General features: G+C 44.4%; 2 protein-coding genes and 1 pseudogene across 4 annotated transcripts; 2 read left to right on the top strand and 1 right to left on the bottom strand.

The window, feature by feature from the left end:
* Positions 1 to 65,161: 65,161 nt before the first annotated feature.
* LOC123018410 (broad substrate specificity ATP-binding cassette transporter ABCG2-like) lies at positions 65,162 to 122,172 on the top strand. Of its 3 annotated transcripts, none has more exons than XM_044420474.1 (18): positions 65,162 to 65,398; positions 71,720 to 71,813; positions 77,618 to 77,832; positions 78,437 to 78,496; positions 80,764 to 80,881; positions 82,358 to 82,513; positions 83,571 to 83,728; positions 84,278 to 84,429; positions 85,828 to 85,920; positions 88,704 to 88,885; positions 90,335 to 90,486; positions 91,723 to 91,812; positions 95,385 to 95,509; positions 99,051 to 99,205; positions 100,687 to 100,776; positions 100,935 to 100,987; positions 102,245 to 102,336; positions 122,007 to 122,172. In XM_044420474.1, exons 3-18 carry the CDS (start codon positions 77,645 to 77,647, stop codon positions 122,087 to 122,089), a joined length of 1,947 nt encoding a protein of 648 aa, XP_044276409.1. In that variant the 5' UTR covers positions 65,162 to 65,398; positions 71,720 to 71,813; positions 77,618 to 77,644; the 3' UTR covers positions 122,090 to 122,172. The 3 variants fall into 3 exon arrangements, with proteins under 3 accessions (XP_044276409.1, XP_044276410.1, XP_044276411.1); XM_044420475.1 differs by having other exon boundaries at positions 71,720 to 71,836; XM_044420476.1 differs by lacking the exon at positions 122,007 to 122,172 and having other exon boundaries at positions 102,245 to 104,646.
* On the top strand, positions 72,430 to 72,532 carry LOC123018525 (annotated as a pseudogene).
* TSPAN15 (tetraspanin 15) lies at positions 105,004 to 137,498 on the bottom strand. The gene is made up of 8 exons (XM_044420477.1): positions 137,406 to 137,498; positions 130,739 to 130,924; positions 127,705 to 127,779; positions 122,816 to 122,911; positions 119,609 to 119,725; positions 109,376 to 109,423; positions 107,639 to 107,755; positions 105,004 to 106,220 (listed from the first exon to the last, which is right to left on the bottom strand). Exons 1-8 carry the CDS (start codon positions 137,496 to 137,498, stop codon positions 106,068 to 106,070), a joined length of 885 nt encoding a protein of 294 aa, XP_044276412.1. The 3' UTR covers positions 105,004 to 106,067.
* Between the last annotated feature and the right edge of the window lie 6,681 nt (positions 137,499 to 144,179).

The raw sequence follows: 144,179 nt of genomic DNA, 5'->3' as shown, positions 1-144,179 counted from the left end.
ATGCTCACTACTTTACATTGTAGCAAAGTGTCATTTCTTCAGGGTTGTCACATGAAAAGATATAATAAAATATTTACAAAATGTGAGGGGTGTACTCACTTCTGCGATATACTGTATGTAAAATACATATACATATGCAAAGCTGCATATTAAGAAATCAATTAATTAATTAATTACAAGGATTTATATCCCATCCTATCGCCAAGTGCTCAGGATGGCTTTCAAAATACAAAAGTAGAATATGAAATATAAAGGAACGATATAAAACTTCAACTATTAAACCAGTATAAAACACATCACAAACTTCAGACAAAGGAGGAAAAATATAGAAAGTGCGACTGTGAAGTGAAAATTCCTAAAACATCTAAAACCGTTGGTTATTAAAATAATGGTTGAATAAAAAGGTCTTTACCTGACGCCAGAAAGAGTATAACGTTGGCGCCAGGCAGACCTCTCTGGGGAGCAGATTCCATAGTCTGGGCGCCACTGCAGAGAAGGCCCTCCCAAAGCAGACCATATTTAAGTGGTCTGCTGTGTATGACAAGAGTCTTGTTACATTTTAATTGTCATATTTATATCCCACTCTTCTTCCAAGACCTCAGACTGCACGGATGGAGTTAACATCATTAGAGAGAAGCTGCCAAAGCCCCTTCCCTGCTGCTCAGCTGTGGTGCACCTGTCCCAGTATGAACCTACCTGGACGCTACTGAGCACAGAAACACAGAAGATGACAGAAAGGGCTTCTTGGTGGTGGCCCTTTGACTGTGGAATGGTCTTCCCACCGAGATCCATCCGGTGCCACAACTGTCATCTTTGAAGCACCAGGTTAAGGTTTCTCTCTTTTCCAAGCATTTGATGGTCCATGCCTTCTTGATTCAGCATTGGTTTTGGCATCCTGTTGTAACTGGATTTGGAGCTCTTTAAAATTATTTTTAAATTCTGTACATTAAAGATTTTACATTAGGTTTTTGTGACATTGAATTTTGAGTTAACCATTGCATTTTGGCTATTGGGCAGTATAGAAATGAAACAAATAAAATGAAAGTAGCTCAGCCTAACTTAGAAATTGGATATAGATGTTGCTTAGAAATTCTGACTTTGTTTCTGGACCTGTAACGATTCAACACTGAGCCTATTACTTTTTTTGCTGCTGTCACAAGCTAAGACTTGAACTGAAACAAATATTGGTATTTAAGGTCTGTACCAATCTTTCTGTTTATCACTCACAGAAGTGCAACTCTAGCAAATTTACTTTAAAACATCAAGCAGTGTTAAAGTAATAGGTAGAGATGATAAACAAGTCTGTTACATTCTAGTAATGCCCATAGAAGGCTATAATTTTTGGTACATTGCGGGTAAAATTAAGTTATATTCTGAGAACACAGTCCTAAAACAGAATCATATTGATTCTTCACTGGGCCATTTCAGTAGGGCTTACTTCCAGGTAAATGTTTATAGGATTGCAGCCTGAAAATATGTTGACATGGCACAGGTCTAATTTGCTTTGTTGGACACATTCAAAAAAGAGTGTTAAGAGCAGCTGTGATAGATCAGTCCAAGGTCCATCTAGTCAAGTGTGGTGAACCAGCTGCCCAAAAGAATCACACAGTGCGGTGAAACAGTTGCCCAAAAGAAATCCACCAGCAGGGCATGAGTGCAACAACACCCTTCTCCCCATGCTCCCCATTTCACAATCTGTGGAGGCTCCACACTTTCCACTACAGGTGGGATTCGCCCTAAGAGAATACAGAGAACTTGCCATTTGATTTGCCCTATGCAACAAGGTCTCTTTTGATTTACCCTATGCAACAAGGTCTCTTTAGCTTCATTCGAACAAAATGAAAGCTACTTTGAGCCAAGACATGTATACAGAAGCAAACAACATGACAGCAGAACTTCTTTCCTGCAGCAAGAGGCAAGTGCCTTCTTTTGGAACAAGCAGATGTCCTGCTCCCAGACTGCACAGATAACCCCCCACACACAAATCCCCATAACTTCTAGCAATGGTATAGTGGTAAGCTGTGAAGAACATATTCTTATAATAGTAGCCCTCACAGTCATACCCCCAAAGACAGTCCAAAAGTGCAGGCAGTAGGTTTGATTCATAGCCAGGAACTAGTTGTAGCTGTTTTCATCTCTGGCAAGGACAAGTTTCTTGAAAACCTAGTGGATATTAATTGTCCATTCAAAACTAAGTCACCCCAAAATACTGATCATTACAAAAGGAATGGCTCACAACAATATATTGTTGCTAAGGTGCTACATCATGGATCACTGCCTTGTCGTGGCGAAGGGGCTTGTGTAGCTCAATGAAGCTATGAGCTATGCCATGCAGGGCCACCCAAGACGGACAGGTCATAGCAGAGAGCTCTGACAAAACGTGATCCACTGGAGAAGGAAATGGCAACCCACTCCAGTATCTTTACCATGAAAACCCCATGGACAGTACCAAAAGGCAAAAAGATATGACGCCGGAAGATAAGCCCCTCAGGTTGGAAGGTATCCAATATGCTACTGGGGAAGAGCAGAGGGCTAGTACTAGTAGTGCCAGAAAGAATGAAGCGACTGGGTCAAAGCGAAAGGACATTCAGTTGCAGATGTATCAGGTGGTGAAAGGAGAGTCCGATGCTGTAAAGATCTATACTCCATGGGAACCTGGAATGTAAGATCCATGAATCAAGGTAAGCTGGATGTGGTCAAGCATGAGATGACAAGACTGAGCATCAACATCTTAGGAATCAGTGAACTAAAATGGACAGGAATGGGTGAATTTAATTCAGATGACCATCAGGTATACTACTGCGGGCAAGAATCCCTCAGAAGAAATGGAGTAGCCTTCATAGTCGATAAAAGAGTAGGAAAAGCAGTACTGGGATACAATCTCCAAAATGACAGAATGATCTCAGTTCGACCCCAAGAAAAACCATTCAACATCACAGTAGTCCAAGTCTATGCCCCAACCACTGGTGCTGAAGAGGCTGAGGTTGACCAGTTCTATGAAGGCCTACAACACCTCTAGAATTAACACCAAAAAATGATGTCCTTATCATCATGGGGGATTGGAATGCTAAAGTAGGAAGCCAAAAGATAACCGGAATAACAGGCAAGTTTGGCCTTGGAGCACAAAATGAAGCAGGGTATAGGCTGGTAGAATTTTGTCAAGAGAATAAGATGGTCATAGCAAACACTCTTTTCCAACAACCCAAGAGACAACTCTACACATGGACATCACCAGACGGTCAACACAGAAATCAGATTGACTATGTGCTCTGCAGCCAAAGATGGAGAAGCTCTATACAGTCAGTAAAAACTAGACCAGGAGCTGAATGTGGCTCAGATCATGAGCTTCTTGTTGCAAAATTTAGGCTTAAATTGAAGAAAGTAGGGAAAAGCACTATGCCACTCAGGTATGACCTAAATCATATCCTTGATGAATATACAGTAGAGGTGACAAATAGATTTAAGGAATTAGATCTGATAGAGTGCCTGAAGAACTATGGATGGAGATTTATGACATTGTACAAGAGGTAGCAACTAAAACCATCCCAAAGAAAAAGAAATGCAAGAAAGCAAAATGGCTGTCTGAGGAAGCTTTACAAATAGCTGAGGAAAGAAGGGAAGTGAAAGGCAAGGGAGAAAAAGAAAGATACACCCAATTGAATGCAGAATTCCAGAGAATAGCTAGAAGAGAAAAGAATGCCTTCCTGAATGAACAGTGCAAAGAAAGAGAAGAAAACAATATAATAGGGAGGACCAGAGATCTCTGCAAGAAAATTGGAGATATGAAGAGAACATTTCATGCAAAGATGGGCATGATAAAGGACCAAAATGGCAGGGACCTAACAGAGGCAGAAGAGATTAAGAAGAGGTGGCAAGATTGCACAGAGGAACTATACAAGAAAGAGCTTAACCTGATAACCTGATAACCACGATGGGATGGTCACTGACCTCGAGCCCGACATCCTGGAATGTGAAGTCAAATGGGCCTTAGGAAGTCCGAGCAACAACAAAGCTAGTGGAGGTGACAGTATTCCAGCTGAGCTATTCAAAATCTTAAAAGATGATGCAGTAAAAGTGCTACGCTCAATGTGCCAGCAAATTTGGAAAACTCAACAGTGGCCACAGGATTAGAAAAGGTCAGTTTACATTCCGATCCCAAAGAAGGGCAATGCCAAAGAATGTTCAAACTACCGCACCATTGCACTCATTTCACATGCTAGCAAAGTTATGCTCAAAATCCTACAAGCTAGGCTCCAGCAGTATGTGGACCAAGAACTACCAGAAGTACAGACAGTATTTCGAAGAATGAGAGGAACTAGAGATCAAACTGCCAAATACGCTGGATCATGGAGAAAGCTAAAGAGTTCCAGAAAAACATCTACTTCTGCTTCATTGACTATGCTAAAGCCTTTGATTCTGTGGATCACAATCAATTGTGGCAAGTTCTTAAAGAGATGGGAGTACCAGACCATCTTATTTGTCTCTTGAGAAACCTGTATGCGGGTCAAGAAGCAACAGTGAGAACTGGACATGGAACCACTGATTGGTTCAAAATTGAGAAAGGAGTTCGGCAAGGCTGTATACTGTCGCCCTGCCTATTTAACTTATATGCAGAGCACATCATGAGAAAGGCAGGGCTAGATGAATCACCAGTTGGAATTAAGATTGCTGGGAGAAATATCAACATCCTCAGATATGCAGACGATACCACTCTCATGGCAGAAAGTGAAGAGGAACTAAAGAGCCTCTTGATGCAGGTGAAGGAGGAGAGCACAAAAGTTGGCTTGAAAGTCAACATTAAGAAAACTAAGATCATGGCATCCCGTCCTCTCACTACCTGGCGAATAGATGGGAAATGGAGGTAGTGACAGATTTTATTTTCCTGAGCTCCAAGATCACTGCAGACGGGGACTGCAGCCAAGAAATTACAAGACGCTTGCTCCTGGGGAGGAAAGCTATGGCAAATCTAGATAGCATACTCAAAAGCAGAGACATCACCCTGCCAACAAAAGTGTGTATAGTCAAAGGCTATGGTTTTCCCAATTGCAATGTATGGCTGTGAAAGCTGGACCATAAGGAAGGCTGAGCGCCGAAGAATTGAGGCCTTTGAATTGTGATGCTGGCGGAGACTCCTGCAAGTCACTTGGACAGCAAGGCGATCAAACCAGTCAGTCCTAGAGGAGATCAACCCTGACTGCTCTTTAGAAGGCCAGATTCTGAAGATGAAACTCAAATGCTTTGGCCACCTAATGAGAAGGAGGGACTCCCTGGAGAAGAGCCTAATGCTGGGAACAATAGATGGCAAAAGAAGAAGGGGACAGCAGAGGATGAGGTGGCTGGATGGAGTTGCTGAAGCAGTTGGTGTGAGCTTGAGTGGATTCTGGGGGATGGTGGAGGACAGGAAGGCCTGGAGGAATGTTGTCCATGGGGTCGCGATGGGTCGGGCACGACTTCGCGACTAACAACAAGGTACTACAAGGTTCCAAGCTAAGCTCAGAGAAAAGAGGAAACTCTGAGGGGCTGGCTGATGATGTCACCATCCCTGTTAATCAAATGTTTGGGTACATCATCTCTGTAAGCCCTGGTTCCACTACTCCACCACTTTCTAAGTGCATCTTAGATGCTGACAGAAATTCTACCAGAACTGGATCTGAGAGTGGAATAAAAATATGCATCATCAACATATAGTTACCTTCCCATTCCAAAATTTGCAGTCTGTTCTTCTACACTACTAAGATTATGCGAATTAATATATATTGGTGTTAGAACTGAGTCCAGTAACATCTGACAAAATAATTCCTATGGGATGGAGTACTTCTTAGATGATCCTGTTATCCTATGAAGCCCTAAACAACTTGGGACCAGGTTGCCTTAAGAAGCACCTCACCCCTTATGTCTCTACCCACTTATGTGTGATTTTACAGCAGATTAATTTGTATTGTGTTGTCTTTATTGTTATATCTATTGTTATAGTGTTTGATGCCACTGTATTTTATGTTCACCACTGATGCTTCTCTGGACAGTAGCATATACATTTGACATATGTAATCCTATATGTTTGATTCTTTTCGCAGAGAAAATTGGTTTTATTTTCAGAAGCAGTTGTGCTTGCCCAAAGAGAAAAGCAATTGTTCATGAGACAGGATAAGTAGGCAAAGTGTTAAGAGAAATAGCATGGGGTAAAACAGCCATGGGAAAGGGAGGGAGGGTGGGGGACAGCCATCCTTCAACCAGGGAATGATGGGGCAGACCTAGAATGGTCAGAGAAAAGAGAAGAATGTTTGAAAGTCATTGTGCCAAATGATGAAATACCCACACATTAAAATAGAGAGGAAGAATGGGAAAACTCATGAAGAATGCTTAACTTTTTATAAAAGGAAGTTGTGATAAATTTAAAGACAGCAGCTCCCGTGGGCTTATCAATGGACAATGAGGCTGAAACCTTGGCTTTGCCTGGGCTAGCTGGGGGAAGATGAGCTATTGAGTGGCATTTGATCAATAGAAGCAGCCAGCCACAGCAGATGGCTGAAGAGAGGCCAGGTGGAGGAACACGGAGCAGGACAGAGGAGCCTGCTAGCACACGCTGAAGGTTTGCCCTTGTGCCTCCCCCAGATGAAGTGCTTGGCTAGGGCTGCCCTGCAACAAGGAACAAGCCCCTCGCGCGCACACACATGCGACAAGTTTACGAATGTCTTGTTAAATCATTACCAAAGCCACAAGGTCAGGCGCTGAGCCGTCTGCCTCACATTAAGGACTAAATCGACCTTTTTCTTGGCTTGTTTGTGTGAGGGCTTTGGGGAGGTGCAGTGCAGGGTGGGGGAAGAGATCTGCCCTTGTTGTTTTCAGTGGAAGTACTATTGTTAACCCTTCCAGGCCTTCCAGGGTACACTTTCTACAGCAAAGACTCCTTTGGCACCAAGATCACACACCCCTGCCAGGCCCATTCCTCTGCTCACTGAAAGCACAGATGCTTTATCAGCTCTGACAGGCTTCTGTTGACCCTAAATCAGCCCTCCCCAGCCTGATCCTTTCTAAATGAGTTAGACTACAATTCCCACCATTTCCAGCCAACATGCCCTAAATAGTCTTGAACAAGCATGCTTTCAAGGTCATTTGCCAACCGGACAATCCTAAGAGCCATCATTACATCAGAAAACTGAAACTCAGCCCTGGCATTCTACATCATGGCTGAATATAACAGAAGCTGAATCTACATATTGCATTTCTGTTAAGATACACTAAACTTAACGAGTACATGAGTGTATGTTGCACTGTACGTGAGGGAGTGAAATGTCTGAATGAGTGGCTGACCTGGGACAGAATGTCCACCAGCATCTAAACTCATCAGAGATCAAAGAAGTTGCTCGAATATTTGCAGTCCAGCTTCTGTGTAGTTAGGTAATTTATCAGTAAACCCCCCACACAGACCCTCTTGACAAGAGTAGCTTTGCAGAGTAGACTGTGGTTTAGGACAAGGTCCTGTGAAATTCTCGGACAGGACGGGACGGGGCAAGAAACAAGGTGGATGAATGAAGGATGCACAATAGGTACTGGGATGGGAATTAGGGATGGGAGGGGAGGAGAGGTTGAAGACAAGGTGGTATAGAATAAGAGAACTAGGGAAAGGAAAACTAATGAGCATGCAAAAAAATATGTGGAGAGACAAATGATGTTAGCTGTCATAGCAGGAATAGGCAGCTTGATGTCCTTCAGATGTTTGTGGCTACATTGTCCACAATCCCTGTGGATGGGCCATGCTGGCTGGGACTTTTGGGAATTGTAGTCCAAAATATCTAGAGAGGACACCAAGTTGCTTATCCCTGGTTTAGCAGCTGCCAGGGCTGCTGAATCTTTCAGGTTTATTTAGACTAGAACTTTGGTCAGTTGTGATTTCTACAGGCAGTGGGAGCTGGTGACCTAGCCAAGTAAGGCCTAAGAGACTGTTTGGGGTTCTGAATTTCAGATATTATTTGCCTTCAGGCTTCTTATTGTTCATTTATTCATATATGCATTCATTCATTTAACTCGTATCTTGGCCTAACAAATGCATGATGATTTTTAACATATGGTTCCCTGGAGAATGTTTCCTAAGATATATCCATCCCCAAACATTTGATGCAATTACTGGCCCCTTTTTCCTTCCTCTACAGATCAAGGAAGCACATCCATTCCTTACTTTCATATGGAACCAGAAATCAATATACACTCAAAGATTGATGGGGGACTTGGAATAGGCATGCTCCAAAGTAGGATCCAGGCTAGGATGTAACAGGAGTCATTGATTTGAGGTGATGCCGACAGTAGAAATCATCTCAAATTATTTCCTCTCAGAATTTAGGCAGCACAATATTATATATATATTTTAGACAGAAATCCATTTTCATCAGCATATTATAGTTACTTCTACTAAGGGAGCACCCTTTCCCTACTCATGAAAATCTACACAATTGCTATATATCCTTGTGAAGACATGTTTTGTGTTTTTCCCCCACTATTATTTTCAGTACAAGTGCTAGCTGACTGTACATCAAGTGGATGTAAGGGGATTTACATATACATGATAAGCCAAGTAGATCAAAGAATTGGCAGCCAAAGATATTTATGGAGTTCGTCTCCCCCACCCCACCCGTATTTCCCATTCCCCCAAAACAGGCTCATTTTCCAGGTGGGCATGATCAGATGCAACCATATCTCGGGCTGCAACATTATCAGTGAAATAGCCAGCTCTTTGCTTAAAACACCTGTTTTCCATACATTAATCTCCTGACCCAGGCACATGAGGGCTCCTTATTAAAACAGGGTATTTGCTGACCAGGCAAAATAAGTTGAACAAAACCAGAAGTGTGATGTTTCATCCTCTCTACCTGCTGTCACTAAGCAACTTGGGCTGATATCACTGGTTTACAGAACAATTCCTGAATGATGAATTGGTACCTGGCAGGTAAGAGACACGGGAGTGCGTGTCTGCTGTATGTTGTGTCTATTTGTCTTGGAGATAGAAATTCAGGGGCATGCAGATGACTCTCTCTATTATGAACAAGAGATAGATCAAATGCTTGGTGCAAAGACAGGATGGTCAGCATACACCACTGCAAGATTACAGTGGAACCTTTGTGAATGCATGCGAAGCAGTTCAATTTATAACCTTTGGAAAGCAAGACAGTGACAGAGGGGGAGGTTATGTGAGGGGTGCTCAGGCAAGGTGATTTCATGAATATGTTTTCTCATCCTTTTGAGACATTCACAATGGGACATTCACAATGTGTGCCCAGAATGCTCCATCTGAAATATTAGCTCCATCCTTTTATTCCGTGGGAGGCAAACCTCCAGCCTGTGGGCCTAATGTGGCCTGCAGAATTCCCCAGAAGACTTGTGAAATCTCCTTGAATTTTCCAGGGGGGGTGTACTTGCCCTCCAAGCCCCACCCTCTGGCTGCACCTCTGCTGTCCTCTCTAACCTGAGATCAGAGTTAACCATGGTAGTGCAAGCACAGGGGGACTCAACCAACGGGGGGAAGCATGGCTGCTCTTCCAGCATTGTTGCTGAGTCTGGAACCAGGGTCTTGGTTGGTGCCAGGAAAAACATCTGTTACTCCCAACACTTTCTCCATGCTGAGAGAGGTACAAAATTGCATGTGTCTCTCAACACAGAGAATGGTAAAATGGGTCGGAGGCACACCCCATGACATCAGCTGGCCTGCAGATGGCTGAGGGACATGCAACTCAGCCTTGCAGCTAAAACTAGTCCCCCATCCTTGCTCTTTTCAGACCATCAGTGGCTACAAGATACTCGGGAAAATAATTTTATGTTCTCATGGCTTTCTTTCCAATCACTAGCCATACTCTTCATTCTCTTCCATCTTCAATGGCTAACTGAACATCTCATGAATTATCCAGTCAAAGGTTTTCCATCTCAGCTTTTTCATTTTCTTCATATATTTTGATTTCCCATTCATATCTATCTGCTATGATTGACTGGGCAAAGTAAAGATTTGGTTTAATACACTGGTGTTTTCAGGATAGGACTGTGGGGCAGATGTCTGGGGCCCATTCTGTAGAACAAGCAACAGGTCCCTCCCTTACCTCATATTGAAGTGATGATGTGCATAAATTCCTTCTTTAAATTATTAAGTCAGAGCCTGACATTACCAGTTGTTTCATTCAACTGTTTGATATTCTTTACTTTTTTGTTGATAAACAACTCAAAGGGTTTTCTCCAGACTTAGTCATACCTAGAAAAGACACATTAAAATCAATGAGACTTAATTAACTTAAATCATTTTCGGCGGCCTGATTATAAGTGTGACTAAGTCTAGATTCAGCTCAACCTCTTTCTCAAACACTGAAATGATACCAGAATGACAGGGCATGATTCTGTGTCTTAAATTCAGAGCTGTGTTTGTCTTCCATGGTAAACTTCAAAGGAGTCAGGAAATATGTAAAGCATCCTGTAATGTAATCTCTTCCCAGAATGCTAAGGCATCCTAGTGAAATTTGAGCTGTATGCTTACAACAATGTCTCAGTTGGAAGTCTGAATACCCTTGACCCCCAGATCCATTTGAAGGAGAAAAGATCTAAGAACACTGTAATATCAGTGTGGAGGAATCACACTTACTGTTAAGCTCCTTTCTGATGCATGAAGGTGGTTCTATGCAACTATGGGGAAACTGGGCTCTGCCCCCAAAACTTGTACTGCCCTGACACCTGATGTCTGCTTGTTGCATGTGAACATCTGAAGGGGAAAAGCTTGCGCAAATCTGGCCCAGGCTAGCCTCCACACACGTGTTCACAGAAATTCTGCCACTTCTGGATCTGAGAGGGGAATTAAAAAAAAGTATCGCATCAACATACAGTCACCATCCAGTTCCAAATGCTGCAACAGATCTACAAGAACTGGATCCCAGTATGATTTGGAGGTATAAGATGTTGAAGCAGGTCCAGCAGTGTGACCCTACTCCCCTTAAACAAGGATGGACGATGGACATTTACTAGGGATATGGGTCCACACTGCCTCTGGATACCCTCTCAGCCTGCACTGGGAGCCAAACCAATGTCCCTTCTGCCATGCTGCCAAAAGTGCTGCTGAAATTGAGATGAAAAGGGAGCAGTGAAGAAGAAACTTGGGTAAACAAGGAACTGCAAGACAGAGAGAGAGAGAGAGAGAGAGAGAGAGAGAGAGAGAGAGAGAGAGAGAGAGAGAGAGACAGACAGACTGAGGTACTAAAATAAAAGCAGAGTGAACAAGAGGCTGTAAAAAGGGATGAAGAAGGGTCTCCCCAAGTGTTGCAATGAAAATGAACCTTTTTTGCTGCCAAGTGTTGTAAAGAAAATGAACCTTATTTTGCCATCACTCTGCCACCAAAATTTAGCAGTAAATAGTCGCAGTTTTTGCTGCTGCCATTGCAATAAATTCAGCAGGGGGGTCTGTGGGGGAAGCAAAGGTCATAGGAACATTCACAGGCTATAGGCCACATGTTTTCTTGCCTTGCCATTAATTCTGCAGAACCCACTTCATGCAAATCATATGCAGAATTGCAATGTGTATAAACCCAGATAGCTGATTTCAATGTAATGGCTGTGAAGTGCAAAATGCTATTTACCCGGGAAGGAAAACCCACTTCATCTGAATAAGATGACACTTGACTTATGCCCAAGAACGCTCTGGTCATGTTGTTGTTGTGTGTTATCAAGTTTCCACGAATTATGGTCACCCTATGAATGAAAGCTCTCCTTTTTGCCCTATCCATGACAGCCCTGCTCAGCTTTTGTAAATTAAAGGCTACAGCTACTTTTATGGAGTCAATCCATCTCATATTTGGTCTTCCTTTTCTTCTGCTGCCTACAACTTCCCCTAGCATGACTTCACCAGGGAGCCCTGCCTTCCCATGATGTGCCCAAAGTATCACAGCCTCCATTTAGTCATTTTTGCTTCTAGTTCTGACTTGATTTGATTTAGGGCCCGCTTGCTTGTCTTCCTTCAGGGTGTTTGCAAAGCTCCAGCACCATGTTTCAAATGCTTTAACTTTGTTCCTGTCAGCTTTCTTCACGGCCCAGCTCTGTCATATTTGCTTGAATTTCAAGCCCAGCTCTTTCCCCTCTTAACTCCAACACCATATAGAGTGCTATCCAAAGGAGGAGAAGTTTCTATTCTGCACATACTTGCAAATTCTATTCAAATATGTATTGCTTATGCATTAATTAATTCATTCATTAATTTGAGGTATAGGAGTTATTTGTGGTGGGGGGGCAGTGAAGCTTTAAAGCAATTCCCAGACTTCTCTTTGTGACTGCAGAAGAGGGTGGATCTGTGGAGGAGGTGGAGACCAAAAAGAACCAAAAAAAAAAAAAAAAGGCCAAACAAAAAGGAGTTAAGAGTGTGAGTGACAAGTTTTCAGCAACTGGCTTTAGCGTGAACTGAATCCTGTGAGGTCGTTTGCACGAAGAATGGATACAAATGAGCCAGATTTTCATGCTTGGTGGACAGTGAATGAATAAGCATCTTTTAAAACCCTATCAGGAACTCTTTGGATTGTCATTATAGCTTGAGAGAGAGAGAGTTAAAAAAACACTTTTGAATTCTGGCCATGTGAAAGAATCCTGATTCTTAGTTTTGTTTTGTTTTGTTTTTACAGTGAAAGGGGTTGGGTGGGGGCTTTACTTCATGGAGGATGGAGGTTTAGTTTTTAAATTGCAAATCTATGCATGTGCAGGTTCTGCATAAAGGTTCATTCTCATCAAGGCAGCTGGACAGATGCTGAGAAAAGAGACAAATATGCAAATACAGACTTGGTATGTGCAATACTCTTTATACTGTGATGCCCCTGGATATTCCTTGCAGAAGCAAATGGGACAGGAGAGAGTGCTGTCAGATGGATGGATGGATGGATGGATGGATGGATGGATGGATGGATGGATGGATGGAAGAGCTATATCATTATGACTAGGACACCTATAACCTGGCATGCTGAGAGCACGGATCAGGCAGAATATTGCAGAATATTATGTGAAGTGAAGCAGTCAGGTGATGATGGCCTAAGCTACTCAAACTCCATGCAGTGAAGCCAAATGCAGTTTGAGCAATGGCACAGATTCATGCCACTGTTGGAACTGTGACTCCTTGGACTGGCAGTATGCACTCCAAAACAAGAGGGAGTTTACATGCTACAGCAAACTTACTGTTGAGGCCATTTCCAAACGAATATGTAATATCTCAACTTTCTTCAGGAATTAGGACAAGGAGAGGCAGATTTATAATAATTCCAGAGACAAATCACTAAATATGTCTTTGCTTTAGCATTTTAGTTCAAAAACAATATGAGTGGAATAACTAATAGTATTTACAATATAATATAAAATGAATAGGCACACTTACATTTAACTTCAGCCACAGTGCAATACAAAACTCTGTTGTTATACCCTCAAAGGGTGCTTTCTCATTTCCTTCATCCTTTTGTTGCCTGCCTCTCCTGTAGAGGTTCCCTTTCTCTCTCTGGCTAAAAACTGTTCTATGTGCCATTGTTCATCATCTTCGTTCATCTGAACCTTTCCTGAGCTTCCTTTCAGCTGCCCTTCTTCATTCTCCTACTACCAACTCTATTCCTCTGCAACTATTTCTCCGCTCTCTCCCACTTCCTCTTTCCCAGAAGCAACTGCTGATTCAAATGCTCACTTTCTGTGCCATTCTCACTTTTCACAACTCACATCACAAGCCACTTGGGGCAGGAATGGCATACAGAAACATGGGTCTTGTATAATGGGTCTTGCAGCGGGCAAGCAGATGATGTCCTCAGCCATTGCAAGAGGTCACTTTAAATATGGGAATTGGCCTGGAAAAATGGCTGCAGCAATGCAAATATTCTAATACATTATACCCTAGACACCAACCCTACAGCATTGCAACATTCTTTCAGCAACAACAGAGCTTCTCTGGGTTTCTCTTTTTTGCAGAGATGCAAAAAAGCACTCGGCAGGTGCTTCTCTTAATAGAAGAACTCATCAAATATTTTGCTTCTTTCTAATGTAACACTTTTGCTTCAGGCCAGCAGAGAAGGTGTTTTTGAGTTGCAAGACTTGAGATATGGTGCTTTAATTACAACAGGCCAAACTTTGAATGCTGTGCACCCCATGGTCCTCACAAAGCAGTTGCTTCATCTAGGAAGGCCCCATATTTTCAACAAATTGTAATACCAGAGGGGAGGAAAAAAGTCAAATTATAATTCTTAGACAGCAAACAGTGCAGTCTTGCATTAATAGGAAGAGGCCCGGTTTGGCCAGTAACTACATTCAGTAATCCACCAATCATGTAATGCCCCTGTATGGAATGTGCAATTTCCTGAACGTGTAAATCCGATGTGCACTCATGTTACAGTATGCCTGTGGAAACCAGGGATGTGATGCAGACCCCAGCTGCATTGTGGCAGGGAGCTGGGGATCCACGTTCCCATCTGACTTGCAAAATGGGAGGTACCTTGTGTTTCGGGGTACAGGAGAAGTCTCTGATTAAGATAAGGAGCAGGTAGATCCTCCAGGGGAAGGAGAGCCTGTCCCATATTCAGCCCCCCTCCACCAGAAGACGTGGTTTTGCCATTATCCTCTAAATCCGGGGAGGAGCCCTCAGCAAAAAATCTCCAATGCCCTAGCTTCACAGAAATATGAGACACAGAATCAGGGGAAGGCCCTTTAACAGTTTGGCTAGCTCCTGCACACTGCAGTTGGTAGCCACATAAATCTGCAAATCTTTAGCTTGCTACTGAAACAACTTCATCCTATGTTGCTAATAGGAGAGAACTCCAGCTAGCAAAGCTCATGCTAATTTTTCCACTGCAATGTAAGACAGCTTCTGGCTTTACCCAGTTTGCTGTGTCTGATGTATTTTGACTGGACTCTACCAGCTGACACAACTCTCCTTGCCTTAAACTGACTGTTCTACACAGATCTTCTTACTCAGATAACATTAGCTTCCCCTGAGGGCTTCCGGAAACCACTGAATGAGACAGAAGGAAGTTCACATCCCTGTCCACTGCCTCAAGATAGTCTCATGCAAGAGCCTGTTTACATGCATCTAGAAGTGCATGGAATCCAAGTGCAGTTGCAAACATTGACCCTGCATCTGTCCATGGGGGCTCACAGTAGTAATAGGCTTTCTTGTTGACTGTGCTTGGAACCTGTCATTTTGCTTTTCAGGTAGAACTAGGACTGTAAAGCCATGCTGTACGGTGATGCCATTTCCCTTCTTTTAGGCCAGGAGAGAACAAAGGGAGCTTTTGAAAAAGCTTGGGAATTCCAGAATTTCAAGTTATAGCCGTAACAACCTATATTCTAATTTGTATTGCATTATTATGATCCCATGGTTCATTCAATCAAATTCCAAGATATGTATAATAGTTATCTATTCGCTTCACTTTTTGATTTTGAATTTTAACTGTATTTTTCAGACTATTCGCTTTTTACTAATAACCATGCACTTGGTTATTAGTAACATTCATTTTTAAATTGTGAGTTTTACTTGCTTCACTGACTTTACCAAGTAATCTTTATAGGGCATCAATTTGTGAATAAGCATATTGCATCTGCATACTGAACATTTTTATAAGCATTAACACACTTAAGATACTAAGAAAATTAAACTGCCTTCAGACAGAACCTGAAAGTCTGTAACACAACGGCCAGGTCAACCTCTCCAAGCAGAGTGTTCCATAAACAGGATAACATCACTGAAAAGGCTTTCTCTGCTGTGACCACCTACCTCATCTCATTTGACAGGGATACCTGACCTCAGCTGACCATCATAATGTCTAAGTAGATAAATGTAGGAGGAGACATTCCTTCAGGTATAGTGTTGTAGCTATAGGTTCCAACTACAGTGAAAGTTGATTGAGATTAAATCTCAATAGGAAAGCAACTGGATTTAGGTTTATATCCAATGTTAGTTTACTTAAGTTCCATTCATTTCAGTGTGTCTACTCTAAATAGGACTAATGTTGGATACAACTGTGAGTCACTATTTTTAGTTAAGGCTTGATGGCCTTATAGGCCACTTCAAATTCTACTATTCTGTGATTTCTGTGATTAGATCTAATAAGTTTTGTATTTTTGTTTTTACTTTGGGATATTAATATTTGCTAGTTTCAAAAACAAGTCTCTTCAACATCTGGCACATGGAGACAGAAAAGCTATCTTCTTCTGAATTATTGTATGGGGAATATGATTCTTAAGACTCCAAATGAGTGTAGTCCAAATGACCACCTGTTCATTCCACTTTGGAAAGGGCAAAAAGAAACTGTGGTTATCACAACAGAATGAAATGAAACCATCACACTGAGCAGGGATAAATGGAGAAAGTCATTCTGTCTTCATTATGAAGTCTCCCTGGAATGGCCAAAACCATAGCAACCAGTTGAAGCAATGATTAACCTAATAATGTGGTGGCAAAAGCACGGTGGGGGCAGGGCAGAAAAGACATTCAAATCCCTTAAACATTCTCTGCTTCTCCAAAAGTTGTAAATTTTCCCTGCCTGAAGCCCACAGAAAAAAGAGATTATAATGGACTTTAAAAAAAAACCCTCAAGTTAATACTGTAGAGAAACAACTTTAAACAGTATTGAAACAAAAATGCTTATTAATAACTCCTTTGGACTCTGTAATAACTATTTCTTTTCGATGCCTTTTTCTTATGGTTTTATGTCCCCTTCTGAATCCTCTGGTTTTATGCATTCCTATAGCAACTTACCTAGGAGAAAATCCTGATGAACTCAGCATGACTTACTTCCAGGTAGACACAGATAGGATTGCTCGGAAAGATATTTACAGTTTTGAGTTCATTTTTGTTTGTATTTCAGCACTGTTGGTGGGTCATGTTTTAAGTTTATATAATTTCCCATGCTCTAGCCAGCAATTCCATAAGTGTCAGGGTGAAACAGTGTCTTCCATACTTTGGTAAATTCTATCTTGGTCGACAGCATGAGAGAGAAACTATATCCTATCAACCATCCATAAAGACAGATACAGAGGAGGCTACTTGGAGGTGGGGTGAGTAGTATGGGTAGCCCAGAGCCTTCATTGATTATGATAAAGATCCTGAAGGCCACAAGTGAGCAAGATGTGGGCCATATGCAGTGGAAGCTAGTGACTCCCCTGACTGCAGGGCTGTGCAACCCCCTCTGGTCTTAGCATAAAATTCAGAGAGGCTATCCATGGTGCTTAAACCCCTCTTGAGCTGGGTTCAGCACCCTGAATAGCTCCATAAAGTTTAGGATATGCTCTGGACTGGACAACAGCTCTGCTGATCCCGGAGACACCAGCCTCTGCCAGCCCTATGCAGACAACAGCCCTGCATGGCTATATGAGTCAGCCCTGCTGTTGCCTCTGACGAATTTGCCATTGTAGTGCTGATAGCAAAATTCACAATAATTTTCCAAGGAGGCAAGTCATGTAAGAATGACCCACATTGTCTGCAAACAGAATTGATCTCCCTCAAGCAAAAGCATGGTGATGTTTGCAGTTGTCATCATCATGACAAATTTGATGGTGGCAATTTCAGTGGGGGTAGCGTGTCCTCCGGTTGGTTCTGGGGAAAGCAGTATGCTCACTGAACACCCCTCTCCCAAATTGGCCACCCCCGCTGCAGGTTTGTAGGGGAGGGAATTCCATTCACCAAATATTCCCCTTTACTAATACCCAAACGACTCCTTTCCTAGGAAGATGCACTTGATTAGAAAGGTGTTGAGCATAAATAAGCTGGAAAGAGGCACCCATCAAATGTCCAGAAGCCTTTTTCACAAAAAAGGACAAGTTTGCCTGAAAGTGGTATCAAATGAAAACTGAAAACAAGTTAGTCACTTCCTCTCTGGCTCTGAATCAGTTCTTCTTAAATGGGTGGAATCATCCAGTGCAGAACACAGAAGTGGCAATGGGGGAACCCCAGCAAGGAGGTTTGCGATATATAATAGAGAGGCAAGAAAGGGTCTAAATTCTTCAAATCAGAGTGCCCTGAGAACTAAAATGGCCCCAGTTGTCAATGGAACAGTTCCCTCTAAAGAACTGCACAGAACACACACTGGATCCCAGTCAATGCTCTTTCCCCACTTCTCATCGCTGGAGCTGAAGTTTACGTAGCAGTAGAACTGGCAACCCCAAGCCTGCGGTATTTGCTTTAAAGACAAAACCATCTAACCTTTTGTTTGCTGCCTTGTACTTCTTGGAAGATGGGTGAAAAAAATGTGGCCAGAAAAATGAAAGGAATGATAACAGTTCTGCCCCAGTTTCATGGAAAGCAGGAAAGTGCATCCAAACATATGTTAGAACGCTGCTGCTGACTCACACTTGGTCATTTGAATAACCCCTAAACTGGCAAAGACAAATGAGTACTTTTATTTGGAATGAGAAAAAAAACCAAGGATCAGATTTAAAGTTTTACAAGATGAAAAAAAGAGGAGGTTTAGCAGTACCTAATATTAAATTATATTATTATGCAGCTGTCTTGGTTTGGATTACACACTAGATTAAAAATCCCAGTGAAAGATTAATAAAATTGGAAACAGCAGATTTGGAAGAAGGGTTTCATAATTGTGGGCTAAGGAATCAGCCCCCCCCCCCCAAAAAAAAGATTTAACCCAAAACACAAGCCATGTAATCAGAGACAATTTAATAAGAATTTGGTATTTTGCAAGAAGATGAACCAGTCCTCCAATCTCTCATCTAATGTCTCCAATAGAAGCATGTTATCATAAGCATCTAAAGAAAAGCAATGACTTTATAACACATGGGTCCTCAAACTATGGCCCGGGGGCCAGATCTGGCCTGCCAGGGCCATTTATCTGGCCCACCTCCGAGGTTTTCAACATGCCACGTGCCTTGCCCCTCACATGGGGAGGCGGTGGCTTGCTCGCAAGGAGATCGTTTTGGACTCACTTGCAGAAAACGATCTCCAAGCAAGCAAGCCACTGCATCGTGTGCCCACTGCTGGATCACAGCGCGTGCCCACCCCTGCCTTGCCTAGCCTCCCCTCACTGTGTGTGCCCGTGCGCCCCACTCCTGCGCCGGCCCATGCACCCCACCAGCACCACCTTAGTATCTTAAGAAGCAATGGGTTTTTTATTTCTATTTCTAGGGTATTTCTAGGCTGTCCAATCATTATATGTCTCTGGATGACTTACAAACAAATTCAATAAATACAACAATACAAAAGATCATAAATACCCCAAACAATAATAAGACTAACAACCATGACTGAAGTAAAACATAATTAAAATCTTTTAAACATTAAAATCTTTTATGGGTGAATAAAAAGGTCTTAACCTGATGCCGAAAAACATATCATGTCAGTGCCAGGCGGATCTCTCTAGGGAGCTCATTCCATAGCTGGGGTGCCACCACAAAGAAAGCCCTCCTCTGGATATTCTGTTGCCTAATCTCCTTCAAGGAGGGTTCCCGGAGCAGGGCCTCTGCTGCAGATCTTAAGGGATGGGAGGGCATATGGGGGAAAAGGCATTCCTTTAGGTATCCTGGTCCCAAGCCATAATTGAAACTATTTCAATTAGTTTCAAGATTGAAAAAAAGGAAATTCAGATAGGAAGAAGTGCCCTATTAAATGCCGATTTCACAGCAAAAAGATCATTTATATAGTTGGGCTTACAAGCAATTACTGGAATATGATACTGAAACTGAGCAAGTTAAAAAATGTATGATGAGTTAGATGCAGAATTTATTTAGAGGAGACTTTTGTGGATGTAAACAGCAATATGATATTTGTCACTGTAACACTGCCATTTGATATTTAAGCAACCCCCAAACCCTCATCCCACACACACCTCCCAAATCACTCGCAGGGATGATTGATGCTGCAATCCTATATCTACATACCTGGGAGCAAGACTCATTGAAATCAGTGGGATTCACTGCTGAGTAGACATGCACAAGATTGCCTGTCCTATTTGAATGCAGGACAATCTCTTTACAGAGACAGGATTTTCTCTTTTGCTTACTGGCCTGCCTGAATCAACAACTTCCCTAAACCATGCACACCCACACACTCACACACACTGATTAAATAGGCATCTTTAAAGCAGTTCCATACATTGCAGTCAAGTGCTGCTGATTGGCTGCATGATCCCTTCCACATTCAGCCAGTGATGCTGGTATTTACATTGTCCCCAAAGATCTTGCACAGTCAAGTCACATGGGACTTAGATGCAAATAAAGCCTGCTCCTCTGCACCAAATCCATACTTGTCATTCCCAACAAAATTCCCCAGCTGATTGCAAAAGAGACAGTGCAGGCATCTGGTGGCACTCACGTGGCACCTCAACAACAGAGGATGAGTGGCTCTCCTTTCAGCACCATGGTCAGTGGTTTGTCTTCCTTTCTAATGGCCTTTGTTTCTGCTACACTTGGCATCCCTTCACTGTGAGTTTCTCTCAGAACTGTAGACATGCAACGCCCTGGCGACAGAGGGGCTGTTTCACATACTAGTATGAAGCCAAGGGGTCAGAACAATGTGTAGGCCATCTACCCTCTGGTCCAGTGTTTCACCTCATTGTCAAAATGCTGGGCCAGGAGTATTTCTTTCCACTAAAGAGGAAGGAAAGGACTTTCGGAACATGTGCTGTGTAAGTCCATATGTTTGCAAAACTTGGGTCATAAGTGTTCTAGGATTGAAGAAATGTCAGCTAGTTTGTTGGCAAAATGCCATGCTAACATTGCCAGAGTATGGTACATCCTCAGTACTGTAGTGAAAGGGAATAACCAGTTCAACTTTGACCTCAAATACCTAAGATCTCACACGGTTGTTCTTTACTCCGGTGTCAAATCCTTTATAATCCTTTATAAAGGAGGAGGTGGAATAGGAACAAGTTAGCCCAGTGGTTGGCAGAAGATAAAGACCAGATACCCCCCCACCCCCGATTATTCAGGAAAGTTGGGAATTGAATTTGAAAACGTCACACTCTACCTTCTGCCCACCCTTGCCTTAGTCTTTTACTGAAAAAGCTCCTGTTATGTCAAAAACCGTTCACTGTCATGCCAAACAAAAGTACTAAGGAGTGGGATTGTGGGGGATACCAAGAAAAAGAATCTAATCAAAATGCTCTTTTATTATATCAGCAGACTTCAAAGTACTGGTGCCCTGGCGAACCTATGGCACGCGTGCAACAGTAGGAACGCAAAGTCCTCTCTGTCAGCACGCAAGCAAAGTTGCCCCATCATTGCCCAAGCAGCTGAGCATTAGATAACAGCGCACATAGGGGCCATGCACATGTTCAGAAAGGACTACTGGTGCCAGGCAATGACATCACAAGTAGCGACACATTAGCCGTGACTCATCTGGGCTTTCACATAGCCAGTCAGTGCGCTGCCAAGGATATATATATATTTGCTAGGACTGGCCGTTATCAGGTTTTATCACACTGTAGGCACATTGTGATGAAAAACTGGGTTTTGGGGTGCAGATTGGGCACTCGGTCTCTTAAAAAATCACCATCATTGGATTAGGTTTATTAAAATGAGGTGTCCGGGCATGATTTTGATGGTTGGAATGTGTATGGAATGGGCAGAAATGTTGAGCTGTGCAGAAAAAGCTACTCAAGGAAGGCTTTTTCTAAATTGCTCTTTTCAATGGAGCTTTAGCGCTAGATTAGAGATAGGGGTGTGCACAAGGATATGGTGAGGTAAGAAAAATGAGGTGTCCTGGCTTGATTTTGATGGTTGGAATGTGTTTGGAATGGACAGAAATGTTGAGCTGTGCATAAAAAGCTACTCAAAGAAGGCTTTTTCAAATGCGCCCTCTTTTAAATGGAACTTTAGCCCTATATTAGGGTTGGAGGTGTGCACCAGGGTGGGTTAGGGTAAGAAAAACGTGGTGTCCTGGCATGATTTTGATGGTTGAAATGTGTTTGGAATGGGCAGAAATGTTGAACTGTGCAGACAGAACAAATCAAGGAAGACTTTTTCAAAATCATCCTCTATTCAATGGAATTTTAGCTCTGTGTTAGGGTCAGGGATGTACACCAGGGTAGGGTTCGGATTAGAACAATGAGGTGTCCTGGAATGATTTTGATAGTTGGGATGTGTTCAGAATGGCAGAAATATTGAGCTGTGCAATAACAACCTACTCAAGGAAGACTTTTTCAAAATCGCTGTCTTTTCAATGGAACCTTACCCATATAATAGGGATCGCGGTTTGCCCCAGGGTAAGGCTTCCGATTAGAAAAACGAGGTGTCCTGGCATGATTTTGATGGTTGGAATGTGTTTGGAATGTGCAGAAATGTTGAGCTGTTCAGAAAAAGCTGCTCAACAAAGGCTTTTTCAAGATGGCCCTTTTTCAATGGAATTTTAGCCCAATATTAGGGCTAGGGATGTGCACCAGGGTAGGGTTCGGATTAGAAAAACGAGGTGTCCTGGCATGATTTTGATGGTTGGAATGTGTTTAGAATGAGCGGAAATGTTGAGCTATACTGAAAAAGCTACTCAAGGGAGGCTTCTTCACAATCGCCCTCTTTTCAATGGATCCTTTCCCGTATAATAAGGACGGGGGTTTGCACCAGGGTAGGGTTCGGATTAAAATAACGAGGTGTCCTGGCATGATTTAGATGGTTGGAATGTGTTTAGAATGGGCAGAAATGATGAGCCATGCAGACAAAGCTACTCAAGGAAGGCTTCTTCAGAATTGCTCTTTTAAATGGAACTTTAGCCCTATATTAGGGTTAGGGTTGTGCACCAGGGTAGGATTAGAAAAACGTAGTATCCTGGCATGGCTTTGATGGTTAGAATGTGTCAGAATGGGCGGCAATATTGAGCTGTGCAGAAAAGGCTACTCAAGGAAGGCTTTTTCAAAAGCGCCCTCTTTGAATGGAACGTTAGCCCTATATTAGGGTGATGGGTGTGCACCAGGGTATGGTTGTGGTTGGAATAACGAGGTTTCCTGGCATGATTTTGATGGTCGGAATGTTTTCAGAATGGGCAGAAATGTTGAGCTGTGCAGGAAAAGATACTCAAAGAAGGCATTTTCAAAATTGCCCTCTTTTCAATGGAACTTTAGCCCTATATTAGGGTTGCGGGTGTGCACCAGGGTAGGGTTAGGGTTAGAAAAATGAGGTGTCCTGGCATGATTTTGATGGTTGGAATGTGTTTGCAATGGGCAGAAATGATAAGCTGTGCAGGAAAAGCTACTCAAGGAAGGCTTTTTCAAAATCACCCTCTTTTGAATAGAACTTTAGCCCTATATTAGGGTTAGGGGTGTGCACCAGGGTTGAATTCTGGTTAGATAAACGAGGTGTCCTTACATGATTTTGATGGCTGGAATGTGTTCAGAATGGGCAGAAATGTTGAGCTGTGCAGAAAAAGCTACTCAAGGAAGGCTTCTTCAGAATTGCTCTTGTCAATGAAACTTTAGCCCTATATTAGGGTTAGGGGTATGCACCAGGGTAGGGTTGTGGTTGGAAAAACAAGGTGTCCTGGCATGGTTTTGATGGATAGAATGTGTTTAGGATGGGCAGAAATGTTGAGCTGTGCAGGAAAAGCTACTCAAGGGAGCCTTTTTTAAAATCGCCCTCTTTTGAATGGAACGTTAGCCCTGTATTACAGTTAGGGGTGTGCACCAGGGTAGGGTTGGGGTAATACAAAGGAGGTGTCCTGGCATGATTTTGATGGTTGGAATGTGTTTGCAATGGGCAGAAATGTTGAGCAGTGCAGAAAAAGTTACTCAAGGAAGGCTTTTTTTAAAACTGTTTTTCAATGGAGCTTTAAACGGTGTTAATATTAGGTTAAAGTGTGTGCACCAGGGTAGGGTTAGGGTTAGAAAAACAAGGTGTTCTGGTATTATTTTGATGGTTGGAATGTGTTTAGAATGGGCAGAAATGTTGAGCTGTGCTGAAAAAGCTCCTCAAGGAACACTTTTTCAAAATCGCCCTCTTTTCAATGGAACTTTAGCCCTATATTAGGTTAGGGTTATGGTTGGAAAAACGGGGTGGCCTGTCATGATTTTGATGGTTGGTATATTTTTAGAATGGGCAGCAATGCTGAGTTGTGCAGAAAGAGCTAGTCAAGAAGGCTTTTTAAAATGGCTCTTTTCAACTGAACTTTAGCCCTGTATTAGGGTTTGGGGTGTGCACCAGGGTAGGGGGATTAGATAAATGAGGTGTCTTGGCATGGTTTTAATGGTTGAAATGTGTTTAGAATGAGCAGAAATGTTTTGCTGTGCAGAAAAATCTACTCAAGGAAGGCTTTTTTAAAATCGCCCTCTTTTCAATGGAACGTTATCCCTATATTATGGTTAGGTGTGTTCAGCAGTGTAGGGTTATGCCAGTTGTGGCGCATCTATGGCATGCGTGCCACAGTGGGCATGCAAAGACCTCTTTGTTGGCATTCAAGCTAAGTCACCCAAGCATCGCCCCACAGCCGAGCATTGGATAATAGCACACATCGGGACAATGCGCATGCTCGGAAATGAGTAGCAGTGCCAGGAGATCCAAAAGAGCTTTAGATGCAAGGATAAAGTCTAGAGCAGGGGTACAGAACCTCTTCAGAACACCCTCTTCAGAACAAGGACCTAAGTCCATTTCAGAGAAGCTCTTGGAGGCCACATTCCAGTGACAGCCAAAAGATAATTGAGCCAGAAAACACGCCAAAGTTGCCAGTATATTTTAAATGAAAGCTCTTAGAAGAGGCATTTCAACCTTTTAAGTGGGGAAATCTTCACCAAAACTGCCCACCAAACTACCAGTAGCTTGAAGAAGAGGGTATGGCTGGAGAAGCACCATGGCCTTATGCCAGAGAAGCACTGGAGTTGTCCCCCAGGCTTGCAATTCTGCACTCCTGAACTAGAGGTCTGTGATATAAGTGCATCAGAAAGAAAGAGGAGTTTTCAGGTGTGCACTTAGGATAGCAGGCTTACAAGAGAGAACAGTAAAGGTCATCTAGAGACATGGCAAGGAGGAGCCACAATGATGAGACCAAAGAGAGGAAACAGAAGGACCTCTTGGGGCAAGCTTAGGGAGTATGCGAGTAAGCCTATGGCCAGAGATCCTCTATGCAACCCACCCATTTTGTTCAGGCATGCATGCATGCATTCATTAGCGTTCCTCAATCTCACACCCTGGTTCTAAAAATCCTTGGCTGGCAATTTGATTGAGACCAATGGGATTTACATCTAAATCAACGTGGGTAGGGCTCAGAGTGCCGTTCAGAAAGCAACTTGGGAAGAGGGGACTACAAGTCTTGCTAAGTTACGAGGGACAAGTTCATCTTCTCCCACAAATTACTGACTACTCTAAAGCACTCAGCGGCAAATGCCACCCATTCAGGAAGGTCAGATCCTGTCAATAGGATGGGTGGCCAAGTCCCCATGTTGATCTCTTCATTAAGCATTGGCTGAATTCCTGACTTCACAGGCAGAGGCCCAGCCACTACTCTGCGCATTGGCTGAAGGAGGTGGGCTTGAAGCAGCCCTGGCCACCCTGGGGAAGCAGAGCACCTCATTTAATGTGACCTTTGGGGCAGGGGAAATCAATGCTCCAAGCCCTGAAACCAAAGCCACTCCAAGGGGAGGCTCTGGAACAATCCTGCCTACCCAGCGATCCCAGATCAGCCCCTTGTTTTGCATGGTTGCCTTTTCTTCTGGAGTGGAGTGGGGGGCGGGGGGCAGGCCATGTGTGCGCTTTTGTCCCCCCAATAACCAAATTTCTTTTGTTCTACAAATTGCCTCAATAGCTGTCTCTTTGCTCACAGGCAAATGGGCCCCAGGCTGACATCAGTTAGCATGACAATCGCCTTTTGGCCCCAAGAAGCCTTTCTTTGTGTTTAGGAGCTCTGTTGTAAAGGGGCAGTGGGAGAATGCAGGAAAAAAAAAGAGGTGCCATAAATCTACCTACTGCAAACTGAGTCTGGAAAGGAGGAGGAGGTGAAAAACAAAAAATTGTGGATTTGAGGCTATGTGCATCTTTTAACCTAGATAAAGTCCTTCTGGTTGGAAAAGGAAGTAGCAAGCAGTTGCTATTTTCTTAAAGTCACCGGACAAAAATCTGAAATTATTCTATAGGGAAGAGGGGAGAAGGAAATAAAAGGCGACCCCCTGGTACGCATCTTGCAAAGATGTCCTATAGTATGGATGGCAGCAAACTATGGCTACCCAGGCTGCATTCCAGAGAAACCTTGCCTTCTGCTGACACTGAAAATTGTGGGTTCAAAGGAGTGTGTTGAGACTCGGACCCCACCTCTGCCTTGTACTCAGTCTTTTGGGCAAGTCACTTGGCCTTTGTGCTTCGACACATCTCCTCTGGCAGCGATGTTGCGGCAGCGGCCAGGCAAATGCTTCAAACGGCCAACTCCACCTGCAACTCAGAGTGCCTGATTTGAAAAACATGGACTTATTTCAGCCCTCCTGCCTTTTCCCTGGCAGACCACTGGGTAGGAGAGGGAGAGAGGGAGAGGGAGTAAAGGGAAACGGAAAAAAAGAGAAAAGGGATAAGCCACCTACGTTTAATTCTGGCCATGCCCACCCATGGCTTTGGCTGCTTCTTCCCGACACCAACATGCAGCCACCCAACGGGCTGTTCGCAGCAGTAACAGCCCTTGACCACGTCAGGCAAGCCTGAAAACTCCAAAGCTTGTTACAAAACGTCAGCGGCTCAGCCCTCACTGCTGGGCTTTCCCTGTGCTGTAGCTACAACCCACTTGGCTGGCAGGCTCCAGGTGCAAACTTTGCTCTTCCGCAGAGCTCTGCAAAACACTACCAATAATGCATTAATCTTGGTCTGTTCAATCAAATTCCCAGGAATGAAACAACACCACCGTTCATTTGTGTGTTGCTGTTTAACCTTCCTCTGAGTTTCGATTAGTGCCATATATCACTTTTGAAATAAACTGGGAACCTTTTGTAGAGCAGCAAGGCGGCTTTCTTGCGAGATGAGAGAGACTATCAACAAAGGGCAGCACCATTTCTTTGATTAGGAGGGTAATGAACATTCACTGGAAGGGCCTCCTGAATGCCATCCATCCGATTTTGTACGCCAGTGAGATTCAGATGCCATTGAAGCCCATGATAAAAATGCCTTTGATTGGATGTGTTCTGAATGCTAGAACACATCCAGTCTGGCAACCACTGCTGGGAGGAGGAGAATGATGCAGACCAGTGGCTTTCAAGCTTTCCTGTGTGCGTGGACCACTTGAAAATTGCTGGAGGCTACAGCAGACCACTTAATAAACTCTTCGATGTTCCTCTCCAAATCAAAGCATAATTTTTAAATCTCACAATAAATGGAGAAAATTACCTTTTTCTCCTTCAACATCAGCATCAAAACTGGTGCCATAGGATGAAAACCACATAGCCTAGACCAAACGGACTGCTAAACTGGCTCCTTTAATATGCTCATTGGCATGGTAGAGGCAGGATCAGTAAACTGCTAATTATGGCTAGACTAGGGCTTTACTGGTCTGTTGGCTAATCTGGGTCTAGTCAAGATGGTCCTAATCCCCATCATCACAAAAAAAGAAAAAATCAAGGGTGGAGCCAAGTGAGACACTGTTCCACAAACTTTCTGCCTGCATGGAGCTTTAGACCACCAGTAATCCATATAACCCAGTTTAAGATCCTCTAGCATAGACTCCTGAGTGTAGCAACAACTTACATGCCTGCACATGAGATGGGCAAAGAGTTGTTATCCTTATCTCTGGTAATCTAGTACCTGTCCTTAACACAGCAGCTAGATTGTGAGAGGACTGTCATTTGTGCAGGAACTCTGCTAGTATATTAATACAGGAGTTCAGCAATAGGAAGGGTCAGAATGTCTACCAATTCTACCAAGGGTCAAAATGTCTACCAACTCTTCTATCAATTCTATATTACAAATGGAAGTTGCAAACATACGAAATTTTACAAATTACCTAGAACACTCACACTCACACAACGCAGAATCCCAAATGGAACAAGTCAGTGGAATGTTATTAAGGTCACTGTTTGATGGTAAAGACACCCCTCATCAAACTTGGGATATTTTTCATACATATTTTTTCAAGGAATCCTTGCTGCCCAGGTTAGAAAGGTGGATCAACAGAAGCACACTGAAAGAATCCCATCCAGCTGAAGTCTTCATGAAGATAATGTTGCTTGATGTTGAACTGTATTTGATTTGTATTTGAATACCCACACTGCCAAACACAATACCATAAGTTCTCAGATTTTTCTGAATGTCCCATGTTTAAAGGGCAATGGGGGAGGAAGTAAATCTATTCGTGAAAAATCCCATTGACCACAGTGGGATCACTCTGCTCTACCAAGAAGTAGGGTGGCACCAAACAGCAAAACCTGAGTTCACCAATATTCTCCAAAATCCCCAGATTGTGAACAGTTTTTCCATTGTGCGTGAAAATCTGATATTTTCATGCATGTCATTTAAAACTGCAGGTATCCATTTAGCACTTCTTTAAAATGCATGCATTCATCTGCCATTGATTGAACTGTATTTGCGTGTGTTTTCCAAAAGTTTGCCTTTTGCATGAATACCTTCTAAATATATGCATGTTTTTTAAACACATTTTGCAAAGGGAGGGCACAAATCACATTACAAGGAATATGTAGCCTTTGACTGCAGATCACATCCAAGTCCAGAAGGGACAAATTGGGTAAATCCTGATCAAAACTGAACTCAAATTTCTCATACATTCCCACCTAAAAATGCATGACAGTATATCACCTGGGTGATTTGCAGATTTCTCTATGCTTCATATTTCCATATACAATATAGAAACAGTAGACAGAAGACTTTTCTCCACCAAACTCCTGCACTAATTTATCTTTACCTCTAGATGTATTGGACTGAAGCGCCCAGCATTCCTGACCATTAGCCATGTTGGCTGGGGTTGACAGAAGTGGTCCAAAACATCTGTTTTACACTGAATTAGTCTCATTACAATCAATGCAATTGTGTTGTTAGATTCCAATTCTCACTAGGCTCAGCTAATGGTCAAGCAGTCCAATTAATCTTGAGGGCAAAGGTTCCCCAGTTGTGGCCTAGAATAAAGAATATGAGCATTGATCCATCATTTTCCAAGTAAGAAGGGTTCTTTAAATCCATAGGCCAGGAAGAGATTAGATATTATCACAAACAAAGCATTTGTAAAGATGATGTGTAAAATGTTCTCACCCTCACACCCAAAAAAGTGAAAAACCAGTTTGCTCACCCAGGGAATTCATAGGACTCAGAAAAAGCTAGTCCACTGCAGAATCAACCAAACAGATTCATAGAAATGTTTTAATAAAAAATAAATAAAATAAAATAAATCCAAACTCATTTGTTTGACATCCCTACCTGTGTGCCTGCACAGCTGGCTGTCCATCTCTACCAACTAGTGATGAGAAACTTCCAAGGCCTCAGCTCTTCTCCTTCCTCAAGGATTTTTTTTTACTTTAAAACTTTAAACCAGCCTTGAATTGGACAGCTCCTCAAATAGAGGACTGTCTTTTCTAAAGTAGAACACATGGCCGCCATGTTATTGACTGTGTGCACCTTTAGCATGTCAAAGTCCAGGCTTTGTATCTGTTTGGTACTGTATGTTAAAATTCTTGCTCAAAAATCCTGTTTCCCATAACCAGGCATTTTCTAGATTTGAGGGGTCCCTTTGCAAGGGGTTTCCAAGTAGGTCCCTAAGTTGAAGAACAGGAAACGGGCAGCCCCTTCCCTCCTCTTCCTGTTTATGTCTACTAGGAGCCAGGCAAAGTGTTTAGATGACTGGGGGCGGGGGGGGGGGGGGGCTACAGCTGCCATTATAATGACCTGGTGTCCATCCAGTACCAATGGTAATGGAATCTGCCCAGTGCCCTTTGGGAAACCAGGACTGGAACCCAGATAGTGGCATCAGTAGCAATAGGCACTTAGCAACAAGATGCCACCTGCAGGTGAAAATGTTGAGACTGCCTCTTTTAGTAAATTCCTAGGCATGTTTTCTCAGCTGTAAGTCTCACTGGAACTTAATTTCCAAACAAGAAGAGAAAGAAGGAAAAATAATGAAAAGAAGGCTTTCAATATATACTTTTACCTGTAGAAAAAAGCACAATGTGGATCAAAGTGACAGAATTTGCAGTGTGAATGACATGAAAGGATGCTCCTGAGGGACAGGAATTCTATTACTGCCACATTCACTGTATTAATCAAGACTGAAAGTAGACAACCTCATTTTTTTCCAAAATAAATTTAATTCCCACCACCAGTCAATATTCCTTTCATTCTTCCCACCATCATCCCAAAGAAACACAATATAATATAATCTCAGGTACCAAACATAGGATATATATAGATATGTATATTTGTTCTGAAATATACTCAATAAATACAAAATAGTGAGAAATTATTATAAATTACTCTCTCCAAGTACAAAACAAAGGGATCAGTGATTCTTAAGGATGTGCTACCATTTTATAGGGAAGTATGAAATGTACCCAAAGGCATACACTAGCCCTCCTCAAACTGGTGTCCCATCTGATATGTTAGGCCCATTCACATGCTGTTTGGGGATAATGGAAGTTGTAATCCAACAATTTGGATGGCAACAGGTTGATGATGGCTGGAATAAACATTTTTGATTACACGCACATGCACACAGAGCACCACCCTTTCCTAGTCAGAAGTGTCTCAGTATAGAATAGTCCTTCTCACTCACCTCATCATTAATTCCAGACCGCATCACTGGTTTCACTACCATTTTAATTTCAGATAAATGTGGTGTTTGATTTCTCAGAGCAGTGAAACTCCTACCTTATTACGAATTGGACCATTTATCCATCTAACTCAGGGATGGGCAACCTGCAGCCTTCACCCTAATTTCAAGAGTCTGCTGCCAGCAAGCATTTCAGATTTCTGGCAAGAGTGATTGGTTTCTTCCCCCACCTGAGGGAGGGGAGGGAAGGGAGGGGAAGAGAAACAGGGAGAGAACGGGTGGTCCCACCCACAGCTTGGCATGTGTGCCTCCCCCTCCACAAAATTTTCTGTATACCTGAACAAAAGTAACCCAGTGCTACCTATCCTGACTCACAGTGGCTTTCCAGGCTTTTAGACTCACAACCTGAGTAGACTTTTTCGCTGGAAATGCCACAGAGTGAACATTGGGCCTTTTGCTCACAAACCATGTGCTTTGTAACTGAATGACATCCCATTCGGGAATATATACAAGATTCTTTCCCGTACACACACACACACATCCAACATATTTTACTAGCCTGTTCAAGCCACATACAAGATTACATCTTGCCATGCTGCTTGCTTCCACCAGAATAATTATTGTCCTCTTGGATCAGTTTGCACAATCACTGTTCTCATTATTCTGTTTATACTCAGTCACAAAGGCAGGTAAGAATCCCCACTTTGTTCCTCGTGTGCATGGAATCCTGGGGAAAGATATCAAATTTTGACCACACTTAGGCTACAGTCCTATATGCACATAACCTAGAGCAGTGATGGCGAACCTTTTAGAGACCGAGTGCCCAAACTGCAACCCAAAATCCACTTATTTATCGCAAAGTGCCAATACTGCAAATTCAAATATGCCAGGGGAACAGCACAACATTAAAAGAATCTCAGTCTCCTAATTAGAACATCTCTTTGCTAAATCTTAAATTTCAATTTTTCATAAGAAAACTCAAAGCTAAAATCTTGTGCTAATGTATTAAAACTCACAGCCAGTCCAAGCAAATATATATATCCTTGGCAACGCACTGACCGGCCATGCGAAAGCTCAGAAAAGTTGCGGCTAATGTGTCACGGCTTGTGACATCATTGCCTGGCACCACCACTCCTTTCCGAGCATGCGCATGGCCCGTGTGTGTGCTGTTATCTGATGCTCGGCTGCTGGGGTGATGCTGGGGTGACTTGGCTAGCGTGCTGACAGAGAGGACTCTACATGCCCGCTGCGGCACACGTGCCATAGATTTGCCACCACTGACCTAGAGTATGTCTCCCTGAACAGAAGGGGACTTACTCCTGAGTAGGCATGTATAGCATTGTACAACACATCACTCCAACAAGGGATGATTAAAAGGAGGCAGGGGTTGCTAATTTACCTACATTAAGTGCTCCCTGGATTATTTGAGAGGGGCTTAAAAGGCCCACATGTAACTACACACGCTCACAAACAGGATTTTAAATCAGTGAGAATGAAGAATTCCGAGTGGCAAATATTTCAGATTAATTATTTCAGAGTAGCTTTCCAGCCACTCAAGGCAAACCCATTCAGTACGAAGTAGGTCCCACTGAAATCACCAACTGCTAAGCAATGGCATTAAGTGTGTTGAGATTGGGGCTTTTGCAAGCCTGCTCCAGACAAACTAATGACCTTCAATAGGAGGAGAGTCAACCAACTGCTGCACTGGCTGCACTGTGCGTATATTAGGGGATGGAGTCACCGCATACATGAAGGATGAGTATGCCCCTGTGATACTGCAGTCCTATACAACAACCTTTTCCAGCCTGGGGCCCTCCAACTGTTTGGGGAGACACCTTCCATCATTGGCCAGAGCTGATAAGGAGTTGCAGCACAAAACATCCAAAGGGCGACAGAATGGGGAAGCTACTATACATACTTGGGAGTGAGTCTCACTGAACGCAGTGGGGCTTCTTTCTCAGCAACCAACAGGCTTGCGCTGTTAGCCGTCGGGTTAAAGAGGTCACCCAGCACACTTTAGTACAGGGCAGCGGTCGGACGTGACATGGGAGGGCTCTGATACAGGGGAAGGGGTGCCGGGGAAAGTGCGCGGCGAACTGGAAGGACATGTCCCATTCAAGCCCAAGGCTCCGGGGCAAGTCTCTCCTCTCCTCCGCGGGAGCGAAGGCCTGCGCGCTCAGAGCAAGCCCTGCTCGCAGGGGCTCGTCGCCGGCGCGCGCGCCGGTCGCAGCGGAGTCGGCGGGCAAATGCAGGGGGCGCCGAGCCCCGCTCAGACGAAGTCCGGGAAGGCGGGCTGAGCCGCGCGCCTGAGGCAGGAAGGGCCCCCTCGTTCTCCGGGCGCCGGAAAAGGGCGACCGTCCTCCGCAGAGTCCGTCGGGCTGAGGCTGCCCTCTGGCGAGATCGGCGAGTAGAGCGAGTCCCAGGGGCACGGCCAGGCCGGGAGGCCGTCGGGGCCGCCAAGCGCCTGGAAAGGGCCCTCGTGGCTGCAGCCGGCCAGACCGCTCTGGTCGGCGAGGCGGAGGGTCTCGGTGAGGGCCCAGATATAATTGTAGGCGAAGCGCAGCGTCTCGATCTTGGTCAGCTTGGCGTCGTCCGGGAAGGTGGGCAGGACGCCGCGCAGCGCGTCCAGGGCCGAGTTCAGGTTGTGCATCCGGTTGCGCTCGCGGTCGTTGGCCTTCATGCGGCGGCTCCGCTTGGCCTTGCTCGACCCGCCCGGCCCGTCGTTCTTGCCTTTGCCGCGGCCCCGACGGCCTTTGACCTTCCTGGCGTGCGGGTAGGCGGCTGCCGCCGAGGGGGATCCGCCGCGGGCCGCCCGGCCATCTCCCGTCTCCAGCAGCAGCAGGAAGGGCCCGGGGGACGAAGGCAGGCTCCGGGCGGCCAGCGAGGGCGAGGAGAAGGAAGAGGAGGCGTCATCGTCGGAGTTGCCCGCATAGGGGGGTTCTCCCTCGCTGCCGGTCCCCTGCGAGGCTGGAGAAGAGGCCGTCGTGGGAGGCATCCTGCCTGCAGGGAGAGCGGAGCGGGCCGGAGGCCGCGTTAGTACCCAGGTTCCGAGGGAGCCGCAGGGGGACCGCGCGGGACGTGGGCGCAGAGGCGTTCCGGGCGCGACTCGGCCCTGGGGAGATTTTGGGCTCTGGGTGCAAGGAGGTGCCTGGCCCTTGTTAAAGGGTGCCCGCGGGCGCGCTCCCTCGGCGTGCGTGCGGGACTGGGGCTAGCAGCGATGAGTTTGCAACTCTCCCACCCTGAAATTCCAAGGGCTCCACGCTGGTCAAGGAGCAGCTCGCTTCCCCCCCCCTGCGAAGAAATGCGCCTATCCCAACGGAGCCGTACCTGTTCCTCTTAACGCCGCGCCTGGAGCATTACTGAACTGCGGGAAAGAACGAGAGTGTCTCTGCGGACAGGCAGAGCGCCTTCTTCCCGGTCTGCCCAGGTCCTTTTTAAGGAGGAGGGTGTGACCCATGGGCACCTCTCAACGGAGCCACTGGGTTGTATCCAATGTTGGTCCTACATAGAGTTGACCAATACATGACTAGGACTTAAGTTCGACCGGCACTGGATAAAAGCCGTTCAGCCCCGACGTATAAACGGTTCGATGTGCTTACCTGAGGCGGCCGAGGGTGAAGATCGAGTGCTTTTGCGGGGAGGAGGAGGAGGAGGACCAGCGGCCCGGCCAGCGCCGGAGAGGACAGCGCCCGGCCCCGACGGCAGGAGAGAGGACGGAGGCTGCAGGTCCGGCACACGACCGCCTGCGGGCCCCTATATATATAGCGCGCCGGGACAATGCGGGATTTCCCGGGCAGCGTGTGGTTGCTTCGCCCCCGCCCCCCCGCCGCGCGCCCCGGGCAGCTTGGCACGCTTTATCTTATCAGGGCGGCTGGGAGCGTGCCTGCGCGCCCCGTCGCGAGCGCCTGCCGCGAGCCAATCAGCGCGGCTCCGCCGGCCGAGCCACGCGAGCCCCACGCCCAGCCGGCGGCCCAACAAAGACCTGCCCGGGGGCTGCGCTGGGCGCGGGGGCGGCCGGCCATGGCGCGCTCGCCTCCGCAGGAGCTGCCCCGGTCGGAGGGCGCCCCGAGGCGCCTCGCTGTCACGCGCCCGAACGGGGCGCCCCCTCTCGCGCGTCTGGGCGTGCGCCGGCCGGGGGCGATGGGCATTGTAGTGCATCTGCTGGGCGCCAGGCCGGTGGGGGGGGCGGGGGGAGGCAGATCGATGCCTGAGTAGGTGTGCATGCCAAAGGCAGAAATCCCTGGAGGAAGAGTGAAAGGCTGCGGGTGCGTGGCTCCCCACGTGCGCCCCGGTGATGCATGTCCAAAATCACGACTAGCCTTCAGTTACACTGCTTTGGTTGGGCTTGTTTCTACTTCTCTGTTTGCATTTTAGTCTCCTCATCCCAGAGGAGCAGGTCTTGTGACTCTTCTGTTGTGTTCCCATGATGCGCATCACGTGCACACACAGGCTTGGAACCAGTGCGAGTCCTACTTCGATTAGAGCCCCTGAAACGAGTGGAACTGAATAAGAGTACGAGCCTCCTGGATCACTGAAACCTGAAAGCCCTTCACTGGGGCCATTTTGGGACGAGTTATTTGGAGGATGGAGGGGTGCTGCAGAGCTGGAAGGCACCGTGAAAGCAGCCCTGCCAGTTAGGGACTTCTCTAATCCATTTGATGTGACTTGGAAACCATTAAGCAGGGCATGAACTGTCCCTGCAGATTTTTCTTAGAATTATCCTATTCAAGAAGGTGCCTGCTTCTGGATATGTAGGAGCCATTGAGCTACCATGACTGATAGCTGCAGCAGGACTTATTGCTATTCATTAGGTTTGGGGGATCACTACATCTTGTGTCAATGAGTGCTTTAAGTTAATTACATATGGACGGAGAGTTTTTTCATTTGTTTGTTTTCTCTTTGGTCTGCCCTGAGGAAGAAGGACTGCGTAGATCAAGGGTAGGCAACATGCGGCCTGACGGATGCTGGATTACAAATCCCATTATCCTTCACTGTTGGCTGTGCTGGCTAAGGAAGATGAAACTACAGTTCAACTTCTGCAGGATGTTTGCATCTCTTCTATACTGCAGAAATGGGGTGAAGCAAAACTGAGGGAGAGGGAGGAATCTCAGGCAAATTCTTGGAGCTCAGATTTGCTTGCAAAAAGAAAAAGTATTCCCTTGAGTCCCGACATCAACAATCTCAGCTCTGAATACTGGTGCATTTATGCTTAGGGGAAGTAAGATGCATTTTTCCCAATCCTTCTTCCAAGAAGCTCAGGATGACATAAACAGTTTGTTCCTTCTCTCTCTCTCTCTCTCTCTCTCTCTCTCTCTCTCTCTCTCTCTCACACACACACACACACACACACACACACACACACTTTTATCCCAATGAACTTCATCCCTGAGTAGGAAGTTAAACTGTGTCCTGCTTAGAATGCACCACTCATAGGCTCATCTTAAAAGTATCGCTCAAACAAAAGTATGATTTGATCCTTTTACAATTTGAATACTATTTTTTAAATTAAAGTTACAAAATGTTCATTGAAATTAGTTAACAACTTCCTCAGGGGCTTGGTGAGGGCAACTGGCCAGGCAGAATAATGCAACAGCATGTTCCTATAGGCACAGCATCTGCAGTCTGACCCAGTGAAGCCAGCCCGTGGTCCTGCCTGCACAGCTGTACATCAAGTTAGCGTGCTGAGTTATGTTTGCTAAGCTGGAAAGGTGTGGGTCTGTAGCTGGATGGGTAACCACAAGGGTTGAACTCTAACTTATAAGCCCCTTCCAACTCTACTACTATTCTAATTTCATGCACAGAAGCTTCTGAGCAGGTGCAATGTATTTGAGCACTGTATATCAGTAGCTTTGTAGCAGATGGTTATGTATGCAAAAATCCCATGGATCAATTCCTAAAAACTCCTGCAAGGACTGGGAAAAACTATCTGAGGCCCTGGGGGCCAAGGCCAGTCACTGAGTAAATGATACTAAACGAAATGGACCAATAGTCCAATTCAGTGTAAGATCACCAGGGAAATTGGTTTAAAGCAACAATAGCCATGGGATTAGGCAACCTGGCAGCCTTCATTGTTTTGGACTATAGAAACAGAGCGAGTCAGAAGGGGCCTCCCGGGCCATCTAGTCTGACTATCATTACGATCAGCCCTAGCAGACATACCTGATGGTCAGGGAATGTGGGAACTGTAGTCCCACACATCTGGAGGCCATTGCATTGCCAACCCTTTCAAAGCTCACGAAAATCTTAACTGCTACAGTGTCTCTAATCCTTGCCTATAGTTCCTATCATTCCTGGCTAGCATAACCAATGCCGACTGGGGGTGATAGGAGTTGTTGCCCAGTGCATCAGAAGCTACAGAAAGAACAAGCCAGCAGAACTTCTCTTTGACCAGAGTGGTTGTTCTGCTGCATTTCTCATGCCCCAGCATAGGATTCCCTGCATAGGATTCCAAACATGGCATTCCTGCAGCATTCGCTCTTCACAACTGACTGTGTGACTTGGGTAATTCATTCCCTCTTAGCCTAACCTACCTCCCAGGGTTGTTGTGAGGATAGAGCTATCTAAGCTGCCTTGGGTACCTCACAAGAGCTGAAAAGGCAGGATAGAAACGCAGTGTAATAAAAGTAAGAATAACTTCAGAGTCTGAATATTCTTTTCCTACAACATATCACATTTTCACCCACTGTGTGTTTTGTTGCATCTTGGCTTTGCACAATAGAGCCTCCACGTGGTAAGCCACCCATTTGGTCTGCTTTCCCTTTGCATGCAGATTGCACGGTCACACACTTCTACAAGGTGACCCACTCCATAGTTGGGGTTAATGCAGGCAGTTGTACATGTAATCCAACCAGTTATCAAAAGTCTTTTATCCATGGTTGAACAAGACCTTCAGAATTCATTCAGCATATCATTCAGTGGACCCCTTGCAGAATTTGACACTTGGCTGAAAGCTTTCTTATAGAAAAATGTGTACTGCTCTGTTTTGATTCTCTTCTAAAGTGCCTGTTTAAAGCCATTTTTCAAAATACTAGTGACTATCTAATATATCTTGCTTCAAATAGCTGAGGGGGTTTTTTGAAGAATTTAACTACAAGATTTACTAAGGTCTATTTGAACACTGTCTGCTCTAGTTCAGAACTTCACGTATGTACTCCATTTCTACAATGAACTAATATGTGTTTCAAGTTCTCCATTCACTTCAACAAGGCGAAGATGAATAGCTCTGCTGAGGCATCTTTTTGCACACATACTCCTGTACCAACCACTGAAGTGAATGGGGAGTTCTTGTGTGTAGGGTATAAGCACTAGAGTCCCTGTAATTGCAGTGGATTGACACAGCAGTACTATCTCTCTTTAGTTCCCAATGTATCAGACTTTTTCTGTTCTGCAGACAGGTTTTGTTCACCTCATATTTGCAGTGCCAGATCTTTGAAATGTGTTCTGCTGAGAGCTTGGGCGGAGGTCATGCAAAATACACATATATGTTGGATCCAGATTTAAGTAGTGTCCAACTGGGCTGTATGGAACTGAAGTGGTACGCATGGCCCCCTCCTTCCTACAGCAGTCCCCCAGCCCCCTGAAAATGCCACACAGAAAGTCAGGGTAACCCTGTTGAATGGGATGGACTGCACTGTATGCAGTGATGGATTCCTGAACACTAGGCAGTTCTTGCAAGCCAAGGTCTTCTATCCACAGAAGGCAGATCTTGGATCCAGCTGTACATCCAAATGTGTGTCATTCATTCATGCAAGCATTTAATCAATTGCTTATATTTATTTTCCTTCCAATACCCAAAGCTCTCTTGGTAGTTAGTGGCACAATAAAATGTAATATAAAACCTTTAACATAAAAGGTTTGATTAAAACTGATTTAAAATTTGAAAGCAGATTAAAAACAAGTTTAAAACAATTGTACAATACCGCTAGCAGGACCTGAAGAAAAAAAATGGCAAATAATCTAAAATACTCCATCGTATGCTATCAAATGCCTCAGAATAGAGGGAAGTTTTAACCGGGCAGAAAAAAGATTACCGTATTTTTCGCTCTATAAGATGCATTTTCCCCCCTCAAAAGTAAGGGGAAATGTCTGTGCATCTTATAGAGTGAATGTGTATGTGCCCGACGCCCGGGACGCTGCCGGCCCACCTGCACCACGTGGCACCACCTGGCCGGCATGCGCTCAGCACACCCTGATCTGCCCCCCCCCCCAGTGCAGGTGAGAGCTGTTAATCACAGGTCGGTGTGTGTTTTCAAATGGCAACCCATCTTTTAATGAAGCCCATGGGGAAGTGATGGGGAATGTGCCTGTGATTATCAGGAAGCTTTCCATGGATCCCTCCTCTAAAAACTAGGTGCATCTTATGGTCAGGTGCGTCTTACAGAGCGAAAAATACGGTACATTATTTGTATTGGGGGGACCTCACAGAGAAAGCATTCAGCAACTGGGGGAGTACTACCAAGAAGTCTCTTTCCCTTGTTACCATCCTTCAAATCTCCTTTAGCTGAGACTTTTGGAGGAAGGTCCACATCCTTGGAATAGACTTACGAAAATACAACCTGAGAGCTGGTTGAGAATCTTCATTAGAAAGTGGTGGATTGTGCTTTGTTGGTACATGTGAAGCTGCCTTATACTGGCTCCGACCTTGGTCCATCAAAGGTCCCTCAGTACTGTTGACATGGACAGGCAGTGGCTCTTCAGGTCATGTAACCCAGGTGGCTTACATGACGAAGACAATTTATTATATTACATTTATACCCCGCCTTTCTTCCTCTTGCAAGGGGCTCAAGGTGGCTTACAGGGTTCCTCTGTCCATTTTATCCTCACAACAACAACCCTGAGAGGTAGGTAGGTTGGTCTGAGAGTCTGTGACTGGCCCAAAGTCACCCAGAGAGCTCAATGGCTGAGTGCGGTCTAGAACCCAAATCTCCTGAGTCCTGGTCTAGCATTCTAACCACTATGCCACACTGACTCTCCCAAATAAAAGGAAGGAAGGAAGGATTATTCCCAAAGACCATTGTTGGCATTTATATATTTGCTGGGCTTTTTACTTTTGCTTTGTCCCAGAGCTACAGGCTGTGATCACGTGCTGCAGCCCCAAACTAAAAGTGGCGAAATTTGCTAGATGGGCAAACCCTATGGTGCGGGGGGATCGGGTCCTATTAACAGGGAAAAGAAACTCAGATCTGCTACAACCAAATTGTTCTTGCAACTTTCCTAGAAAGGGTGGAGTGGCCTTGCTTATATACAACTACACCAAAGAGAAGCAATGGAATTGGCCTCTGGACAAGAATGAGTGTATTTACAAGTCTCTGCTTCTGCTACAGTGTAAAGCGGTTACTAAGTTCATTAGCATGGAGATCTGATTATGGTGAAGGAGATGGGAACCCTTCTTTACAGGGAAAGATGAAGCCCATTGCCCTCTATATGTGAACCCATTCAGTTCAATGGTGCTTACGCCCAAGTAAATGGGTCCAACGGTGCATCCTGAAACATTTGGACCCCTTTGGTTCAGAAAAAAAATGAATATGGAAAAACACGATAGAGGGTTGTAGAATTATGAATGCATTAGATACTCATTTTCTCTCCCTCTTTTATAATACAAGAATGTGTGCAAGTGCCCCCCAGGGGTGATTCTACTAGAGTCAATGGCCCAATTAGCCCCCACCTCATAAATAGTGATGTAGATGATAGCACTTCAAAATGTGTCAGAGGCCCTCCTACTGATTCTGCTGAACAGTGCCCTGGACCCCTGCCCTGCAGACCTGTCCTGTTGGCACTGAACTCAGGGCTGATAAATGAAAGTAACTGAGTTCAGAGAAGGCTCCCTTGCGTTATTGAATTTGCAGCACAGGTTATGGCAACAGCCGCCTATGGCTTTCATCGAGGCAGGGACTCAAAGAGAGGAGAGGCCTGCTGCTACAGACATGAGAGCTATTGGGGATCTCCCTACAAGGAGGTGGTGCATAGATGTGGCAGATGATGCTAGGGACAAACAGGAAAGGCACTTTCATCCTCGGTTTGTGACTGCCCAGGAGCATCTGCCTAGCCACAGGGCTGAACTGGACTATTCTTTGTGTGGTCTATCAAGGCAAAGTCCAGGGCTACGTTGAAGCCACTAATTGCTACATAAATTGCCATTCACTTATCTGGATGACCATAAGAAATAGTAGTGTTACTGGGAGGGGGCATCTTTCTCTGGTCTCCCATCCCCCAATATGTCCTCCTGCTGCTGCTGCTGCTGCTGCTGCTGCTGCTACTGAGTTCCCTCCTTGGATAGGCTTCATTACTTTATCCTCAAATAAAGTCCGTCGCTTGCTCGCTCCAGCTCGCTCCCTGCGCCTTGTAAAAGCAACCGCTAGAATGAGTTTTGCATAGACTGCCTGTTTGGAAGGTGGGGTGGGGGGATTTGCCAAACACCGCTAACCGTCAGGAAGTGTTAAACTTACACACACATATAGCCCAGGGTGGAAACAAAGGCGTTGGCCCGGCGCCACGTGCAAACTATGGGAACCAAAGGAGAACTTGCTCGTGGGGATTGGAAACAATGACCTGCAGGCGCAACAGCCAGCCGGCCTTTGCGTGCGCCCCGGCTCCAGCCAGCGCCCAAAAGGGTACCTCCGGCGCTCCCTCGCTGGGCTGAACATGGATGATGGCTGTAAAGCTTCCTCGGAGCCCACTGTGGCCAAATCCCTGGAGACCGAGAGCCCGGTGTTTTCATTAGGGCAATCACAAGGGTGGGAAAGATCTTTGCCCCAAAAGACTCTTCCACTCCGGTAAAGTGAAAACAGAAAGATCATTCTTGTCCTAAGGAAAGTATCTGCCCTCCATAGCTACCCACCCCGTGCGCGTCAGAAAGAGAGGTGGCTTGGAGCATGGGTGGTTGGGATCCGCAGGAAGAGTTGGTGCTGGGTGCTCTAAGGTCTACACTGGTTTTTCTTTGAAAAAGAAGCCCGGAGCAAAAGCAGAGGAGGCGGCACTTCAGTGCGCAAAGATGGGCTCGGAATTTTGCGCATTTGCACTTTCACGCCTGCTGGGACACCTCTGCGCAAGTCACTTTTCTTGCCTCTAGGAGAAAGAGACCAATTTTGGGGTCCCTTCCCAAGCTTAGAGGGCTCTGCAGAGCTGGAATCGGAGCGGGGATGGAACCTTTGTCAAATTCAAGGGGCGTGCTTGGGTGTTGTTCTGGGTTCCCCTTGCCTTCACCAAACCATTCCCAGCTGAGCGTTGGGTTGGGCTGAGATAATGCCCCGTCGTAATCTGTCCAAGATCCCTCAAAGGAAAGCCGTGGCACTAAGACAGCTCCTTCTCTAGAACTGGAGCGGCAAACTTGGGCACTCTGCATTTTGCTTGTTGCGACAGGTATCCTGTGGGCCCTCAGATACCCCTTTTACGCACGGCTGTCTCCAAAAGCGCAGGGGAAGAGGTACCGTTCAGCAAGAGACTTCTGCGTCTGTTGACAGCCATTCGATTCCCTTCTCTCTGTGTCTTTCTTTCTCTTTTCCCTTCAAAAGGGAGCTATGAAAGACTTGCCGTCTCCCCCCTCCCCACTACAAAGGGGATTGGAGGTGGGGTGGGAGAAAGAGGGAGACTTTTCTCCCCTCTCGAATTTTGCTTGTCCTTTTAGATTTGCGACAAAGGGGGACGGGGAAGGAGAGGAGAGCTGAATAGCCCCGGCAGATTTTTCTGCTTGCACACAAATGGATGACAAAAATCTGGTGAGCGAGTTACCAACCCCTTAGACTGCCCACTTCAAACGTCCTCCAAACAAAAGCTGAAGAGGGAAAAGAAAGCCCCACCTGGTAGCACTGTTTGCTAAAATAATAATAAACAGATTTCGTTTAATAAATAATGACAAGGGATTGTAAAGTGGAGTGCTTTGGGGAAACATTAATCATGAGGCTGGGGGCAGCCATCACCTGCTCAGGAAAAACAAGGCAACGGTATTGTTGGATCACCTTCTCTCCCTCCCCACAACTCTCCAACCCCCACCTCTTTGTGCCATTTTCTGATAACTTCCCTCCAATTGCCACAATTGGCTGGTGGCTTCTGTTTACTCATAGTTAGCATAACAAGCGCCATATTACCACAAACGTGATAAAAATCGACCGGGCTGGGGAGGGGGGGCTGCCTTGGCTTCTTCCTCACACCTGTCTGGGCAGCTTGCATGCCTGGCTGGCATTAAATGGCCCTTCCAGTTGGGCCCTTCTGGCGTTTACATTGGCCGTCCTCCTGCTACTTTATCACAGGTTTACTGCAATTCCTATCGCCCCGTCCTATTTGTCTTCTTTTATTGAAACCATATGGTAACCAGAGGAGCCACGGAGCATCCCACCTTTCGCCTGCCAGGCGTCGGGGGAAGGGTTCGTGCAATCTGGGCCTCGGCTCGCAGGCTGCCGCGACCAACTGGTGCTGTTTAACCGGAGTGGGGCTCCTGAAGATAACAGGGCCGTCTGGCTTCCCTTTCCCACACAAACTTTCCCAGTGTCAATACAATCGGGGAGACGCACCAACGCACATATAACCCATTAAAAAAGAATGAAAACATCAAACCGTCCGGATCTCTCAAAGACCCTACAAGCCATTTTCTTATTCTTGCTGGAGAGGTGAGAGGGCCACCATATGTCCCATTCTGGGCTAACGCAAGGCGCACGTGGAACACTTGGCGAAGGAAAGAGACCCACACGCACAAAGACAGCGGAGCTGGGGGCTCGTCCAAAAGGGGCAGCGCTTTGTTTTTACATATGCGCCCCACCCGCCGCATACACACGCAGGCACAGGCGCACAAGGTCTCCCATTCAGCGAGTGACAAACGAACCTTTGAGAGGAGCTGAGCGGGTGCTCAAGGCGGGGAAAGGTGCAAGCGCGCACCGGAACACCTGTTGCGCTCGCGGAGACTTCTCAGCGCCCTGCTTTTTCTCGCTCTGCCCCTGGCTTGTGGGGACGGGAGGGGGAGCCTTAGCCAGGACCCGTGATTTGTGGGGCCATATGTTGAACGGCCACATATGTGTGCTCTTCAGAAACACACAGAAGGCACAGCTGCTGCTCCTGACATACCTACCCCGCGCTGGAGAGCCACCGCCTCGAGTCTTCCTCCTCCTCCTCTTCCTCCTCCCTCTAGCTCTCTTTCAACGGTTTGCAAATAACATTGCCATCTATCTTGCTAAGACAACGGCCCCCTTTGTGGAGAAAGACTTCCTTGTCAAGTTCGACAGATGCCCCATCTCTTCCTTCCCCAACTTCGTCCACCCCGCCAAACCTGGCACGCAAATGCCAAGCGCAACGGAGATGCAACGAAGAGGCAGTGAATTAAAGCCGTCTTTCTTCGCCCCATAACCGGGCGGGGTGAGGGAAAATGCCCTCTAAGACGTGAGGCGTATTAATTCGCCAGATACCTCGTTTTTCTTCTGGGAACGTGCGCGTCCCACAGTTAACCAAGGCCGAAATGTGGAAGGCTTCTGGGAAGAAAGCAAAAGGAAAGCATTCTGGGGTGTGGGATGTCACACCAGGCTCTGCTCCGATATAGGGAACTTTCCTTTGACCACACTTCATATCCCTCCTTCTCCAAGCAGAAGCTTTGTTGAAAGAAACTGACTGGATAGCCTCCTTCAGTGGAGGCAAAACCAGGCTCTCCATCAGAGTAGACCTGTCTCTAGCATCCGGAGATCCTGTTCCAGTTGCCACCCAGGCAGAGACTGTAAAAGGCAATGTAACCAGAATCCAAACGGGACGCATCATGTTGGAAGCCCTGTGAAGAAGTCTGGTTAAGGAATTTTTGTTAGCAGTGGCGGGAACCTGAAGTTTTGTTACAAATGAATAGTCTCTATTCATTGCCCCACTGCAGACAAATGAGGTTCGAACCCCTGGTGGCATGAAGCTGGAAATCGATCGTTGGAGCAACGGGGATCAAAAACTGCAGATAAACGGGAGATGGGCAACTAAGTTGTAGAAGAAAGGCAGGCAGGGAGACCCTCATCCAGTTTGGTGGGGGAGAGATTTGGCCCAGGCTCGAAGTGGTGCAAGGAGGGGGCGTTTGGAAGCAATGTGGAGAAAACTTCTGAATGGATTGATAGCCTGGTTTGCTAGAGGGCATCCGCAGAAGAACCTGGGAAAGAAGCCATTCCTCAGCTTGCAGAGATATTCTCCATCTCCTCAAACAAACAGCCAGGGGTGTGATCATTATTTTTTAATCCAGGGGACACCTGCAAAGAGACTAGGATGCAAGAACCATCACTTACTTACATGCCCAAAAAGTCCAGTTTGGCATTCCCGCGGTTAGCTGTGCTGAGTTTGCCAGTGAATGCATCCATTTCCTTTCTCTCTGTTTCACCTAGCATTCAGTTCTTGATTCAAGCTAAACCTATTTTGTACCCTACCTGCTCAATCAAGGTTTGATAATAGCTGTTAATATTCTTCTATATGATACTTGATTAATTAAATTATTAGAGGGCAATCTCACTCTTGCTCTTGTGTGCTCTCTCTCTCTTTCTCTCTCTCTCTAATCTGGCCTGCATATATAATTTTATGCAGGCCAGATTAAGACCTGTTTGAAAAGAAAGCAAAATATGCATTTTATATCTAGTCCTAACAAACCTGAGGGACAAAGTATGAGACAACCGGCTCAGTCCTGAGGGATCATCAAGCGTTGTCCTTTGGGTGTTCTCAACACTTCTCAGTCCTCCTCAGCAGAGCACATGGTCTGTCTTTGCTGAAAAGGACAGGGCATGGGCGGGCATCAGGCGTCCAAAACCCCATGTCTGTGGGGGTTCAGCACTTGATCCTACGGTTAACGAGTGAAGGGTGTGCCATGCCTGAACAGGCTCTCCAAAGTGTCATTTGAGCATGACTCGAGCACTTCCAAAGCCAAAGGCTGGGCAACTTCCACAAGATTTCCTTCAGTGCTCACCAAATCCGTTTTTGATAGCAATGTGCACGGTGTGTTTCGGCAGAGTGGGGTGGCTGATTCAGGCAGCAGATGCTGCAGGGGTAGCAGAAACAACCCCTCCGGGTTTTCTTCCTGAGTCCTTCCCACTGGAGAAGATTGCTATGGGAGTCATACGGCCTTCCTAGTGCCCCTTCCTTCTCCACATCTCCAAGCTAGCCTCCGGGGCAGTGAAAGCTATTGTCCCGTTTCTTGAGTCTAAATAAGCATTGGCTGCCAGTGCAGTCAGCTTCCGGAGGTGGAATGATGGGGACCAGCCAACCTGTCCTTCACAGCAGGCTACCAATGCCCTGAGCTGGCCCCAGTGTTAATAATTACACATGCGAAACAATACATGCATAACCACACACATAAAGCTTCCCCAGGTTTCTTCTCTAGTCAATGAACCCAACCAAAGCTTTGTGGTTAGGCTCCGGTTCATCATCCTGTGGGGCAAGGGTGGGGGATGTGTTGACCTCCAGAAGTTCTGGGATTGCATCTCCCATCATCCCTAGCCAGCACAGACAATAGGAAAGGAGCATGAGAGTTCAACAACCTCTGAAGGGCAATGCTTCATCACTAGCAGTGTCAGCTCCAGGCTTCTGAGGGTCCGTGGGCAAGGCAGCCTTCCATGACTCAGTGAATCCATCTCCATGTTGCCATTGTCAGCAGCTGCTGTTGCTCCTCAGCCTCTTTCTCATCATGGCTACCAGGTCCTTAAAGCAACCCAGGGAGTATCTAGGCCAGGGCATCTACTGGCTCTTCTCACCTCCGCCACTGTCTGGGCTCAGGCAGGTGAACAAGCAGGTTGCAATGATGAAGAGGAGGAGGAGGAGCAACTCTGGGGGACTCTTGCTGGCCCCCTGCTGGGTATGGGTCCAACCAGTCCTCATTCCCAAGAGAGGGGTAGGATGCCAGTCCTCATTCCCAAGACAGGGATAGGAAAGGAACCTCTGCCTCCTGCTGAGTCTGGGGTGGCTTTTCTAATTTGTACTTGACATCAGACATTAGAAGTTATTCTGCTGTCTTCTCAGTTGGACAGCGAGTCATTGCTGGGGTAGGGGAAGTAAGGGAGATGGAGAACATTTTTTCACTGCAGGCAAGCCGGATGTCCTTTAGGCTACTTTCACACCCTTCTGTCTCTGGGTACTGCCAAGATTTTATTAGAACCCCTTTGTCATTCAAATTATTGCTGCCACCTCTGTTTATTGTTGGAGCAGAGGAGAGGCAGCATCCGAAGTCATATAATGCAAGACGTCAGTGCCGAGATGAAAAATAGTGCTTTGTGAATTTGCAAGTCAAATGAGGGAATGTCTTGCCTTGGACAAAGTTTCAAAACTCAAAGGTGCGACTTCTTCCTGAATGATGACTTGGAGCAGTTAAGAACTCTCCCTCCCTTCTCCTCTCTGTGCTTTCAGCTGCGTGCACAGCTCCTTCTCCCACTGTTATGCCCACCACTTGAACCCCAGATCAGGGCTTGACTGTGGCTCCCTGGGACCAATGCAAGGAAGCATCTACTTTCTTGTACTGGATCACCACACTCAGGACCTGCTTGTTCCACGATGTCATCCAAAGGACTCAATTTGAGTAACTAGGCTGAAGTGATGGGGGCACCCACCTCACATGTAACCCGGACTGGCATGCCAGGAAGTCTTTATAATTCCCGGAGAGTGGAGTGGTTAGGATGTTGAACTGGGATTGAGAGGTATGAGTTCAAGCCATAAAGCATATTGGGTGGCTTTGGGCCAGTCAATGATTCCCATCCTAACCTACCCCCTAAGGTTGTTCTGAGGATAAAATGGAAAATATAAGCCACCTTGGGTTCTTTCCAAATGTAAAAAAGGTGATATAGAATTGTAATAATAAATATTTTAAAAAATAAATGCACCTAATGGCAGGTCAGCTTCATGGGGCTGAACCTGTTTTGGGGCTGGATTTCAGCACCAAGGGTAGCACCTGTAAAGGTCAGAATAAAGGCTGCCACGGATAAAGAGTCCCACTGCCACAGGTGCCCCCAGCCTTCTGGGCCACTCATGTCACATCAACCCAGTTTATACAACACTAGAGCAGCATTTTTCCAGGACTTCGGGCTGCAACAGGTTGTACTTCTACTTTTCCATCATCCCCACTCCACTCCACTCCACTCCACTCCACTCCACTCCACTCACACACACACACACACACTCCCTGCACCAAGAAAATGAGCCTGTCGTGTGGGAGGGTACATGCAATGCACGTTCCTGATGTGTCCCTGCCCTACATGCAGGATACTTTTGCATGGAGAGGGGCACATCAGCTACAAAAGGCTTCCCTATTTAATTCTGCGGAATAAACTCAAGACCCAACTAAGGAAAACACAAGAGATGTTTCTTAATTTTTTAAAAAAGTGCCTATTTTGGGGGATTCCAAAACAGGTCAGGGCTTTAGGATTCAGTGTAAAGGAACCTGTAGCCCATCCAACACATCTAGAGGTCTCTCAGCACCTTCCCATAGTAGGGCATTATGTGGTCATGAACAGATACGATCCAGATTACAACAATTCTCAAGTGGAGAGCAGTTTCACTTGCCATCGATAAGGCACCTGCCTGCAGAGTCCGCCAGACAAGCTATCCCACGCAACAGAAAGGGCTTACCAGGTGGCAAGAGCCAGTGGTTAAGAGAACATACGAGAACATCTTGGCCAGGACTATGCTAGCTCTGCTGCTGGTATCCAAGCTAGGAAAGGTGCTGAGCAGTACCAGCTCCAGATTTTGGAGGGCTCTTGCACAGGATACCCTGAAACCGCCCCCCCCCCAACCTATTCACTGTCCTTGTCACCAGCTGCTACCACTCCTCATTCATCGTGTTATCATTTTTATGACTTGCTTGCTTGGCAGAGAGAGAGAGAGAAAAACTATGGGGGGGGGATCACAAGCCCACAGTGGGGCACCTGCTTGCCTGCTAAAGGTTCCAGGTTCGATCACTGGTATCTCCAGGCAGGGCTAGGGAGGAATCCTGCCTCTAAGCCAAGAGCTGCTGCCAGTCCGAGCTGACAATGCTAGGCTAGCTGGGCTCAGGGTCTGAGCAGTCTCCTATGCTGCTAGGTGGGCCGTGGCCTCTCCTGCTCCTCCTTCTCACCAACCGCTTTTCTCTATGCCAGAGCAAGAAGCAGGTGAACTAGCAAGCTGCACTGGCGAAGAGGAGGAGGAGCAAGACCGGGGGCTTCTTGGCAAAGGATCCTTCTGGGGTGTGGGCCCTTGGTGGACCCCACCAACTCTATCTGTGGCTCCAAGCCTGATTCCTGATACACAGATAGGAAAGGAACCTCAGCCTCCAGCCATAGCATTAGCTGATGAGCCCACACGATTTTTTTTTTCATTTGTGGTTGCATGATTCATACACCAATCAGCTGCTGGCATTAATTCTGCACTCTCATTTGGAAAGCAACCTATCTGCTAGGGTACGGAAAGTGTGGGAGATGGAGAACATGGTCATCATAGAGAACAAGTGGATGGATGATCCACTTGGTCACTCAGATTATTGCCTCCACCTCTGTTCCTTGCATGAGGAGAGGAAGCTGCCTGTGCAGAACCAGGCCTATCCCTTACGTGGGTCCCGATGCTGAGAAGCGCTGCTTCTAGTCTGTAGGGACACCAGGAGTAGATAGATCAGCAACCTGATCCAGTACAATGTTTACACTTAAGGTATGCAAGCACCTTTACAGGTTTTTTTTTTTAAGTACTTCCATACATTTTAGAAATGGGTTACTTCTACTTTAAGCATTACTTTTAGAAAAAGGTGGGGGGATGTTGAAAGTAGAACATGCTGCCAAAAATATTAAAGGAGGTCTTTATCCACTTAGGATGCCACTTTCACCCTGCTGAATAGGAAATTTGCCTCATATCAAAAACAGTGAGGCTTGTTTTCGGGTAAACCTGAAATAAATCGCATCAGTTAGGACTACAGGGCAATGGTCTGCACACCATTTCCTCTGTCATAGTCCTGTAAGTCAGTGGAACTACCGCAGTGACGTAAGTGGCTTGAGGACTACAAGCAAATCAACACCTAAGTCAGTGTACAGAGCCCCAGGTCCAACCCAGCACCCTAGAACCCCAACTCAGCCCTCCGAGATTCCCCAGAAGGCTATGCCCCTGCCCCTCCCCCTCATTTCCCCCAACAGTGACTTTTCCCGCAGAGTTTGGCTCATTCTAAATGGTTGCAATGCCTCCTCTAAAGCTTCGCTATTGGCAAAGGAGGAGGCCTGGCTGCACACACCACCCTGGTCATTCGCCCCTGCTCTTGGTTGGCACAGTACTTACATGTGCCACACCATCTGGGCTTGGGAGAGTGAGCTGGCGGGGAGACCCCCCTTTTCCCCATGCTGGCAGGGGGGACAGGAGGTGCTTCCCTGCAGGCAAGGAGAAGGGCTTGCGTCCCCTTCCTTGCCTGGAACTTTATGGCGTGCCAGCTGTGCTGGGTGATGGGAAGGGAAGAGGGGGAGCAGGAAGAGAGGCAGAGGAAGAGTTTTTTTTTCAGTTCTACCCACCATGAGAATGCAGCCCCTGAGAACTTTTGCAAACTTGATATTCAGTCCTTAGGTTGAAAGAGGTTCTCCGTCTTTGTGTGTTCAGCTACACTCACTCTTGCTTCCGGAATCCAGTTCAACAGGACCTCTCTCTACTGCAGTGATCCCCGTGAGGATCAGAGTTGCCCAAGAAACATGCCCTGCCACCCAGCTGATGGCTGATCACCTGCGTGATGGGAAAACTGGATGGGGCACTCCTGGGCTAGTGGGCTACGCAGAGAGCAGCCACGAATCACAGGCAGCCCCTGAGTTGCCCATCTGTGCTGCAGGTGCACCTCCTCAAATAAGAACTTCAGAGAAGGTGCAGAGAAGGTCTTCCTTTCCATCGAGATCCTATCAATGAACTAAGCTTAGGTAGAAGATCAGTTGTGGTAATGAACCCTTTCATGCAGACATAATCATTAATCAAAAGGGCAGTAGGACCTTGTTTCCAGTGTAACAAATGCAGAGAATCAAGATATGCAAAGATCCCACAGTTGTGTTGATTGCCACAATGTAAAACAATGAGATTTGTCTTTGAAAGCCTGGTTTAAATGCCTTTCCATACCAAACTTTCTTTTTACACACACACCCAGTTTGTACACATGCATACACAGAGAGAGAGCATTAGAGTGATCTATGGTGTTCTTTAAAAAGGGAAATAATTAATTACTCAGCGAAGTTGAAAATGCTTTGGAATAATCAGTCACTAATTCAGTGAATAGGAAAAGCAGCAAAAGACTGCTAGAGAAACCCAGCCAGTTGCGTCCTGCACAGTAAATCTTCTTCCCCTTTGCATAGTGCCCTTTCTGTATACAGTCCAAAGAAAGCCCAAGAGAAAACAGTGCTGTCTACACAGAAAAAGGTCTCTGGGGGTCTTCCTGGACAACATACACACATGCCTGGTGGTTAGCTAGCAACAGACCGTCTCCTAATCTACCACACCATGTCAAGGTTTTCTGACTAGGCCGTGTGACTGTTGGGGCTAAAGCCTCTCTGCACCAGCCATTGGAATAAATTCTGCACGTATTTCCCAAGGAAGACGTTTGCAGGCCGAGGCTGAGCCTGCTGGGAGGACCACTTATGAACTGCGGAAAAGTAGCCACGCAACACCTAAACAGAGACCACAAGGGGACACTGATTTGCATACAAAATGCAAGCTGATTGATATGTATAGGTGCACATTTTAAACCCATTTTTTAATTTAAACAGAGCTATGGTACATTTCACCATTGTGTGGAAGACTTAACCAGGTGACTTATATGCCTTCCACAGTCTGCTATTGGGGGCAACTGCAAGCTGCTGCTCTAATTTTTGTTGGTTCCTGATCCTGAAACCAAACTTAGACTGGACAGCCCTTCATCTATTTATTTAATTATTTAATTATTTAGAGCATTTTTATGCCATCCCCTTCGCAAAAAGCCTTGGGGCGGCTTACAAAACAGATAAACAAATGTACAATTAACCTTAAAAATCCGGATACATCTCGGCACAACGATAAAAACCAATAAATAAAGACAACAATTAACAGTTAAAATATCTAGAGGGCACTTTCAAAACAGAGGACTGTTCTTTCAGACCCCTTCAAATAGATGAGTACCCTCAGGCTCTAAAAGCCCAAACAGTACTTCTTAGTGGAATTATTTATATCATGCTTTCTAAAACAGCAATCAAAGCCAATTGCAAGAAATTAAAAAAGCGTCTCAGCAATAAAAACATATAATACTGAAGTTAATAATAAGGCATGGAATATTTCCCTCTGTTTTAACAACTATTCTAATATCCATATTGTTCTTATGAATGAAATTAAGAGGGAGGGAGATTACCAGAGTTGGATTAAAATGGCTTTCTGCTGGGAATTCCTGAGACTGTGCTTTCAACTGGAGGACACTCTGTCTTCTAAAAGGTGCTAAAAAAGCAGGCGACTCATCCAAAAGCCACATCAAGCATGCATCCCATCCACTTAGCCCAATCTGCTCTCAAGGACTCAGCATCAGGACCAGCATCCGCCATGGGCTGCACACTGGCTCAGATCCACTGGCAAAAGATCGCTGGAGTCGCACCTCCTTCTCACCACTGCAACCTGCTTGTAGATGTCGCCCTTGCTCTGGCCCAGACCATGGTGGTGGTGACCATGAGGAACAGTAGATGTCATGGCCAATGTCTTCACTGGATCGCTCTCTGTCCAATAAGCAACTGGCAGCCATGCTGGGCTAGATGAGGAGGAGAAAAGGGGTGAGGAGCAAGACCAGCTCATGACAAGGTGATGAGAAGATAAATTCATTGATGGTGTCTTGCCCCAAAGCCTTCAGAAACCTGGTGCCAGCACTGGTAAGGAACTGTCTGCCACACATGGAGTAAGAGTTCACTTCTGCTGGCAAGGAAAGGGGGAAAAGGATGATAAACACTGTAGATTTGTATATAATGAAAATGAGCAAGCGCTTGCACACAAACCAACACAATTGGGACCCTTATCTATGGACTGAAAAGACAGTTATTCTCCTGGCCTCCTTAAGGTCTCCTGACTGTCCACTGAAACCCTAACCTAAGGAGGAACTGGAAAGTAAGCATCAATAAGACCATCTGTTTATAAATTATTTTTCCTCATGATACTATTGGCATATATTTGATGAAAAGGAGAGACAAAGCTGGATGTCATCTGTATATTAATGACAGCTCAGTGCACACCTCCAGATAACATCCCTGAAAAGTTTCATTTAGCTGTTAAACAGCATCGGGGAATAAACAGAGCCCTGCAGAAGCCCTGCCAAGACCAGAGCAATAATCCCCCAGCACCACCTTCTGGTGGTATGACCTCTAGAGAGACGTGCAATTCTATCTCCCTAATTACAAATCAAGGATTTTAGTGGTCCACTATCAGGTGGTGGAGAAGCCTGTTCATCATTATATTGAACAACTGGGAGCCAGAAACCTTTGCTGATCTACCACAGTCTTTGGGTGATCCACTGATAGATCCCCATTTAACTTCTGACCACCCCAGTTAATTAACACGTCTTATTTTTACAGTTCTCCATTCTTAGTTCCTGACTTAAAAATAAGTATTTGATGATGTCAGAAGCAGCCATACATTTCTGGTAGCTATCCAAGTGGCTCTTGACTTGTAGACAGTATTGGAATTTGAGCACAAAATATGGTTATGTATAGTGAAGGCTATACACTCCTGTGTACAGTAAGAAAACTGCTTTCTGTAAACTGGAAAAGGTGGCAGTGGTGCTTTGAATGTTATAAGAGATTTTCCAAGTTGCCCATTATGACTGGAGAAGATGTCTTTAAAATATTATAGTCATTGCAACAAACTGATGCCCCTCACTTTTAATTGCATTAAAACACACACACACACACACACACACACACACACCCCCTCATCATATCATTATTCCCATCAGTGGGTTCTGCAACAAAATGTGGCAGTGTGAAGATCTTCTGTTTGGGATTCCAACCAACCAGTCACATAATTTTCCAGGGTATCCCATTCCATATCCCTCCCTGGCCCCAGTTTTCTATTCCCCCCTCAAAAATTTAAAGGAACCCAGTTTTGTATTATTTATTTATTAAGTTTATATTCCACAGATCAGTAGTCCAACTGGACTCTCTAGGTGGATTACAAAGCATATAACGTTAAAATAATAATATACATACTATGCCAACAAACCAATAGTACAAACAAAACACTACAATAAACACAGTTCGTAATGATATAATATACAGCTGAGAGTTTAAACAGTGATGTGAAAGTTAAGAACAATTAAAATTCTAAAACATTGTAAACATTTAATTCCCATTTAAATTTTATACAGATAAAATCAGTATTTAAAATGTCTAGAAAATACTGTGGTTTTTACCTGGCGCTGAAAAGATTGTAAAGAAGGCACCAGGCAAAGGGCTTTCCAGAGGCAATTCCACAGACGGGGTGCAGCCACTGAAAAGGTCCCCCTTCCGTTAGCCATTCTTCTTACTCCCTTGGAGGATGGCTCCTCCCGAAAGGCCTCAGAATCCCATCTTAGGGATCAGGATATGGGAGCAGGTGATCCATCAGGTATCCTGGTCTCAAGCCATTTAGGGCTTTATATGTTAAAACAAGCACCTTGAATTGAGTCCAGAGCACAACTGGTAGCCAATGAAGTCAGGGTAGTATTGGTGTAATATAGGCATGTGGACTCGCTTGCACCAGCAGTCATACCATCCTACTGAAGATCCAGACTATCTTCAAGAGCAGCCCCATGTAGAGCTTGTTACAATAGTCCAGTCAAGAAGTTACCAAAGCAGGGGTGCCTGTGGCAAGGCTCTGTCTGTCCTGGTAGGGCCAAAGTTGGTAAATTAGATGTACCTGTAAGAAGGCATTCCTGGACACCGAGTCCACCTGAGACTCAAGTGATAGTTTTGGGTTTAGGAGCACCCCCTAGCTACAGACCCTGTCCTTCGGAGGAAGTGTGACCCCATGCAGTACAGGTTGAAGGTCCTCCCCCTGGGCAAAAAGACCATGCAGCAACAACACCTCCATTTTATCTGGATTAAGCATCAATTTATTGGTCCTCATCCAGCCCATTATTGAGTTCAGGCAGTGATTCAGGGTAGAAACCGCATCACCTGTGTTTGATGAGAATGAGAGCATACTAATGAACAACTCAGCCCCCACCTCTGAATGACCTCTCCCAGTGGTTTCATGTATATGTTAAACAGCACAGGGGACAGTACAAAGCCCTGAGGAACCCCACAGCATAACCAACATGGGGCAGAGCAACTGTCCCCCAGCACCACCTACTGGACATGCTCAGCCAGATAGGAGTGGAACCACTGCAATGCAGTGCCCCCAGCTCCCAATCCAGTCAACCCCTCCAGAAGGACACCATGTTCAATGATGCTGAAAGCTGCTGAGAGGTCCAGGAGAATCAACGGAGTTGCACTTCCCCCGTCCTTCTCCCAGCAAAGGTCATCCCACAAGGTGACCAAGGCAGTCACCATCACAAATCCCAGCCTAAAGCCCAATTGAAATGGATCTAGATAATCCATTTCATTCAAGAGTGCCTGGAGCTGCTCAGCCAGCACCCGCTCAAGCACCTTGTCCAAAAATGGTATGTTCACAACAGGCCTAAAGTTAGCAATGGCCCCTGGGTCCAGGTTTGGCTTTTTAAGGAATGGTCTTATCACAGCCTCCTTCGAGGGAGCTGGGACCACTCCCTGCTGGACCCTGGGGTCCACCCCCTTCCTAGATTTCTTAATGAACCAAGATGGGCAAGGGTCAAGTAAACAACTGGTGGCATGGACAGAACCAAGTATCTTATCCAAACCATCAGGCTGTAATAATCAAAACTCATCCATCAAAGTTGGATAAGATGGTACTTTGGATGCCTCTCTCAATGGAACTAAATCAACTGTGAAGTCCAGATCATGGCAGATTTAACTGACTTTATCTTCATGGTGGTAAGCAAATTGCCACAGTGAAGCACTGAGGGTTCATTGAGGATGGTACTGTGAAGCAGCAAAATACTGATGGTTGCCATTTTTATTGCCATGGAATAGGTCCTGTAATGGAGTCTAAGCCATGCTTAAGCAAGTTTGTCTCAAGATCTCCTTCACTTACCCTTTGGCCATCCCCCCTCTCACTTCATCACCCTAAGCTCATGTGGATACCATGGAGCTGGTCAGACCCTACAAGGGCGGAAAGAGTGCTTAGGAGTGATGGTGCCGACTGCCCAAGCCATCTCTGTATTCCACAGAGCAACTTGGGCTTTGACAGAAGCACCAACCATGTCAGCATGTCAACCATGTCCTCTGGAAACCATCCGGATCCATCGGTCTCTGGGGGTGGACCATTTTCATCCTACCTAGAGGAAAGGCTTGGCAGTATAGTACAGAACTGTAGAAGAGTCCGTCCTCATCCTAGAGCCCTGCATCCAGTTCTGGGAATCAACATTTAGGAAAAATGCAGAAAAACTGGAAAAGGTTCAGAGGAGGACAACAAAAGATGACTCCAGAGACTGGAAACAAAGTCCCTTGAGGAAAGATTGAGAAAACTGGGCATGTTCATCCTTGAGAAGATGGGGAGGGGGGCAAGATCTGACAGCACTCTAGAAGTACCTGAAAGGCTGTCACAAAGAGGAAGGCAAGGATCCCTCCTCAATCTTCCCAGAGTGCAGAATACAGAATAATGAACTTAAGTCACAAGAAACCAGATTCAAGCTAGATATCAGGAAAATTTTCCTAACAGTCAAGAGCAGCACGACAGCAGAACCAGTTGCCCAGTGAGGTTGTGGGCTCTGCCACACTTGCAGCTCTTTTGTTAATTCTTTAATGGGACTATAATGCTAGATATATAGAGAGAAGGACAGTAAGTACAGAGACATAAGCAAGTCCTACTTGGGTTTAGGAGGGGGAAGTCGGGATGCACAAAACATCACTATGGGAAGAGTGGCTACCTCTGTGTGTGAGAGAGAGAGAGAGGGAGGGAGAAGAAAAGATGGGGTACAGAAGCAGAAGTATGGCCATCATGCCACAGATGGCTCCACCCCTGTTCTTCCAACCAACAATTATTTGGTAGATTCCCACCTTTTGTGCAGTTTTCCCTCATTCTTTTTATTAATATTTGTTTTTTTGTGTGATAGAAAAACAACCAAACCATACCATGAAAGAAGGAACAAAGAACAAAACTAAAACATCACAATTTTTAATGAACTGCAAACAGATCCATAGAACCAGTTGTGTGTGTGTGTGTGTGTGTCTGCCATTGTTAAAAATAATTGTGCATATGCTTCAACAAATGCACCCCAAATATCCATATATTTATCCATTTGTAGATTATGCTTAAAGGCCATCCATTCAAAAATGGAAAGTTTCATTAAACCCTCCTTGTGTTGTGTTATCGCAGGTGGCTGGTTATTCTTCCAAGGTTGTAATACTAGTCTTTTAGCTGTCTTAATAGCATATGGAAAAACTATTTACATTGATCAGGCATTAAATTCCAGAGGAAGGCTAGGTAATTCCAAAGAATATATGCACCCTTGCATATTAAAGAACATTCCATCACAAGATTTATCCATATCAGTACCTCCTCACAAAAGAAAGCTGCCATTGGGCATTGCCAACATAGGAAGAAGGGAAACTATAGAAGTGCTGCACCACCAATAGTTAGTTAATTTGATTAAGCCTTTATCAAAGATATGTTGCTTCCAGAATACTTGAAGCATCATTTGTTTCTGAATTAAGTGTAGCCTCTAATCCATGGCACCTTGCAAAACAGATGATAATGAAGCCTTCCATCAACTAGACATGATGGAGTGCTTCAGCTCATTATTCCATTCTTGGCTGAAATCTTGTGTATTGTATTTGTTCACCAATACTAGGCATTTATACACATGAATTGTAGGCTGATGTAGTTGTTTGACTTCAATCAATATTTCTAATAACAAAGGCACCTCTGAAGCTGTAAAAATAGCAGGACCAAACCTGAATTCTACCAAATGTTTCAACTGAATATTTTGTCATACAGCTGTAGCTGCAATTTTCTGCCCACAAAGCAGAAAATGGGAAGATATGGATACAGATAGTCAGGACTGACAAACTGATCCAAATAAAAATCAATGTGTCTGTCCAAGTCTTCCAAACAAATATTTGCTTCCCAATTTTTAAATCCAGATTCCCCACAAATTTAATTTTACATGTAAAATACATTAAATTGCAATCAATGTAAAAATATGTGTCACAGCTTTCTAGCTGCAAGGGGACACATGATCTGTTTTGGTATGATGAGAGACCAATGCCATCCACTTGGGAAGAAGTGTCAGAATTGAAGGTTCTAAAAGTGACCAGGGAGAGGAATCAAATTGGAAAAGACCAGAATTTAGTGCAAGGCAATAAATAGATCTGATGATAGAAGGAATGTCCAGGGAGGACAAATCTTCCCTCTTTGATTCTAAAATCCTTCTCCTATGCTTTGGTTCTGGCTGGACTGGACAAAATCTCTCACCACCAGAAGTGGGAAGACAAAACGCCACCACTGCCACTGGTGATAGAGGAGATGCACAGGAGTTGCCACTGTGTGAGAAGGAAGGAATAAGAAAGGGGAGTGCTCTTAGAGGGGGGAGAGGAAGAGCACAGCTGCTGAGCAGGGAATGGAAGGAAGGAAAGCAAGCCACAACTACCACATGGAACATAAAAGCCATGCTGGATCAAACCAAAAGTCAGCAGTCCATACACATGATGTGCAAACCAGCTGCTCACAGGATCCCTCAGGCAGACTGGTGCAAGACCTCCTCCTGCCCAGCTCCTCAGCAACTGGTGCGCTCACACATGCCTCTTCTGAGAAAGAAGGAGGCGCAGGGCCTGCGAGGGTCGTGCCTGACTGCCTTCTCTTTCATGCATCTGTCCAATCCCCTTTCTAAAGACTTCGAGATTGGTGGCCATCTTGATTTCCCATGGCAGCCAATTCCACAATGACTATACACTGTACAAAGGAATATTTCCTTTTAACTGCCCTAAACCTTCCACCAATCAGTTTCATGGGATGACCCCTGATCCAAGTGATATGGGAAAGGGAAAAACATGCCTTCCTCTCTACTTTCTCCACATCCATGCATTATATTAAACACCTCTATCATATGTCCCCTTATTCACCTTTCTTCTCAGCTGAACAGTTCCAATTGTTACAGCCCCTCCTCGTAAGAGAGGTGCTCCAGCCTCCGGGTTGTTTTTGTTGCCCTTCTCTGCACCATTTCCAGCTCCCAATGCCCCTTTTCAGGTAAGGCAACCAGAACTGAGCACAATATTCCAGGTGTGGTTGCACCAAGGGTTTGTATAAGGGAAGTAAGATCTTGGCAGTTCTATTTTCTGTTCCGTTCCTAACGATGCCTAGCATGGAGTTTGCCTTCTTCACAGCAGCTGAGCACTGGGCCAACATTTTCATCGAGCTGTCCACCACTACGCCGAGATCTGATTCTTGCTCAGCCACTGCTAGTTCAGCTCCCGTTAGGGTATATTTTAAGTTGGGATTTAATTTCCCCAACATGCATAATGCTACCTTTGCTCATATTGAACTGTATTTGCCATTTTGGTGCCCATTCGCCCAGGTTGGGGAGATCCCTTTGGAGCTCCTCACAGTCCCTTTTGGTTTTAACAAACCTAAAAAGTTTAGTGTCATCAGCAAACTTGGCCACCTCACTACTTACCCCTAATTACAGATCATTTATGAATAGGTTGGAAAAGCATTGGTCCTAATACAGAAACCTCTTGGACTCCACTGGGGACATCTCTCCATTGGAAGAAATTGCCATTTATTTCCACCTTCTGTCTTCTGCTCTTTAACCAGTAGGTGATCCATAATCGGACCCCCCCCCCCCTTTAGTCCATGATGACTGAGTTTGCTGAGGAGGCTTCAGGGAGGGACTTTGTCAAAAGTCTTCTGGAAATTCAAGTGAACAATGTCTTAACAGGAATTGTCCCTGACAACATGCTTACTGACACTCTCAGAACTCCAGTAGGTTAGTGAGACAAGACTTCCCCTTGCAGATCATCATCATCATCTTAACATATCTTTTCACTTTATGTGCTTACTGATTTTATCTTTAGTTGTGCTTTCAAGCAGGTTACCCAGTTCCCTGTAACTTCTCTGGTCCCACCTGGATCCCTTTTTAAAATTGGTGTCACATTGGCCCTTTTCCAATCCTCTGGTAGAAGGGCTAATTTTAGGGACATGTTAAATATTTTGGTAAGAAGGTCAGTGATTTTATGCTTGAGTACTTTGATAACTCTGGAACAAATACCATCTGGACAGAGTGACTTGCTGACTTTCAGTTTGTCAATAAGGGTGAGGATTTCATCTTTTATCACTACTATCCGCCCTATTCTTGGACTCCCTTCCAGTATACATAAGCGCAGAAACAGGTATCTGCTCTTTGTCCTCTACTGTGAAGGCTGACAAAAGAATTCATTCAGCTTCTCTGCAATCTCCTCATCCCCACTTAGTGCGCCTTTAATTCCATTATCATCCAATGGCCCAACTGCTTGCTTGCTTGCTTGCTTGCTTGCTTGCTTTCTCTCTCTCTCTCTCTCTCTCTCTCTCTCTCTCTCTCTCTCTCTCTCTCTCTCGCTCTCCCCCCCCTTCCTTCCTTCCTTCCTTCCTTCCTTCCTTTCCTTCCTTCCTTCCTTCCTTCCTTCGATATATGGTTAGCCTTAATATAGTTGGCTACATGCAAACTGTTTCTTTGCTTCTCTGTCTGTTACACAAGCTTGTGGTCCCGTCCATTCTCTTCATTTCAGCAACACCTCCATTTTTTGAAGGAAGCTTTCTTCTCCCCAGTAGCTTCCTTGACTCTATGCATTAACCACAAAGCGGAAAGGGAGGGCGAGCTGCCAGTCCCAGCCTCCCTCTCTCTCCATGTCTCCTCCCCACTTCCTACCTGCTGACTGTCCCACTTGACCTCACCTCAATACCTTGCTCTGTGGGGTCCTTCAGGAGAGTGAAGACGAGTGCGAGTGAGAAGGTGACCGTGGAGACCACCCACTGCATGGCAACGCAGGTGATGACAGGGCCCCCTCCCTCCCTCCCAGTGCCTCACTCTCACCAAGAGCCCCTCAGAGCAAAGCAAGGGGGCCACATGGGATCCTTCAAGAGGCCCATGGTGCAGCGCATTGCATGGACAGCATTCTGGGGAGCTGCAGCATGCGCTCTATTGCTGCGGCCTTTGCTGCCACTGGTGCCTGTTTCAGGAGGAGGCACAGGGCAAGTGGTGGTGGCACAGGCGCCAAACAGCCACAGCAGCTGTTTTCCTGCCACGACAGGACAGTGGCCAGTGAAGCTCTCCTGGGCAGCTGCCAGTCCTGTGCCTCGCTTTGGAAGGCATGGAGAGCATGGTGGCATCAGAACTCCTAGAAGCAAGAAATGCAAGATCCACCACCATTTTAGATCTGCTGCCTAAGGAAGAGGACTCACTCTGCCTTACGACAAGGCTAGTCCAGGTTACTAGCCGTAAGACCTTCAACTAAAATAAGCTGGAATTTTGGTTCCATCTCCTTTGCTCTCACCTAGAATGAATGTTTTGAGGACTTTCCAAAATGGAATTCAGTTCTCAAGTTGGAAGAGTGCAACACCCGAAGAGTAGAGAAAGAGGGACACAGTTACAACCTCTCTGAGAAGGAAGGGGAAGGGGAAGAAAGGTCTCCTTCAGCAGTATGTTTCAGAGTTAGCCTGCCCTTGGCACCAGAACAATAGAGCTGTTCTTTGGTGGAGGCCTGGAGGCAAGCTGAGTCCTTTCAAGTCTGCTTCTGGACAGTCTTCCTGGGCAGCCCCAGATACAGTACGCTGCAGTAATCAAGCCTGGAGATCACTAGGGTGTAAATTACTGAAACCAAGCTATCTTTGTCCAGATAAAACTGTAGCTAGGCCACCAGTCAAGGCTCCTAAAAGTCACTCTGTGCCACTAAAGCCACCTGGGCCTGACAAAGATGGCTCAAAGAGCACCCCCAAGCTACAAACATGTTCTTTCAAGGGGAATGCAACCTGTCTAGAACAGGTAGAACACCCTTCATATGGTCAGAGGAAGCATCAACCAACAGTCTTGTCCAGAATGAGCTTCAGTTTGTTGTCCTCATTCAGTTCATTGCTGCAGCCAGGCACTGGTTTAGCACATCTACAGCCTCACCTGCTGAAGATGAAAAGGAGGAATAGAGCTGTGTGTCACCAGTATAGTGATGGCAATGCACTCCAAAACTTGGATGGCCCTACTCAATGGTTTCATGTAGATGTTAAACAGCTTGGAGGACAAGACCAGCCCCTGAGGAACCCCATGCTGCAGAGTCCAAGGGGCAGAACAATACCCCAAAGCACCACCTTCTGGATCCAGTTGTCGAAATAGAAGCAGAACCACTGTAATACAGTGGCCCCCACACAGTCAGTGGCACCAGAGAGATGGTGTCAGAAGCTGCTGGGAGATCCAGGGGTGCCTACAGGGTCACACTATCTGTAATGACATAGTGTTAGGAGAACGTGTTCTTTTAAAATGTGGGTAAGTTTCAGAAGAGCAAGGTGGGTGAAAGAGGAGGATGAGTGAGAGAGGTGATTGGTTGGTACCTGAAAGTATATGGGCAGAGTTTGGAAGTGTGAGTGGAGAAAGAAAGGTTTTCAATTTGTCAGAGTTTGGTCTGTCAGCAGTTAACAGAGTTGTGCTTTGTCAGAAGTCCACAGCAGGGGTCCTCAAGCTTTTTTGCCGGGGGGCCAGTTGAAAGCTGCTAATGCTGGGTGCGGGCCGGAAAGGTGCTGCTGGTGGTGCGTGGGGGCAGGGGAGGGCATGCAACGAGACCAGGTGCAGCGCAGTGAGGCGAGGGGAGGCGAGGGGAGGCGGGGTGGGCACGTGCCGCAAGGCGGGTGCACGAGGCAGCAGCTTGCTCGCTTGGAAATCGTTTTCTCCAAGCAAGCAAACCACACACAGGGTGAGGTGGGCAGCAGCAGGCGTGCGTGTAGGTGTGGGCGTGCACGCAGTGTGTCCAAATGGGCATAGCAGGCTGGAGAAATGGGCATGGTGGGTCGGATCAGGCCCCCAGGCCTTAGATTGAGGACCCGTGGTCTACAGCATCTGAAGAGGCAGCCTTCTGATTAGAATCCTAAGCAGTGCTATGAAAAGTATTTAAGATTCTAAAGAAGGAAGCAGAATACTTAAATGACATATTAGTGACTAGGGAGAGTCAGAACCTAACAGTGTTAAGTATTATAAGGGTGTGTGATAGATAGAACCTGCCAGAAACCTGAGTGGAGGAGAGAAATGAGGATCTGTGTGAGAGGAGTGTGAAAGGAGAGTCAGATACTTCATTTAGAAGTTATTACTAACATTGTTTTACTCACTAAAAATAACTTATGGAATATCTCGAAACATCTCATGGTAGATATGTCATGGGCAAAGCCGGCTGGATCCGGGGGTCAGACTAGATGGCCCCTTTTGACTCGCCCTGTTTCTGTTTCTAAAACCAATACACTTATTGTACAAATAAAGTTTCATTTTGTTTATTGTTAACTCGGAGTCATAGGCTGTTTGATTATCAGCATCTCATCCTCAGGACCACACAGTTCAATAAAGAAGGCTAACAGATCTGGCACAATACTGTGGAAAAAGTTAAGTGTGAAGACTGGAATTAAAATACCTGGTGGCAATGGTAAATATCAAGAGAGTTTAAGACAGACCACATTAAAACAAGGAAAGGAGAGTATTTGTAACACTATTCCTGTCCCTCTCATGGCATAGGTCATCATATGTGCTGTTTCCATGCCAAAAGCAGGCCTGAACCTTGCCTAAAATGGATCCAGATAATTAGTCTCATCCAAGAATGCCTGGAGTTGATTGGCTACCACCCACTCAAAGACCTTGCCCTGGTGGCAGTTTCTGATTGCCAGTTTAGAAAAGTGCTGCCTGCTATACTATGTTCCTTCTCTTGGGTGTCTTTTTTATATGGTTGGCCCTTTTGCATGGTTGTGGCACCATTGTCCAGGTGCATTTTTCACAGGCACCTGAAAAATAAAAGCTACTATTCCACACAAAACTTTGTATGGCACTATTGCCACGCCCCCCCCCCCCAAAAAACCCCCTGCAATGCCCATCCTCCCAGACAAGATCATACATCTGCTGCAAAGAGACGCAACTTGGATCTAGCAAGTGTGTTTAGGATCACAGCAAAGTTAGTGGGTTTAAAACTATTTCTGCTTCTCATGGGTGCCCACATGACTGAAATGGGCCCTTGAACTGATTAATTTCTTCCTGTTACCTCCACATCTTCCCTTTAATACTTTATAGCCAGCGCACATTTATAGGGTAAGTTTGTTAATTCCTATTGTGGTTGCTCTTGTTGCAATTGTTCTTCACTGGAGAAAATAATATCTATATTATCCTCCTGCACTCATGTGGCTAAATTAGATACTTGTAGCTTAGCCTCACATTATATATCTGATAGAAAGAACTCTGTTCCAAGGCAACTGATGTCATAAGAAATTGTTTAGTCTTTAAGGTACTGCAAGACTCTTTGTCATTTTAGCTACTGAGGAAGCAACTTTGGGTTCTGGAAGTGTTCAATTTGCAGCCACCATTGCCTGGCTTGGGTGAGATGGAGCCATAGGAGCGGCCCTTCTGCCTCCTGAAGTTGCCCACCAGAGTATAAATCCACATACGGGTGGATCTGTATGTCCCAGGATTCCCTGTCGCCCCTGCTTGGGCAGAGGAGATCTATGAAGGTCTGGGAATTTCCCTTTCCTCAACAGGTCTCTTTAAAGGAACGTCTCAAAGAACTCGTGAATAGGGCCCCCAGAGAATGCCATTAAATTAACTGTTCCTTGCAGAGAAGAGGCACAATCCAAGACTGGAAAGTGTGACCCAAATTGGCTTCAAGGAGGAAGGCAAACCAGGATGCAAGCACAGCCATTAGAGAAAGACATCTTGTCTTGCCCGTGATAGAAGATGCAGAGGAAAAGATCCGAAGTAGCTATCCCTGTCTATCATGGCTGTGGAAAGTACTCACCAAGTAGATTATGCATCATTTAGGTCGAATTCCTATGCATATTTTGGCAGAAAAATAGAAATAACCACCCTCAGCATTCCCCAACCAACCATAGGAGTTGCAAGGCCTTTTTACCCCACCTAAGCATGCACAGGACTTCACCTTTAATTATTTTAAGTGCAATTTTTACGTCGCGTTTTTATTCGATGTTCAGAGTTCGCGGAGGCGGTTTTTGTATTTTTACAGCAATCGCTTTGCGGCGACGCTTGGACAGCAGAAAATATTCCTATGAGTGAAATCACCGTCCTTGCGCCTGTTGCCTGCCTTTCGGGGCGGTGAAATCGGAGAGAGGTACGGTCGGAAGCGTCTCCGGGAACCGAACTCCCGCCAGCAGCAAAGGCTCACGTGACGCGCTGCGCTCTTGGCGGAGCGCTTTTCCCTCCCCGGACGCCTTGACATCGGTTCAGGCGCAGCAAATCGGAATCCGCACAAGCAGCCCAATAAAAATAAATAAACACCCTGCAAACCCCTCCGCTCTCTTGGGGGCGGGTTGCAAGAGCTCAGGTTACAGCGGCGGGGAGGAAGCGCCAGTCGGCGAGCCCAGCTCCGTAGCGAAAGGCAGGTCTCCATTTTTGCATGTGTCACGCAGCCCCGGAGTGGTGGCAGAAATCTCGGAGAGCGGCCAAGGGCCCGTGGGGACGGCGCCCGCAGGCCGAGGTGCTCCGTGGGCCTGCTGCACGCGGAAGGCAGAGAGGAAATCGGTTCCGCGCCCGCCCGCCCTGCCTGGAAATGCAGCTTGGACGCGGTGAGTAGTTAGCCCTGCAAGGCGCTGCCATGAGCGCGTGGCGTTTCCAGCTGCAATCCCGAGCACCTTTACTTGGGACGGGGATGATCCCCGCTGAACACAGTGAATGTTGCTTCCAGTAAGCAAGCTCGTAAAGGTCCCTAAATGACGTTGAATGCCACACGGGATGTAAAACCCTAAATGATGTCAGTGCCACACGAGAATGCCCTTGTGTTGCCTTCCCGTTCTTCACATCCTCCTAGCCTATAAATTAAGCAGCTTTCACCATAACTTTGCACTGCCGTTCCCCTTTCTCCCACTGCTTAGCATGTTTGCATAATATTTTTCTCATTTATAGTTTCGTAATAACCATGTTGTTAAATCCTGCAGGCTATCAAGTGTATTGCGCAGGCAGCATTATCAGCAACAATCAAAACAATAGTGATTAAAGTCAAGATGCAAAATATAAAATGTGGGCGAGTTTTAAACATCTGCTGCTAACACACCTAAGCACACCTGTCTGTTCTTTGCATGCACACAGATGTCCTAACCCCATCTTCTCAAATCTGATGCCCTCCATGTGTTTTGGATTACTACTCCCATCAGCCCCAGTGAAAGCTGTAGTCTAACACCTATATACATTCAACTTTATAGGTGTTTGTGTGCAAACTGCCATGTGGAGGTTTCAACACCTACAGATGATGGTAAATTTTGAAAGAGCAAATTTGCTCAGAGAACAGGCCTCATAGTAACTGCTGTTTGTGGGCAGAAGTAATTCATGTGGGCTAATGAGCCAAGATGCAGGTGCGCCATAGCAATCCATAAGGTAGGAGGGGATTGCTGGAAGTGAAAAGCTCAGCCTCTCCCCAGGTACATGCAGAATAATGTACATTTGTAGAAGTGTTTCTGCCTCCTGTCCCATACAAATCATACGAAGTACTTTTATCAGATATAAGTGGTTGTTTACAAGCTTTGTTTGCTATCCATGAAGTCCTGGTGCCAAAGTCTTATGCTTCATACAGGAACCTACACATACATTGTATCATCCATTTTCATCTGCTTTTGTTGAAGTCCAGAGATACAATAGATTTTAGCTGGCCATTTAGTGAAGGCTTTCCATGGAATTTGCCTCTGCTACTGGAGGGTTGCAACTTCCCCAGCAAGTGCTTGGTCTTCAGCTGCCTTGGAAGATCCAACTGTTATGTTAGGGAAACAGAATGAAAGGGAAAAGATCATTCTGGAGTTTAGAGTCGCCGGAGTCCTTTGGGAGAGAAATTGTTTGCTAGAGCGTCTTTGGCAAAGTTGCATTCTTCATAGAGGTCATAAAGCAGGGCTGGGGAATATGTAGCCCTTCAGATGTTCTTTGACAGCAAATCAGTCAGCCCTTACCATTGGCTATGCTGGCTAGAGCAGATGAGAGAGGCAGTCCAACAGCATTAGCAAGCCACGCATTCTACAGCAATGCCTTAAAGAATGCAATTAGATTGTCAGGTTATTATTATTATTATTATTAGAACATTTCTATGCCGCCCCTTGCCGAAGCCTCGAGGTGGCCTTATAATGAAGCAGGATGCTTCAGGTAGTGGTTTGCATCCTCCATGAAAGGGAATCGAGTTCTGAACACACTTTTCCTAGTGGCACCGTTAGGGCCCCAAGAGTTTCCCTGACTGAGAGTCAATAGCATCAGAGTCTGTGCTTGTATGTCAGTTCTGGACACACTGATGTGGTCAGAGCTCAGAGGACTGCATTGCTGGCAGTTCTCTATTAACAGGGATGCTTACATTTGAGAGTGACTTTTAAGAGCAGCATTATACATGTGGGTATGTTTTTATGACCTGTTTTTTAAACTGTAAACCACCCAGAGAGCTTTGGCTATGGGGCGGTATAGAAATGAAATACATGCATACATTAACGCAGTGCAAAAAGAACAGTGTGCACATAGTAACTCCAACAGCAGCAGCATTTCACAGTGCCGGCAGATAAAGTACTAGAAGGGAAGGCCAGCTGAATGTTCAGGGAAGAAGTTCTACAGTTGGGATGCTGCCACAGAGTAGATGCTATTGCATATCATTGCCAAATGTACCTCAAAAGGAATGTATAAGAGACCTATATCGCTTGATCTTCAGTGATAGGAGGAGAAAAATATGTGTTCAAATGGTATGCATAGAAGGGCATAATTAAGGAAAGTTCATTCATATGCCCCATATTCAGTGTCATGTAAATAGTACCTCTGAACATGAACAGAATGCTTTCTCCTCTTCACCCTCTCCCCTGCAGTAAGCCACAGTCAACATTCATGTGGACTGATCCTGTATGTTCTTACTAGGAGATAAGTCCCTTAGGGTCCAGTGGGGCTCATATTCAGGAAAATGTTCATAGGATTGCAGTATTGGGAGTTCAAGGGAATTTAGGGTAGAATAAAGCTTTGAGACAGATTTGAGTCATAGTCTTTGTTTCTTAAAATTAGTCACTCCACCAGTGTGGTTCCTGGTTTAAGTATTCCTGAGTCACCCATAGTGCTAGAGACACAGAGAAGAGGGATTTTTAGATTAGAAGCTCAGACAACATTTAAAGAGTGCCAGTTTTTCTACTGGCTTCTGTAACTATTCTTTAATAGCACTTTGATGTATAACAGGCAGTACATTTAGTTCCACACTGTGAAAGTCTTCACCTCTCAATTTCTGCAAATCAAGCAGCTGTTGAAGTTACAAAACAGGTCAGAGGACTTTTTTCTGCACAGTGCGCAAGTTTACACAGTGTTCACAAGAATGGGTCAAAAACATCCCATCATTTCACTTCTGCTTGCAGAAGTGCAGATTAAACAAAACACAAATGGAATTAGGCATTATTTCTAAAGAAATTTTTATTTATTTATTTAGATTTTTTTGAAAAATCCTTAAGGTAAAGCTTGATTTTTGTCCCTTCCTGAGGACAAAATTCTGCCCACCAGAACTTGCTGGATGATACTTTCCACTGATTATTTGGTGGTTTCTTGGCTATTTTGCGATTTCTCCCCTATTCCAGTTTTCTCATCTATCGCAATCTCTTCACAGCAGCTTCATTATTGAAAATAAAACTTTAAGCTATAATATGCTGGCATTCTTTGAATTTTTGTCTGCACCCCCTTTTGCTTTCAGCCCAACGTACCTCAGGAATGTAGCACCCAAGGTAATAATAAGATAATAATTCCCATTATCAGAATTTCTACAATGCATTCTCATGAATTCAGCTAAGGGCACATGAAGTCAAATTAAGCTTAATATAATGGTACCAAACAGATTTAAGTATTCAAATGCTGGCTTAAATGATTTATAGATTTAACTGTCATGGCCCAAGAACACTGTGCCCTGTTACTTGCAACAGAAGCAAACATGTATCCATGAACTAAACCTGCAGAAATCTTGGATCCTGTCTGCAGATCCATGAAGTAATCATTTCCCTGAGGAGACCCACTCCTGATCCCTTCTAAGATTCTGTCTGTGAGCGTGGAGCCTTTCCCCCAAAGTGGCCTGCACAGAGAGAAAGATGGGGGAGGACTTCCAGCTTTGCATGATGGGAGCAACACCAACAAAGAAAGCCAAACTCCACTGACTCCTCTGGGGGAGTATATCCTGAGCATGCCATCCCCCTGCCCCCCTTCCATCCCTTTAAAGCCATTGCTACTATTTTTCCAACATCATTTAAGTTTCTAAAGTATTTTTGTTTTCTTTTTTTAAGCAAACCATCTACCATATGTTCCACTTTGAAAGGAGTAATTGTTGACAGATAATTAAAGACGCTGCAGTTCGCACTCAGGCGTTCCTTGCCTTGGCCGGGCACATTATCCTGTTCTTGCCCTTCTTTCAATACCGCTTTGAGGGCTCTGCTTTTCTAACTTCCTTCTCCGGGGAAAAAAAATGAAAGAGCCACTAAAGTGAGCTCTTGACAACTCTCCCTCGTTCTTTTCATTGATTCTCATCAACACCCAACCATAATTGCGGCTGACCTGCTGTTCTCCTCTGTTGCTGCAGACAGAAGGGGGAAATAAGGGCTCCACAGATAATTAGTTGCATTTTGGGGGGTGCGACCTAAGAGGCTTTTATATATTAACACCTAAAATGGCAATGTGTCATGTGACAAAATTATGTTTGCAAACATAATATTATGCAAGTACAATGGCCAGGCAGCCAGGATAGACCACAGGACTCGGTTTGGTCTGAACATGGTGGCAAACCTGTATTTGCTGTTGTGTAATGTGTAGAACGGCCATAATGAGATGGGCCGAATGGCGTGCCAGAGATATTCTAGCTGAAGTGCAAGCCGAGAGCCTGTAATCTTCTCTTGGGGAGTTTTATTAATTTCACGGGCACATTCACAATACTTGAGAAGACACTGGAAGACCTACTGTTCTCAGTGGTTCCTAAACACTGAGAGCTTGCCTTCTGTAGCTCAACCGTTCCTTTTACGTGCCTATATTACACTGAATTACTCTGGCCATATTGTGGCTGTATTCACTGAGCCACAATGCCTGTGGATTTAGAGAGAAGGATTAGATGCAAGTCTAAAGGCTGCAAATTGATTTGGCTGCTTGCAAGGGAAATTGAACTGTGATGTGATGTAGCACAGGGGATAGAACCCTAAAAGATGGATCATTGCTATTAAACCCTAACAGATGGCTGAGTGTAGGAAGCCTTATACCAGGTCAGAATGTTTGCCCATCTAACCTAGCCTTCCCCAACTTGGCATCTTCCACATGCCTTGGTCTCTAATTCATATCTAATTGAGAGCCAGTGTGGTGTAGTGGTTAAGAGCATGGGACTGGGACTCAGGCAATCTGGGTTCTAGTCCCCATACAGCCATGGAGCCAACTGGGTGACTTTGGGCTAGTCACAGACTCTCAGCCCAACCTACCTCACAGGGTTGTTGTTGTGGGGATAAGATGGAGGAGGAGAATGATGTAAGCTGCCTTGAGCCCTTTGTAGGAAAAAGGCAGGATATAAATCGAAAAATAAATAAATAAAAATAAATATCACCTCCAGTCAGTCCACTGGGTGTGATGTGCAATGAAGTCCATCATGTCCGGAAGGTGCCAAGTTGAACTTGCTAAGCTAGCCTAGGCTGTTTGGGAACACTTCTCTAATATACCAAGCAGAGAGAGGCCATTTAATACCTATTTTTTTCCAGTGAAGATGCTCAGGACTGAATCTGGAACCTTCCAGAGGCAAACCATGTTCTCTCCTTGGTACACTTAGCTATGGCTGTTCTCTCATCTTCAAGACAGCTTCAGGACATGCTCAGCATTTGCAAGTGTTGAACAAAACAGTTCAGGCAGGGCTGGCCATGCAGTTGAGACAGAGTGAATCCCTTGCTCAGCCAGCCAAGGGGAAGGAGCAGGAAATCACACACTTAGCTTTTGGAGGGCCTCTGTCAGCGCTGCTGCCACTGACATGCCTCAATCACCCACACACCATGGCAAATCCCAGGGCAGGAGAGTGGCACTCTGGACTCCTTGGACCATCTGCCTCCCCCCCCCCCCCAACCTTCATCTCTCACTCTGAGCTCTCTTGCAATATAAGGGACCATGAAGGGAAGCCCCTGGAGAAGATGCCCGCCCAGATTCTTTCTCTTTCAGAGAGAATCTAGTGGGTCCTTGGGGGAGACCATCAACCCATCCACCTGTCAGCCAACCTGCCTGATCGCTCACTCTGGAAGAGTCCCCTGAACTTAGATCAAGTCGGCAACCTTTTCCTGAAGGCAGTCTCCAGGGCCACCTCACAATGCCATGCTTTGAGGAAGGAGGACCCCTCAGAGCATGGCATTTGGGCTGCACACCTCTTCAGGGAGGCTGCTCACCTGATCTCTCATCCAGCAGGCGTGGAAGAGGGGCAGACAATGCCTAGGACAGCAGCAAATTGCCCCACCTTAGATTGTCCTGTGCTGCCAACTTCAGCACGTTCAAACTCTTGAACAAGTCAGTTCTCATCAACTACGACAAGTTAAAAATGAAGGCTGTTACTGGTGCTGCTACTCTTGCCTTGGAAGGCACCTTGGCAGCTACTGGTGCCCACAGAATACTTATTTGAAAGAGATGTGGGGAACACAGGTCAGTGCAGGGCCAGGCTGGTCAGTGAGCAAGACCATGCCTTGATTGCAAGTCTCAAATCCATCCCTTACCTTTCTTCTCCCTGAATTCTTTTCATGGAGATGCAGACAGAGAAGGCCTTTGGTGAAGCCTGCCCTCTGTAATCTCTCCCATAAATGGCTTGGAAGAAAAGGTAAAAAAGTTTTCAATGGTTTTGTTTTCCTGGATCTGACACTTCTTGTGGTGGCTGGTACACTTTCTCTTTTCCTTTCTTTTTTCAGGCCTTTGATCACCAAGTAAGGCTGCTCACTGACTGGGAGAAAACTGACCTGCCTTGCTCCTGCTAAAAGCATCTTCCCCTACAGGTATCAGCAGGTGAGACCTTCCTCAGCATGCAGGTGAGGAATCTCACCTGCCACTATCTGCACATTCAAGGGCTGTGAAAAGTACACCACCTTCTAAAAGTGGGCAACCTGCTTGTTAGAGAAAGATCATTCTAATGCTGGGATCTCCAGCATGTTACCCGTGGGCACCAATGCACCTGTGAGCACCTCCCTTGGCACATGCCCCTGTTGATCTTTTCAGATGTTTAAAATGTTCTCATACACACACTCACACACATGAAATACTGGTCTCCAGAACTGCTTCATCTTTATTTCCAAGAATAAGGCCCCTGGTGGCATTCTTAGAAAATAAATTTTGTAAGTAGTCAGCCCCATGCACCTTCCCCAAAATAGGTGTGGGAGGACCACCTTCTGAGTTCAAAAGCATGACTGTGTACTTTGGAAGTCTCTGCCTGTGATATAAGCCCAGGAAGCATCAACTGTGGTAAGTCTCATGGGTGTGTCAAACTAAGGGTTTAAATTCAACTGGTGAAGTATATTGCCTCTCCTCCCTAGAGAAGCCACCATAATTGACTTTCTGTCATGCAGCTGATATAGATAGATAGATGGATAAACACTTTATTACGGTCAAAGACCAGCTCCATTCAATTGCTTCTCGGCCTTTTGGCTAAGATCAAGTGTAGTATCTGCAGCTGATATAAAAGGGAAGGCAAAGAGAAACAAAGATGGCAGTGCTGCTTAAAAATCTATGGCTCTTTTCTTACAAAGTAAGTTTGTGTCCCTTCTGAGATCGTCTGCTTTTTCACTCACTTCCAAGACTCACCATTCCAGCTCTCCCCCCCGCCCCCACATTTTCTTTTTCTGCAACAACAGCATTTTGCCACCACTGGGCATGCCCAGACCTCATTGCGTTGTTATAGATTCCCTCTCCTCACTTGGAGAGGGGAATGTATGTGACAGGTGACAATTAATTTACTATTAATATAAACTACAGTAGGGAATATTTAGAAGAGAACACCCAGTATTAAGATGACCAGAAACACTGGAAACATGTGTTGTCTGCTGTAGTTGCTTAGCAGGCAAGATCTCGGCAAGTGTAGCTGTAACAAATTCACTTTTGTTGCACTGTTCAACATATTGTTGTCTGCATGTCTACCAAGTGCCTTTCTTCCTTCAGTGGGTTCACAGTAGTGATGCTACAGCTAGTCTTCTCTTTTGACATTATGCCTTAGCTCAGTGAAACTACAAGTACTAGATAGCTAATCTAATGCAAACAGCTTTGAATTGCCTGAGTTCACACTCTAAGGAAAGTAGAACAATCACAGTTTTCCTTCAGTTTATGTTGAAGAATGTTGGCCACAGAGGGCAAATACAACAGGTGTAAGTTTGGTCCAGACTCAGCCTGGAGTCAGCTGCACTGGATACAGGAAGGTCCATCCCCCAGCCTTTTTTGCAGTTCCCCCATAGGCAACTGAGCACTAGGGTTTGAGAAAGCATGCCTTAGGAGTATAACTCGTAGAAATTCATGTCCCGTATTTAGCTCCTCTAACATGACTGACTGCAGTACAACAGCCCAACACGTTTGGATTAATGCTGACATTCATTCATTCAAAATTTTTCTATGCCATCCCATTACTAAAAGTCTCTGGAACATCCATGGTGCAAAAATATTTCTATGGCAAAAATGTAGCATTGGAAGGGTTTCCATTTTGGAAAATGTTCTGCTTCACAGCCCTGCATGTAGAGCATGAAAGGCTGACATGGAAGAGGCTGGCCATTCAGGAAGGCACCAGGTTAAGGAATCCTGTAGCCAAGGATGAAAATGACTTAATACAGTGGCATGTATTTGAGTTCAGGACCTGCCCAGTATGTTTTTTTTTCCACCTGGGAGAATGGTGCCCTCTTCTCCCACACTCCCCGAAGAGTGTAACACCCAAGGCTGGCCAAGTTAATTTAGCAGCTGAGGCAGAAATCCTGGAAGTGCTTCTCCCTGGAAGTTTGAACCAATTATTGTCCTTTTTTGATATCATGGAAACATAGAAACAGAGCGAGTCAGAAGGGGTCTCCCGGGCCATCTAGTCTGACCCCCGGCTCCAGCCAGCTCTGCTTATGACATGCCCACCATGTGCACGTCCAGCCTATCTTTGAACACCCTCACCGATGGGGCCTCAACGACCTCTCGTGGAAGCCCATTCCACACCCTCGGGGTCCTAACTTATCCTGACTTAGCTGCCTGAAGCCGCCACCTCTCTCTGCCTTAATGGTCAGGTCGGCCCTGGTTAAGATGGATTACACTTAGGAATAAAGAGGACAGGGTTAAGCAGAAAAGGGAGGTGTTAAGGGAAAGCTGGAGGGCTTTCTTGCATAATCTCTCAACCTACCTGTTTTTCTGCTACAACATCCTAATACCACATCTTTGCTAACTCTGCCTTATTTAATTTACTTATTCAGACTATAAAACACTCACTTTGCCAGCATGTTAGAAATTCAGAAAATTATTTTGAATTATTTCTCTGGACCAATGGGAAACCCAAGGCCCTCTGGATGTTGTTGGACTCCAGGTTCTATCAGCGGCACCCAGAATGAGCAGAGGTTAGGGAGCATGGGAGTTGCAGTTGAACAGTGTCTACAGCAGTAGTTCCCAAACTGTGTTCTATGGAATCCTAGGGTTCCACAAATGCCTTGTAGGGGTTCCGCAAAAAATCTCAACAATGAAATTGAAAACACAAGCCAACTGTTCGATTGTCAATGGGCATCCAAGCAGCAAACAAGGAAATGCATTGTGTCATTTGGTTCCTAGGACCCTATTGTGTAGTGTTGCGAATAATCAAAAGAATTAACTTGGGATATTACCGTATAATCGCTTTATTCATTTGTTATATTTAAAATGTTTTCTCTTTATTTCCAAACCTACTATGTTATGCAAAGCACTCAGGCAATAGGAGCAGATGAAAGAAGGAAGTACATTGTGGGTTCACAATGCTTAGTTAAAATCAAGGATAGGGTTAAGGCTTCCTCAGGAAAAAAATGTCTTCAGAAAGGTTCCGTGACTGAAAAAGTTTGGGAACCACTGGTTTAGAGGACTACAAGTTTCTGCTGATGTTCTCCAAATCACTTTCATTTCACTAGGCCTCCTTTAAGTTATCAAAAGTCAAGGCAATGCAACTAATCTAGAGTGCAGTTAACTTGCCTCTTGATTCAGTGAATACCTGAAGGAAGAGAGGTGCCCTGTAAGCTTGTTAAATATGAACAAGCAGTGCCACCTCCTGTCCAAATATGATCATGACATTTCTTTACATTCTTCCACTACTTTAAGATACAAATGGGCAGATTTCAGCCTTGTGAAGTCTAGTTTCTGTGTTACTGAAACCCTAAATATCACCAACCAGAGCCTAACACAAAAATGTTTAGCACTGAACAATTCTAAGCCCTCTTCTAGGTACCAAAAGTGATCAGAGTTCACAGTCCTTCCACACACACAAAACAACTCCTGGTTATTATTATTTATGAAATTTGTATAAAAGCTCCCTGTTAGCGTTATGCTCTGTGGGCGGCCAAGCCTTCTTCATTTGAGCAGTATTAAGTGGGAGTTTTAAACAACAGAGGGTAAGAAATCCTTGTTGAGCTACTGTAAATCACTCAGATCTACTAGATCCAGATTTGCTTTCTGTCTGCTGGCAACAATCCTAAACAAACTAACTTAGGGCATGAACCTTTGCGAGTTTAGACCAGAAGAAGGGTTCTACAACATGGCTGGTTGGGAAATCTAAGGGGCTGTAAGCCTTTTTTCTATCTAAACGTTCACAGAATTGCGCCCTTCAAGAGTAGTACCACTGAGCATATCAGAAAGGATTGCATTATAAGGGGCTTCAGACTCAAGAAATTGAGAGTTTCTCTTATATTTGGATTCCCTGGGCTAACACCCAAAGCTTTAGCTACTTCCTCTATCATGAAAATGCAGTGACTTTTTAAAGATACTTCCTTATATTGCTAACTGACTTCTCATTAAAACAAGCCTACCTTCAATGTGAACAATAAGAACAATTCAAACCAATGAAAAAAATTGTCTTTTTATTGTTACCTGCTTTGGGGATTTCTTTTAAATAGAAGAGCAGAATGTAAATACAGAGAAATAATTAAAAATTCTGTCCTTCAACTCTGAATGTTAGCACTGAGAGAGTCAGTGTGGCGCAGCGCTTAGACTGGGATTCAGCTTCTAGTCCCCGTTCAGCCACAACGCTCACTAAGTGATTTTGGGCCAGTCACTCGCTCACAGCCTAACAGACCTCACAGGGAAGTCATAAGGATAAAATGGAGGGGAGGAGAACCATGGACTCCTGGGAGAAAAAGTGGCATATAAATGCAACAACTTTTTTTGGCCCCCTAGTTTTTGTCCAGTTATAATCGATTGGTTAAGGCATAATTCCCAACCTATGAGGAGTGATGGGCACATCTGGAATTTTGAGAATGTGTAATAGAAGTGCCATGAGTAAACTCATCTCAGTACAGTTCAAGTTTCATCAATTAAATTAATGTCATTAAAGGCCTGGCTTGTCCCAACTGAAAACTGTAGAAGAAATATTTTGTTACCAGCCAACAGATGATGATGAGGGAGCACCACCATGGCAGGTGACATGGTTAACCTTTGGTGTATCTAACACCATGGGGAGGTTTTCTTCCTACTGGCTCTAAAGGGTCTCATCAAAGCACTGGTTTTACAGAGATTGTATGTCTCTGTTTTTCTGAGGGCCAGACTATATGCCACGTTCATAGCATCCACAAAAGGGAGGAAGGGGTTAATTGCTTCCCTTCTTCCCAAAGGTTGTGTACAAAACCTTTCCTGAAGCTCCCATTTATACTTCAACAGATTCCCATGAAGGCTTCTCATGAAATGCAAATAGCTACAACATCTGAGAGAAGATTTTTGTCAGGACCATGAGAAAAAGAAAGAACGTTAAACTCCCCACCCAACCCCACAGAGACTCTGCGTGCCACAGAAAAGCGCTTGTTAACTACCTTCACATAATGGACACATTTAGTTAAAAGTAAGCGGGACTGATTCACTCAGGAGCTCTTTGAAACGGCACCCCAAGGCCCAACTGGGCCTCATCAGAGGCATGCAGGAGCAGGATGTCACGTGAAAGCAGAGCAAACCTCAGAAGCAAGCTGGACTGAATGGCTCAGCAGCATCTTCCTCAGCCCTTGCGCTTTAATCTGAGCAGGAAAAAGCTGTTGTCTCCTATCATGGAGCAGAGTCTGTGTTATTTGATTATCTGCCCCCACCCCGGAAAATCCATGCATCCTGTAGAAGAACAATGTTTTGCACTTGGCTGATTTCTTGCTGTTTTTCTGCCATACATTTAGTCCTAGCTGCCCTTCAGAAGAAAGCCACAAGTGTTCAGAAAGAGTAATTCTAGGGATTACGTGTGGGGGATGGGGCGTTAATAGGGTGTTGTGGGGGATTTATAACAGGAAATGGGCATTTCCCTCATGCCCTGATTAGAACTGGATATGAAATGCTGGATCGCACAGCAAACAGTCAGATGCTGCATGGTCTTGTGTTGTTCATCTGCAAAAGAACTTCTTGACCCATAGTTTTGCCAAGGGCAACTGAGGTCTTTTATCAACGTCCATAAAACTCTGCTTGCACAGATAGGTGGAACAAGCTGGACTTTGCCTGTATCATGACACTCCAGCCTTTGCAATAAATAAAGGCAAGACTGCTCTCAGATAGCAAAAGAGTGATCTGGAGCAGAGCAAGACAGAGTTGGTGACCAAAAGATCAAGTCGAGTCTTTGGGGCTCCTTTCCCCTTCTTCTTTTTGTTATCTCTCAGGTGGCAAATTAAGAGAGAAGCCTATCCATGTCCTCCCAGAGAGCTGAAGCAGCACAGCTTCTTAACATGGAACTTGCCAATATCCAAGATGCTGTCACCCAGCTGAACATTCGCGGCCCGACGCTTGCGTTCCACAACGTTCATTACTCAGTCAGTGTACCCCCGATGGTTCCTTTCAAAGGAGGAAAAGAAAAGGAAGTTCTCAGAGATGTCAGGTAAAGCAATTAGCATTTCAAAACTGCAAAACTACATGTACACAAAGATATGGGGTTGTATCCAGGAAGTGTTGGGTGGGTTTTAAGTTTCTGCCGAAATCAGTGGGACTGAGTTTGACTCCAATCCCTTCAACAGAGCTAGTGTTGCACAGTGTCACATCTCAGCACCATGGGCCAAATCCTGCCAACTGGGGACTCAGTCCATCCCACTAGTGTTCCCCGTATAGCCATGCCTACTTCCCCTGGCCCCCCTTCCTTTCCCTTGAGCACTGATTGGTGGTTTTGTGCATTTCTCTCCCCATCCTAGGCTTAGTTGCTGTCAGTAAGAACTTTAAGCTACATTGTGCTGTTAGTTTTTACCCCTTTTACCTTCTGCTTCACCCACCAGTGGAAAACACCCTCCTGAGCTTCTCCAAAATTGAGTTTGGCCCTTGGGCTGCTCAGCTAAAAAGATGAAGTGGTGAACCAAGAAGTTTCTCTGAAAGCTGAATATTTATCCTTCTTTGGCATGAGATTTTTTAAAAAATAACTGCAGAAAAACTGCATGTAGTTTAGAAATGGGTGATTTAGTAACTGCTTGATGCACGTACTTTCCTTTCCGCAGTGGCATTATGAAACCTGGAATGAATGCCATCTTGGGGCCAACTGGAAGTGGGAAGACCTCGTAAGTACTGTTCTTGACTGCACAACAGTGCCTGCACTTACCTGTCCATAGGATGATCCGGTCCCCAGCTGCACACAGCTGGGCACCGGAGTGTTCTGCCCCTAGTCCCAGTCAGCTTCCTTCCCTCTCAGAGTTGCACTTCTACCAGAGATGGAGAGCCTGGATTGTCCACTTCTGCAGTCACACTCTTCAGGCTCAGCATTGCATCAGGCCATATGCAGATTATGAAGACCAGACCTGGGTTCCTCTGCGCTATAGTCCTTTCATGCCATCCTGGGCCTTTTCTGCAATTAGCTGGAAGCCACATCAAAATTAAGGTTCCACGCTGCTGGATAACCGAGCAGCATATGAAGGTCAATGGCCTTCCCTTGGCTGAGTCCTATTTGTAATTGTTAATTGGAGGTAAATTTCACTGTGCACATGTCCTTTCTGATACTTAGTGAAAGTTTCCAGGGCGCAGGTTCAGCCCATTTGATAGCACAATTTATGTGGAAGAAAACATAAGAGGAAATAGGTAATTCCCTTCCTCCTGCTCATACCTGGGCTTTTCATGGCAGGGGATTATAAATCAGTAATCCTCCAGCCAGGATCAAGAGAAAACAATCAGACTAGCTGAACTTGTAAAGAAGTAGTATTTGATTTAAATGCAAGCTTTAGCAGCTTTCTGCAACTCCAGGCTGGTCATTGGTGCAACAATTTCATTTTATCACAAACATTTTTAATCTTTTCTGGCCATAAATCAGATATCTAAACAAACTTCCAGACACGGTATTTATTGCACTGACACACAGACAGACATTGCCATCTTCAGTTTGGCAATTAAAGAGCCAAGCATTAAAGAGGAAAGATAGAATGAGCGATATCCAATATTTGTCCTACTTAAGGTAGACCCATTGAAATTAATCTGAGGAATTACTTCCCATGATTTCCTTCTCATACATTTACAGTGTAGTCCTAGGCTTGTGTAGACAGCAGCAGTGAGTCCCACTGAATTCAATTATGTTAACACCTTAGCGTTAGGTGCATCTCATTACGTTCAACAGGGCTTCCATAGGGAAGTAGCTATGGGATGCAATCATTTATACAGCTTCCTAGGCATAGGCTCCATTGAACTCAATGAGATATACAGTACCTGTATGTCTGAGTAAACATGCATAGGTTGTGCTGTAACTCTCTAATCCCATTATCTTAAAAAAATGACAAGGACAGTGGGAGTTAGGATAGTAATTTTGGTGAAGTGGTTCATAAAGAAAATACCCAGTTATATAAGGCTTTTCCATAGTTCCCAAAATTCACCCTTCTTTAGTCTTTTTCTTTTACTTTCTCTGCTCTGTCATCATCACAATTTTTATATCACTCAATTCTCCTTTCAGTGTTTATTGGCTTCCCTTTTCTACGTGATTCTCCTTCTTGACATCATCTTCTCCCCTATTCTTCCATTTCCCCGCAACTTTGTTTTTTTTTTGGGGGGGGGGGCTTTGTACATCCTTCTTAGACCCAAACACCTTCTCCTCTTTCTCCTTTCCAAACTCAACATTTTCTTTCCCGTTTCTTCTTCCTCCCACTCATTTTTAATCCTTTCCCATTTCTTCTATTCTCTTTTTATTCATTCCTTTCCTTTTTTTACTCCAGGAGCCCTTGGAAACAGGGCTTCATGTGAGTAAGGGCACATTTACAGAAGACTTGTGTCCTAGGAACAAGTATGGACCACAATCAAGTGCTTCTGTCTATGATTCCAGCCACGTCCTTCCATCTCACCCCTGCCAATACTTTGTCCACATTCAGTGGCAAATGAGCAGACAGTCCTTGTTGGGCAGGTTGTGGGACCCTCTTTGGGGCTTTGCCCCACAGCATGGGAGTTCTCCCCAAATGGCTAGGATCTCTCTTATATATCAGTGGTGCTATATTGGATACAAAAGCAAGGACAATTATTGCCTGAACATCAGAAATGGAGGGAATAGCCACGAAGAGTTGCTTTGGACCTCCCTAGGGAGGAATTTCAACTTGTAGCTGCTTGTTGGTGGCAAAGGTGTGCTTCCACTCTCTTACTTTTCTTGGAAGTGTGCTTCCACTCTCATTTAAGCACTGCCTCTAAGACACAGTGGAAGAGAGCACAATGCACCAAGGGGAGCAAGATGCCTGCTCTTGCTACTATGTGCAAGTCACAGAAGCTGGATCTCACGCTCTGCAAAGGTTTGTGCCCCTGCCTGGAGCTGGACTATGAATGGATCATTACCTGTGTTCTGTTTTTTATTTTTTCTCTTTAGACTCCTTGATGTCTTAGCAGGATGGAAGGATCCCAAAGGGCTTAAAAGTGGACAAATCTTTATGGATGGGAAATTGGTTGACTCTAATATTCACCGGTGTTCAGCCTATGTAGTCCAGGTGAATCTTTCTTCATGCTGCCTTTAGGTTGTTTTTTTCCCTTTGATAATTCAGACCATCACTAAGCCTGCAATTCTCAAGAACCTCAGCAATGCACTCTGGATGGGGACGTGCCCAGAAAAATCACAGGTCTGGGTTCAAACAACACAATAAGCCACATTGGGTTTATTCAACCCTACTACAAGCTGTGGCTAGTTGGAATGGTTGATATGTTACCCCAGGGTGGCTTATAAACTATCCTGTGGAAAGAATGCTGGGCTCAGACCACACACTAAACCACCAAGGCTTATAAACCATCATGACTTAACATGTTGTGTGAACCCAGTCAATGCCATATCAGGCGTAAACTGTGTATTCATCAACTTTGTCTACATTACATTATTGTAATTAATCAACCAATATTCACCTTCATGTGATAAGCATTTCAGTGTTTGGCAATGCAAGCACTTGTTGTCTGTGTTCAGATTATTCTATCTTGGCATAAAAATATAAACTAGATTTTTGCCACACCTGTTACCCCTTTATTCCTTCCTTTTTAGTACAAGCAAAGAAATCAGGAAGCCTATAATTTATGTTAGTCCTGGTTTGAATTAAATGAGAAACTATGGTTAACAGTTTCAGAACAAGCCAGGATGTTAAACCATAGTCTGAAGTTGGTTTAGTATCCTGGCCTAGTATCTTGGCCTGTTTTGATGCTGGTAACCATAATTTCCAGATGTTCAGATAAAATGGGAAAGTATAGTTAATTAGAGCCTTCCCTGGTTTGTTTGCTAGAAGCAATGAAGATGGGCAAAAGGTTCAGTCATCATAGATATGATAATCCAAAATGAACCACTGTATAGTATGGTCCCCCTATCTTTACTCCCTCAAGTCAAGTATCTTAAAAGAAGACACTATGAATCAGTTCTTGGTTCAGTGCCATTGGCTGTAGGTATGTGGGGGAAGGCTAAAGAACTGTAGGACTGGATTGCCTTGAATTCCGTTAAGCTTAAGAAATCCACTGTTTAAGAAATCCATTATACAGTTTGGAATCAGTTTATTTTAAGGGATGCCTATACCTGTATTGAACCTACTCTGGAACCCAAGATCAGCAACGGAGGCTGTATTCATGCATCCTCTGCCTGGTAAGTTGTGTTGGATTGGCAGGCACATAAATAGGGACTTTTCTGTGATGACCCCCTCCTAGCGAAACACCGTGCCACAGGAAGGATGCACAGTTCCCATTCTTATGTTTTTAAGTGGCCATAAAGATATGGATGTTCCTGTCTGCTTTTAAATAAATGGATAGCCATTCTTATTTTAGAAACTGGAGTATACTATTGCTCTTTCTTATTTTTTTTTCCTTCTGTGGTAGCTAATTGTGTTTTATATTTTATTGTGTTGCAATTTTACCTTGTAAACTGTATTTAAGAGGCTTTGCCTGCAAGGCAGTATAATAGTATTCTAAATCCACAAATACATTCTCTTGGCCTGCAGGAGGACATTCTGACAGGAACACTCAGTGTCCGTGAGAACCTTCAGTTCTCTGCCAACCTGCGTCTACCACAGAGTAAACACAGCAGTGCAGAGAAGGCAGCCAAGGTTGATGCTGTGATACAGGAGCTGGGCCTGCAGGACTGTGCAGACACCAAGGTAAGCCCTGGCACAGGGGCCAACGGCAACCATAGGGCTAAAACAGTGCCTGTCACAGGCCCTGACTGGTTTTTTGCCATGCCTGCATTCCATATGGGTGGAAAGAGTTACCTCTGTTTGGAATAGTACTTTTGTCACATAGTTGACTTTTTGAGTGTTTCTCAAATAACCTCTCATATGTTCAGCAGTTGAAACTGGACAGGTTTGTCCTGCTAGATAGTTTTTGAAAGATCCACTGTTATAAAACCTTTTATTTGCTTTCTGGCTTCTCCATATCCAAGACTGCAGATTTACTGGAGGATCAGAATGCTTGAGGATTTCATTCTCTGTGACTGACAGTGCAGAAACAGGACAGGTGAACTGAACATATGGGGCAGCTCCAGTTCAATGAATCTCCCAGGAGAGTGTTCCAGATATCAAAGGAGTGGAGCCAAGCATGCCAGCACACTTTAGCTTTAAATGCCAGAAATTAAGCTATTTCAAGCTTTTGGATCAGGGGAAATTGCCACACCTCACCACAGACCCATAGCCTAGTTCTCACAAACAGCCAATGAGGAAGTAGTCCTGTGTCTCTACAGGACTATTTCATTCTGAAAGGCTTGCACGATAAAAGGCTCCATCCTATAAGCATGAAACCCTGCATATAGAAAACTAGCATGTTGGGAAGTTACCCAAATGACCCCCCACACACACACGCACACACACAAACTTGCAATCTGAAGATGTGCAATCCAGACCCTTTGCTGTTTGCAAGAACTAGGCCTACGTGAGGCCTACAACTACACTAGGCCTACCTTCTATAACAAGGTAAGATATTGACCAATCAGATCACCCACCCCTTGGTTTTCATAGAGTACCAGCCTTTTCATTGGGCATACAGATGCTTTAGAAAACTGAACATTAATGAAACAGGTAGATGTAGGAAAAGACTGCGGGGGCGGGGGAGTAGAATTGCTCTGTTACAGATTATCATTGATGGCTTGGAAAACTCAATGGGTTCTTCAGCCTCTGTATGCTTCTCTTTCTTCCCTCCCACTGCATCCCTCCATGACATCAGATTGGGACTGAATTCCTGCGTGGTGTTTCAGGGGGCGAGAAGAAACGGTGCAGCATCGGCATGGAACTGATCACTTCGCCTTCCCTGATCTTTCTGGATGAGCCAACCACAGGATTGGATGCTAACACCGCTAATGCCATCATGCAGCTGCTGCACCAGTGAGTTTCTGTGTTGGACATTTTTCACGCCGTCTCAGCAGAAGACTAACCTCTGACAAATATCTTCAGAGAGTGTGGTCATGTCCCCACTGCTCCTCATCCCAAGATCATGAAGTTAAGACTAGGAGTGATATACATGTACGAGCGGGTATTGTGCCTATAGCCAGACCTTAGCATGCTCCACCCGCAGAATTTGTGCTGCTGAAGAAACAAGTTAAGAAGCAACTTGTTTCTCCTACTGCAGGAGGATCAGCAAGAAAAACCCTAGCATATACTGTACCCATTTTACTGACTTTTAACATGCCACGAAATATGTTCATCTGGGCAGAGTGTGACAAGTTCTGAGAGTAGTCACATACTAGTACTGAGAGTAGTCAAGTTCTGAGTCAAGAGTAGTACAAGTTCTGAGAGTACTCACTACTCCACGTCCTTGGACTGCGCTGCCAGGGCTGGAATTCAGAGCATTTTTCATATATCAGCCATGTGCTGAGAACTTCACTTAGCTGTGCTCTCATGCAACTGCTACTAAGTATTGTCCTTGCTTGGCAGACTCTCCAGGAAGGGAAGAACTGTGATCTTCTCAATTCATCAGCCACGCTACTCCATCTTCAGGTTGCTTGACCATCTAACCTTGATGAACAAGGGGGAAATCATCTTCGCTGGACCAGCAAGAGAAGCTACAGCCTATTTCAACAGCATTGGTAAGAAAAGTCTCCCTCTCAGAACCAGAATAGCATTTATGGTCGCTAAAGTTCTGGTGTGGCCAGACTGTGTTCATAAAACACTGCAAGAGCAGTGGAAAACAGCCAAGCCCAGGCAAAGCTATGTGGCTGGACTGGATTGTGCAAGTTAAATGTCTCTTCCTGGTTTTGCATGGTTTATTAAAATGGGAAGGAGCTGGCAGAAATTTGCACACTAATGGAACAGAACAGCAAGAGCAGGGAAGAAATGATTGCTTTGTAGAAGCAAAGGCCAAAGATTGAACTGCAAGTAAGAGTCATGGCGGTGTGCACAACATAGAGCCCATCATCACTTGCCCAAAATGTATGGCAGTTTCTGCAAGCCACTGAAGGGGTTTCCCTCAAGAATTGCAGTAGCAAAGTGGAGTGGCCTCCCACCACTCTCACCCATGTATCCACGGTTATCTCCAGTCTGAGACAACTGCAGTGATTCCTCCATGGAAGAGTCCTCTTGGTACAATTCGATGAGCCTGGGTCATAGGGGTTCAGAATCTCTGGCCCATAGAAGTTCTGTATCCAACCCACATCATTTTGGGTTCTTCCAAAGTCTGGAGGCCAAACTCCACCCTCTGGAGGAACTCAAAGAGGTCCTGTGGGCCTGACATGGAGCACTCACAGAGTAGAGATTTTGTATCTAGCCAAAGTCCAGCGAGCTGCAAATGCACCACACACATGCGTATGCACAGGAGTGCATAGTGCTGGCTTCTTATCTTTAGGAGAGTTCTGTTAATTTCAGCATTGACTCATATGATGGCAATGGCTCCTGCTTGTCTCCTCCACCTTCCAGAGGTTGCTACTTTGGGGTGGTTCTTTGCTACTTTGGCAAAGATGTCTTGCAGGTAGACTCGATCTAACATCCTGTTTTGGGCACTGGCCTGCCAGATGTTTCTAGGAAGTCCACAAGCAGGGCATAGTGGCGAGAACACCACACCACAATTTTCCCCTTGACATCTGCTCTTCAAAGAGGAATACTGCCTTTGAACATAAAAATTCCATGTGATTACAAGCCTACTAGCCACTGGTCACTAGTTATAATCCAAAAAACTTGGGATAAACTTGAATGTTCTCTTTAGGTAACCAAATATTTTTGCTTCGAATTACAGGAACATGTATATTTTCTGCCTTTCACCTTTACAAATGCTGATTTACTGATTTGCAGAGTGGGTTTTATGGGTATTAGTTTTGGGTGAGATTCTAATAGTAAGCTACCTTACTTGGGGTGTGCTTTCTGTTTTTTGTGTTTTTGTAAATGTCCAGTAGATGTCCAGTACATCACAAGCTAGGGCAGGAGATATGAAGAAATGAATTTGCTATCAGGCTTACTACCGCAAGAGTCTCATTTTCTGCATTTCAATTCAGGATATCAATGCGAGCAATTTAACAATCCCTTGGACTTCTTTCTGGATGTTATCAGTGGAGAAGTTATCCAGTCCCAAACTAAGGAAGACTTTGGTGAGTTGTTCACTGAAATTGACTTGGATGGAAAAAGAAAGTTACTCAGCTCACATCTGTTAACACTCTAACCCAGGCTTCCCCAGCCTGGTGCTTTCCAAATATTTTGGACTTCAACTCCCATCAGTCCCAGCCAGCATGGAACACTGCGAGTTGTAGTCTGAAACATCTGCAGGAAACTGGGCTGGGGAAGGCTGGGTTAGCCTATGTAGGAGTGGGCAGAAGACAGACTGGAATATTCCAGTAGATGGCATGATTCCTAATTGTCTTACAACAACTACAAAGAAAAGTGTTTCCAGTCACCCTTAAATAAGGGTGCTGAAACAGAGATAGCTTTGTGAGCAGACCAGAAATGAATCCATCTGTGAAAGGATCGTAAGCTCTGTTTTAGTAATGAAACAAATTTCTGGGCTCAGCATGTGTTCAGAAGCATCATATTTCTTAATTCTAAATGTGTATCCCATGATTTTGCACTGGGTGGACCTCAGGGTTCTAGTAAAAAAGGAGAAATTTGTAGAGCTAGAAAGCCTGCTCTTCAGCTTGGTCCTGTCCAGATGTACTTCAACTCCAAGCATCTCCATCCAGCATGAGCATTGCCTGTCCTTGCCAGGTCTACATATATCTGTAATCCATTGTTTCTTTTTTCATATTATAAATGACAGGTGCATCTTGGCAAATGATGGAATCCAATAAACATTTTACAAAGTTGGTAAATACTCTAATACAGGCAACTCTGGTATATACAAATAGTAAAATGACTAGCGCCTCACCATATCAAAGTATACCATAGAGCTGCATTTATCAATTGTCTTATTTTTACCATACCTCCAATCTTTACATCTTACAGTCCTCTAATTCATTGCAAATTTACAAAAATCTTAATTGCCTTTCTGACCCTTAAACACAGAACAATTCAAAAAGGGTGAGATCAGATGGATCTGTTCCTCCAGAAACTATTTGCAAATTGCAAACTCAAGGACAAGCTAGCAATTGGAAGCTCTCTTTGCTATTAGTTATGATTTATTTATTTATTTGTTTGTTTAGAGTATTTGTATGCCATCCCATCGCATAGCCTTGGGACGGCTTACATAAAATAAAATAAAACATAATACAAATAAAATCCCGATCCACCCTGGCTGTAGATTAAAACCTATAAGCTGATGTTAAAAGTTATTAAAATATTGTTGAAATAAAAAGGTCTTAGCCTTGTGCCGAAAAACAAATAACGACAGCGCCAGGCGGACCTTTCTGGGGAGCGCATTCCATAGGCGGGGCGCCACCACAGAGAAAGCCCTTTGCTGGGTACTTAGCCTCCTAATGTCTCTCACGGAGGGTTCCCAGAGGAGGGCCTCTGCTGCCGATCTCAAGGGGCGGGAGGGCAAATACGGAAAAAGGCGTTCCTTTAGGTATCCAGGTTCCAAGCCGTTAAGGACTTTATAGGTAATAACCAGCACCTTGAATTGAGCCCGGACTTCGATGGGAAGCCAGTGAAGCTGGTAGAGGACTGCGGTTATATGAGAGTAACGACAAGTCCCCGTCAGCAACCTGGCTGCTCTATTTTGCACCATCTGAAGTATCTGGACTGTCTTCAAGGGCAGCCCCATGCAGAGCGTGTTACAGAAATCCAACCGGGAAGTAACCAATGCATGTGTCACTGTCGCTAGGCAATCGTTTTCCAGGTAGGGACACAGCTGATGGTTTAACCGAAGCTAAAGGAAAGCTCTCCTCACCACCGCAGTCACCTGAGCTTCCAGGGACAGCTCTGGGTCGAGGAGCACTCCCAAGCTGCAGACTCTGTCCTTTAGAGGGAGTGCAACCCCATTCAGGGCAAGGTCCCAGTCACCTACCCAGGAACTCGAACCACCCACCAACAGGACCTCCGTCTTGTCTGGACTGAGTTTCAGTTTATTCAGGACAGCCACTGCCTTGGCATTCCCAATCTTCAAGACCTGTCACTCCAGCAGCAGGTGTGCTTGCTTGCTGGTGGTTTCCTTTGTCATCTCCTACCAAAGCATTGCTGTTGGAAAAGGACCCTGGGAAAAAAGGGAAAGACATAAGTAACACAAGATGACAAAAGAGGATTCTCCTTGAGGTTATATTTGAATGTTTGGGTAGCATGAATATATGCATATATTGTTTCCCTTTCTTTAGAGATTTAGGACACATTGCAATGAGATGTAAAGATCAGATGTATGGTAGAAATAGGACAATTTATACATTCAGTTCTACAGCACACTTGGCTGCATCCCTCAAGCCTGTGTCATCGCTCGGTCGGCAGTCCACTTGGCCCCTGGTTGCTGCCCTCGCACACACTCAGCAGCAGCAGAGGCACCTGCAGGTGCCTTGCATGGGGGTGCCTGTGCAGGGCCTTCTGGAGCACGTGGTCTGGGCTGGCTGCCTCTCTGCCTGCTTGGCGCTGCTCACCGGATGCACACGGGTGGTGCTGCTGCTGGTGCCACAAGGCGGGCTGCTGAGCAGGTGGCGTCAAGGTCTTGTGGGACAGAGCTGTGTGGCTTGTCCATCTCCCCCTAACCGAGCCTTCTGCCTACAGTTGGGCAGAGGACGCCAGGGCTGAAGTCCTGACTGCTATTCTGTCTGCCTGTCTTTCTGACCTCTGTTCAGCTATGTTTGATCTGTATCAGCTGGCCAGCAAGGGCTGCTATTTTGCCCTTTGCTTCAGGCAGCAGAGTGATATGGGGCAGCCCTGGCGTTGGTCCATTCCTCTTGTATTAGATGAGGAAAGTATGCATGTGTGTTTTTCAGTCCTCCCTTGTTTGCAACAGGCAGCAAAAGCAGTTTCTCCAGCAGCTCTTCTCTTGACAAGAGCCCCCTGTCCAGATATTATCTCCAGTCCTCCTTCTATCAAGAGCTGCAAGAGGAGCTGAAAAGCCTGCGGTCATCTGAGAACCATCCCTATGAAGTCACCTTGTCCAAAGCCACTTACGTTACCTCATTCATCCACCAGGTGAAGAGGAAAGCAGTAGGAATGGGAATAGGGGAACAGATGGAGAAACAGACGGATCCACACATAAGCACACAATCATTCCCTCTGTTTGAAGTATTTGGGCCGTGAGTACCATTGCTTGCACAGACGAAATAGTACCACCCAGGCATAAAAGGGAGGGTCTTCCAGGCTTGGAACAGAAAATTTTAGAAGGAAAAAGCCGTCTAAGTAGGGGGAAGGGATTAGTCAGGACTGAGTACACTCAGTGGCCATAGAATGTGGATTGGCGATTACATGGGGGACAGAAAAGGGGAGGGCGTGTGTAGAATGGCCAGAATCCTTCACCAGGAGTTCTCTGTATGGCAACATTTTGTTCCAGGTTCTAATAACCAGCTCATCTCGCTCTTTGAAAGGGGCCACTCCCCACATTGCATTTTTACTCCTATAGGTCTCAGGTGTGTGTCTGAACAATGCCACAAAGTGTCCAATCCATGCAACAAAGATCATCCAGGTGCATTTGTCAAGGAGCCACGATTAGCTGCAACTCCCTGTTCGATATATGTTGTGCGGCATGTTGAACACCTTAGTACACCTTAGAAGTTTTTTTTTTCTAGATCATGTGAATATGTCCCATCTAAAATCCTGACCATGAGCAGGAGTGCTTTTTCATGAGACAAATTTGCACATTTTTGATCACATTCAAAAAATGGGTATTTCAAAATGCACTTAAAATGCACATTTTAAAAATATGCATTTGCACACTTTAGTCCATGGAGGGAAAGTGCACACTTTTGAAAAGAACACACAGAAATACACACTTTTTCCATCTGGAATGTATAACTCCAAATGGGTTAAAAACAGGTCAGAAACTCAAATAGGTGAGAGCTGAAACAAGCTCTCCAAAGGTTCTATTTTGGAAAAGTTAGGCAAACTTGAACATTGCTGGTTCCTCCATCCCTTCCTGTGGGTATCTTGACACATGAGGTTTGATTGACTTTGTTTTAAATCTGTTTCTACCGAAGACAGACATCTGTACAAGCTACATTATAAGTCTGAATTTTCACCCAGGTTAGTGGACTCCACAGAAGAAACCCAAATGCACATTGTTGTGTGATGCAGTGAAAGGACCCTAGCTAAGTTAAGGCTTTTATGATTCCAGTTGAATAAATCAAGCGGCCCATGAATTTCCATCAGCCTTCCCTAGCCTGGTTCCCTCTAGGTATGTTGCCCGCAAATCCCACCACCTCCAGCTCTGGCCATGTTGGAGGGTCCTTGGTTGCCAGGGGGCAATCTTAAAAGCACTGTTGGGGGCTCTGCTTTCAGCAGACATCCCCATGGAAAAACACTTATAAAAGTAATGGTGAAGGAACCCTTCATGTCCTAATATCTCAAGTTTCTAAGAGGGAAAAAATCAGACAGTTTGGAAAAGTATGTTTAATGGCACACTACTTAATTGTTGATGTTCTCTAGCTCTATGTTGTGAGCTGCCGTAATGTGAAGCAACTCCTGAGGAATCCCCAGACCTCCTTCGGTCAGATTCTTTTGGGCGCCATCTTTTCTGTGTTGGTTGGGCTCATTTACTACCAAATACCTGACACAATGCCTGAAGCCTTACAGAACAGGTAAGGTTAGGTTTTAGGGATCCTGCATCAGAGGGTGGGGCCCAAATCACTTTTCACCATCTTCTCTGCCCTATCCCAGCATCTTCTTTTGGAAATACCCTGTCCCTGGGCCAAATTTAACACACGTTCCAGACAGATTAGAGGACAATGCCAATCGGGAAGTTAGACAAGAATTTCATTGTCTGTCTCCTGTAAGAACAGAAGAGACACAAGGTTGGACCCAATGGTTCTGACCCCTTTCAACATTGCTGTTCTATGATTCTAGGAATCCGCTGCCTCCGTCCAGATACAACTAAGTCCAGTGCCACCTAGTTCCTAAAGCATATAATGGCACTATCCACACAATACATTCTTGAGTAGCATGCTGGTCAGCGTCTTGGCAGTCTTGTTCGTGAATCAAATTATGAACCAATTTTACTATAGCTTCACAATTATTCCCAGAGCGAGTCATGTGGATGCATCTTGGATGAGAAGTATACCATCTAGTCCTGATCCATACAAAAATTGCAAGCACAACAGACAGGAGAGAAAATGTGAAATAATTCTAACTTGTATATTATTTATTACTTGCTTGCTTGCTTATAGCATTTTTATCCCTCCCCTTAGACAGAAAGCTTCCCAAGGCAGCTTGCAAAGAAATAAGGCAGTCGCAGCACTTAGACTTACAGTCTAAAAGACACAGCATAGAAGGAACGGTTTGGGAAGGAGAAGAAAAAGGCAAATTCAGGAGTTGAGCAGTAGATTCTTAGTTGCATGTTCCATCATGGAATTGTGTCTAAACCTAGTGGAAGAGGTGCAGTTTCCTCTTCCTTCGAAGTCCTCACTAGTGACAGTTGGGGGCAGGAGGGAGGGAAACTCAGGTGGAGGCATGATATTCAGGGTGAAGTGTGCTCTGTACTGTAAAAGCTGCATGTCTTGCTTTGCCTTATTTTGGCTTTGCATCATTCTGCTTTTTTCTTGCCATGGATAGGGGCAGGATGCTGTGCAGGAAACTGATGCCGCCTCCCAAATGGAAATCCTGGGAAATGTTAGATTCAAGCAGCCATTTCCCATTCATGTTCAAGCTTTCGTTTGTGATTGCAAAGACTGGGTGGGAACAGTCTCGCCCCCCACCCCCAATGAAAACTGAACATTTTTGGGAAGTGCCCAATCCCCCAGCCTGTCCTCCTACACATTTGCTACACCTTCATAAAGATGCAGAATTTTTCTCTAATGCATCTGTTCATTTCACTGCAGGTTAGGAGCTTTCTTTTTCACAGTCCTTACTCAGATCTTTGGGAATCTGTCTGCCGTGGAGCTCTTCATCTATGACCGAAAACTCTTCATGTGAGCAATTGTCCTCTTGCAGGGAAAGTCCAATCACATGCATATGTGTATGATGAGATATGGATGGAGAGTGGCCATTCCAGCACTGTGCTTGCAGAAATGCCATCAGACTGGGCTGCCCACTGGCACAGACACCTAAGCCTTCGGACAAAGCCAAAGTAAACAGGCTTTGGGCTGTGCAGTAGCATCAAACAGCCTGACCCAGCTGGTGCACGTTCTCCACCCCAACCTGCGCTGGCACAGCCACCTTATACTAATTTTAGAATACCAACAAGATACAGAATCCATCTCCTGCTCAGCTTGGCAGACGTGCAGTGTCTGCGCAGCATAGAAGCGTCTCCTATAACACCAGCACAGATGTGCTTGGATGTTGTTTTCTAAAGCGGGGGTAGGGAACCTTGGGCCCGGAGTCCCAATACTCTGCCCCTTTTTCCTGACGACTACTTGCTTGGCAGTTTTCTGATGGTTGCACGGTTTTCCCTCCTTTCCAAAAGGTTCACATGTTCCTCCTAAACATTGGTTACTCACAGGAAACATCGCAGTTGAAACATGCCAGGATATTTATTTTCTTTTTCTTTTCATACTTTCACCATGCCTACTGCTTAAATATAGATGCTGAGAGCTTCTCTGGAATCGAATTTGGCTCAGAGATTTGCTGCTCTTGTTCAAGGGCATCTCTCCATCACTCTTTTTCACAGTAAACATGTTTCTAGATGATTACCACCCTCTATGCCGCCCTTTGTTGTCTTGTGAAGACCCAGGGGGCTTACAGAGCTCCATCTTATACTCGCAGCACAATTGCATGTGAGAGGCCAGGCTGAGATTGAGCGACTGGCCCAAAGTTAGCCCATGAGCTTCATGGCCAAGTGGAGACTAGAATCAAGAGCTCTCAGGTCCCCAGTGCCCCCAAGTGGGACTTATACAGTCTCCCTCACCAATTTGCAGACAGTGACGTCTTCCACCCATATTCCTCAGGTTTCCCCCCACCAGTATGTCCATCCAAGAGAAGAGACTTAGGCTCCATAGCCCAGGGCAGAAGTGGGCAGCCAGGTCTCGAAGCACACCTGCCAGCAGTGTTGGCTATGCTGACAAAGCCTTCTGGGAGGGGAAATGCAAAACACCCATGCCTTAGGGCAGTGGTGGCGAGCCTGTGGCATACATGCCACAGCGGGCACGCGGAGCCCTCTCTGTAGGTACACGAGCCAAGTCGCTCCAGCATCGCCCCAGGGCCGAGCGTCGGATATCAACTCACAGAGGGGCCATGTGCATCCTCGAGAAAGGAGTAGTGGTGCCAGGCAATGATGTCACAACCCAGGACTCATTACCCGTGACTCGTCCAAGCTTTCGCATGGCAGGTCAGTGCACTGCCAAGGATATGTATATGTATATATATTTGATTGGACTGGCTATGAGTTGTTTTTCAGCTTTGCAGTGTTAGCACCTTGCAATAAATAAGTGGGTTTTGGGTTGCAGTTTGGGCACTGAGTCTCTAAAACGTTCACCATCACTCGGCTAGGGTTAGAAAAAGGAGGTGTCCTGGTATGATTTTGATGGTTGGAAAGTGTTTAGAATGGGCAGAAATGATGAGCTGTGCAGAAAAAACTACTCAAGAAAGGCTCTTTCAAAATCTTCCTCTTTTCAATAGAACTTTAGCCCTATGTTAGAGTTAGGGGTATGCACCAGGGTAGGGTTAGGGTTAGAAAAACTGGGTGACCTGGCATGATTTTGATGGTTGGAATGTATTTAGAATGGGCAGGAATGATGAGCTGTGCAGAAAAAGCTACTCAAGGAAGGCCTTTTCAAATTCACCCTCTTTTCAATGGAACGTTCACCCTGTGTTACGGTTAGGGTTGTTGACCAGGGTAGTGTTAGGGTTAGAAAAAGGAGGTGTCCTGGTATTATGTTGATGATTGGAATCTGTTTAGAATGGGCAGAAATGTTGAGCAGTGCAGAAAAAGGTACTCAAGGAAGGCTTTTTTAAAAACTTTTTTTCAATGGAGCTTTAAAGGGTGTTAAAATTAGGTTAAAGTGTGTGCACCAGGGTAGGGTTAGGGTTACAAAAAGGAGGTGTCCTGGTATTATTTTGATGATTGGAATCTGTTTAGAATGGGCAGAAATGTTCAGCTGTGCAGAAAAAGCTACTCAAAGAAGGCTTTTTCAAAATCGTCCCTTTCAGTGCTTTTTTACCCTATATTAGGGGTAGGAGATTGCACCGGGTTAGGGTTAGAAAACCAAGGTGTCTTGGTATGATTTTGATGGTTGGAATGTGTTTAGAACGGGCAGTAATGTTGAGCTGTGCAGAAAAAGCTACTTAAGGAAGGCATTTTCAAAATTGCCTTCATTTCAATGGAGCTTTCGCCGTATAGTAAGGATAGGGGTGTGCCCCAGGGTAGCATTAGGCTTAGACGAACGAGGTGCCCTGGTATTACTTTGATGGTTGCAATGTGTGTTCAATGAGCAGTAATGTTGAGCTGTTTAGAAAAAGCTACTCAAGGAAGGTGTTTTAAAATCGCATTATTTTCTAAGGAATTTTACCCCTATATTAGGGTTAGGGGACTGCACCAGGGTAGGGTTAGGCCAGTGGTGGTGAAGCTATGGCACGCAGGCCACAGTGGGCACGCAGAGCCCTCCCTGTCGGTATGCAGGCCAAATTGCCCCAGCATCACCCCAGCAGCCGAGCATCAGATAACAGCACACACAGGGGCCATGCGCATGCTCAGAAAGGAGCATCGGCACCAGGCTATGACGTCACGTGCCGCCACTCATTAGCTGCGACCCGTCAGAGCTTTTGCATGGCCGGTCAGTGTGCTGCCAAGAATATATATATTTTTTTCCTTTGGCTGTGAGTTGTTTTTTCTAAACTAAAATCTCAGTTTTCAGGTTCTATTGCACTTCGCGATACGTGGTTTTTGGGTTGCAGTTTGGTCTCTAAAAGGTTTGCCATCACTGCCCTAGGCATGCCCAAACTGGCAGCCTCCAGGTGTGCTGAGCTGCAACTCCTGTCACCCCCAGCCAGCGATTCAGGGTGGCATGGTCATGAAATGGTAATTTGACATCTCTGGAAAGCACCAGGCTAGCGTGAGGGGAAACTTCAGATTTCATTGTCCTACTATTCTTCTACAATGGAAGAAGATACTCGAATCTACCTTCTTTGTGGCTTTTGTTATGTTTAAAAATGAGATGGAAGAGAATTTGCATTTTGTTTGCAAAATCATGCAAGCCTACTCTATTCAAAGCTCTGAATAAGAGCATACATTTGCCAGTAAGACATTCCTTTTGTTCCCAGTTCTCAGTCTGATTTGTCCCAGTTGCTCGTGCAGACTAAAACAGCCCCACTTTACTCTGTGACAGAAATTGCGGGAGATTTGATCACTGCTCCATTTGTTTTTTTGAGCAAAGCCAGCAGCAGTTGCAAATGGGAACTGGGCACAAAACAAAGTTTGGGGAATCCTAGGAATATTGAATGTTACTTATTTACCCCTCCCTGCAGAAAACTTTCTTTACTCTTGAAGTGCACATGGATGACATGGCTTTCAAAACACTTCCTTGACTGTCTTTTCTTATTTTCCTAGCCACGAGAGCGCCAGGAATTACTATAGGACCTCTGCTTACTTTCTGGCAAAAGTGTTTGCTGATCTTCTTCCCAACCGTATCTTTCCTGTGCTGCTGTTCTCTTCCATCTCCTATTTCATGATGGGTGAGTGGCTTGTAATGAAATAGGCCTTGAACCATCAGCTAGTGAAGCTGAGATGGATGCAGGAAATGTGAAAGGTCCAAGGCTTGCAAAAATACTCCAAACATTCAGAATATTGAAGTACATAATACCAAAATGTGAAGTGTCAAGGACAGCATGGGGATTCTGTAGTCTACTGATAGAACAATATCTGTTGGACTATTTCATGCGTGCTGGTTGCTCAGACTCTTGAAAAATCCAGGCCCGTAAATTGCTGAGGGCTCAATTCTGTGGCCACTGGAAGCCGTCTAGGTGCCATAGAAGAATTCTGAGTCCAAGCTCTGGCTCTGAAAGCTCACTCTGAGGTTGGAGCTGGGATTCTGAACTTGGGGTTCCCTCCCTCTACCCTTGCAGCCAGCACGGGAAGACTGCTTTGTGTGCATTCCAGGGAGCAGGGGGAGAAGAAGATGGGACCCCCCCCCCCATCCTATGTAGCATCCTGGTGCCTCAGCCTTGCCGTGCTGCACGTGGAGGGAAAGCACCTTGCCTGTCTAAACAGGCGATGTCTTTTGCCAGGCAAAAGTGCTGAGGCCGCCTGTGTCTGTGCCTTCCTTCTGCTCTCCATAGAATGCCTGTAATCCTCCAAGCTTAGAGAGTTAGAGGCAGCCCATCGGTGTGCATGGCTGCAGTCTTAAGTAAGTATGCATAGGATGAATTTGCACTGTGCTGTAGATCCTAAACCAAAGTGGTGGACCATGAAATTGAAATCCTGTCCCTGTTCTTGAAGATGCTTGAGCCTTGTACAGGCATGTTCACAAGAGCCTGACAGCTATGCTCTACCTATGGCTGTTGGGCTACCTGTTTTCTGCCTTTGCATGAAGATACTTAGCCTGGTGTGTGCATTTGCAGGCAAAAGTAAGCCCCATTGATTCAGTTCACCCAACCCTATTTTGTGATGGCAGGAGCCAGGGAGGAGCAAGCATTCCCACCAAAGGTTGCATGTCTACAAAGGCATACACCACATGCAGCTGATCTCTCTTGGGTTTACCGTAAGGTAAGCATGCAGGGGCCTGTTCTGGATCACTGCACACAGGTAGCACACTTTGCCACCAAGCCACTTTCCCCCCAAAATTCACCATCATGGAGAGGAAGACAAAGAACAAACCAATGAAGAGAAGCTGGCAAACACATTGACAAAGGAGAAGGAGAAGGAGAAGAAGAAGGCAAAAAGGAGGAAGAAGAGAAGGAGGAGGACCTCAATTGATGCCAAGTTTTTCAAACTAGGAGAGGCAAAATCCAGTCTTCTTCATAACTACACTTCATCTTTAGAAATACATGACTGGCTGGATACAGACCAAAATCCACCTGAGCTCAGCATTCTTCACAAGAATCCTGCAACTGACAACTGCTAGGAATCAGCCAGTCATCCACCAGCGCACAGTCTGTTCCCTGCCCATCCTTGTTACATTCCCATTCCCTAGGGGGAAATTGCTGGGAAGAAGAGTGGAACAGCTCCACGGTTTTGCTTCTTGTCACCTCTACCTTACTCCATGACCCGTTTTAGTCTTTCCTATGCAGAAGCCTTGAAAAGCCAAACTTCTTTCCAGTGGGGTTCTTTGTACTCACACTTGCAGTATCTTTCTTATCTGCTTCCTTCTCTACCACTAGGACAGGGGTCGGCAACCTTTAACACTCAAAGAGCCATTTGGACCCATTTCCCACAGAAAAGAAAACACCAGGAGCCACAAAACCCTTTTGACATCTAAAATGAAGATTGCATATATCGTTTTTTACCTTTATGCTATGTATAAAAAACTATAGTGTGTTGCATTTATGAAATCAATGAACTGCTACAGAGAAAACATTTTTTTTTTATTTCTGCATGCAACAAAAACATTTTGAACTCCAAAAAAAAAAAAAGATGCTGGGTTGAAGATTACTTTCAAATCAAATAGTCAATGTCTATTTGAGTCCTCCTCATATTTATGAAATAAAAAGCCAAACTTATATTATCCACCAGCAGCAAACCAAACATGCCACCTGCAGCAAACCAAACATGCAGTCTGCTTCTGTGTGCCCTCATCCTTTTATCATGTGGTGAAATATTGAATAAACATCCCTCTCTCAATGTAATAATGTTGCTGGAATTTTTATAAGAATCTTCTTAAAACAAAGAAGTAGATCTACATCTTCATTATGATTTAGCTGCAGCTCTTGTTCAGTCACTAAAAACAGTTATTTTTAATCTTACATTATAAACTAGTAGGATTCCTTTCATATATTTTGAATAGGAGAACAGCTTCCTGTGAAGTCAAAGTCAGTGCTAAAGGGCTGCATGCATTAAACAGCAAACCCCATAAGTTCGTCAGCAGTAAAAGCAAATGAATCTACCCACGTACCATTAAACGTTCGGTTTTCTTCAGAAACTTTTCTTTTCTTCGAATTGATCCATGGTTGGAGGGGGGGAAAGCTCAGTAAATTGGCCTGGTCTCAGATATAGGTGTGTTTAGTGACTGATTAGCAGATAAATAGTCAAGTGCTGTGAATTGTGACAGGTCTCAAGCACAGCTTTTAACATTCAAATGAAGTCGATTACATTGGGACAAAGAGAATCGCGTAACATGAGAGCCTGCAGGAAGCTTGTTCAGCAGAGGAATGTAGCGATTCACTTAACTAGCTGATTTACTTAACTGGCTAGCGCTGCCTTCCTGAGTGGAGCTTCGAGCAGATCAGCAGCTGTGCTGGCGCGTGTTTTGAGCGACGGAGCCGCAGCAGAGGGGTTCAAGAGCCACGTGCGGCTCCAGAGCCACGGGTTGCCGACCCCCGCGCTAGGACCATTAATCATCCTAGTGCTTCAGCCCACGCCAGCTTTGTTTTTATTTTCCCAGGAATGTCATCTTTGTTGGCAATCACAAGCAAATATTTGTTCAAGATACAATGCAGATCTAGAGACAATGTAATTTCCACAATTAGCAATTGGCCTCCAAATGGCTTTTAAAAAGTAAGTTGTAGCTGTATGTGACCTGGTCCACATCAGGGGATTTAATCCATATCTTCTCCGTTTCACAGATTGTCAGGTGCCTTTCATTGAATCGCCCACTCACTGACAGAATCAGATTTTGTGAAAAAGTGTTCATACACATTTTCACGCATTCAGAGTTGTGTAAATTTGCATTCCCAAAAATGTGCAAATCCTCTCAAAATGTGTATTTTCATGCATTAGGTTATAGGGAAAATGTGTGTTTTGTTTTTAATTTGTTTTAAAGGTTATATGACTAAATTTGCATAGAATTATGTTAAAAATAGTATGCCCTTGGAATCTGGGGAAAAGTCAGTCCAAAGGGTTACAGCACCCCTTCCTCCTATGCCACTCTTCATTGAGGGCAGGCCTGGCTTTTGGAATCTTGTACAAAAACTTACTAATTATGCCAGAGTGTCTAGCTTGGTCCTCAGAGGGAAGCAACTAGAGAAGCCAACCAAGTCAAAGCTGAATGGATGCCAGTATAAAAAAAACACTACAGACACTGACATGCTATCCATTTCTCCTCTTTCTGCCCGTCTCCAGGTCTCAAACCAGATGCAATAGCTTTCTTCCTATATGTTTTGTCTCTGAGCCTCACCAACCTTGCAGCCGTCAGCCTGGCTTTCTTAGTGAGCGCCAGTGTCAACTCCTTTGCTGTGGCCAACCTCTTGATTGCCCTTCCCTACGTCTTCATGATGGCAAGTTCTTGTTGTCTTTTTTTAAGATCGTGCTTCGAAACCATCCTGGACAGGGCACCTTTTGGAACGACATGCACTAGGACCTGTAAAGCACACCCGTTAGTTGCTGAGCGCTGTGTATGACATTTCTAGCCTATAGCAAGGAGTGACAGAAGCAAACAAACCCTAAGATGTTGACAATGTGAGTTTATGTACAAGCTGAAACCCAGGAAGTACCAGTTCTTGGTTCTTCTATGCCACTTTTGCAGGAGGGGCTTAGGAATGCCTTGCTACTCCTCGATTTCAAATATACCCTTCCAAAGCAGCCAGCCTTTTTCTGAGCATCAGAACGGGCCATTGGGAGTTACGTGCATTTGTGTAACATGGTAATCTCAGCCATGGTGCCCATGGTACATGCACACCTCTTTTGGTGCCTGGCAGACTCTCCTGATGTTTATGTGTGTTTAACAGCTTTTACTGAACGTTATTTTATTTTACAAACCGGGATGCAGCCATGCTGCAAACAAGTGTTTGCCCTCTAGCATCACCTTTATTTGTTCTTTGTGTTTAGAAGGTCAGTCCTCAGCTCTGCATTGTACTTAGGTTCTTAAATGAGTTGCTTATTTCCTACACTCACCAATTTGCATTCTGGGAAAAAAGCCTTTCATGACTGGCCATATCTGCCAGGGAACTATTTTATGAATGCACAAGCCCCTTCCTTGGCAGCAACTTTGTGAGCAGGCCCATGATAACCTCTCAAAATTCCAAATGTGCCCACAGACCCCAAAAATTTGGAGACCCCCCCCCATTGTAATGCCTCATTTGATCCTAAAAACATGTTTTATATAGTGCTTTGTCCATATTTTAATGAACGTGGAGAAAGAACTGGAAAAGTGAATTATCTGATAAGAAAGTGCACATTCTTTACAGCTTGTCACAACCTGGTGCTTTCCTTATATTTGGACTGCAGCTCCCATAATTCCCATGCTGGCTGGGGATGATGGTAGTCCAGCACATCTGGAAGGCACCAGTTAGGGAAGGTTATATTTGAAGGTGCTGCTGGCCAACAGACTGAACCCATGTTCCATGAAGAAATTTTAGAGTAACTGCTATGGATAACCAGCTTTCCTTTAAATATGTTCTTTTGTTCCAACTCTGCAGTATGCATTTTTAGGAGATTCTCAGCTCATAGGCTTAGGAGCTACTATTGTCAGTCTTTTGAAAGCAACTGTTTTTCTGTTATTGCCAGTAGTAGTAGTAGTAGTAGAAGTAGTAGTAGTAGTAGTAGTAATTAATATTTCTGTACTACCCAATAGCCAAAACCTCCAGGCAAGATTCAAACCTTAAAAATGCAAAACAAAACATAATATAAAAACCATTCAGATACAGAAACAGTTTTTAAAAACTGACATTACAAATCTGACATTGCCTGAGGAATCCTGTGGAACTTACTTGTGGCTTGTTTGTTCGTTCATTTACTGGTCAACTGTTGTATTTTCCAGGTTTTTGGTGGATTCCTTGTAAACCTTAATTCCATGTTGAACTGGCTGTCCTGGATCAAGTGGATCAGTATCTATAGATACGGCATGAATGTGAGTCACTGTACTTCTTGGAGGGACCGTTTCCTTTAGGGGGAGCTGAAGTGAAGGGTGTCACAAACTAATAATCAAAAATCAGATGTTTCCCCGATCTTCATGCCAAAAGGTTTTTCGGTCATTTGAGTTTGTAAAAACCCTTTTTTCCATTTCAGGCATTAACCATCAATGAACTTACAGGGCTAACCTTCCACCTAAATTCTACCAGGTAAATAAATGTGCTCTCATAACAAATCCCAAGCACCACACGGCTGAGAACAAGAGAAAGCATTCCCAAGTAAAAATCAACCTCCTTCCTGTATTTGAGTAGGAAATCAAATTTAACCCCCCGAGTGGCTTTTTCCCAAATACTCAAGAAGCTCCCCTCACCGTTCCTTCACCATGAAGCAATGTCAGCAAGAACAGGAGCTGGTGTATTCCCAGCAATGCCAAACGCAGTGCACCTTTCTGTGGCCTTAAAGGCAAAGAAACAGTGAACACTTGTGCATGGTGATTTTTACCGAGAGGTTTTGCCTTTAAGGTGATGGTTCAGCTTACAGAGCACATCAAACACAGAGCATTGGAATCAACTACCTTGACCACAGATTTGGAGCTTCTGTCATAAGTAAGAGAGAGCCAGTGTGATCCGGTTGTTAAAAGTGTTGAACTGAAGACCTGGGGATCTGGGTTCTAGTCCCCACTTGGCCATGAAGCTCACTGGGTGGATTTAGGCCTGTTGGGAGCGCAACTAATAGTCTGTGATAAAGTTTTTGAGTTTACCTTTATTTTTTAAAAGGACTTTCTCTGAAAAATGAAATGCACTGAAAGATCTGTCCCTAAGGGAAATATTCCAGAATACTGCCAGATTTGTAATGTCAATTTTTCTTTGGAATCTCTGGTTACTTGGGAGCTGTGAAGGCACCCTAGGGTGCTCAGGAGGCCTGAGAGCACAGGATTTTATTGCTAACCAAGGCTTTGTTCTGTGGGGAAGCCAACTCCCCTTGAATAGGGGCTGTTCTTCAGGTAGCTGTGAGGAAGCAAGCACCTATAAAAAACCAGTAAGCAAGAACTCAGCAATGAGAAGAAAATGGGTCCCCCTTCTTTTGCCATTTATTTATTCATTCATATTTATATCCTGCCTTTTTTCCTTTCAAGGAACTCAAGGCGACATCCATAGTTCTTTTCTCAATCTTCTCTTCTCTTCAACCCTGCAAAGTAGGTTGGCCTGAGAGTCTGTGTCTGGCCTAAGGTCACCCAGTGAGCTCCATGGTTGAGTGGGGACTAGAACCCAGATCGCCTGAATCCGTCCTGCACTCTCAGCCACCACACTAGCTGTAGGCCTTTTTTCTGTCTAAACATGCATAGGCGTGTCCTTAAATTACTTTAATGGTGCACTGTTATCACTGCATTCATCATAAACTAATAAGAGTTTAAATTATTTTATGGGTAAGCATGGGAGCTTTACTTTCAGTTTTCTTCCCTTCAGGATCCTGGGAGAGATGTACATGGAGCAGCAAGAGATTGACTATAGCACTTGGGGCTTCTGGGAGAATCATCTGGCCCTTCTCTGCTTGACGAGTGTGTTTCTTTTTTTTGCATACATCCAGCTCCTAAGAGTAAACCGTTGGAAATAGGCCACCATCTTAATGAGTTGTTAAGGCAGCAGCTAGACCATCTCCTCTTGGAGTTGCCCTCTCTACCTTCTTAGAAAGTTGAGGCGGCGGTCCTAAATATGATTACTAGGAAGAATACTCCATTGGACACAGTGGGATTTATTTCATAGTGAACGTGCATTAGTTTGCTCTCTGAGAATTCCCCCCTCCAAATGGTGATGGTCTGCCAAATTAATGTTTTGTACATTAATCAAGTGGAAAGCCAAAAACAGGTGCAATCCTACTACTGTAGGAAATCTAAAAAAAACAGGTTTACATCCAAGGCTTGAATGTCTTTAAAAATAAAATGTTTAAGCCAGCTTGCCCAGCCTGATGTGGTCTCCAAGCATCCCTCAGGACCCATGCTGGTGGGGGATGCTGGTACTTGCAGTCCAACACATTCTGAAGGCACATCAAGTCAAGGAATGCTGGTTTAAATAGGTGCTTTGCTGGCTGACCTTGGTCTGTTCTATCCATACATGGTAACTAGAATACAAGGAGGGATGTAGTTTCTTACATGCTGTACCTCTCTACCGACCTATCCTGCTGCACCAGTGCACCTTTCCTCTGCTCTTTTCACTAGCAGAGGCCGTCCCTTCCTCCAGCTCTTTGTCTTTTGTTCATTAGCGTGTTTATGGCCGCTCAAGGCTGGTTTTCACAAACCTGCCTTACTTGATGACGGAACCATCAAGTGCTTATATATGCAGAAAGGCCATCACGTGTGTAAGATTGTAGGCAGGATTTTCTTGTCTCCTATCACCTCCAAAATCAGTGTCCTACATGAACGACATCAGATGTGTGTTGATGCTAATGCAGCCTCTAACTATTGGATGGATTTGCTTTTGCAGTTCTTCTAAGTAGGCATGGGACAAGTTGGCCAAGCTACGAATGCATCCTGAAAAAATTCTCATACACTGGATTGGACCCAGGATTTACTTTCCATGGACTCTGGTCATGGAAAACGTCTTTGCCCGATTGGTGAGGGGTCCCCATTCAGCAGGGCTCCGCTGTCCCTTTGCTTAGGCTCTTCAGGGGCTGGAGGGCAGCCGGGAGAATGACTGCACAGGCCAAACTGTTCATCAGCCCAGCTGCATGTGCTTAAAGCTGGATTCAAACCTAGTTTGAATTGTGTGCTACTGTGTACTAGCTTATGCTCGGGATCTTTTGGATGCATGCTTTGGAAAGGCTTGGCAAGCACCAGGATATGCTAGTTTCAGGCCTTCCTGGAGGACTGCCACCGAGTTCTATTTTGTCACCCATGTTCTATAATATCTGCAGGAAATCACTGGAAAAAACCTCCAGGTGGTTGGGTTCAGGTATCATCAATCTGCATATGACACTCAAGACCTGTCTCCCCAGCTGGGGACATTCAGGTGACCAGGAGAGCCTTTTGGCACCTTAGGTGGGCATGCCAATGACTACCCTAACTAGACTGGGCCAACTTTGCTCGTTATTGGTGCTGTAGTGAAATCTAGGCTACACCAGATCATATGAAGGGCTGCTTTTAAAGACAGTTCAGAAACCTTACCTGATACAAAACACAGCTGCTCAAATACCGAGAGGGGCTGGGCAGTCAGATCATGTGACACTTTTATTCTTCCATATTCACTGGTTTCCAGCATATTTCTGGGACCAATTTAAAGTGCTGGTATTGGTTGGTCTTTAAAGTCCTAATTGGTCTGGGTTCAGGTTACTTGAAGGAGGGACCTTCAGAGCACATGCTGTGCTTGCAGGTTCAATCCACAGTATTTCCAAGTAGGACTGGAAAAACATAGGCCTGCAACCCTGGAGAGCTACTGCCAGTCAGTGTCAACAGTACTGGGCTAGATGGACCAATTGTTTGACTCAATATAAAGCAGCTTCCTACATTGCTAGACCTGCCCGCACCCTGAGATCACCTCCAAGCCCCTAACTCAGTGCCTACCAGTAAGACCAATTAGGCTGGCAGGTAGAAGGGGTAGTGCCTTCTCAGTAGTGTCCCCTCCCCACCCTATGGAACTCTGTTCCAACTGGTGTCTACCTGCCCCCATCAATAGAGGCCTTAAAATGAGCCCTAAAGATTCACCTGTTTACCTAGGCCTATCAGGGTCAATAGTTATATGGTGCTATCCACTTATATCTGTTAATATTAATCTCCTTGCTCCATATTTGTGATTGTAAGTTTTGTTGTATACTATCTTGGAAGGGTGTCTGCTAAATTATAGCTTATAAATCTTAAATAAATGCGTAAAACAACAGCACTTTGGATTTTTTTGGTTCCCAGTTTTTGGAATTATTCTAGGAATGTGAACTGGAATCAGACAAAGTTTGAGCAGAACTAAGTCATTTTAGTCCCGTTTTTTTTTGGCTCCCAAAGTGAAGGGTCCTTCCCCACAAAACCAACATAACTATGTGTGTAGTTTCTTGCCTACAATGGTTATGAAAAATCTGGAGAGAGCATGGGGTATGAAAAGAGGCTGATTATATGTTCAGAACTAGCTACTCTTTTAAAATTCATGTCCAAACACTTTTTAGAAGTTTGTACTAAAATGATCTAGTACAGATTTTTTTTTTACAAAATCATAGAATTTATTTTCTATATAAACAATGCCACTTTTCAAGGCACACCTGTACAAAGAAAGACTCCAATCAGTGGACAAAAGGAGACAAATACAGTGCAATACATCCAGGGCTCAAATTAATCAGGGGCAGCAAATACAAGTATACAAAAATATGTACAGTAATACATTGATTTTTTTTAAAACTGGCAACAAAACAATCATGACCTGACTTGAGTCAGACAGTGGCTTTTATTAGAAAGGCACAAAAGAGTCCCCAAGACTTCCAGACAGTGTTAATTAGCCCATCTGAAGCAGCATAAAAATATGACTGAACAGGTACGTAATGGAGATCATTTCCTTGAACTACCCTAAAAGACTTCATTGGTTAGGAATCAATATGAAGATACAATCTGAAGAGTAAAAAAAAACCTTGAAAGGTTCAGTATTAAGGCTTCCACACAAAAATCTACATTTGAACATTCTTCCAAATGTCTTTTGCAATGTCCTACAACTGCTGTGAAAAAAATGTGCCTTACACTGGGGGCAACAGCTTGAAAATAATAAAAATGTAACAACTAGGGCTTGCAAGAAATTCAAGTTTTTGAAAAGAAAAATTCAATAAGCTAATGTAAACCAGTAGCAGGTATCCTTCATTAAAATTAGGAAATGGATCTACTTCTGTCAAATCATCACTTTGAGGCAGGAAAGTCGCTGCAAGATCATTTTAATGCAGCCAAGGTGTTCTGTGAATTCATTTCCTGCATTGGTAACTTGCCATTTTCTAAAAATGACTAGAAAAAATAGCTTGAAATAAAGTTCAGATTTTATCTTTACAGATCCCTTGTACAGTCATTTTTTCTACAAACGGTACTGTACATTTTTTCTACTGGATTAGTTATGCTGTTTACTGTTTAGATACCACAGAAGACAAGACATTTCAAGACAAGATCCAGTGATAAAGAATGCTCAAAACTGAAGTGCTTCCAATTAATCATATCCACAGGCCTGAGGCTTGTCTCCTAAGCACTACCATTTGCAAATCACAATGAGTTTAACCACTTGATTATATTCAAGGCACAATGCAAAGGGCGGTTCGACATCTGTCTTGCATAGGATATTACCCTGGGTAACACATGCAGCACCCAGCACCAGTAAATTCAATGTCAGCTTCCTGTCTCCCTCTAGCAAGCAGGGCTTCGTCAGACTTGTGCTCAGCAATGATATCCTCTACTCGGGTGATGTAAAGCAAAGTTAGCAACACCCCAAGGAACTGTAAAATAAAGTGTCAACAAATACCAGGATACATCATTCTTCTCAAACACTGTGTGCATTAAAACATGTTATGGCTCCACTCATTTGGGAGTGGGTGATTTGCGGTTCACATTATGTACTTGGGCATGGTTACCCAAGTCCAAAATACCTGCTCCTCTTGGCAAGAATGGAGGGCCCAGGCATGTACCACTTGGCACATCTCCATTAAATTCACAGTAAAGGGAAGCAAAATTAAACTACTTTGCTTTAAAGGGAAACCACTTCTGAATGTGCTGAATTTTATGTATACACATCCCTCACATTTGAGAACAAGCGCCCATGTTTTATGCTCTGGCATCGGCCCAACTACAAGTGCTTATTCGAGAAGCAGCCTTCAAAATAATGCTACTTGAGCTTAAGGCATGCCACAAGCAGAGTAACAAAGGAAATATTTTACTAAGCCAACTTCTGGAAGTCTTCCTCCCAAGTCAGCCACCCTGACACCAAAAATATTATCGTTCCTCACTCTCCCAGTATTAGTTATTCCACACGCTACAGTAAGAGCACTGGCAGTCTTACAAATTTAATGGAAGAGGGAAGGGATTACTAAGCATGATGTATTGTTGTGAAACACCCAGAGAGCTTGGGCTATTGGGTGGGATAGAAATGAAATAAGTAAACACACAAACCCAAGTGCATATATTGGGCCTGTGCAAGCAACTCTCCTGGCCTCCCCTTCCCCATGGCAGCCCATCCAGCTTCCTGGAAATGCTACTCGGAGGGTGTGGGGACCCTGCTGGATGCAACAGTGTGCTGTAGTGGGGAGGGAAATCAGAGAGGCCACTTCCAAGAGGGAGCCCTTCCATCTATGGAAGGCAGCTCCTGGATGCAGCCCAGTAGCTCTCAGTACTAAAATTATCAATGCATCAAGGTTGTGCATAAAGTGTTGCAAAATAAACTTCTAGCCCACGAAGTTGGCCATTCTTAATCCCTTCATGAGAGGAGAAACATATACACAAAGGAAGGCACGGACCCTCTGTCAGCTCCTTCTGAGGTGGAAGGACATTTGGCTCAAAGCCAAGTATGAAACAGAGGAAGGGGAAGGAAAAGGGAGGAAGAAAGGTCACCTATTTATTTATATCCTACTTTTTCCTAGAAAGAACCCAAGGGGGGATTACATAGTCATCTTCCTCCTTTCCATTTTGTCCTCACAGCCCTGTGAAGTAGGGACAGCTCAAAGTTGCCCAGTTAGCTTTGTGGCTGAGTGGGGACTAGAACTTCAATCTCCTGAATCCTAGTCCAGCACTTTAACTACTCTGCTACACTGGCTCTAAATAATATTATTTATTAGTTTTTACTATTATTTATTGAATTTATATTCCACCCAACAGCCAAAGCTCCCTGGGTGGTTCACAAAGCATTATTAGTTAGTCTTACCTGAGGTAACAATATACCAAGCAGAATGCCAGCCATTATGGTGTAGTTGTCCATAAACCAAATGAGGACTGCGTTGGTGCATCCTCTCACATATATAATATTTTGAACACTCAGTCGCTGTAAAGTAACAAACATAACTTCAAGTAGCAGCCTCATTAGACCAGTGAGAAAACATATGCCATATCTTAAACACTAACAGCCCCACTCAGAGATAAAATGGGCAAGACTGATTTCTTATAGAATGTCTATTACTGAATAAGCCTGCCCCATACACAAAGATTATCTGAGAGATTATCACCTTGCTCCAAGTTCTATACTGTTCATAATCCAGGTTATCAAGAGCAGCAACTTTTCTTTGATGGCCCCATTATTATAGCCTTTCCTCTCTTAGAAAACTAATATATTTTTTTATTTATTTAAAACATTTTTATGCCGCCCCCATCGCAACAAAGCCTCAGGGAGGCTCACAACAAAAACAAAACATACATTAGAATTTCTTTTAATGAAAAAAGAGAGGGCCTTTGTTGGTTACATGATCTAATATTGGTTTTTTGGTTCATTGACTCTATCAGACAGATTTATCTGTTTTGTTTTGCTCCAGAATGCTCTTTATAAGATGCTTATCATAGATATTATTTAGTTATTTTAATTGTTTATATCATGTTAGTTAATCTGAAAGGACCATGGAGCCTTCTTTGAAAGACCATATATTTAAAAATACATTAAAAGGTTTTTAATTACAGATGCATGTATATTTTGTTTAGTGACATCTTTTCCCAATTTTTAATCAAGAAGTGATAAGAGAGATCACATGCAATTCATTTCTATTTTTATGCTTCTATTACCAAATTAGATGAAATATTATCCTGCCTTTGCAACATGCTACAGGAATAGTAATACAAGCTGGTGAACGCAAGGGTATTTCTTTTTCTCAATGGCCAGGTTTCAGGGACAGCTGATGCAATTTGCATTTCATGTGGTCTCATCCACTGTGTTCTAGTGATGTCATTACACACAGAAGCATTTTAACTCATGACACAAAGAAATCCCAAGGAAGAGTTGAAGAATGAGGAAAGGAGGCACATCGTGCATGCGTCGTGCGCTCCCTTATTTCCATACTTACCTGCATCATGAAAAGGGAGCCATGTCTTCTGAACCCAGCAAGGTAGTGGTGGGATTGACCTATAAAACATCCTGCAAGCTATGGCTTATTCTAGGGCCCTGGGATGGTCTGGAAGCCACCCCTGCTGAGTTCAGTTGACAGAGCAATCCATGACTGGCACAGCTAATTACAGAAATGAGGCAGCAGGCAGCCGGCACACACACATGGGGGAAAGACGTTATCGAGGCTGCTTGTCCTTCCACAATCAAGCAATCCCAGTCACTACTTCCCATAAATCTGCAGCTTGGATAAATATTCGCAAACAGATCTGCTTACAGGAAATCCTACCCACTCTCAACAACAGACGGGTGTGTGCTCATGTCCGGATCGTCCCTTGAAGATGACTTTCAAATAATTCAGCTGCAGCTCTTTGCACAGGTGGCTTGTAAAGGCATAAAAACAGCACAGGAGCAGGCACAGAGAGAGTTCACCCTTCCTTGTCATCAGCAGAAATGAGGGTGCAGACACAACTCAAGGCTGTAGGGTGTAAAATTACTAATCCTCAAAACTATAGGTATTTTAAGTGCCTTAAAGCTAACCCAGATATGCAAAAAACAATCAACACATGCTCCTACCTCTTTGTTAATAGTTTTATATCCACACATGGTGTTGATAACTGCTGTCTGCAGAAGAAAAAATAGGCACACTTCAAATATTAGTACAATGTAACAAGTAAATTTATATAGCATAATTTATAATTTTGGGTAAGACAGGCTATATAATAATCATCCTCTATTTGTCTGCCTCTATTTTATCCATCCTGAATATAAGCTATAAAACTAAACGCATCTAAACTCAGATATCGCTACAGAGAAAAAATGTTTTCCACTCATGTATTGAAGATTCTTTCTATTTTCAGTAACAGATAGAATTCCATATAACTACCAAAATAGTTGAAAAAATAAAAATTACAGCCTACTTCTGTCATGTTTGTCAAAACTGAAAGTTAGGTTTGTTAGCACAAATTAATTGCCTTCCACCATAATTATTACTGCAACACAGAAGTCTCCCAGAGCCCAAAGGATTCAGATTCCAAGCTCATCTACTATACTTGTTCAATGATTACACTTCAAACTGAAGTTATAGAGCATTTAGTAATACAGCCATTTACTGAGGATATTCCAAATTTCACTGGGCCACAAGAGAACAACCTGTGAACAACCCACAGCCAACCTTTTACAAAATTATTAGATTTCTATCTGGCCTTTTACTTTTTCACAGAACTCAAAGCAGCTTACACAATTCTCATCCTCCTGCTCCCAATCTTATCCCCACAGCAACTGTCCTTAGGCTGGGCTGAGAGTCTGTGACAGGCCCAAAGTCACCCAGTTGGCTCCATGGTTGTTCGTCGTGGCCTCTGTGCATCACACATATGGGTGCTGTGCCTGCGCAGTGCCTATGGCGGGAAAGATTTAAAGCTTAACGATTTTGGCAGCAACTCTGCACCCCTCCCCCCCCACGGTATAAAAGGGTGGAGTGCCCGCCATTTCCCCAGTCTTTCTTGCGACCGCCATTCGCTGTGCCTTGGGCCTTTCGTCTCTCAGTTTGTACACGTTTATCCAGTTGCTATTATCTTTCTTGGACGTTACGATTCCAAGTTTTTCCCTCCGTTAGAAGTTTTTCTTCTCAATTTCCCTTTTTCCTGTTTCCAACCCCCCCCCACCGCCCCAAATATATTGTTCCTCTTCTTCTCTACCTTGCTATTTTCCCTTTTTCTTCAATGGCGCAGCGTGCGGCTTTCCGCAAGTGCTCCCAGTGCGAGTCTAAAATATCATCTACTGACCCACATGATGTGTGCCTTCTCTGTCTTGGAGAAGGGCACAGGACCGATAAATGTGGTCATTGCCAGGCCTTTACTAAGCAGGCGAGGAAAAATTGGGAGAACTGCCTGTGCAAGCACCTGTGGGACCAAGCCTTGCTCCAATCTGACCAACTGGCAGGCAAATCTGCTCCTCCGTCCTCATCCTCCACTACACCTCCGCCCTGCCCATCGGCTGATGGTGCCCCTTTGCTGGAGGGTCAACATTCCTCTGCATCTCTGCATAAGCAAAAGGAGAAGAGGAAGCACAGTGGATCAGACAAGTCCTCAGGCCATAAGAAGCCTAAGAAGGACAAGATGGACAAGCTCACAAGCCTAAGAAACCCGACCATTCCCGGCACCATCACTCGGGTTCATCCGCCCCGTTGATTCCAACGGCTGCTTCGGTACCGACACCGACCGGACAGGCCCTCCAGTTGGCCATGTAAGTGACCCCACCTGGGTCTCCAAGACGGGTCGCTCCTTCCATCCCTTCTTCACCTGAGCAACAGGACGTTCCCTTGCTGGGATCAATCTCCGATGGAGAGATTCGGGACTCTCCTCCAATGGCTCGCTCGCCTACTCCTCAACCATCACCCGAGCCTTCCCTGAGGGCTGCTCCTCAGCAGGTGCGATATCAACAGCGCACCTCCGTTCACCCCTTGGAAGAATGGGTGCAACCGCCCCATAGACCGTCTCATCGCAAGCCATGGGATGATTATCCACCATATGGTTACTACCCATCGGTGTGCGATTGCACCCTCTCTCCGGTACCAAGAGATGCTCCTTTGACTTCGAGAGCGGCTCAGCCCAGGCGTCCCACTTCGCCTATTGACTCTTTCTCTAGCCTTCTGCCTCATTACGATTCGGACTCGGAGGATTCCGAAGTGGCTTCTACTTTACCAGACGCAGTGATCTCCACACAGGGTCCCAGCTCACTGGAGGAGCCCTAGGTAACCTTTGGGGAACTAATGGCAAGGCTTACGAGGTCACTTGAGATTGAGGCCCAGCACCGCTTCGATCCCAATACTGACAAGTTTTACAATATTGTCAAGGGCAAACAGTCGGCCGCCATCATTTTGCTGCTGATTACCACTCTTCACCAGGCAATGATGGAGCCGTGGAACTACCCCAATCAGCCTCAACCCACTTCCTGACGATACGAGTCCATGTATCAAGTCCGTGAACAGGATAATCCATTCCTCCTGCGTCACCTGAGACGAACTCGATCGTTGTTGAGTCTTCTCAGGGGCATGAGTTGAGAGGACACACTATGCCCCGCACCAAAGAGGGCCGTAAGATCAACATGCTGGCTCGCCAGATCTATGCCGCTGCAGGACTGAGCCTCCATATCTCTAATTATGAGGCCACCCTGGCTCGATATCAATATTTTTTAATGCAGAAGTTGGAAAATATCATGGCTTCACTTCTAGGTCAGCAGAAAGACCTGGCCCGAATCTTCATAAAAGCGGCTATGCAGGTCGCGGTCCAGCAGCTTTCCACGGTGAGATACCATGTCGATTCCGACTCTAGGGCTCTCATTGGTGCTGTAGCCCTCCCTCGCCATGCCTGGCTCCCGAATTGCAACTTTCCGGACAAGACAAAACGCCAGATTGAAGACATGCCTTTTGACTGCTCAGGGCTCTTCAATGCTCACACTGACCATAAGATGAAGATGATCCATGAGTCCAGGGTTACAGCTCGCCGGATGGAGGTCCCTAATCAATCGTGCCATAAGTGGTCTTGGTCCCGCCCGTCCTATAGATACCAGCCCTACTCACAATTTGCGGGACGTCAGCAGTTCCAGCCTCGCCAACAGCATCGGAAGCAACAATAACGTTTCCAGCAGAACCGTTGTCGCTCCAACTCTGACAAACACCAGTGTTGATGGGATGAGCAAACCTCTCCTCTCCTCCTCAACCCACCTCCCCCTCTTCCTTTTGGGGATCGGCTGCAAAGTAAACTCCCCATTTGGGAGTCCATCACATCTGATCAGTGGGTTTTATCCATCACACAGCACAGATAAGGACTGAGTTTGATACCATGCCCCCACCGGGACTGATCCGATTTATGCCTCAGTCATCAGTTCTCATTGACAAAGTTCAGCAGCTTCTTCGTAAAGGAGCGATTCGACAACTCACACACTTCGAGGGGCTCCACGGCTTCTACTCAAGATATCTCACAGTTCCTAAGCGTGATGGTGGTCTTCGTCCGATTCTGGACCTATGTGGCATCAATAGGTTCATCAAAACCAAGAAATTTCAGATGACCACTCTTCAAAATGTCCTGCCGTTGCTCAGGAGAGAGGATTGGTTTGCTTCTCTGGACATGAAAGATGCCTACTTTCATATTACCATCCATCCGTCTCATAGGCATCTTCTCCGATTCACTGTCGGTTCCGACCTATTTGAGTATAACATCCTACCATTTGGACTGGCTACTGCCCCCCTGGTCTTTACAAAATGCATGGCCCTGGTGTGTATGCATCTTCGGCTCCATGGCATTCAAGTGTACCCCTACCTGGATGACTGGCTGATCGTCTCCCCGTCTAAGGAAGGCCTTTGGTCATCACTTCAGACTATTTGTACCATCTTGGACAGTTTGGGACTATGTATTAATCATGAGAAATCGTGCCTTACTCCCTGGCAGATCATTGACTTCATTGGAGCCCATCTCGACTCCATGTTGACGAGAGCCTTCCTTCCACAAAGTCGTCAAGACAATCTATGTTCATCGATTCGTCGAATCCACATGGACAGAGCTGTTCCAGCACTCTCGGTGCAGAAACTTCTCAGCCACATGGCCTCTACAGTCTCCACAGTTCCCCACACCAGGCTACGGATGAGGCCACTCCAGTTGTGGTTCAGCAGACTGTTTCAACCCCAACAAGACTTGCCTCACCGGCTCCTCCGCCTTCCGACCTCTGTCCTCCGGACTCTATCATGGTGGACTATGTGGCACAATCTGTCCATGGGCGTTCCATTTCGTCCACCTCACCCGACCCTGACCCTATTTACTGATGCCTCCCTTACTGGATGGGGAGCCATACACAGGGCATCTGGGACCACCAGGAGACTACCAGATACATCAATTACCTCGAACTCCTGGCAGTCTTCAAAGCCTTTCGATCGTTCGAAGACACTCTCCAGCGTCATGTTGTGCAAATAGCCTCCAACAACATCGTTGCTGTATTCTACATAAACAAACAAGGTGGGACAAAGTCCACCCCCATGGCCCACCTGGTGATGCAACTGTGGGACTGGTGCATCTCCAGGGAGATCATCCTCCTCGCTGTTCACTTGGCTGGTACTGACAACGAGGAGACCGACACACTCAGCAGGCAGATGTCAATGACCCACGAATGGGAACTGGATCATCACACCTGTCATCACCTTTTCCGGACTTGGGGCTCTCCGGACATAGACCTGTTTGCCACTCACACGAACAAGGTGTGCGAGGTGTTCTGTTCTCGTGCCGGGATCAGCCCAGGATCGACAGGGGACGCTGTCATGATCCCTTGGAACAACACATTCTTTTATGCGTTTCCCGATTCCTCTCATAACAAAGGTCCTGGCCAAGATCGTCTATGACGGTGCCACAGGGATTCTGATCACCCCCTGGTGGCCCCGTCAACCATGGTTCCCTACCATGGTGTCTGGCAGCACCTTTCTCCGCCTGCCTCTCATACCTCATCTGATAACTCAACAGGACAGAGCTGTTTGTCACCTGGATCTTCCTTCACTCAATCTGACAGCCTGGCTCATTGGATGAACCACGGGCTCCCTTTGATACCGGTGGATTCCGAAACTTCTACGCTGGTCCAACACTGTCCCGATACAGCTTCCTCTTCCCCGATACCTCATTGAATCCGAGCACTCTCCATCCCAATATCCAATTCATTCTCCAATCTGCCCTAAGACATACAACTCACCGGTCTTATGCGGCCAAATGGAAGTGCGTCATATCCTTTGCTGAATCCAACAGCTTTGTTGCTTCTTCAGCCTCTGTTTAAAATATCCTCCAATTTCTCCTATCACTTCATCAATCCAGACTTAAGCCATCATCTGTTCAAGTTTATATCGCTGCAATTGCCTACTATTGCGGCCAGGTGCGGAGTTCTTCGGCTTTTTCTCATACCTTCATACGTCGATTCCTCACGGGTTTGCAGAACCTTCAACCACCAGTTTGACCTGTTATCCCTACTTGGAGCCTCTCGGTCATTTTCCAGGCACTCACTCGAGCTCCTTTCGAGCCCCTGGCAACTACTGACTTACGCCTCCTGCCTTGGAAGACTGCCTTTCTCGTCGCGGTCACGTCTGCCAGAAGGGCAAGTGAACTCTGCGCACTCCGGATAGATCCTCACCTTAACTTTCATAAGGACAAAGTTGTTCTCCGTACCAATCCGGTGTTCTTACCCAAGGTTGTGTCTCCTTTTCATATTAACCAGGACATTGTCTGACCGGTATTTTTCCCTATGCCCACTACACCGATAGAACGGTCATTACATTCTCTTGACGTTTGTCGGTACCTTGCTTTTTACAGGTCTCGCACGGAGTCCTTCCGTAAATCTTACCGCCTCTTTATGAAATACTCGGACCATGATAAAGGCTCTCCTGTTGGTTCGCAGGGACTTTCGAAGTGGATTGTGCAGACCATCGAACTAGCGTATCATTTTGCCAAGCTTGACTTACCTGTCAGGCCCAGAGGGCATTCCATGAGGGCGGTAGCAGCTTTCTCTGCCTTTGCCGCTGGCATCCCGATCCAGGACATTTGCAAGGCTGCCACTTGGACTACTCCTTGCACCTTTGCCAGACATTACCGCCTTGATGTGCGTGCCAGGCACGATTGCTCCTTTGGGCGGGCAATCCTTTCTTCTGTTCTTCAATGACGACACCGCCCGCCTCCAGGTCTGGTAAGCTTGCTAATCACCCATATGTGTGATGCACAGAGGCCACGGCGAAGAAAGGCAGGTTGCTCACCTGTAACTGTCATTCTTCGAGTGGCCATCTGTGCATTCACACAACCCACCCATCAGCCCCGCTTGGTGTCGGTGAGTGCGTTTATACGGTACCGTTTCTCCTCGATACCGGTTCTGTTAGTATTTTTTCTCTATGATTCTAGAGCTCTCTGCAATTTCTCTCGCTCCTTCGAGGGGGCAAACATTCAGTCTCCAGTAGACTGAGAAAATGGGGGGCACTCCGCCCTTTTATACCATGGGGGGGAGGGGTGCGGACTTCCCGCCAAAACCATTAAGCTTTAAATCTTTCTGGCCATAAGCACTGCGCAGGCGCAGCACCCATATGTGTGAATGCACAGACGGCCATTCAAAGAACGACAGTTACAGGTGAGCAACCTGCCTTTCTCATGGACTAGGAACCGAGATCACTTTAGTCCCAGACTCATGCTTTTAACCACTATACCTCACAGGCTCTCTTTAGGACTTATCACGAATGTCACGGATAAAAATCGTGATGTTCTTTACTATCCACCCAAGACTTGAACCGGCACAGCCATGCAGCATGGCTACTATATTTTGGTACTGTTCACAACAGCATATAAATGCCCTGATGACTTGCAACCTATGTCCTAGGATGCTCCAGAAACCTATCAAAAGTCAATATGCATGTTGAAGGGCATTTGTCAAAGGGAAGATGCTCTGGAAATTACGACAACTGTCATTAGAAATAGAAAAGTTACTGTTCCCTTTCCTCTGTTGCAATTAAGGAGTAGGGTCTTATAAAAGGGTCTTCAGCTTTAGCTGCAAGAGGGCTCCTGGCATTAGCCACCATAAGATATTGTGCAGCTATTCTTTGTTTTCTTTCTTAACCTATTTTTTGCAGTAAGAGAAAAGATGGAAAAAGTACTAGGAAACACAGCAGGGTAAGGTGTTGAAGATGTCATCATCTGGACCATCCCTTAAATTCCATAAATAAGGCACAGTGATGGTGTCATAAAGGCTTTGTCTTGGGGCATCAAGTACCTCTCCACAAGTAAGTTTGTGTGCAATGCCAGTGCCCAACACCTGGGTAGATTTTCACCTATCCTTAAAATTGGCTTGGTTCAGACAACATGGTAACTCATTTTCAGTGGGTGCATGTGGGATGTCATTGACCCATGGGTTGCCATGGCTTGTTTACCATGAATAACCCATAAAGACAATCCAGGGTTTGCAGCTGGGTTATGAACTGTGGGCAGCCAACACAATAATCTATGTTTCAACAACAACCCATGTCTTAGCAACAAACCACACTGAACCCTTGAGTATAGGTTATTGTCCTGTCTGGACCCAGTTATTCTTATTAAAACCTAGAAACAATCATGGCGGGAGCAGGACCACAGGGTTCCAGATTCAATCATTGCTTTCTCCAGATAGGGCTAGGGAGGAGTCCTGTCTGAAACCTGAAGTGCCAATGCTGGTCAATGCAGACAATACTGACAAGTCAATGATCTGACTCATGTATTTTGCAATAAGGCAGCTTCCTATGTAATATGTTGTATCTCCAAGCATGACATTGCATGCAAGCTTCCTTTAGCACTTGCTTTTTGATAGTTAATATCTTTCCTGAGATGGCCAATTAGCTAAGTTTCATTACAAGACTTTGAATGGAACAGCTGTTCAATTTGAAGAGCTGTGATTGCAGGTTCTTCCCATTGCAGTGTGAGCCAAGCTCCTATCCAGCACTGCAGCTTCCATAAATACTGCAAAATATGAAGCAGGCAATCAAATGCTGGATCAGCCACAAAGTCTTGTCCCTCCTTCATGAGATGGAGGAGTTATCACCCATTTTTATTTATTGTGTTAAGTAGTGTATACACATGTGTATATCCTTATTTTATCAAGAAACAAGATCAAAAATTAAAAGGAAGTTGTAAAAGCTGTTCTAGGAATTGAAGAACAGACCTACATCAGAGCTTTTAACTAACTTTTAACATAACTTTTTTTAGAACAAGCCTGACTTGTATATATATGTACAGAACAATAAAACTGCCACTGCCATTCTGGCAATAGTAAGCTTGTGTGTCCTCTTAGGGTTGGTTCCAGACTTTAGGTATTTCCTGAGTAATCATGACAAGTTAGTCATGGTTAACTTAATTTGCATATTTTTCAATAGCCTGGTTCACACCTATCACTAATCCATAATATGGATTACTGAATTCTGGATTCTTGTGATTTGTGAGTTTAGCCATGCTAACAAACCATGGTTATTAACTACAAACAGCACAGAAAGTTGTTGTGATTTTTTGATCTTTAAACCATGGGTTATTTTACATGTGAATTCAGAACTATGAGTTGTCCATGGGTTGTTTCACTAAGCTACAGAGATAGCAGGCAAGAGCTCCTCCTCCCGAAAAATGCCACTCTATACGGTACTACAGTACCACAAAGGCATTTGGAATACAGGGAGAGAACAGAGGAAAAAGGAAGGAAACAACCCAGGAATTGAGAAACAAACCATGGCTTGTTCAATCATCTGCCAGACAAACCTGAGTAGGATAACAACTCATGGTTTAAATGGGTTAGTGTGGTGTGCAAACCAGGCCAATATGTTTGCTCTAAGGATGACTAAGTCTGCATCCAACCTTTAGTCAGAGGTAGACTGACAGCACACACTTTCCAAATTCTTGGTGGTGGGGAAGAGTACTATCTTTAGAAGGAGCACAGGTTTGCCAACTTTTCATTGTAAAATTCCTGGCCCTCATTCTTTACTTTGTTGAAACGTTGATAACTTATTGCAGGAGAAATTGATCAGACAGGTTCCTTCCTTCAATGTCTTGGGAAACCAAAGAATGTGAGCTATTCTTGGATGGTCTAGGATAGGAAATGCACAACCCATATGAAATTACACTGAAATAACCAAGTATTTGGATCATACAAATAGCATGAAACTTGTCCGATGATATGAGACTCTGGCTTCACATATTAACAGTACTTTTCCATGACCACATAACAAATGACTAATTGTTTTTTGCATCTGGACTTTCCCAATGTAAGCACCAAGTTGTTTTGGAAACTTATGTCAAACTGCAAAGATTTATTCACTTTGATTCATTTTTAAAGACTGCTGGTCTGACATCTTCCAGACAAATTAGTATAATGAGCCAGTAGTGCAAGATTTCAAGGATAAATTTCTGCTTTGATAAATGTATAAGTTAAAAAAGCACACAATGCTATGTTGAGTTTAATAAGTTTCCTCTCAGTTTATCACAAAAGAGAAAGATATTTTACAAAAATGTACTATTACATGCATGTATCAGCCTATGATTAAAGAAATATCCATTGAACATCAATTTATCATGTATTTGAAATCTCTTTATTCTATCAAATTGTTACAAATGTATTACTATAAATAAGTCTTTGGAAAGCTTATTCACAATTGTTCAAGAAATTTATGAGATAATACACTTTTTGGCCATAAACAAGCCAGACAAAAAAGGATTTAAATATTCATTTGCTTAAATATACTCATAGTTTTGGGGGAAATCCTGTCTTAAATATCTATAGAAAAACTACGCACATAAACTAGTTTATGGTGCAAAGATATCCAGAAGTGCCTTTCTTTTAGGAAATATTTAGATTAATCAAAGTGCTCACTGAAGGTGCTTCCACTTTACTTTGGAGGCTCTACCTTCCCCCTCTACTCCATTCAGCAGGGTCGCCAACCCTCTGTGCTACATTATCAGGGAACTTTAAGGGCTGCTGTAGGGAGCAGGAGCTATGGAAGTCAACTTTTACTAGCTCAGTTGCACATGCCTAAATTTAGATCAAACTCTTAAATAGCCTCATATATACAAGGTACTTTCGGCATTCTCATTCAAAGTTGTATGCTTTTCGTTTGTTCCACAAACCTTAGCCTTGGCCAGATAGGCACAGTGATGCACAAATCTCAATTTCTGATGACAATTTAGCTTGCCAAACGGACATTCTTTCATAGAGAAATTATTCATTTGCTGAAATTTGGAAAAAAAAAGCCAAGAAACTGCCAAATTTATCCAGAATAGATTACTTTACCTTGTTTGCAACGCAACAAGAGTAAGGAACTCCACAAGCTAGAGGTCCTGGAGCAGAGCAGTCATGGTACTGATTTTTGGACCAGTCTTTAAAATCTTCTCCACCACAACACTTAAACTGCAAGGAGGGAAAAGGCATCACATAAGGCAGCGTTCTTAACTGTTGCAGCGTGTAAAGATTATTGATTTACAAATCTTATTAACAGTAAAAGCTCCTAGTGATTATTACTGTACTGGCCTCATGACATACTTCCTCATGTTCAGAGTATGTGTGGAAGACTTGCTGTAGTATTTTTCCTTACAATCATACATTTAAATGTGAAAAGACTGGGATACAAACTAATCAGATCATTATTCAATGCCACACATACACATGCATGTACACATAAAAACAGGACAGGGAGCAGAAGCTTGGAAAAGACATTTTGCTATTGTTATCTCTAGTCCTGAAGACAGGAAATCGCACCATATGACCATTAGTTGGACCTAGATAACTCTGATGTGCTGGTACACTGATGCAAGTTTTTTCCTGATATTTTATCTATTCTACAATTCTATTTTTGTTTAACCACATTACCGATGTTATTTTTATATTGTCAAGCTACCCTGGAAATATCTGTATTGAAGGGCAGAATATAAATCTATAAATAAATACATCAAAGGCTCCCTTGGCACAAGCCATGTAGGCAGTTTCTCTATCCTCTTAGGAGAGGCAGAGCTCATAAAACAGAAAGCAAAAGAAAATCTGCTGTGTATTTCATGTTGTAAATGTGCAAACTGACCCAAGTACAAAGAACTTAATTGGTTTGCAGTGTCTCAGTTTCACAAAGGCAGGAAGAACTTGTAAAGGACTGCCAAAAAGAACAGACTGCCAAAAAGATGCCAATTTCAGATTATTGAAACAAGGGATATGTTTTAATTACATTTTGTATAATGTATTTTAATGATTTTTACTCATGGTAAAGCACCCAGAGTGCTTTTTCTATTTGATGGTATGGAAATGTAATAAATGAAATGAAAACTGAAATGAAAAAATGCCATTAATGCATTTTAAAGGTAGTATCTTCAGGCAGAACAATCAAGGCCAAAGTTGTGATTTGCCAACAACCAAAAGTAAAGTTAATTTATATTTACTGTATAGCTAAACATCTTGGCATAAGCATAACCAAAAGCATTACAAGGACTCTGAATCCTTATGTATACACCTGATATGCTATGAACTAGTACAAACTTAAAATGATTTGTCTCTGTTTCCCTTTTTAAAGGAAGAAAGCTGCCAGATAAAGGGCAGATTCACCAGAAATAACATCTAAGTTGTCTCTGTCCAGAGAGCCTTTTTGAGTTTATGTGTGGTAAAGAAATTAATTAATTAAATAAATACGTTTTGGTATGGACAGATGTTTTCTTGCACACACCCTTCTGAACTGAACTCATCCAGGAAAAACTGTCATGCAGATTATGATCAAAAACTCCTGGATAACATCAAGTTTATTGAAATGGGAGTTTTCATCTAGATTTATACACGTGCCATCTCTCTGTATGTTAACAAATAAACAACTTTTCCATTGTATTTAACATTTGAGTAGCTTAAGGCAAAAAAGCCCAATAAATGTTTCAACACAAATCCATCACTCTACTAAGCAAGCTATGACATAATAGTCAGCTGTGCTTCAAAGCAATTTCTTAATCTAAATGACATGTTTCCTTAAGCAAGGATTTCAAGTTTAAACAAAATTCTTACTGACTAAAGAATGCAAACTAACAGAGGAATCCTATGCATGCCTAGTCAGAAGCACCAGGCGATAAATCCCATTGAATGGGTTTATTTCTGAGTAGAGATATAAGCGATTGTTCTGTAAATCTTACGTTCTGTGAGTTAAGATATGATCCAATGTTGTTTAATGTCCATCAAACAAATACCTCCCGAACTTTTATCTGCAATTATGTTGCAGAATGAGGTTTTAGGTGATGATTAGCACTATTCAACTGGTGTCTCACTGCTGGCAGAAGACATCCATCAGCAATTCCTCCTCCTCCTATATTCACTTCTTGTTTTGTTCCACAGGGTTACCCAAGCAGATTTGGCAAGCACCAGGGGAAGGGGCTGCAAGGGTGGGAACTGGCCCCTATGGAATATGCTCCCCAGAGAGGTTCGCCTGGTGCTGACATTATATTCTTTTCAGCGTCAGGCAAACCCCTTTTTATGTTCCCATTGTTTTAATGTCTAATTGATTTTAATTGGGGTTTTAGTATATCATGGTCAGATGCTGTGGAAATGTTCTATTCTATTTATTTATTGTAAGCCATCTCAAGACATTCTGTAGGGGATGGGATAGAAAAGCTTTTATTAAATAAATAAATAATACTCTATCCAGCTGATGTATGGCTTTCAACCACAGAAGGACACCAAGCAGATGCCACCCATCAATTCCATTGGGTAATGGGCTGCAAATTAAACCAACTCGTCCAAAAAAGAAATTGAAAAAGAACAATTCCAAGGCAGAAACGAAAGCTGTCATTCTGTCAGAACACCCCAAAGGTACCAAATCCTGCAAATGAACTTTATTTTACTGAACTTGCATCTTGATACAATGCATTTTTACTCCAGTATAATCTTACTGATTCCATTGCAACTTATTCTCCAGGAAGCATGCATAAGATTGCAGCCTTTAGGCTATACTTCTAACATACATTTGATCCTTCCCATTCTATTTGTTACACAAGTGTGTAAGAGTGACTGTGACAGAACCTGGAGATAAGAGGCTACAATTACACTGGTTATTTTTTACAGCCAAGGAACTAGAGATTTCATTCTTTTTTTAAAAAAAAATAGTCAATTACCCAGTTCAAATATACCATCTCAGAATAAATCAGGATCTTAAACCTAGTTCACACTGTGGTTTAAGATCCTGGTACCTTCCAGTCCTGGAATCCATATAATATGAATCTATGATTCTGGAATTATAGAATTATAGCACTGTGAGAAGGGAAGCAGGATGAAGAGGATGGACACAGTCTCGTGCATATCTCAGTTTAAAAAGCCAAGATATGTACATCTGAATCAAGATTCCTCAGGGTAAATTCTTGATTATTCCACAAACCAAATTGAGAAATTGACTCCTCCTGTAATTGGGAAGAAACACCAAATTTTAATATAACTGATCAATGGATAGACTACTTCTGTGGTATTAATTCGAAACACCCAAACCTCCTTTTGAACAAAATCCATTATATTCTTGAAGTCCAAGTCATCATAGTAATTCACAATTCCTCTTCGGATGTTGTTATTTAAAAAATCAATTGTCTAAAAATAAGAAAAAAAAAGTAAGATTAAGTACACACTATGTGGAAGAAAAATGAGATAGCATGAATTCATGTAGCAAATATAATAAAACTAAAAACAATATAAAGATATTGCAGTTTGAATGGCAGGAAATGCAATATTTATCCAGCATTAATAATATTTTGAAGAAAAGCACCTGAATGTACCAAAAGACATCACTAAAAACTGCTCATTTATTTTATGTGTATGAGAAAGTTGCCTTAGTTTGTTAACAGACCTTTATTTACTCCACTGTTAAAAAGCAAATACTTTTTCCTTTTTTTTTTAAGGTATTCAATGTGGACAAAGCTTTGCAAATCAAGGGGCTTGTTTGTCAACTACTGTGACAAAACGAACTTGCAAGCCAGCTCCTACTGCAATAGAAGCACCTCCTGCTTCCAGGGTCTCCAACTACGGTGCAGTGTTTCTTACCAGGGCTTGCAATAGTTCTCATATAGTCTAGACATGTCTACTCACAAGTAAGCGACATTAAATTCAGCCGGACACGCTAAAGTAATTATTATTATTATTATTATTATTATTATTATAACATTTCTATGCCGCCCCTTGCCGAAACCTCGGGGCGGCTTACAACATGATAAAATACATTGAAATACAATAGTACATAATAAATTACCATTAAATATAACAATACAAAAAATACATTGATTTACAAATACAAAATTAAAATTATCAGTATAAAATAAAAATATAGGAGGAGAAAGAGAAGGAAGAAGAAGTTGCCCAGGCCAGATCATATGTTTTAACAATTGAAATGATGTTTAAATAAAAAGGTCTTTACCTGGCGCCGAAAAACCAGTAACGACGGTGCCAGGCGGACCTCTTTGGGGAGTGAATTCCATAGGTTGGGCGCCACCGCAGAGAAAGCCCTCCTCCGGGTACTTACTCTCCTAATTTCTTTCATGGAGGGTTCCCGGAGAAGGGACTCTCCCGCAGATCTCAAAGGGCGGTCGGGCATATACGGACGTAAGCGCTCGTTCAGGTAGCCAGGACCCAAGCCGTTTAGGGCTTTGTAGGTCATAATCAACACCTTGAATTGGGCCCGGGCTTCAATGGGAAGCCAGTGAAGCTGATGGAGGACTGGAGTCATGTGAGCATAACGCCCCGTCCCCGCCAGCAACCTGGCAGCTCTATTTTGCACCAATTGAAGTGTTCGGACTGTCTTCAGGGGAAGCCCCACGTAAAGCGCGTTACAGAAGTCTAGGCGGGAAGTCACCAGCGCGTGTGTCACCGTCGCCAGGCAGTCGTATTCCAGGTAGGGGCGCAGCTGATTAATCAGCCGAAGCTGAAGGAAGGCGTTCCTCGCTACCGCTGTCACCTGAGCTTCCAAAGAAAGCTCCGGGTCGAGGAGTACACCTAAGCTGCGGACCTTATCCCTAAGAGGGAGTGTTGCACCATTCAGGACCAGGTCAAATCCACCCTCTCCGAAACCCAATCCGCCAACCAACAGGACCTCCATCTTGTCTGGGTTGAGTTTCAGTTTATTGGCCCTCATCCATTCCCTTACCTTGGCCAAGCACCGGTTCAGCACAGCCACTGCCTCACCTGGATTAGTGGAGAATGAGAGGTAAAGCTGGGTATCATCAGCGTATTGATGATTCCGCAGCCCACACCTCCTGATGACCTCTCCCAGCGGTTTCATATAGATGTTAAATAGCAGAGGGGATAGAATGGAGCCCTGTGGTACCCCATGGCATAGCTGCCATGACGTAGAGACATGGTCCCCCAGCACTACCTTCTGGAATCGACCGTCGAGATAGGAGCGGAACCACTGCAAAGCAGTGCCTCCAACCCCCAATCCCGCAAGTCTATCCAGAAGGATACCATGGTCGATGGTATCGAAAGCCGCTGAGAGGTCCAGAAGAACCAACAGGGATGTACTCCCCCTGTCCTTCTCCCTGCACAGGTCGTCGTACAGGGCGACCAAGGCAGATTCAGTACTGTACCCGGGTCTGAAGCCGGACTGAAAAGGATCCAGATAATCAGTTTCCTCCAAGAGTGCTTGGAGTTGTCCCGCCACCACTCGCTCCAGCACCTTGCCCAGAAACGGGATGTTGGCCACAGGTCTATAGTTAGTGGCCATCTCTGGATCCAGTGACGCTTTCTTCAGGACCGGTCGTATTACCGCCTCCTTTAAAGGGGCAGGCACTCGACCCTCCCTCAGAGAAGCGTTAACCACTTCCAAAATCCAGGTCCCAATCCCGTGCTTGGAGTTATTTATTAACCAAGACGGGCAAGGATCCAATAGGCACGTGGTGGGACGTACTCTTCCAAGCACCTTGTCCACATCATTGGGCCGCAATAATTGAAATTCCTCCAGTAATTTTGGACCAGACGGTGGCATTGGCGACTCCTCAGAGACCTCTGATTCATTAGTGGAGTCCAGCTCGTGACGAATCTGAGCGATTTTCTCCCTGAAATGCCTGGCAAAGTCATCACAGCGGGCCTTTGAGGGTGGCATCGGATCTTCCTTAGGACCCAGGCGAACCAGGCCTTGCACCACTCGAAAAAGCTCCGCTGGACGGCATTGTGAGGAGGCAATGGAAGCAGAAAAAAACTTCTTTTTCGCCGCCTTCACCGCCACAGCATAGGCCCGATAGTGGGCTCTCAAGTGTGTTCGGTCAGATTCATCCCGTGATTTCCTCCACCTACGCTCTAGCCGTCTCCCAACTCGCTTCATCGCCCGTAATTCAGGTGTATACCAAGGGGAAGAGCGGACTCTGCCCGGTGGGAGAGGACGCTTAGGAGCGATTGTGTCCACAGCCCTGGTCATCTCTCCGTTCCACAGTTCGACCAGAGCCTCGACAGGAGCACCAGTCTTGTCAGCCGGAAATTCCCCCAGGGCCCCCAGGAATCCATCCGGATCCATCCGGCTCCGGGGGCGGGCCCATACAATCGGGTCCGCACTCTTATAGAGGGAGAGGCCGCTCTCGAGCACAAACCTCACCAGGAGGTGATCTGACCATGACAGGGGAGTCAAACATAAGTTCTTCACCCTCAGGTCATCCTCTACCTGCCCCGTCGTGAATACCAGGTCCAGAGTGTGTCCACGTTCATGGGTAGGGCCAGTGACGTGTTGAGACAGGCCCATGGCCGTCATAGAGGCCATGAAGTCCTGAGCCGCCCCGGTCAGCCCAGACTCGGCATGGAGATTGAAGTCCCCCAGGACCAACATCCTGGGGGTCCTCAACACCAGATCCGAGACGGTCTCTGTCAGCTCAGATAGGGAGAATGCTGGGCAGAAAGGTGCACGGTACACCAATAGAATCCCCAATCTGTCTCGTTCGCCCAACACCAAGTAGAGGCACTCCAGCCCTGGTCTCAAAGGGACCAGAAGACCCGTGAGAGAGATGGAGGCTCTGTAAACCAACGCGACTCCCCCTCCCCTCCCTTCTGGGCGTGAACAGTGTTGAACCAGATACCCGGGCGGGCACAACTGGGAGAGGGCAACATCCCCTCCCTCTCCCGCCCAGGTCTCCGTTATGCAAGCCAGGTCAGCCCCCTCATCCACAATCAAGTCATGGATGAGGGAAGATTTATTATTGATCGACCTGGCATTGAGCAGCAGCACTGTCAGACCCGGGGGGTGGTTGACAAGGCTACCTGGCGCCCTCTGGTTGGGGGCAGGATCAGAAGGAGGGACAGGTGTCAGCCATCTGTCCATCCTTCTTCTACGTGGACACGTTAAGCCCCTATTGTTGTAACGACCATTGCCCGTGACCACGCCAATAGCAGCCCCCGTGGGTTCCCCAGGATATATAAACGTCGACATGGCCAGGAATGACTCAAAGCACTAATTAAAGCAGGGTAAGATTATAAAGTAGGTCGGAGGAGGAGAAAAAGAACGATAAAAAGAAAAAAAAGAAAAAAGGGGATCCTTCCTCTTCCCTGAGAATCAGCAGTAGGCAAGCCTATTTCAACAAGAGTCCATGGCCAGCCCAGCCCCCCTCTCGTCCCCCCGAACGGCACCCCAATTATGTGCGTGATTGTAATGAAAGTCTTTAAATGTACCTATCAAAAATGCATCTCTGCCAAATGTAACCCAGTACTGTTTTAACTAATCTAATTTTATGATCATATGCAAATTTGAATCTTCCCTTTGCGTGGGCAGACCTGGTAGCTATCTCAGGTAAGCTAAGCCCTTCTTGTTTAGTTACTTGGGCTGAGAGAAGAGTCTGCACTTATAGAAGAAATGTAAATAGAGCTGCTAGGTGCTTATATATAGCAGTTTTGTGACAGGAGATAGGAAATGACACAGAATGTGATATTAGATATTGAATCCAACTTCCTAAGATTATCATCTATTATTTGAGGTAAATTACAATATTATTTTCTTTATGGGAAAGAACTGTTGAATAGTCAGATGGATAAATGAGTAAAACTCCTATGACTGGGTAGTGCCCTGTATAAGTGTACAAAATCATATATATTGCAAAGTATATAATTCAAAATAAGAGAAATTGTAATTTCATTTCCATTTGGATAATTTGCAAAAGTTGCAGGATTTATTTGCTCTTGAAAAAGAGTCTGGAGTGCCAGAAAATCTTTTCAACTGGCATTCATAAAGCTCTGCATTTGTTCCAACCTTGCCATTGGGATGAATCTTCTGTAATTTTATCATAATTAATTGCAAGCTTACTTTAACAGTGCAAATGGCTTAAAAATGGGTACCTAAAGGCTCTCTTTTCTCATAATGGGATAGAAAGAGGGAGCCTTTTAAGTTAAGTGATGATTTTTAATCTTAGTTTTCTTACCTGATTTCTGAAAATTAAGGCAATAACACCACCAGTTAGTTCAATGAGTAGACATACTCCCAAGATGTACATAAACTGCAAAACAATTGTTAAAATGTTATATAAACTTGCAAAATCCAAATTTCTTTGTATTGAAATAAATAATGTTCAACTTCCAACTAACTTAAGCAATTTCTAGGATTCTTGTAGATGGTGTATTGCCATTCAGGTGCACATGACAGAACATTCGCATTGTGGTGTTGTCTCTAACCTACTGAGATGAGAAGCACCGCACAGGAAGCCAGGAGAACCTTCTTGAATGTGTCACCTCAATCAGGCCCCTCTTTCGGGCACAGGAATAGCTGTCATAAGTACAGGTTAGGTGATAAGTGGCTGGAGAGCAGCACTTGTGAAAGGGACCTCGGGGTGCTGGTTGACTGCAGGCTAAACATGAGTCAGCAGTGTGATGCGGTGGTCAAGAGGGCGAACGCCACCCTTGGTTGCATAGCCAGAAGTGTGGCTTCTAGATCGAGAGAGGTATTACTACCACTCTATGACTCTGGTGCGCCCGCAACTGGAGTATTGTGCTCAGTTTTGGGCCCCTCATTACAGAAAGGATACAGCCAGGTTGGAGTCAGTGCAGTGTACGGCCACAGGGTTGGTGGCCGGTTTGCAGGGGATGCCGTATGAGGCGAGACTGAGTGAACTGGGTCTCTTCAGCCTGGAGAAGAGGTTCGGCGGGGATATGTTGGTGACATACAGGTATGCGAGGGGATGTCACATGGAGATGGGTAGAGACCTGTTCTCCACTGCAGAGGAAGTCAGGACGCGCTCCAACAGAGCAAAGCTCAGGGAGCCAAGGTTCCGTTTGGATGCCAGGAAGCACTTCCTGACAGTCAGGACCCCGAGGGTGTGGAATGGGCTTCCACGAGAGGTCGTTGAGGCCCCATCGGTGCGGGTGTTCAAGGATAGGCTGGACGTACACATGGTGGGCATGTCGTGAGCGGAGCCGGCTGGAGCCAGGGGTCAGACTAGATGGCCCGGGAGACCCCTTCTGACTCGCTCTGTTTTCTATGTTTCTATGTTTATCCTCTCCAGCTGTTCTAGCGGCTCCAGCGGCCTGTGTCATCTGTGAGGCAATTTGATGCTCAGTTTGATGGGCTGAAACCACCAGTCACCACAATATGGAGTCAGAGCAAGGAAAAGCTTTCTTGCTGTTGCCTTTAGAGGGCAAGGCAGCAGTACTGGCACTGTATTGTACAACTGGCACCAGGCAAACGCACAGTTGCTAAGTGGACAGTTGTCCTAGTCCAGGCTATTGAAGCAACTCACCATGTTCCACATGGTGCTGGCCAAAGTATCCCCTGCCTCCACTTATGCTGCCCTATAGCTAAAGGGACATAAGTTCTGCAGTGTTGTCTAGCAAACTGCCTGAATGTAAAGATGCCAAAGGAAATGAAGCTGTAGAAGCCGACTCACTTCCTTCTTTTTCTCATGTACAATCTTCAAACTTCCACCTAAATGCCTTCTCCTTTACTAGTTTATTTTAAATGCATTTGACAAGTACTGATAATTTTCCTGTTTTGCACGATACTAAAATGACCGTGAATGTTTGACACAGGCTAGCTGTATTTTTCCCCCTTATACCAAGATCTCTTTCTTGACTTCCTCTCTAAAATTTCACCAGCAAGACAGTTTTGGAATAGCATGCTAGTGAATATCTATAGAAACCCACAGAACGTTACAGTTTTTCACTTTTCTTAAAGATATGGGCTCGTTTGTTCTGTTTTAATGTTTTGGCAATAAAATGCATTTTTAAAGAAACTAAAAATAGCAGACTCTTCCTGTCACATCAACACCATTCATTCACACAAGGCCAAATTTGGAAAACAGATAAATTGGGAAAAGAAAACAAAATCTTCTGGTGTCCTGGAGATATTGTTCAGAAGGAAGAACAAGTTTAGACTTGAACAATCAAGAGTGATCAAGGAATATTCAGTCTAAGATATGTTGGTAGTACACATAAAATAATACTTAAATATTTGGATTGCTTTACTGATAAGGAAGAGGATGTTTTATACACAGGAATGTCTTTATGTAAGTTCAATTATATTTGCACTATAAAAATCAGTCCAGAGTAGCCCAATCACCAGTCTTGCCAACTCCCTCCAACCCCAACCAAATAATTTTCTCCCTTAAAAAAATCAAGTTGATGCAGCTATTTATAAGCTTATTCCAAGTTCATTAACTATGACTAATTTTACTTTGGAACAGTATTTCTCATCTAAACATCTATTTTATGGCATAATACTATAGAGGTTTGTAATATAATAGCATTTGAGCTACCTTGATTGTTGAAATAGCTCTTTTATCCTGCCAAACCTGCATCAGGTTTAACAACTACGCATTTTGAACTAAGTTATAATATTTTCCTGAAATGTATAACATCCATCCTCCAGTTTCCTGTTCAAGTCTAAACCTGTTCTTCCTTCTGAACAATATCCCTGAGACACCGAACTGGATACGCCGAACTGCAGAAGGTCAATAGGCACCTTTCATTGATCAAATTCCAATGGACAACAGACAAGGCCCCAACATATACCTTACTCAGTTCTGGTTTGTTAATAAAGAAGCTGTAAATTAACACATTCTTGTAAATCAAATTACTACATCTGACTCTGGCTTTTAACATCAAACTATGAAAAGGTTTCAGTGACATTTCATATGCCAGAATTTACATTTTTCTCAAATGCATAGTATTTTTATTTATCTGTTTTTAAGATTTGGACCCAAGGTTTCTCCAGAACCATGAGAGGAGTCATAAAATTAATTGCAATTATTCAGCACTGCTCCCACTAAAGTCATGGGCTTGCTTCTGGTTTGTACTGATTTGCATTGGTTCTGTAATTATCCATCTTGCCCTACAACCTCTCTCTGCTGTTTATCCAAGGAGAAAGTTACTAGATGAGCTGTCTTAAAAATGCTTACAGAATGGAGAACAAAATAGTCTTGCAGGCATTAAGTTCATTTCAAAGAGAATTCTTACAATACTTACTGCTTGAAGAAGGCATAAGTTGTCCCTTAAGGAAGCCAGCACACCCACAAAGGAAACAACGAACATTACAATACCCAGGAGTATTAGAATGATTGCTGGGGCTAAGAAGGCACTTTCAAGGGTTTTATATTTTTGTCTTTCAACTTCTGCATAAATGCCAACACCTAGGACAAAAGCTCCTAGCAACTGTAATAGAAAAAGAGAAAACATTGTATGTTGGTGTTGTTATATTCACAAAACCAATAGATACATGCTAACCTGACTTATTAAAACTAAAATACAAATTACAGTATATTTCATAGGGCAAGAATACTAAAGGGATCTGGATAGGTGAAACTGAAACTTTGACCAAGTACAGCCAACTGACAAACCTAACATAGAAGGTTATTTTATGTGGCCCCTGAATCAATGACAAAGTGGGCACAGCATATTTCAAGCAGACCATGTGTTCAACATAAGTGAACTGCTGTGTACTTGAACTGATAGCACAGGAAACAAGGTGCCAGTACTTTGGCCTTAGCAAAACATCTAATTACTTTTCAATAGTTCTCCTGCCAGAAAGGCCACAGAAAGAACTGAAAGACCATTACTTTAAAAGGACTACTTCAGAGACTCCAATATTTGCCTCAATTCATTCTAAGAGCTGTCCATTGTGCAGAGAAGCAGATATATAACATATACACATTCTGATTTCAGTTCTCACAGGTTGCCAAACATTTGCTGTGCTACAGACTTTCCCCTTAGACACGAACTCAGACAAACCACTACTTACAGGGGATTGAATGTATCTACTTACTCAAGAAAATCTCAACAGAGTTTTATTTCAAGGTTTTATTTGCTTGCTTGTTTTTTGAGCCTGACAGTTAGGGCTAGGGAACCTCAGGCCTGTGAGCCAAATTTGGCCCACTGGACCACCCATCTGACCCTCAAACCCTCTCCCATACTCCTGTCACTTATGAATTGCTACTGACAGAAATACACTGCTGAGCTATGGGCTACAGTGGTCTGATTCACCATGACATTTCTTAGTTCCTCATTCTATTTGAAATAAAATTTAAAATACTGTTGTAAATATTATTTTCAGCACTTATTTACCCATATTGGGAAACTAAAGAAAACTAATGGATGCTACGTGATCATCCAAGATATTTGTCATATAAGAGAGGATCCATACAAAGGCTATATAGTCCAACCTTCTATTCTCACACTGACCAATCACCTTTTAAGCTTATTCTCCAAGATTGGGAAGATCCTTTCTGAGCTCTTCACAGTCTTTCTGTTTTATCCACCCTGAATCATTTCATGTCATCAGCACTCTGGCCTGCCTTAACTTCTCACCCCTAATTCCAGATCATTTATGAAATAGCCCCAATACAGAACCTTTAGGGACTCCTATATTTGCCTCATTGCATTCTAAGGGCTGTCCATTTATTCCAACTCTCTGCTTTCTGCAAAGAAGCAAATACATACATACATACTTATTTCATCCCTCAGCAGTTGCCAAACATTTATTATATGGAGCTGACTTGTTCTGTGTTGTTCCTGAGGGTAATTTGTAGCAATTTCAGAGAAGTGGATTTTAACTAAATATTAAGAGAAAACTCAGAACAGTAAGAGCTATTTAATAGTGAAACAGACTGCCTTAGGAGCTGGTGAGCTTTTTTTGCTGGAAATGTTTGTGCAGAAAATGGACAGCCATCCACCACGGATGCTGTAACTGCATCTGTAGATCCTGCTTTGAAATAGAGCTGCACTAGATGACCTACAAAGATACTTCTAATTCTAGGGTTATGAAGAGAGGCCATAACAATACGGATGTTCTAAAAAAATACTGTACTTATAGTCTGTGACTACAGCTTATGTTTTGTTAGGAAACCCTAAGAGATGCTATGTAGTAAATAGGACGATTTCCTTTCAAGATAGTAGCTTAAAAATAAATATACATAAACAAATAAAAACAGTCTATTCTCATCTCACATGTTATTTATTACATTCTTATTCATTTGTAGACACACCAATATTTAGAACACATATATAGCACGGTCCTTTATCTAGCTTCCTTTTCATTCTATGGATTTTATGGTGCTAAGACTCCGTTCTTTGTGTACTTTGATACAAAACTGCAGATAAGTTTAACCTATTTACCTAACTGAAAATAATATGGGCACAGTTACAAAGGAAACTATACAAGTAATCATACTGATATGCAATATTTCTCTACACAGCCTTGTATAGCAGTGCTGTTCTGACTCTGTATTAGAAAGGCATAATTACATTGCTTGTTCTCTTACAGTATTCAAATTATGGATATAATACAATAAGGAAATATAATAATAATATTTTATAATTATACTGTTATGCAACATAACATCTTGCTCTTGAAATATTCTAGTAAATCTATTTCATGTGCTATGCATTCTGTTTTTCTCAACACTGGCAACTTGTCTATCGTTATCTATTTTAGGTTACAAATAAGCACATATTCCCCTATGTGCCATATTAAAATTCAAAGACCCATCTCTGTACACCACATATCCTGTAACGGTGAGTTTCTAAGGATAAGAGCAAAGCCTAGAGCAGGAGAGTAGTGAGGGATACAGTCAGATTACAAAAGCAGCCTCCCAGAGTTTGTGGACTGGTCAGTCTCAGACCTACCAAATTCAGCAGTAAGTGAGCATTCTGCCAAGCAACTGGATACAGTACCATAAGAAAGATGCTGCTGTGAGGTGCAGAATTGTGAATGGGGGACACTTTTCCATCCCCACCATTTTACTGTTCCCTGTCTGAAATATAGGAACAACAGTTATACCAGCTGAATATGAAATGTAAGGATCGCTTGCAAAGAAGTGTCTGGGCATGTTTGTAATATAAGGAAAGAGTTTATGCTCTTTAAGCAGCTTGGTCTCTTTCTGCATGTATGGAGTGGGCACGCTCCTATATTCCAACTGAAGCCCCTGAGAGAGGTAGCACATTGGAATAATTCCCCATTCAACCCTTGTTTACAGAGGTCTAGAAGGGCTTTAATTTTAAAAAGAAGAGAATATCAACTGCCACTTTGTAGTGCCTATTTTCAACTACTGCCCAAGTTATTTGACATGATCTTAAGTAGCTCAAATATAAGCAGTACTTGTCAGACTACTCAGTGCCTTGTTAATAAGTAACATAATGTAGTAAAATGACAGAGAACGAAAAAACCCCTGTCTTTAGGTGTTTACTCAAGAAAATAATTGAACTGTTTCAGGGAACAAGCAAGCTTTAAAAAGTGCCCCACTTATATTTTCACTGACAGAATATTCCAGTGAACGCTGCATGTAAAAATAAAATCTCATAAAAATCTCAACCAAAAAAAGGAAATAGCACAGGAACTTATTATCTTCCCCTGCAAAAAAGAAAGCAAAATAGAGGAAGTCTGGAGATTTTTAAATAATTTGAAGAAAGCAAGAGAAGGATGGAATCCCCCATTAAACCATGAAGACAAGCAAATCGATAGACATGATTTGGACTATTTTTAACCAAAGTAAATATGGTTCACTAAAGTCACCCTTCCAAACATGCTTTATTGAATAAAGTACATTATGAAAAGGAACGTCTAGATTCCTTGGCAATTGGCATGAGGAGAATACAGTGGCAAGGGTTTTACAGATAGAAGTGCAATATACATACAGTTTTTACATGAAGAAAATATAAAGCCATCCTCTCCAACCTCCCACCATTGCTCCTTTCCTTTATTATTTTTATAGCCCCTTTCTTTTCTTTAATGTACTGGTGTATTCTGGATTACTTTACTGTCAGCAACACCCACCCTGTTAAATTACTGAAGACACAGATTGTGCGAAAATAACATGGCTAAGTAACATTTTGTTATTCTGATACTGAGCCAAATTTGTGCTTACAGATCCCCAGGCACAAATCACATCCTGTAGATATATCTCAGAAGACTCAGATTTAGAGAGATCACTAGAATTTTGCAGCAGCAATCCTGAAACAGCATTATAATTAAACACCTGCCTCTATTAACCTCACGCCTAAAATAGCACTGGAGAGTAGCAAAATGGCTTTTAATCTTAGTCACAACAAGAACACAGAAATAGTGTAGTTGACACAGACTCGGTTTGCAGAAGAGGACAACCCACTGTGGGTGAAAAGCCATAGTAAGTTGTTGCACTGTGTAAACTCGACCATTTCCTGCAGGCTGGCTTGTTCATGGGCAACAAACTATCCTGACAAACCAAGACTTGTGCTAAGAATTGGTTCACCTATTTGTGGCATCCACACCTGGCCAACCATTCCCATTATGGGTAAAGGGAAGCAACATGTGTACCTCTTGGCAAGAGTGGCAAAAATCACCGTTTTCTAAAAATTAGTTGCTCATGTGGATCTTTGTAACCAAATGGCATTTAAACCATTTAACCAAGCCAATTAATTAACTAAACACTGCAACCATTAACATTTAGTGGAGACTAGTGGTGCCAATGTTAATGGCACAATATATCCACTCTGAATTTTGGTCTGAACTGCAAAGAAGCTATCCATGGTTCTGAATTCTATCCCCACAATAGGATTGTGGGGTTCAGAGTACAACCTGAGTACTCACACTGGAATCCCAAGCCTCCAGTGTTAATATTGAGCAGATGCAAACACAATTATAACAATTCTCCATTTAAACTGAATCTTTATTGAGTCCTCTCGTTCCATAAGCAACAATGACCTCTTCAACTCACTTCAATAAAACACAACACTATATGGACAGAGCAACTGATACCTAAGCTTGCAGTGCATGTAGGTTACTCACTGCTGAATTAGTTCAATACTGCCCATTAATTTCAGGTATACCACAAGCAGATATCTTTGATATTTGAACTTTTAAAAAATGTGCTGCTATACCAGCTACACAAATTCTCAGATTTTATTGTCCCTGTACTCTGCAAATAAATCAGCTCATGGACAATGCATAGAAAGACAATCTTTCATTTGATATCATTTTATTCCAAAAATAATGTATACTATTAGCTTTGTTTTATCATTGTATTTTATAAAAAAAATCCATCTTTTTAAAATTAACCAGTTGAAAAGTGTTTCAATTATTGGACAGATCTTCCATCATATGAAGCATAAAGGCTACAGACCAGTCAGAATCAACCTGGAAAAATATGTGTTCACCTTTTTGCCACATATAAACCCCAACCCTTTCCCCCAAGAGGATTGATGCCTATTTATAATTTGTATAGCTCAGTTGTATTTTGGCTATCACATAAATAAATAAATATTACACAGCTGGTAAACTGAGGCATAGGTTGAAAGAGGGTAGCTATTTAATTCCAATTAATCAACATCATGCAATGCTAATACTTCAGCATCAGAAAGGGCATTATCAGCTTAGAAGAATTCGGGCATCCAGTCAAGCACAGCAGGAACACGTATGCAAGGGTCACTGGCGTATTTCTCCTGCCCTGCAGAAGGCAGAAATGACCAATCTGAACGATCCATGTCTTATGCCTATGCTCGCAAAAAGGAAGGATAAGGCACTGCTGGAATTCCTTGTATCCTGACAGCCTCATTCACCCAGCACCAGCTCCAAACATGCACTTGCAAATTCAGAACTGCAGCTGCAAAGAAACTACTGCACCGGCTGCAAGGGTGGAAGAAGAGCCCTCCAGCGTCCAAGTCCCTCCTCCAACCTTGGAAATGCATTTCTAAGGTCTAGGTTGGGACTCCAGCATCTCCTGTGGCCAGCCTGACACTATCTAGCAGCCAAAGGATTGTGTCTTTAGAAAGCTTTTCTGATAAATTGTACTAAGGAATAAAAGTGCATTTCCTGAGAGCAAAGTGAAAAGTGAATCTCTTTCCTAGCATTTGAGCGGTTTACATGGAGGAAAAACAATTGTCTCATGCCCTATGGTGGCTTTTGGGCTTGCTGCACTGAATGAATGGACTGTAATTGTTTTGCCAGACTAAAAGTTTCATGTCGGTTTTCCCACAGAAACCCAACTGTGACTATGTTAACCTTTGAGGTAACCTGCAATATTCTTTCTCTCCCCTTTAACGTTTTTTAAAAGTTAATCTGGTGATCGATTTATTTTCATTTTCACTGAACTGTTCAGGAAGGATCAAAAACCTTTCAGGATGGACAGACTACTAAGTAGGCGTGCCTGTGCATTCAGCAAATTCCCCCAAACAAAACGAAACAAGCATTTTATTTTTTAAATATTTTAACAACCCTGCCAGAACTTTCCAATTCCCATAGGCATGCTTCCTTCTGCTCAATGCAATCCTTCTCCACCCTTTGCCTTAGTCACCGCCATAAAAAACCACAAGCACCTGTTGCTAACAGGTCGCCCAAGTTCTGAAAGCAGCTTGACAAAAATACAGGACTTTTCCTCCGAGCGCGCGTCCCGGCCGCCCGCTGCCGGGGGAGGTCGGCGACGCCCTTGCAGCAGCCCGCAGGCAGGACGGAGCGACGCGCGCGACCGCCTGGCCGCTCCGCGGCGCCCCCGTTTCCCGGACGGCCACCCCTCAGGCCGGCGCGCACCCCCTGGGTCGCATCCAGGGTCCGTCCCACTGGAAGGAGCCCCGCCGGGGCGATGGGATTACCGTTCCCTCCGCTGCCCTGCTCCACCCACCCCGAAGCGCCGCGGGGACCCGCGCGGCCCCCGCTCGCCGCACTCACCCAGAACACGGTGGAGTAGATGGTGAGGCTGAACTTGAGGCACAGATAGGAGAAGCGCGCGCAGTAGCGGACCTGCTCCGACTCTCCCGCCATCCCGCGCCGCCGGCCGCGCTCCGCCGCCGCAGACTGGCGCCTCCTGCGTGTGCCCGGGGCCGCCGCGCTTCCTGCTCCGGCTGCGGCAGCCGCCACCTGAGCTTCCCCGTGCCAGGCCACGAGCGAGGCGGCGCGCTGTCGGGCTCGCCGAAAGCGGCCGGCCCGTCCCAGGCGGCGGGCGGGGCCTGTGGCGCCGAGAGCGGCGTGAGGCGAGAGAAGGACGCGCCCTGGCGGGGCTGGCGGAGGCGAAGGCCGTGCTGGCTTCTCGTCCTCTGTAGGGCGGATGGTTAAACTGAAATGATGCCGTTTAAACCCGTAGATTGATGTCGCCCGCACGAAACCAAAAAGGCAGTGCTCCTGAGCTTACTCGGGAGTAAGGCCCAGCGAGGGGGGCACTGGTAAACTATAGAGTAATAGAGGAGCTGGAAGGGACCGGTCATCTAGTCTGACCCTCTCCCGTACATGTCTGAGCAGAAGTAAGCCTTCGTTGAATGCCTGTCATGTATATGTAAATACTCTGAGGCCATGGAAAGGCAGAATTGGGGCATTTTACTCCTCATCGTGGCATGCTGCAAGAACCATGCTGGATTAGACCAGAGAGCCATCTAACCCAGCATTCTGTTCATAGAGGGCCAACCATCTCCCCACGTGAAACACACAACAGGACATGAGTGCAACGTTTAAACCTTTAACTGCAAGAAGGATGAACTTTCTCCAGTTTGAGCTAATCTGCACGGATCACTCAAGGGCAGGGGAAAGAGGTCTGTGTGGATGGTGTGTGTTAGAGAATGGTTTACTCTTGGCATGCAGCCTCCAGAAAATTTCCTTGGTGGCAGTCAAGCCCCAAATAATTCCTCACTCCTGCATATTGACAAAGGATGTTATTTGGAAGGTTATTTGTTATTCAGCACTGAACATACTCCGGAATAAGCATGCACAGGAATGGATTACATGTTCAGAAATGGCTTTTTATGGAGCAAAAAAAAGGGGGGGTGTCTCTCTGTACTAGTTTCTGGGAAACCTGGGCAGGAGGGTACATTGAATTCATCTCCTTGAAGTGAACATTCTGTAAGCATCTAGATTGTTTCAGTCTGATCCAGCACTGCTTTTCTTACATTTACAAAGAAAGTGCTTAGAGGTTTTTTGTTTTTGTTTTGCATGCCTGCATCTGTAAAATTAGATAGGGAAAGTAAAGTGAGTGGGTGATTTAAGGAATGGCTTTTTTACCCTTCTTGTCTCACATTAAATTTAAAAGCGCCTCATAAGTTTATTTCATTTTTAGCCAGAGAAGTCTTTGGGGCAGATACTAAAGCCAGAAAAATACCCCAAATGTCAAAACAAACTCATTACAGTGGCAATGCTTTGCATCAATATCTAAGAAGACGCCCCACTGTACACAGTGGACCTTCAAAGTAAATATGTGTACGACTGTGCTGTGAGGTTGTATATATTTACCAAACTCCAGGATTAATTCTGATTAATTCTTCATAGGACTTATCTGCATAAAGCAGACTTCCCCACTGCAACTCCCTGGAATGCTAATTGGAAATTGTAGTGCAGCAGAATTGGAGGACACCAGATTGGGGAAGATTGACATAAGGTGGTGTTAGCATCACTGTGGGCACTAGCACTTACCAAGACATTTTTCTGCCTGAAATAGAGCAACAAACATTGCCTTCTTCCAACCCATCGAAGTCAAGGGACATAGTGCCTAAATTGCATGATACAGAGCATCCCGCAAGTGACTGTCCATAACTCTGACCTTGAAAATACCACAGCAGCAAATTAAAGAACACTCAAATCTATTGCTGGGGTAGCTGCTTCATTCTGCCAAATACTAAGTAGTGGTGGAAGTGTTGTCACAGTAGTGCCATAAAAACCTATGAGATTGTGCAAGTAATGTGATTTTTCAAGTAATTATGTTTAGAATGGAGATGTTACATTCAAAGTAGTTTTGTGATGCCAGATAGCACAGGGGGCTGTCTCTTCATTGCAGTTTTTTCCTTTGAGAAACAGTATGTAATCTAAAATCAAACAGGCGGAGGACCTCTCACATTATCAAAAACATATTCTGTAGGTCTATTCTATAAGGACCTCTCACACAAAAGTTCCAGTTTTATTGCCTGCATTGTGCAACTGACTGTTTACTGTATAATAAACAGTAAGATGATGAGAATGATGAAAATAAGTAGTAGAATTTGTAGGATCAGCTGCACTGAAGCATTTATCTTAAGAAAACAAGAAAAATAGAATTGTATACAGTATTATACAGCATTATGTAGCAAATGTTGAGATAAAATGTGGCACATGGTTGATATTAACCTAGCTAGGACAGAGAAATGCCTCTCTCCAGCCCCTACACAAGAAAGCTATTTTCTTGAGGGATAATAGCTCATTGACATTGCCAACAACTGCTGAATGAGACCCATTTGCCAACAAGCCAGTGGATGAATGAAGGGATTGAGTCAAAACAACTTGCATTATAGAAGCTGTGAAACATGTCAGTGCCTGATATTAAGACATTTCAATGGTTGTCATGTATTCTTTCCGCATTAAGTATTTTAAGCAATCTAGGGCTAGTCTTTTTAAAAAAAACCCTTGTATTTACTATGCAGTTATTTTGCTTTACTTATTGTAACTCAGAATCTTACAACTATAGGGTCCTAAGCTAAATTATGCTGTGTTTTTATAAATGTTCCATTGTATAAAATTATAATGATTTGCTGGAATTCTATTGGACTTCCTACATGTGACCTTTCAGCAAGTTTTCTTCTTGGAATAGAACAGAACCTTTCTTTTCCAGAGAAGAGCACTTCCCCTTTTTAGGATCTGCCAGTAAAATGTAGCAAGTCTCTTTCATACATACTTGTCTGTATAAATATTTATTCCTCTTCTGAAGTATCAAGAATTCTAGCTGTGGCACAAATTCTAGCAGTACGCAAAGAATGTAATCACACATACTCATTGTTGGAAATACTATACAGTTATTTAATAAATTAATAAACAGAGCATATGTGAGTAAAGTTGGATCAAATGAAGTAGAGATGCTTGTATTTCACCAGCTATAGAATGCCCAATGGTTTTGGTCTTTTCCCTTTGTAACGTGTGACTGTGCAATATGTAGAAGTTTGACAAATATTTATATCATTATTTCCCATGTGAATTTTATGGGAACTAAAATATGTAACTACATACTTAAGTTTGTTTATCCATTAAGAACTTATTTACCTGAATCAGATTTGAGATGTGTTTTGGAATCCATCCAAGATTACCAGTGAGATGGGAAATCTCAAGATATTTTAAAATCTCAGAATAACTGGCAATAATATCCAAGTTAATACTTGAACAAACATTTAACAGACAGGGGATTTTGCAGGTGGTGGGTGTATGATTGCCTTTCTTTTACAATATATAGTGATCTTTTAATTATGTTGGATCCAGGTCCTAATGTAGATCCATGGAGAGCAGAACTTGTATTCTGAAATACTCGTAACCAGAGGCAACCAGGAACCATGGAGGTAAGTAACTTGGAGGGAAAAGGGAGGATCACTTTGCTCCTGTTTCATCAGGCTGCTTGGTAGATATAACTTTTGTAAGTAGCATTTACTAAGCCTTGCTAAGGTCTTCTCTTCTGCAGATAGTGTGGCTGGTTATTTTGACAAGCTGATTTATAAAGGTGGTCACATGTACTGAAATTTACTGACATCAATTAGCATATGGAGAAGTAGGACTAATAAATGTTGACTTAAGGTTGGGCATTGTTTGATTTTAAATGAATGCCTTGTAGTACCGGTTAGAATATACATTTTTCCTTATGGCAGTGAATGGTGCACTGACCAGACTTGCATTCAGAATAAATTTAGAATTCAAAAACTGCAAAAAGCCTTGTGGTACCTTAAAGGCTTACCAATTTACTATGACATAAGTCTTCATGGACTATACAAGGAGGGGACCCCCCTCCAAAAAACAACAACAACCAGGAATTATTTTCTGGAGGGCAGACCCCTTGTAGTACAGGTTTCCCACACTACGTGATTGTTCTAGGCACCCATCTGCATCAGTGTACCCAGCTGGGTTGATGTGAGAGGCTGCATTTAGCTTCAGTGAGGTTTTTTTTTAAGACTTTCAATACATTTGCCTACTTGGTGATGACTGATTTACACAAACAACGTGCAGCAGTGAAATTTTGTTCAGCTGAATGTTCAGCCGTTTTTGACCAAAAACGGCATGACCCTTGTGCCCCACCTTCCCTATTCATCCAATCTCACCCTGTGTGTTTTGTTTGTTTCCCTAGATGAAAAAAACCCTCAAGGGAAAACATTTTGCAGATGTGTAAGAGATGAAACAAAAAACTGCAGAAGTGCTAGAGGAATCAAAATCTATGAGTTCAAAACCTGTTTTAAGCAGTGGGCAATAAAGTCTCAATAGGTGTATTGCATCAAACGGAGAGTACTTTGAAGGTGACTGAAGTTTGAACATACATAAATACACAATTTTTATAAATAAATTCCTGGTTTTTTTGGGTGCCTCTTTGTATATACATGTTATGGCCCCTGTACTTTTTTGAAGCTGGACCTAGAGTTCATGAAGTAATGCTTGTTATTCTAATGTGCTGTCATCTCTGATATATTGTGACACTATGTATTTCCTCCAAAATGTCCTGTCATTTTTTAGACCTGCTCAGCTCTTGCAAATTCAATGCTGTTATAGTGAGTCTATCTCATATTTGGTCTTCCTCATCTATGTTCAACTGTCCCTAGCACGATTGTCTTCTCCAATGAGTCTTGCATCTCCTGATATGCCCAAAGTGCGACAGCTTCAGCATTGTCCTTCTTGTTTCCAAGAAAAGTTCTGTTTAATTTGATCTAGGGCCCACTTGTTCATCTTTCTATCAGTCCTCTCCTCCAGCTCCAGGATGGATAAAAATCAATGATAAAAAGATTTTTTTATTTAAATTGGATGTATGTTTAAATTTAAAATTATAAAATAAAGGAAAATCTATCTAAAGACAGTTTTCTATTTAAGATATAGTCCAAAGGTTATTCATCATGAACTAAGGATTAGTTTTGTTGCAAAAAAAGCCTTTGGTCTTTTCCCAGAGGGTCCCAATTGTCAGGGGAAAAGGGAAGCAACCACTGGATGAGATTTGAATTGTTTATTTTGCATGCAAGGTAGGTCAGCAGCGAGGTTCATGCCCAAAAGCAGAGTTGACAGAAAGCAAAGGATTGGGCATGGTCTCTTACAGTTTACGAAGTAATAATCAGCTTTCACTGCACAAGTCAAGGTCTTTTCATCATATAGTCTATAGCAGTGGTGGTGAACCTACGGCATGCGTGCCACAGCATGCCCGCAGAGCTCTCTCTGTCAGCACGCTAGCCAAGTCACCCCAGCATCGCCCCAGCAGCCGAGCATCAGATAACAGCACACACAGGGGCCATGCGCATGCTCGGAAAGGAGTGGTGGTGCCAGGCGATGATGTCACGAACCGCGACACATTAGCCGCGACTTGTCCGAGCTTTCATATGGCTGGTCAGTGCGCTGTCAAGGATATGTATATATTTGCTTGGACTGACTGTTTTCAGGTTTTATTGTAGTGTTAGCACTTTGCGATAAATAAGTGGGTTTTGGGTTGCAGTTTGGGCACTCAGTCTCTAAAAGTTTCACCATCACTGGGTTGGGGTTAGAAAAATGAGGTGCCCTGGCATGATTTTGATGGTTGGAAAGTGTTTAGAATGGAGAGAAATGATGTGCTGTGATGAAAAAGCTACTCAAGGAAGGCCTTTTCAAAATCACACTATTTTCGATGGAACTTTAGCCCTATATTAGAGTTAGGGGTGTGCACCAGGGTTGGGTTAGGGTTTGAAAAACAAAGTGTCCTGCCATGATTTTGATGGTTGGATTGTGTTTAGAATGGGCAGAAATGTTGAGCTGTGCAGAAAAAGCTGCTCAAGGAAGGCATTTTCAAAATCGCCCCTTTCAGTGCTATTTTACTCCTATATTAAGGTTAGTGGATTGCACCAGGGTAAGGTTAGGGTTAAAAGAATGAGATGTCCTCTCGTGGTTTTTATGGTTGGCAGGTTTTTAGAATGGGCAGCTTTCATTGCACGTGTCAAGGTCTTTCCATCATATCATCTATAGCAGCAGTGGCAAACCTATGGCACATGTGCCGCAGCGGGCACACAGCCCTCTCCGTAGGCACATGATCCAAGTCACCCCAGCATTGTCCCAGCAGCCAAGCATCGGATAACAGTGCACATAGGGGCCATGCTCATGCTCAGAAAGGGGTAGTGGCGCCAGGCGATGACATCATATGCTGCAACTCATTATCCACGATTCATCCAAGCTTTCACACAACCGGTCAGTGCGCTGCCAAGGATATATATTTATATTTGCTTGGACTGGCTGTGAGTCGTTTTTTCCAAAGTAAAACCTCAGTTTTCAGGTTTTATTGTAGTGTTGGCACTTTGCGATAAATAAGTAGGTTTTGGGTTGCAGTCTGGGCACTCGGTCTCTAAAAGGTTCACCATCACTGGTCTATAGCATGGGTTCTCAACTGCAGCCCGGGGGCTGCATCTGGCCCGCCATGCCCATTTGGCCTCGCTATGCAAAAACAATCTCCAAGCAGGCGAGCCACTGCCTCGTGTGCCCACCTCGCAGCGCGTGCCCGCCCCCTCGCACCTC

The sequence above is a fragment of the Varanus komodoensis genome, unplaced genomic scaffold (assembly GCF_004798865.1).
Source record: "Varanus komodoensis strain SLA01 unplaced genomic scaffold, ASM479886v1 scaffold11, whole genome shotgun sequence".
NCBI classification, from domain to species: domain Eukaryota; kingdom Metazoa; phylum Chordata; class Lepidosauria; order Squamata; family Varanidae; genus Varanus; species Varanus komodoensis.
The sequence above is the reverse complement of the archived record's forward strand: the minus strand, read 5'-3'. Positions and strand labels throughout refer to the sequence as shown.

Coding starts and splice junctions, on each gene's coding strand:
- LOC123018410 (XM_044420474.1), top strand. CDS start 77,645: ATGTCCTCCCAGAGAGCTGAAGCAGCACAGCTTCTTAACATGGAACTT. Junction 78,497..80,763: donor ACTGGAAGTGGGAAGACCTC/GTAAGTACTGTT, acceptor TTTTCTCTTTAG/ACTCCTTGATGTCTTAGCAG. Junction 80,882..82,357: donor GTTCAGCCTATGTAGTCCAG/GTGAATCTTTCT, acceptor CTTGGCCTGCAG/GAGGACATTCTGACAGGAAC.
- TSPAN15 (XM_044420477.1), bottom strand. CDS start 137,498: ATGGCGGGAGAGTCGGAGCAGGTCCGCTACTGCGCGCGCTTCTCCTAT. Junction 122,912..127,704: donor CCTTAATTTTCAGAAATCAG/GTAAGAAAACTA, acceptor TCTTATTTTTAG/ACAATTGATTTTTTAAATAA. Junction 107,756..109,375: donor ATAAAACTATTAACAAAGAG/GTAGGAGCATGT, acceptor GTTACTTTACAG/CGACTGAGTGTTCAAAATAT.